General features: G+C 33.4%; 4 protein-coding genes across 6 annotated transcripts; 1 reads left to right on the top strand and 3 right to left on the bottom strand.

Moving 5' to 3' along the window:
* Positions 1-2,902: 2,902 nt before the first annotated feature.
* LOC140437763 (interferon-inducible double-stranded RNA-dependent protein kinase activator A homolog) lies at positions 2,903-42,536 on the bottom strand. Its single transcript, XM_072527474.1, has 4 exons — positions 42,146-42,536; positions 33,190-33,625; positions 20,689-20,857; positions 2,903-14,615 (listed from the first exon to the last, which is right to left on the bottom strand). The coding sequence occupies exons 2-4, from the start codon at positions 33,615-33,617 to the stop codon at positions 14,412-14,414; spliced, it is 801 nt and encodes a 266-aa protein (XP_072383575.1). The 5' UTR covers positions 33,618-33,625; positions 42,146-42,536; the 3' UTR covers positions 2,903-14,411.
* A 6,412-nt stretch (positions 42,537-48,948) lies between these two features.
* Positions 48,949-51,809, bottom strand: Dbp45A (putative ATP-dependent RNA helicase Dbp45A). Its single transcript, XM_072524992.1, has 5 exons — positions 51,610-51,809; positions 51,290-51,547; positions 50,608-51,061; positions 49,434-49,789; positions 48,949-49,208 (listed from the first exon to the last, which is right to left on the bottom strand). The coding sequence occupies exons 1-5, from the start codon at positions 51,677-51,679 to the stop codon at positions 48,991-48,993; spliced, it is 1,356 nt and encodes a 451-aa protein (XP_072381093.1). The 5' UTR covers positions 51,680-51,809; the 3' UTR covers positions 48,949-48,990.
* A 422-nt stretch (positions 51,810-52,231) lies between these two features.
* Gyf (GIGYF family protein Gyf) lies at positions 52,232-78,862 on the top strand. Of its 3 annotated transcripts, none has more exons than XM_072527472.1 (19): positions 52,232-52,361; positions 52,781-52,891; positions 59,088-59,220; positions 60,295-60,598; positions 60,947-61,164; positions 61,569-61,736; positions 61,992-62,203; positions 62,731-62,902; positions 63,468-63,809; positions 64,903-64,980; positions 65,315-65,533; positions 65,729-65,956; positions 66,211-66,740; positions 66,801-66,993; positions 67,915-68,052; positions 68,108-68,240; positions 68,378-68,662; positions 70,942-71,171; positions 78,399-78,862. In XM_072527472.1, exons 1-19 carry the CDS (start codon positions 52,285-52,287, stop codon positions 78,522-78,524), a joined length of 3,897 nt encoding a protein of 1,298 aa, XP_072383573.1. In that variant the 5' UTR covers positions 52,232-52,284; the 3' UTR covers positions 78,525-78,862. The 3 variants fall into 3 exon arrangements, with proteins under 3 accessions (XP_072383573.1, XP_072383572.1, XP_072383574.1); XM_072527471.1 differs by having other exon boundaries at positions 62,719-62,902; XM_072527473.1 differs by having other exon boundaries at positions 62,719-62,902; positions 70,942-71,176.
* A 3,197-nt stretch (positions 78,863-82,059) lies between these two features.
* On the bottom strand, positions 82,060-97,488 carry LOC140437761 (apoptosis inhibitor 5-like). The gene is made up of 8 exons (XM_072527470.1): positions 97,273-97,488; positions 97,052-97,213; positions 94,610-94,939; positions 93,371-93,568; positions 91,667-91,864; positions 90,105-90,476; positions 86,431-86,593; positions 82,060-83,034 (listed from the first exon to the last, which is right to left on the bottom strand). Exons 1-8 carry the CDS (start codon positions 97,339-97,341, stop codon positions 82,964-82,966), a joined length of 1,563 nt encoding a protein of 520 aa, XP_072383571.1. The 5' UTR covers positions 97,342-97,488; the 3' UTR covers positions 82,060-82,963.
* Positions 97,489-121,896: the final 24,408 nt, after the last annotated feature.

The raw sequence follows: 121,896 nt of genomic DNA, 5'->3' as shown, positions 1-121,896 counted from the left end.
AACAAATGTTTCTATCAACTTCAAAATACAATGAAACCCAAATATGTGTCTAGCAATTCAAAAAATCTTTATTAAATCTTAAATTAATTATAAGAAACATAATCAGTAGTTTAGTTATTAGTGATGATTTGATTATCCGTAAGTCTTTTATCAAAATATACGGTTTCATCAAAATCTCACATAATTACGAATTTCAACCCAGTCATACAGTTTTATAAATTAAAAAGTGTTTAACAATAACTTGTTTTTTGGCTTATCTTTGATAAGTTAAAGACTTTATAATTAACACAGAGTCGTACCGACCCAATTACAATATAATGAAACGTAACAAGAAAATTAAAATAAAAAGTATTTAACAATTTTATCCGATGGCCGGTACTTCTGACTACAGGGGTACTGCAATGTTACCCGATCAACAAACACCATCTTACTCTACAATTACTCAACAGAAAGCAGCTACATTTCCTTCCAATGAACAAGCCATTATTATTCCAGCAGTAGTCACACTAAAACAAGAAGACTACTTTACAGCAATAGGATCACTCGTACAGCACAAAAATGTACTCTTTTCATCAAGAATTTCTAATAGCAGAATCTGCATCTACCTCTCCAGCAAAGAAGTTGTTGACACCTTTTTAACAGATCACGGAGGCATAAAATTAAGTCACTCCTGCTAATAGGTTACTGTTGTCCAATGTTTGTCTGACTATTCCTCATCACATCATCGAGAAATATCTTGCTGAGAAGGCTTTCATCTACTTTCACCGATGTCTTTCTTAAAAGCGGGAATCCAAGACCTTCAATATAGTCACGTCCTAAGCTTTCAGGTAGAGTAATTAAAGCTCCTACCAAATTAAACTTGTAAAATTTGTTTATTTTATTATTTTTTTTGCCTTTTTAAGCGGAGAAGATTGTTATGAAAGTACCTTTAGAAAAGAGGCCACTATGTTTTATGTTATGTTAGGTTATCTGTGTTATTGGGAGGTGGCTAATAAATAAGTTAGTTTAGTCTTATTTATTATATTACTATAAATATATAACATTAACATGCACCACTTAATTTTTTGTGGTCCTATCCGATAGTTTGGTTTATTTGCTTTGGTTTAACGATTATCTCTCTACATTGCCAAATTAGATGAGAATTTACCAGGCCATCAAAAATCTTAGCAAAGCAAGTAAAGATTCCAATCAAACCCCTCTATATTTTTTTATATTCTTTCTCAATATATAATCAGTTTATAACTTTCTTCGTCGTTTTCTGGTTTCCAGTTTCCATTGGTCTTGGTCATTCATTCATTCAGGTATTCTATTCCTCTCGTTTTTATATCCTTCTCTCCAACTTAATCTCGGTCTGCCCTTCTTTCGTCTTCCCTACGGTGTCCAGTTTAATACTTTGTTTGGAATTTTACTGTCATCCATTCTTTGTACGTGTCCGTACCATCTTAGTTTGTCGATTCTGATGTCCTCTGTTATTCTATGTTTAACGCCCATGATTTCTTGAATTCTTTCGTTTCTTACTCTGTATAATCTTGATGGCCGCTCTCCTCCAAGTATCCATTTTTGTTGCTTCCAAAGTCTTTCTCATTCAGTGGCCATATTTCGTTTCTATATTTATTTAAAGATTCTTTTAACAATGCTAATATAGATTCTGTTTATTTTCTCTCGAAATTGTTTTATCCCACAGTATGTATGCTATTCAATTACCGAATGACTTGTCTTCCCTGGTTATTTCTGTGTTTAATCTCTTCATCCAAATTGTCTTCATTGGTTATGCTTATGCCTAGATATTTTTATACATTTTGCAGTGATTTATTTGTTGGTGTTGCTCTTCCAAAATTAGATTTTGTTGTTATTTTCCTATACAAATGTATTATGTTTTTTGATATTTATTCTAAACCTCATTTTTGATATTCCTGAATAAGTTTGCGTGCCATATAGTCTAAATCTTTGTAGTCCGGAGCTAAGTCTATGACTATATCAAGTTCAAAGGCTTAAAAACTGGTATAATACAATTTTCTTTCCACATGGTAGGAAGAATACTTTTAGAAAATGACATATTATTTTCAATAAATATATTGAGGAAATTATCAGGACCTAAAACTCTTTTGGCACTGTATAGAACACTGATAGTCCCCGTTCTCACATATAGATCAGCGGCATGGACCCTAACCAAAACCGACGACTCTTCTCTATCGATTTTTGAAACAAAGGTATTATGCAAAATATTCGGAGCGGTCTGTGAAAACGGAAAATGGAGTAGATATAGCTCTGAACTGTAGAATATCTACAAGCATCAGTTTGGTAGAAAAGATATTACCATTATAATCAATCGAAACCGTCTGCAGTGATCACCCCTGGAATCGAACATGATAAAAAAGATTTTAACAGCGCAGCCGGTGGGAATAGTAAGACGAGGCAGACCAGAATAGGAGACGGTGTAACAGAGGATATTGAGATCGGTACTGCCCACTGGAAAACCCAAGCAAGGGACAATAGAATGGCGCAGAAAGCTTGAGAAAGTCAAGGCTCTTTGAGGGCTGTAGTACCGTGATGATATAAGGACCTAAAGTATATTTGATAGAAAGTAAAGAAAGTTTTATCATATTATGTTCCTAATAGTGTTAAGTTTGAACACATTATTTGTTAACAAACTTGAAACTGGATTAGCTCGCTCAGGGAATTTACTGTATAAGCATTAGATTTTAAGTATTTCTGTTGATGAAACTTTTTTTGAACCACTTTTCTGAGCTCATCATTATTATTGTTACTAACATAATTCCTTAATGAGTCTGCCTTTGAATCGGTCAAAGCTGGAAACTTATATGCATGCAACTATTTGAACTTGACGAGCTTTTTATATATTTGATGAGGAGAGGATGATTCGATTAACAAAAACAAAACAGACACAGAAAAATATTTATTTCAATAAAAAATACATAACCTACGTAAATAATATTGTCTTAGCGTATAATAAACGTTTTATAGTTATTAAATATACCAAAGGGGAGTATGCCACTATACTAAACAACAATATTAATAATAAACAAATGATAACACCGATCATAATAACAATTCATTTTCTGATTTAACAGGGTCGCAGTTTTTGTTGATAGATGCACATAAAGAATTGTAACAGATCAAAAAATTTATATTATATATTATGTTTTTACATTATCTATAGAATTATTTATCACCTTTATTGGTAAATACATTTTAATGCAAACAATCGATAAAATTTCTAACTTGACTAGACGTCAAGGAAGGGGATGAAAATGTAAAGACTTCAATAAGAGTTTTTTTTAACAAATCATCGAAATCTAAAAGAGCATAAACATTATTGTCTCGTGTTAGCGTGGGGAAGCATATTTGTTTTGATATATCGGGTCCGTATAATTGATAGTTAATCGAATTCACCCGTAATTTATAAAAAAAAACAATATTGTTGTTTATTTGTATTTAAATCAGTTTTTATCTTATTTTTAGATCAGTTTTATTGGAAGAGTAAAATATCCTAAATGCAATAAGAAAAAAAATTAGAAATAAAATAAAGAAAGCAATTGCAATAAGTGATTTTTGTAACAGAAGAAAAAGTTCTTAAATTCAGAGAATGAAAGCTCAAATGTCATTTGTAATTGAGCTTATGCTATCTGGTGTCAATTTTGTTGTATTTCGTTTTTGTTGTTGTATTCATAGACGTATATATCAGCAGTCTGTAGAACTTATCGACGACACCACCTTCGTCGTCGTTGTTAGTTGTGTCTCTATCTTACAAGTAAGAATAGCAGCGTCTCTTTTTATTCGGAAGAGAGCAAGTGGAGAGTTTATTTTAGCAAGAGAATGTTTTATCAGCTGAAGAAAAGTATGTTTTGCCATCTAAAATAAGTATGTTTTGCCAGTGTTTAATGCAGTCAAAGGATGCAGAGATTAAATAGTTATGGAACGCTTTAACTATCAAAAATTGTGACACACATACAATGAAATAAAGAGGACCTAGATTACACCCAGAAACAAAACAAACCCATGAAATCTCGAGAAAGAAAATGATGAAAAGAGTGAAATTTAAGGAGACAATTTCACTCCCGAAAATTAACAGTGTTTTGTGTCAAGAAGACGATGTTGCTTGTGTTTTTGCCTCGTGGTGATACAATAAATTTGAAAACTCATTATAAAACTCAGATCACGACAAGCTGACTAAAAATATTGTTTTGCTGCATTGGCTGTAAACAACTTAATCATGCTCCAAGCAGCTTTGATCTACGAACAATAATAAAAGTTTTGTTTCTGAATGTGACAATAAATGAGGCACATATATTTTCATTAAAGATTTTTTCGAGAAATTAGGAACCGACGAAAATACAAATTATCAAAGTAATTCTTGATGTATATTGCACAATTGTGGTGGCGATACTTTTTAATGTATCTTTTTAAAATACATGGTGCATTTATATTTTTTGGAATATTCGACCAATCGATCTACCTCTATCATTCTCAAGTGATCTTTTATTTTTTGACGTAATTTATTGATCAGAGCATTTTTAGAACAAAAAAAGAATGACAGTAAATGACATCCTTTTTTATCTAAATTGCTCCGTTCAATGACAGTATGTAGCATATAATTTGTTTAGAAACTGTATAAAAAAAAGTATAGATAAAATACGATTGCATTTTAACAGTGATTAATTTGACAGATGAATAGTTTTACACGGAAGAAAAAGTTCTTAAATTCGGAGAATGAAAGTTCAAATGTCATTTGTAACTGAGGTTATGTTGTCAATTTTGCTGTGTTTCGTTTTTGTTGTATTATTTAATTGCAAATATGAATTTACCAGCCCCTTCTCATATCAGTTGGCCCGCCTATGGAATTTGCAGTTTAAGTCGATTACCATAAACAAATTATACTCTGCATGTTTTATAAGTTTCATATTAAATAATATTCCATTTTATTAATATTTATTAAAAACATTACACTTATGGTGCTTTATTTATTTTCAAGAATAAAAAAAATTCACTAAACCCTGGCCACAGAATAAATAACAATCAGAATGCCCACTCTCAGATGCCTTTGAAGTGTGTCAGCACGCAATCGCCATATTTTAAACGAAAACGTAGACTCGGACTGAGAAATGTGTGACAAGCTACGACAGAACTGTAATTTAAATTTTTAGAGATTAATAATTTAGTAAATTTGAAATAATTTAATGTATTCTTCAACTAAAATTAAGAATAAACTAGTGTGCATATTATGTCTATCGATGCTGTAAATAAGTTAAACCGGATTAAATTTTGTATGTACATCAACTGGTTCCGTTTAAAACATGGCTGATTCCGTCTGTGCGAACGAGATCCGCGTACTTATCTTGACTAGCAGAGTGGGCATTCTGATTGTTTATTATTCGATCCCCTAGCTATGTCAACTACTTATGTCAACATACGTTGATTTTCCAAAAACCGGTTCTCGGTTTTTTTAATCCAATAGGTTACAACTTTGCACTTTCAGTTTGCTTCTGTATTTATAAAATAAAATAAAATTTGAATTATGGTTTTATTTGGAATAATTACTTGAGAATAATAATTATGATTGGGATCCAAAATAATACCTAACCTAATCCTAATCACCGTAAAAACCTAATAACCGATTTTTACTTTAAAAATAAAAAACCAGTTATAACCGGGACAAAAAAACAACCGATAAAACCGGTTATTGCGAAGTAAAAAAACCGGTTTTCGGTGAAAACCGGTAGGTTTTTCCTATCCCTACCCGAGAGGCCCACCTCAACTATAAAACTAAGTTTTATAGTTGAAAAAATTAATACGAATTGTTTTTAATAAAATTCATTTTATTTTAATTTATACTAAGGAAAAACCACTTTTAACATTAAAACAAAAGAAAAATAGACTAAGATGGTCAAAAGAGCATAAAGATTGGATTGTTAAGTTTATGTTTTATTCAAGTTTGATAAATTTTGGCAATTTTCGCTTATGAAATTTTGACAGTCACTCGACTGACGTCTCGTGATTTAACTGTCAAAATTTATTTCGCGAGAATCGCCTGGCAACAAACTTCCATACCAGTCGAAAATACTGCCGGCAAAATTTTCTCTCTTATGATATTATACAGATCGCGACATTGGTTTATTGACTATATACAACACAATGGCAATCACTGTGACATGTTACACGTTTCCACCTCTATATTCATTTCACAGTAGGTACGAATTGTAATTGTCAACTGTCACGGTAATTGTCACATTGACATTAAAAATTTCAAACTAAGTTCTGAAAGAATAAACAAATAATTAATAAAATGTATATTACGTTGTATACCGTCCAAGAAAAAGTGCAACTTGTAACATGGTACTTCAGGGTCATTCGATACGCGAAGTAATTGATTTATTTATTGTTGCCTTCGAAAATAGACCCCCACCAAATGTTACAACAGTTAAAAATACCATTAAACATTTTCAAACTTCGGGATGTGTAAACAGTTGTAAAAAGTGTCATGAAGGTAATGAACCACGCGTTAAACCTGTTGATGAGGAGCGTCAAAAGAGGGATATTGATATTTGTGCTTTTGTGGAAGCTAGTGAACCCTGCAATAGTGTACAAATTGCTACGGAAGTTAACGTGAATGCTCGAACTGTCCAGCGAGTTCTCAAAAGGAATGGGTATCATTGTTTTAAAATACAACTAACACAAGAACTGTTTCCGGTAGATAACTTTAGGAGGATGGAGTTTTGTGAAATTATGTTAGATAAACAGAATGAAAATGTACACTTTTTAAAAAATATTTTATTTTCTAACGAATCTTCATTTCCATTACATAGAAAAAACAATCCATCCGTTGCAAGGTATTATTCTCGGAAAAATAAGCACCTCAGTGTTGCAGTGCGAATACAGCAAGTTAAATGTTTGGACTGGGATGTTAGGCGACCATATTGTCGGTCCATATTTTATCGATGGAAACCAAAACGGGCCCAAATATTTACAACTTTTACAGAATGAGATCATTCCGGCAGTTCGACGCTGTTTGGAAAAGTATCAAGACTGATTTAATTATTTTATTTTTAATATTCAGAATATGACCTTATTTAGTTTTAAATCTTTTATTCAATCATAGTATATTAGCTAAGTATAATATGGCTTTAGTTCATCCTTTAAATTCTTGAACTCAAATTGGCTGATTAATTATTGTCAAGTTCTGAGAATTCACTTGTCTGAAAACAACATGTTTTTGGGAAACATTTATCAACCCAAACACTTCAGAGTCCTTAAGGAAACGTACCCATTCTTTGTGTAGAAAATTTAAAATGCCACTTTAAGCTTAATTTACGGCTATTCACGGAGGTCCTAAGAACAGAAGAACCACCCCAATGGATTCGCGTACATACATATTTTGTTTCGTATGATCGGCCACTTTACAACAACCTCTCATCGTGGACAGAAGCAAGCAAACCAGCATCGGGTGTGCATCCCATTTTTACCCTTAGACCTTAGACTCCGAGCGAGGCCCAACCACAGACAAAAGGTAAGTGAATCTCATATAGAATTGACAATAAGATATTAAATCTGCCAATTGTTATTTGAATTGCATTTTATTTTACATATCTATTTACGAACATTTGCTATTTTTCGCTAATATACTTACAAACAAATTATTTCATTTTTTCGTTATTATTATTTATCGATTATCATTTAACCAGCGACCTCATTAAGTTTTATACAAAACAGACGCCTTCCCGTTAATTTTCAGGTTTATTTCCAACAGGATGAGTGTTCGGCTCACAACTCTAGAGCAACTATTGACTTCCTTAATCAAACGTTTCATGATCGACTGATAAGTACACGTGGTACAATTAAATGGCCCGCTAGATCCTGTGACTTAGCGCCCAACGATTTCTTTTTTTGGGGTTTTCTCAAAGAAAACATTTATATACTTAAAAAAGCCAATGAAAGACCATGTTCAAGCCTACAATGAAAATCAAGGACTCTTTAATATCGGTGAAGGACAAACGCGGCCCATTAGCAACGGACCGGAGTATACAGAATACCATGCACATGTGGAATGGTATATGTGGGAACCAAGAAAAGACACACAAACACAAGGATAAACGAACATAAAAGCCATTGTCGTTTAGGGCATATCGACAAATCTGCCGTTGCCGAATACGCTTTGGGAAGCGGAGAACATCGGATAATGTTTGAAGAAACGCAGATGCTGGATAAAACATCACAGTACTACCCACGGTTGTATCGGGAAGCGGTAGAGATATATAAGCACCCAAATAATTTTAATCGGATAGAAGAAGGACTAAAAATCAACAAAACATGGATACCAATATTAAAATCCACAAAAACCCTTCCCGCAAAACACGAAGAAAGAAAAGCTACTACAATCGAGGACACGCCCCCTCACGCCGAAACCAGTGGAGGGGAGGCGAGTAAAAAATATAATATAATGCCAACCCTTAGTGTTAGCGAAACGTCGAGAACTAATCTCAGAAGACAACGGCCTAACAGCCCGAACAAACAGTTTAAATTACTCATTTTGTTGTTAGTTTGTTTACTGTGTTTGTTTTATTTAATTAACTGACTAATTCTACACAAACTATGTTTTGTCTTAAAAGGAAATAAAATATTTATTTATCTATATGAAGTACTAAAAAAACTAAGAATTCAGACAAAAATACATTATAAAGGTCCTGGAAGAAGAAAAATCTGTTGATTTTAGAACATGAAGACATGCTTTCTATATATTTTAATGGAAAATGTTTGTTACCGATTTTTTTATACAAAAACTACAATGCCACTGGAAATAAGTTGCTTCTACTTAGCAAAAATTCTTAAAATTGTTCTAAATTCACTATTTTTAGCATGTTCATTGTCGAGGTTCCAAGAATTTATGTTTCATTTGGAGTGTAACATAGGTTATCCTTATTTCATGGTTTGTGGTCACAATTTCTGGTAGTTAAAACTATTTGATCGTCATTGACTGCATAAAACACTGACAAAACCATAGACATACAAGTAGACTGAGCGTTGCAATACAGCGTCGTTCCCTCAGTGCGACAGAGAAAACTGACGAAAAGCACTCCATGCATCTCTGTCTAATGGGCCGGATTTATCGACCACGTGACCTAAATGACCAATGGGAAGAGAGAAATATGCAGAGAGTGCTTTGCGTCAGTTTTCTCCGTCGCATTGGGGGAACGGTAATGTATTGCAGCGATACAGAAAAAAAGAAATACAACAAAATTGACACCGTAACCTTAATTACTAATGACATTTGAGGTTTCATTAACTGATTTGGAGAATTTTATCTTCGGTGTAAAACTAGTCATCTGTCAAATCAATCACTATCAAAATCTTAGACAAGGAAAGAGAGGGGACGCGTAATCGTATGGAATTGACTGAAGCCTAAACCGGCACCAGAAAGGTTGCCAGGTCATATATATGTATACAGTGAACGGCTAAATTATGGAATATTATCATTATTTCAGGTCGATTTTTGTTATAAAATACCCATCTTATAACGTACATGGAGTAGGGATGACGTGACCGGTGTGGGTGTAGTGACATAACGGTTAATTTTTTTAAATAGAAATTGGTATAATACGACACCTCATTTGAAGGAGAATTTAATTCTCTATTTAACATTACATTTTTAACTAAAATATTTTTAAAGGGTACAAAAACATTTTTTTTTTAATTTAAATTCAACTAAATTACAGCTAATGATTTAATTCATAATGCACTTTAAAGTAACCAAATTATGCATAATAATTATTTTAAATTAAATGTTCGAAATGCCTTCCATCGGTTCCTGCCTTGACTTTCTGAAGTAAATACTTAAAAAAGCAAAAATAAGTAAAAATAATAATGGACACACAAAGTTATCTCATAAACACTGAAATTTTTTTTTGTCAAATGTTAATTCAAGCAAGTGACAGTGGATTAGTTAGTGTAATATTTATTGACGTAAATGTTTTGATTTTGTGAATTGTCATCAGTTGTCAATTGTAATTTTTACTTTTGAATACTAAATTATGGCTCACCTAAATAAAATACAACGCATAGAAATATTAATTCTTAGCGGATGCGGAGATAAAAAAAGAACACACAACAAGGTATGCAATTTATTCAACGCAAAATACCCAGACAGACCTATCAGCCAATCAACAGTAAGTAAAATAGTCCGAAAATTTGGAGAAACTGGGCACGTTAAACATACTCCAAACGTTGGGCGTCCTAAAATTAAAGACAATGTGAAACTTGATATTTTATTAAATGAACGTATATTAAAAAAAGAAAAATACCATCCCTACAAAATTCAACAAATCAGGAATTAAACGACGACGATCCCGATCGTCGGCTTCAATTTTCTGAAATTATGCAGGATTTATGTATCCGCAATCCACATTTCATCAATCAAATCCTTTTTTCCGATGAAGCCACATTTTTTTATACATGGTACCGTGAATCGTCAAAATTGCAGATATTGGGGTCAAGAAAACCCACATTGGATGACTGAGTCACACACGCAATATCCTCAGAAAGTAAATGTATGGGCAGGGATCATTAATGACAGAATCATTGGCCCTTTTTTCTTTGAAGAAAATCTAACAGGAGAACGTTATTTAACTTTTTTGAGAAATCAACTTATACCTGTCCTTGCCAATATGTATCCAAATGCCAATGATCCAAATTTACCAAGTGAAAATATCTGGTTTCAACAAGATGGAGCCCCTTCGCATTACGCACGTGAAGTACGTCAATTTTTAAATCACTGCTTTCCCAGGAGGTGGATCGGACGACGAGGTTTTATAGAGTGGCCAGCAAAGTCGCCAGATCTAATACCTCTAGACTTTTTTCTGTGGGGTTACATAAAATCAAAAGTTTATGTCAATAGACCCCAAAATTTACAGGACTTAAAAGATAGCACTAGGCATGAAATGAGTCTAATTACGCCAGAAGTCATCCGCAATGTACTTGATGAATGTGTCCGTAGATTCGCATATTGTCAAGAAACCGATGGATGGCATTTCGAACATTTAATTTAAAATAATTATTATGCATAATTTGGTTACTTTAAAGTACATTATGAATTAAATCATTAGTTGTAATTTAGTTGAATTTAAATTAAAAAAAATTGTTTTTGTACCCTTAAAAAATATTTTAGTTAAAAATGTAATGTCGTTAAATAGAAAATTAAATTCTCGTTTAAATTATTACATCACATTATACCGATTATCACACAGACCCATTATCACATTATACCGATTTCTATTTAAAAAAAATTAACGATTACGTCACTACAACTACACCGGTGACATCATCCCTACTCCATGTACGTTATAACATGGGTATTTTATAACAAAAATTTACCTGTTTCGGGATTTCCCTCACATCTCGACGGTTCTCGAAATAATGATAATATTCCATAATTTAGCCGTTCACTGTTATAATGGATATATATCAATAGATTTTTTTCAAAATTTATAATTGAACACTGACATAATGATCACTTTTTGAACATGACTTTATCATTACATATTTTTTAGTAGATCGATATAGTGTTTCAGTAAATTAGCAAATTGAAGTTAATATCAGTAGATCTACTGAAAAATTAGTAGACCTGATAACCCCTCGAGAGGTAGTAATGGGCCAAGGTTAGTAGATGTTAAGTAGGTTGTCTCGTAACTATGTGGGCGAAGCGAGGGGAAGGCAGAATGCTTACGTCACTCATACGACAAAGTCAAATTTGACAGTTGTCTGCACGTCTGAGTTTAAGTTCACGTTTGTTGTTGTCTCTATTCTATAGTATCATTAGTTCGTTTATTTGTTTAGTTATTGTTTAGTTTTTATTTTTAAGTATAGGTATAAGGACAATATTATTTATAGAGACTTATTATTTAGTTATTTGTGTACATAAACACTTGTGAAGTGTGTTTTCGTAGCCGTGATATCAAGTTTTATCATAACAATTATATGTAGTTTTGTACGTTATAATAATGATATATTTTTTAGATGAGATAAGTACACTCGCGATCATAAAATCCGCGTCACCTTGAAAATCACCGATATTTCATTTTTAACGAGCTTAATCGTAAATAATAATAACACAAATACAAACTAATGTATGTTTCTGGGAATTGTTGTCGGCTTAGCGGTTTCCTGTGCAACAAAGAATTTCAATAGTGCCGATTTCGCGGGAAAGCGCACACTTCCCAAAATGAACGGTACCTGTAGCTGCCGCTTGTTTTAAATGTCTCATTTGTACTTCGACTTTCTGTTCAAACGCAATGAACAAACGTTTATTATTGCCACCATTAGTGTTTATTAGTGCCATTATTAGTGTTTATTATTGTTTATTTTTTGCCAAAAATACCCTTGACTGTTGTTGAAACGGCACAAATTGTTGCGCTTGTGAAAGACGGTCACACTCAACGGCAAGTCGCAAGAACTGTTGGCGTAAGCCTTTCTACGGTTCAACGAGTGCTTTAACGCTTTCAGGAGAAGGGTTTGCTATCCAGACGACCTGGCTCTGGACGAAGAAGAATGACCACGGTACGAGATGACCGTTTTCTTGTGTTTCAGGCTTTACGAAACCGGACCTCAACTGCGATTATGCATCGAAATCGTCTACAGGAAGTACGAAATCGCAATGTTAGCATTGCAACAGTCAGGAGAAGATTTAGTTCATTTGGACTATCTTCTCGGGTAATGGCTACAGGACCGCCACTTCGCCTGGCGCATCGAGTTGCACGACTAACTTTTGCTCGACAATATGCGCATTTGGGAATTAACGATTGAAGCAAAGAGTTATTCTCAGATGAATCCCGTTTCTGCCTAACTGGATCCGATGGACGTGTAAGAGTTTGGAGGAGAACCGGTGAATAATTTTCACAAGCTTGCATTGCTCCAAGAATGCCATTTGGTGGAGGCTCAGTCATGGCTTGGTGAGGTGTATCTTTCGACTTCCGCACAGAATTACCCTTCATCGAAAATGGGTCCTTAACTGCACGAAGGGACATTACGGAGATTCTGGAAGAACATGTTATGCATACCATGGCAAGGCTTTGTGAAAACGTCGTTTTTATGCAGAACAACGCGCGAACGCACGTTGCCACGATCAGTATGCAATACTTGGACGAGGTTGGAATTACGAGGTTACCCTGGCCAGCTAGGTCTCCGGACCTGAATCCCATCGAACATATCTGGGACGATTTGAAAAAGCGTATTCAACCCCTAACATCTCCTCCTAACAACGGACAGGAGCTTAAGGATCTGTTAGTGAGAGAGTGGAATAACATACCACAACATGTAATCCGGAGAAAAATTGAGAGTATGTCCCGTCGTCTGCAAGAGGTCATTAGAGCAAGTGGAGGCAATACACGATATTAGTCATTGAAATTTCACTGATTTTTTACCACGTTCTGTATTTTCCATTTTTTTCGTATGCCTGTTTTATCAACAATTTGGATTGTTTTCTGCTTTTTCAATAAAAACAATAAAAAACCGTTTTTTTTCTTTTAAAACAAACATTGATGACAAATAAAAAATACGTTAGAATAAAAAAAGGTTATTACTGCACCAGAGGCAAAAATATTCCAAAAACTTGAAATTTTCAAGGTGACCCGGATTTTATGATCGCGAGTGTATATATAGCTTGAAGATTTGTGCTTGAAGGACTAATCATTTTTTGTATTTTAATCTAATAATAAATTATTTATATTACCTATTGGTTTTTTTTTGCCTACCACTAGATATGATAAAAATGCTGCAAATTCCAGGAAAAACATAATAAGTAAGTTCCTACATATTTAGTATTTTTGCTTTTGAACTTTTTCTACTGTTTTTTTGGGTTTTTGTGCGAAATAAACTGTTATCTCCATTTAAAACACACAATATTATCACTATAATCAATTCTATTTTTTGTCATCAGACTATTGATTTTAGAAAAAAAAAATTGATATAATTACTAATATAAGAACCACTTAACATCCCTATACCCAAGAAAATCCCAAAATATATTGCAAAACCTAAGTTTTTGAACCTTATATTAGCATTGAAGCTTATGGCAATTTTAAAAGTGTCGTATGGGTGACGTATTCCCGCCTTTAAAAAGCGAGCATTTGATTGGTCTATAGTTACGAGACAACCTACTTAAATATCTACTAACCTTGGTAATGGGCAACGTACAGGCACCAAAACATGGCGGACACATCGAAACTGGCTTCACTTTTCGAAGGTTTATTAAATGAGCGTTACCTGTCCTCTCTCTTTGCTTGTCTAACATCAAAATGCTATTATTGCTCTCTCATAAATAGGGATGTAATATACAATTAAACCGTAATAGACAATGAGGATCACATGTAAAAAGTTACTGAATAATAATCATCCATCCGTACTTATCAAATCTCGGAAAAAAATATAAGATCTGCCTCTGCGAGTAAGTCTTTTTCTGCTTCTTTCCTGGTGTCACCGCGACCTAGTACCGTAGCTCTATCGCCTATTTGCAATGCCAATATAAAAGGATTAGTATGAAGTACGACTGGATTATATTTATGACCGGCGAGCTTTAATTTTTCTAAAACATCTTCTTCTTTAACTTCAACCTGAAAAATGTCAAATTTAATAATATTAATAAAAAAACTATTATTTATTTGCAAAAAACTGATTAATGAATTGAAAAAGTGTGTAAAAGTATTTAATTCATAGCAGAGCGCTTTCGGCTTACATTTTCAGAGCTATGGCCAAATTAAAAAAAAAATATCATTACAAAAGAGAGAACCCATCATTTAAAACGAACAATTTCAAAAAAAAAATTGAAAAAGCTTTCAAAAGTCATTAGAAATACAGTTAAAAACACATTAAAAGTTCAGTTATGGTATGGTACAAGAAGTATATTATAAAGAATGCCATCTATCTATAGTATTTTTCACATAAAAATGCGTGCACGTCTTTCAAGATTTACGACGTCAGAACTCCACAGCGTTGCCAAAACATCAGAATAGTTAGTAAGTGAGGAATTTTTAAAATGTCAACTATTTGTCAAACTATTATATAACAGTAAATACACTTAGTTTTAATATTACTGCAACACACTTAAATACATAAGAAAACATTTTAATACAAAATTAGATATTCTAAATTTTAAACTTACCACTTTTAAAGCATTAAAAACGTCCCGCCATTATTTCTTGTTCAAAATAATCTATCATATATGAAAGCGTATCAGCTTTCTACAGACTATTTAGTTGTTTTGGCATAGCACAATCACAATACAAAACAATAATTAGTTTTTAACGCTATTAATTTAAATTTAATATGTATTTATAAATACAGTTTATTAATATATAATATAGTATGATCAAATTGTGTAAGAAATCAAAACATAAACAAAATTCTTACTCTAAAAAAGCGGCAACACTTTAAACAATTTTACCACATGCTGAACTGTCAAAAAATTTGAAGTATTCCCGTACCAGTTGCGTACAATTGTCTAATATATTTAATTAAAATTATTATTTTGCGGAATATTAGACTTAAGAATTATTTCATAAAATTTATATTATTAATAATAACAAATGTTTTTGGTTATTTAATCAATATAATTCTAAAATTCCCAATATAATGATGATTACATTTTTCTGATTATTATACCATGTTGACGTCTATGAAAGATCGAGCAGTTCCGTATGGATTTCGTATTATTAGCTGTGTTAGCAAGGATGCGTCTTGTCTCCGACGCTTTTCAACGTGTACTCACAGGTCATATTCAGAAAAGCCTTATGGGAAAGAAAAGAGGGAATAAGAATTGGTGGAGAAATCATAAACACCATGAGATTTGCAGATGACACGGTAATTATGGCTGAGAGTATAGAAGAACTACAAACTTTACTAGATGCAATAAATAGTGAATGCATTCAAATGGGACTTGACATCAACACAGATAAGACCAAATTTATGATAGTATCAAGGAGTCCAATAAATAATGAACAACTAACTCTTGGTGGACAGCAAATAGAGAGAGTGACAAAATATAAATATCTGGGAGCTTACATCAACACAGAATTAGATCCAGACCAAGAGATCCGGGTACGAATAGAAATGGCAAGGGCAGCGTTCTTAAAATTCAAACAATTGTTCTGTGACAAAAATCTGAATACTGCGCTGAGACTGAGGTTTGTTGAATGTTACGTCTGGTCGCAACTATTGTACGGGGTAGAAACATGGACACTAAAAGCGCAAATAGTTAAAAAGATTGAAGCCTTTGAACTTTGGATATACCGGAGAATGTTAAGAATTCCATGGACTGCCAGGGTCACCAATGAGGAAGTGCTGAGAAGGATGGGACGAGACAAAAAATTGTTGAGAACGATAAAAGTACGCAAGACTGCATACCTTGGACACATACTAAGAAATAATAAATATAGTCTTCTGCAGGTCATCATGCAGGGTAGAGTCGATGGCAAAAAGGGAATAGGTAGAAAGAGGAAGTCATGGCTGCGAAATATTCGAGACTGGACAAACATGACTGTAGACGAATTATTCCACGTTGCAAAAGACAGAGAAGCTTTTAAAAATGTGGTCGCCAACCTCCGTTAATGGGGACGGCATAGGAAGAAGAAGAAGCTGTGTTAGGAAAATTTGAACTCTAACGTTGACGTTCTGGAAATTTTAAATATAAGTGACGTCACTTTTTATAAATTGTGACGTGCACGCATTTTTATATGAAAAATACTATATTTAAAAACCTAAATTGTTTGCCAGGTACGATAACTCTTAGCGCCACCTAGTAAAGAAATCTGAACTACCAACCATATTTTGTTCTTGAAACGATACGGTTAATTTATTACAATTCATTCTACAAATTGATGATTCAAATACTTTTTGAATGTTTTGTGGTGAAGGTAGTTCGCCAGATCGTGATGTGTGATACATCATTGGAAGGAGAGGGGGTAGCAAATATGTTGAGACACAAAAAACACACATGGCGGCATTGCCAAAAGGACGTTACATCATATCTCCACTGTTATTGGTCCGATTGGAGCGTGTGATGAGTTAAATGGTGGGGAGGATATAACGAGTATATTAAGATAGAAAAAACAAACAAGGCGACTACTAAAATAGCACTGCACAGTATCTTCATTATTATAGAACGTATAGAGACAGAATCGACAACTGGAGGAATAGGTTTATTAGTACACAAAAAATTACAGAAAAATATATAGCGACATACGAGATATCACATGACACTATGGCTGATAATAAATACATGATAAGGTAAATTTGATTTATTGACCTGAAAAAGGCCTCTGACTGAGTATAAAATAAACAACTAGTCCACAACTAGCGCCATCAAAATATATATACAGGATATAATAAATCGAACCACATGCACTTGTAAGAAAAAAAAAAATGATCATTGCGAACTCTTTTCGAAAGAAATGGAATATCATTTTTATAACTTAATATAAATGTAAAGGAAGTTCGAAAAATACTTGAAAACCTGAAGAACAATTACCAACATTAATTAATAAAATTATACAGCAAAATAAAATACCGAAAGAAATGGTACGAACGAGCGAACTAATTCTACTATTCAAAAAAGAAGGAGATAAAAAACAGCCAGACGACTACAGAGGTATTTTTTTTTATTTAGGCAGCCTCATCAACCATATTGGTTATTAGCACGTGAATGTAATGTAAACAATAATAATTACAAATAACAAATAAATAACATACTTATATGTGGTTCAATATGTTACAGTCTCTTAAAAATTTCACGATATTTTCACTGGTACCCTCACTAAAAATATCTCTTATAACTGATGGAATTTTATTAGTTAGTCTTTCAGCACTATATATGGGACAGTCCGTTAATACGTGTTCCACTGTTAATGGCACGTCACAACTCGTACATTTTGGTTGAGGTTCCTTCTTCATGAGATATTCATGTGTGAGTTTGCTGTGTCCTAATCGGAGTCTGGTTTAATTTCTTTTAACTTTGAGGATTTTTCTTCCCAACATTTAGTCCAATTAAATATCAGCTTTTGTTTAAAGTACGGATTGAGATCTTCTGCTAATGGTTTTATTATCGGTCTGATATTTGGGGAATTTGCTATTTCTCGAGCATTTTTATCAGCTAGTTCGTTTCCTTTAATGCCTATATGTGATGGTACCCACACGAAGACGACTAATGTTTTGTTTTCCATCTGCTGCATCTTGTTTTTAATTAATTTAGCAATCGGGTTGCAAGTGTACATTTTTGACAGTATATGGAGGGAATTGATTGACTCAGTAATAATAAGGAATTTATCTGGTTTGGCTGTTTGTATGTGATTTAAGTCCGCTTTACATTTACGAGTACTCGGATCCGAGTTACTTTACTCGGAGTGCAACTCGGAAGTATAAAAGTCTACACGGAGCCTCTTGTCACTCAGATCCGAGCTCGGATTGAAGTTGAACGCAAACCGAGTAGCAGTACGAGTTCCTGTCAGTTGCTGTACAAGTGAGCGTCAAAGTGGTGGAAATTCCAAATTAAAAATGGCGGAACTAAGATTTTCTGCAGATCAAATGGATCAATTTATCGATCTTTACGGTTCTTTTGAATGTTTATGGAATGTGAAACTGAAGGAGTATCGGGACATTATCAAAAGAAATAAGGCGTATGAGACTATTGCGGATATGACCATTACCACTTACCACATTTATTTTTCTCCTTTAAAATGTTTAATAACACTAATGCAACAGCAGCTCGTTTCTTTCTTGATGGCGCCATTTTTAAATTCTCTTTGACACAACTCTGATCGCTCGGATTTAATGTAAACGATCGCAGTTCTACTCATAACTCAAATCCGAGCTACTTGGATCCGAGTACTCGTAAATGTAAAGTCCGCATTAGAGCTCTGTATATTGCATACAATTCCCCAGTTATCACAGTGAATTCTGTGGACAATTTGAAACTTTTTATTATGTCTCTTATAACAAATGATAATCCTACACCAGAAGTTGTTTTATATGCATCTGTGTAAACTTGGATATATTCAGGGAAAGAAGAAAGTTCTATTATAATTGCTTATAAATATTTGTGGATTAGTTTCAGATTTATGATATGATGATAGTAGGTATCTATATAGGTATCTAAGGTATCATCAAAACTCTGGCGGAGCGGGCGAAGAGAATTTGTGAACCACAGCATCTGCAAAGTGAACTTCTTCAGATTGAAAAAGCGCTCACCTCTAATGGTTATACCAGAAGAGAAATACATAAAGCGATGAACAACGTCTCTAGAAGAAAGGACGAAGAAACAGAATGTATAGACAAAGCGTTCTTGCCCTATATATCGGGGGTAACGGACATAATTGGGCGAATACTTAAAAAAAGCCAATGTAAAGACCATTTTCAAGCCTACAAAGAGAATCAAGAACTGTTTAAGATCGGTGAAGGACAAACGCGACCCATTAGCAACGGCCGGAGATACCGAATACCATGCACATGTGGAATGGTATATTTGGGAACCCCGAAAAGACACACAAACACAAGGATAAACGAACATAAAAGCCATTGTCGTTTAGGATATATCGACAAATCTGCCGTTGCCGAACACGCTTTGGGAAGCGGAGAACATCGGATACTGTTTGAAGAAAGGCAGATGCTGGATAAAACATCACAGTACTACCCACGGTTGTATCGGGAAGCGGTGGAGATATATAAGCACCTAAATAATTTTAATCGGATAGAAGAAGGACTAAAAATCAACAAAACATGGATACCAATATTAAAATCCACAAAAACCCTTCCCGCAAAACACGAAGAAAAAAAGCTACTACAAACGACGACACGCCCCTCGCGCCGAAACCAGTGGAGGGGAGGCGAGTAGAAAATATAATATGATGCCAACCCTAACTAACTACTGTGACTCGCACACTACGCTACTGAAAATTATAGAAACGAGTCATTTCTTGCCTGGACGAGTAGCTTTGTTATAGGGTGTTTAAATTTGAACCTTTATATGATATTATTGAGTGTTATTATTGCGTTAAAAATGTCACTTACTCGAAAAAATTATTAAGATAACACAATCTGTTTGTGTTCTACATAATTATGTACGAAAACGGGAAGGAATACCATATAATGTATCATTTCAAGCCTTTTCGGTAATATCTTTACGCGAATATTCATTTAACATAGGCAGGGATGTTTTTTCACTTCTTGCACTAATTTTATATTAAACGACTGTTCTACCAATTTCGCCATTTCTCGAGTAAACTTTAAAAATATCACAACAAACTAGAAACTAGTTCCCAAGCGACCTGCACGTCCAGTTTGCTGTCGACTGATCACTGATGCATTAGAGATCGGTTAATAACTAGTAGCGCTGTCTGCGGATGCTCATTATAATACATGGACAGTAACTAATAAGCAACTGATTGGTAACTAAAGTTACCAACTGGTTTCTTTTTAGTAGCTTCATGTGCGGACGGCCTTAGTGTTGGCGAAACGTCGAGAACTAATCTCAGAAGACAATGGCCTAACAGCCCGAACAAACAGTTTGACAAGTTAAACGATGGCCGTGAAAGCCTAACGCATTTTATCAGTTTATCCATACATCAAAGACAACTAACATGCCAGCTTGTGCAAAAAAATTAAAAAACAAGAAATGTTATTCAAATACTTGTTTACCTGGAATTTGGGGAAAATAATTTCTGATTCTATTGCCTGACATTTTGATTCTTCTTCCTTTTTTATACCATCGTAAACATATAATATTTTTTGTTTGTAGGAAGGGTCATCTAAAACTAGTGAATTATTCAAACGGCTACTTAGTGCATTAACATTCGCTGAATCAAGTCTAAAATGGAGAATACATTTGTAAAAGTTTAATCACAAAAACTTAAAAATAATTTATAGTTTCAAAATCGTGAGCACGGAGTTCTCAGAAATGGCAGCGGCCATCGCTTGTTGGATAGACTGATATTAAGTCAGTAACGAACGACAGACAATTACGTGACACGTTGTGTCACGATCACATGACATCTCGTGAATGGACCGCCGGAGTGTGACGTCACAGTTGTCATATTGTTATTATTACTTTCCAAACAAAAGTTGAAATGACCAATCTCAAGACTTTTTAATTTCTATAAAGTTAACATTTTGCTTCCTCTGCTGCTTTTTCTTTTAAGTATAGTGTTTTTTACGATAATACCATCATAATTCAGTGTTCTATTTCTATGAAATATAGTTTAAAAATTTAAATTAAAGACATTCTAACCTTACTTTATTGATACATGCATTTTATTGCTATTTTTATAAAACAACATGCTTTATTATTTACACAACCTTGTAAAATTGTTGTAGTAACTATCAGAATACTTAGATATTGCAAAAACTGGAAAGATTCTGTAAAAAAATTAAAAAATAACGAAAAATACAAATTATTCACACTAAACAAGGTTTGTTTGGAAAGTGAAACTGACAGATGTCAATAAAATCTACGTCATCACTCCTGTGGTCCATACAGAAATGGTAACGGTGACACTGCATAAAATCGATAGTTCGTATAATTCGTAACATCAACATTTAGTTTTTAGCAAATTTAGCATTACTGGATGTAGAAAATGCATTTTGCATACTTCTCTACACTAAAGTGGAACTCTTGTTAAGACTCCTTTTTAAATATATTTCACAAATAGTTTTGCATTTATTTTTGTTAATATGACAAGTAATTTTTTTTATTTTTTATCCTGTTAAGTCATAATTCAGTAGTAACTTTAGACCGGCCCTATAAAATAGCTTATTTTTCAAAAAATCTTAATTCAAACAGGATAAGACCCACCCTCAAGTTCAGTAACATTTAAACGAATTTTAATAAATAATAAAAAAGTTATTAACGATATTCAAAAACAGCGATTTTGTTGTTCATTTTGCAATAACTTTTTTGTTTATTAACCGATTTTAATTTAGCATATCTCATTTTGTGTATATTTTTTTTGTCCAAAAAAGTTGTTTGTTGAAAATCTCTTAATGGACAAGCTTTTAATTTACGAGCAAAATAATCACTTTGACGTTTTGATTATTTATTTAAGAATAGTTGCACTAAAAAATTGATTAATCCCTAGATGAGAGTCTTTTTGTATTATCTCATACTGCACTATCAAACCCGTCTATGAAGTTTTGTCGAGTAAAAATCTAGCTTAATCGGCCTAACTAACGAAACTAACATTCATACTCACAGATATTACAATCAGAATCCAGAACGACAACCCAACTTCCTTTAGTTGCAAAAACGGATTAAGACAAAGTAACGGACTATTGTGTCCCTTTGCACTGGAAAATAGTATTCGTAACAAATCTGTTGAATATGCAAACGATATTGATATAATCACCAGATCCACAGAATTCCTGACAGAAGATTTTACAAGAGCGTCTGCACTGAAAACGGGAATACAAGAAATGGCCAAAAAACGAAATTATCTCCAAGTTTGGTCTCCATCATAGCTATTTTAATTTTATTGGCCACGCTTCTGAATAATTCTAATGAGCTGCAACCGAACCACTCTCTCAAATTTCTTAGCCAGGATATTTTACGTCGTCCTGGGTTTCTCTTCCCTTGCATAATTAACCTAAGTAATACGTACTTCTCGCCCCTCATTATATGACCCAGATATTGAATCTTTCTAATTTTAACAGTTTTTATGACTTCACATTCTTTCTTCATTCTTTGTAACACCTCTATATTAGTTACTTTTTCAGTCCACGATATTCTGTGGATTCTCCTGTAGTACCACATCTCAAAGGAGTTTAATTTTTTGATTTCAGACTGTTTTATTAACCACGCTTCCATGCCGTATAGTAAAGAAGAAAAAACGTAACAACGTAACATTCTTGTGCGGATCTCTAGATTAAGGTTACGGTTGCAAAGTAAGTTCTTCAATTTTATGAACGTGTTTCTTGCCATTTCTATTCTAAATCTGATTTCTTTTGTTTGATCTCCATCTTCGGTTAGCCACGTTCCTAAATATTTATATGTTGTTACTCTTTCGATCGTTGTATTATTGATGATCAGGTTATCTACATTTTGTGGTTTTTTTTGAGAATATCATTGATTTCGTTTTCTTGAGATTCATTTGCAGTCCGTACCTTTCACATGCATTGTATACATGTATTATGTACTGTAGATCTTCCATGTCACTTGCAAATATGACCGTATCGTCCGCATATCTAATATTATTAATGCTATTTCCGTTGACCAAAATACCTTCCACAATATTCAATAACGCTTCTTGAAATATCACTTCACTGTAGACGTTGAATATATAATCAGACACATAGACCAATAATTGACGATATGGAGTTCAAAGGTATGTAAACCTTAGCCCTTAATTTGGATTTGTATCTTATAGACTACGTCATTTTCAGATATTCAAATTGTCTATTGTTTATTAATTGTGTTGCCTATACGTCTGCTAAACTCAGAAAGTAATAGTACTGCTATCTATAGTGATCATTCAAAGTTAGTCACAATTGTTTATGAGATGGTTGCCTAGTGAACGTCGATTAGAAAAAGACTGGTAAGTTTTATTCAGTATTAAGTAGTGTAAAATTAAGCATTTTGTTTTAATACAGGAGGTGAAGTTGTAGTAGGATGATGTGTTGTGATCATATTTATACATAAATATCCAAAAGTGACAATACCGAACCATTTTCAAAGCTGTATCCTATAATCTACTTTGCCAAAGATACAGCATAAAGGAGCATTTTTGTTTTGTATCCAATAATCTAATTTGTCAAAGATATAGCTTAATGGAACTTTTTTGTTCTGTATCTTATAGTTAACTTTGCCATATATTCAGTATTGTGAAATATTTTTGTTTTGTATCTATCCCACACTTCATTTCCAATTACATCAGTAGAATTTGTTTTAATGAAACGTTTCAAAATGAATTCATTTAGTTGTATGAGTATAGTGTTTCCTTGGTTTCAGCGAAATACCAATATGACATCATCAATGTCCGAAAAAATTTTGGCATTACTTCCACCACCTTCATGTGATATGGATAATTCGAGCGATGAAGAAAATGAAAGTTATACTAAACCATCTAGAACTCAAAGTTCTAAAAACGATGAAAGTTCTGAAGTCGAAAGTTTACCTTCTGAAGTTTAAGAGATTTTTGATACATTATCGGATACAGATTCAGTATCCGAAACTGAACATTCAAAACCAGAGCTATCAACATATCAGTCTGCTTATAGTACGCCTAAATCTACTTGCAGTATAGCTAAATCTGCTTTGAGTCCTCTAAAAACACGATCACAACATCAGATACCTGGACCATCGTAAAGAGATTAAAGAAAATACTAACCAACCTAAAGGCAAACTACAAAGTAAACGCACGAAACGACAGAATTTGATTGATTACCACTGGACGAAAGAAGAATTTCAATATTCTCTGAACATTCCCGAAAATAACTTTTCTGTGGTGGATGAATTAAAGTCACCATTAGAAGATTTCAAAATTATTTTTTCAGACGATCTATTAGAGTTGATTGTCAACAATACAAACCCAAAACCAAGCGTTACTAAAGATGAGATAAGTGACTTCATAGCGATACAGATTTTGATACTTGGACTACTGGAGTGCAAACTTCAGATATGATAAAATATCAGAAATACATAATGCCTCTCAAACATTATCAGAAAATTCGCTGGTATATTCACTTCGCTAATAACGATCATATAAACAACAATCAGTACTACCGAATTCACCCAGTTTTGGACATAGTGAGAAGAAATTGTTGTATTATACAAGAAGATAACCGCCAGAGTATCGACGAGGTGATGGTCCCTTATAAAGGGAAAAAGGCTGGTTCTCGACGACAGTACATAAAATCAAAACCTAAAAAATATGGTTTTAAAATATTTGTTAGAGCCGGCATTTCAGGGTTTGTGTACGACTTTATAGTTTATGGGGGGATGATACTTTTAGGCAGCATACTTTTTCACAAATAGAAGAATCCTCATTAGAATTGATAGGGGCTAAAGTTGTTCTTGCTCTAACACAATCAATGAAATCACCGGCGCTCTGTGTTATCTATTTCGATAATTTCTTTTCAAGTTTTGATTTGTTTTACATTCTTCGCCATGATTATGGAATTTTAGCCCCGGGAACAACGAGAAAGAATCGATAAAAAAATTGTGTTTTAGAAGATGATAACTCTCTGAAGAAAAAAGGAAGAGGGTCGGTTTGTTTAAGAAGTGACAACGTGAAATGGTTTGACAACAAACCTGTTGTCCTAGCTAGTACATATATATCTTCTACACCTGTCCAAACAATTAGAAGGTATGATAAAAGTCAGCGAGCAAAAATTAAAATTCCTTGTCCATCTCTCATAAAACACTACAATTCTCACATGGGTGGAGTAGATCTGATGGACATGCTGGTAATCCTTTACAGAATTCCCCTAAAAACTCGTCGCTGGTGCCTCTCCATATTTGCACAAATGCTAGATATTTGTATAAATAACGCATGGATTCTGTATAGAAGGGATAAAAATATTTTACAACACACGTCCAAAAATTGTAATCCCAAATTTTTTTGACAGTGCATAGCAGAGGCTTTAACAGCAAAGGCAGAAAAAATAAGAGAGTGTTTGCCGAGCGAAACGAAGAAATTAAAACAATTAAAAAGTGCGTTCTGTCGAGACCAACAGAGGAAATACGATTTGATAGATCATTTTCCTAATTATGATACCAATGACAGGTGTAGGTATTGCAAATCAGGAGAGAGACACTGGTCATGTTCAAAATGTGTTAAATGTCTTAGATTGTGTTTAGTATATGGTACGATTTCGGCCAATTTGCCTTCTTAGTTCGATAGCTAAATTGTACGAACAGCTTGTAAAAGGCCGCCTTGAGCGAGAGCTAGAAGAAAAGCATGCGCTGAGCGACCGCCAATATGGTTTTAGGGCCAAAAGGTCTACCATAGATGCGGCACAGAAGTAACCTCTTTAGTTACGCAGGATACAAAGAGATGTGTGGTTCTTATCATGCTTGACGTCAAGAATGCCTTTAATACGACATCATGGGAAAAAATCATGTCCAGGCTGAGAGAATTGGGCGTTAGTGAGTACCTGGTCAATGTAATTGACAGTCACTTTACTGATAGGTCCATAAGAGAAAAAGATACCAGCATCAGTTTGTCGCAGGATGTTCCGCAGGGTTCAGTACTAGGTCCCATCCTCTGAAATATCCTGTACGATGGGGTGTTGAGGCTACAGATGCCAAGGGCATGCACTCTTGTAGTTTATGCCGATGATCTCGCCCTGGTTGCGAAGGCGAGTCAGAAAACGGACATGGCTAATGCGGCTAACACAGCCCTGCGTCGCATTAGTAGGTGGATCAGAGAGAACGATCTACAGCTAGCGCCTCAGAAAACTGATGTGTTAGTTCTCAAAGGGAGCCGGGAAAAATCCTCTCTTCGCTTTATAGTGAAAGGTTTGGAGGTTGCACCGGTTAAATCGATTAAGTATCTGGGAGTCTGGTTGTCGGAAGGACTAAGATTCGGAGTACACATCCAAAATCTGGAGGCGTTGATACGGCTGATGCCAAACATTGGAGGCCCCGGTAGCACCAAAAGAAACGTGTTAAATGGAGTTTTCCAGTCGGTGGTAACCTACGTTGTCCCGTGTGGTGTAGCGTACTAAACAATACGAAATACGCTAAGCTGATGGAGACTTCGCGAAGGCGAATGCTCCTCAGGGTATCTAGCGCATATAGGACAGTAAATGAGGCTATATATGTCATTGGAGCGGTGATACCGATCGTTTTGTTGTGCAAAGAGCGAGCGAGGGTTTATGCGAGGAGGATGGATGTAAATATAGATGAAAATAAGAGAAAAAGAACGATTAGAGTGGCAGAGAGAATGGGCGAATGATAGCGGAAAGGCAAGGTGGACAAAGGAGCTTATTCCCGATCTGAGGCCGTGGTGGGAATGTAAGTTCAGGAAACTAGACTACTTCCTGACGCACGTTTTTGACTGGACATGGTTGTTTTGGCACCAGTACGGACGCTCCTGCACACATTTTTAACTGCCAGAGATGGGCATATGAGAGGGGAGATTTCGAGAGGCGAATGGGTTTCGGGCTGGATGAAAGAAACGTTGTAAACATAATGTTGAGAGGAGAGAAAGAATGGAGAGGAGTACACTGTCTGATTTCTGGGGTGATGAAGAAAAAGGAGCAGGAGGACAGAGGAGGAAATTGAGCCAGGTATGTGAAATTTATGGTTATGAAATTTATGGTTAATATTATTTATTAGTTTATGGCCTAACGTCTGAAACATTTTCTGCTTTACGGTAAAAGGTATGGTTATTTATAAATTTTTAGTTTTTTATTTTAGTTGTTAATTGAGTGGCAAGACCTCCTCTTTGGAACGGTGGTTAAGGTTTTAGCACTACCCTGGTGTCTTCTGGCCTAGTATCCTACTCGGACAAAAGATGCCAGGGTGTCTTGTTCCGTGACGTAGATGTTAAAAAAAGATTTCCCACACCGTTGCCTGTCAGAATTCAATGGATACCTTCGTAGGCTCTTACTGAAATCTGGCAACACGGCAAAAAAACAAAGATGGTGTTTATTAAAGGATAGAAATTGTTTTAATTCTTTTCATAATAGCATATAAGTAATTTTACAACAGTTTTGGTTGTTTTGACTAGAACTAAAAATCTTACTTTATTACTTTTTGCTCCCATTTTTTATTAAAAACTAATTTTAGTACTTTTAGTTTCTGCTTTTATTGTGAGGTTTCACCTACAATCTGAGACTATGTTTCTTATAAGATACATAATAAACTTTTACAATAAATTTGGATACTGACTGTGTATCTTGTGGGATACACTCCATATCTCCGTTATTTATAAAAAGAATAATATAAAAATGGTCAAAATGCCTTGTGATATACCATATCGCACTACCTAAACAACAATTTCACAAAAATTACTGTTATATTAAGGCTTACCAAATTAAGGGTTAACCCAGATATGCCTGACGTGCAATAAATTGTACACCACAAATATCTTTTTTAACTTGATTATCTATAAGGATCATATTTCTTGATAACGGCCTAAATACTTTCAGTATGTAGTAATCAACCATAGAGTGAGTGTAGTTGTGAATTGCTGGCTTTGAAATATTTGGCGATAATATTGTGATAAAGTTTACAGTTTTTATAACATGGCAGAATTCGGAATACGATTTGCTAAGTAAGTAAATATTTGTTGTATGTGTAAATACTTGTAGAAAACACATTTATATTTCAATTTAGATTTATAAATTGGATAAATTATTATTTTATAACTAGAGTTAGACCATTTGATTTTAGTGTACAAAATATTGTACGACAGGAAAATACCATACTATTTATTTTTAGGGGCTTTCCATTGGAGGATGCGCTTAGTATGTTAGAAGATGATGAAAATTTAGTAGCAAATGTAGATAGTATTACTTTGATGCCTTCAATAAATGCATGTGATGTCCTAACAGACGAAGACTCTGGTGATGAAGATATAATGTTTGGATAATTTACCTGGGTCGCAATTACAATCTTCTGCTGAAATAAATGTGCAAAATAATGACGGTGACGCATTAGTAACCGATTCTCAAGATAATATTTCATTACCAGAGCAGGAAAAAAAAAGAACAGTTACAGGGTCTAAAAAAAAATTATATCACTGGATAAAAGAAGACATTCAGATGGAAGACCAATTCGTCCAATGACCAATATCATTGTAAACGAACTTCCAGAACACCATGACTCTAAATCTGTGCGAATGTTTTGCGAATATAAATTAAGAATATATCACTTCTAAGTTTTTTTATTAAGAAAACTCACTTTATTTTACAAGCTTAGAAAACTATAAACTTAGAAATCAAAAAGTAAATGATGCAGGGTAAACAAAAAAAACCAAATTATTCTCTGAAGCTTTTATTATCCAAAAGTTTTTAATTTTAGACAATCATCTTGAAAAAGTCTAAGAATTATTAAACTACAAATTAAAAATAGTCTATGTGTTTTTATGTAAAGTAAACAAACATAAACAGTTCGACTTCAGTTAGATAAGTTCAGATAAATTTATTAATTCAGCAATTTTCGGAACAAGATACATATTATAATGTACACTACACTGTAATGTAATACAGTACATGATTTGTATAATTGTTCTGAAAATTGCTGAATTACTAAATTTATCTGAACTTATCTAACCACACACCTTACGCAAATGGGACTGCCGGCAGTGCCGGAGACAATTAAAATTGTCAAATTAAAAAAAAAACTGAATATTCGCATTCGCATTGGTATTCGCGAATGTCGGTAGCATCTTAGACCATAAAAACTGATAGACACGCCTTGTACCGAACCGATGAAGCAAACACCTTCCGCGAAAGTGACGTCACAATGCGACAAGAGCCCGCTTGGATTCTTAGCAAAGCACTAGTAAAATTACCCAATTTTAGATTAATTTTAATATAACTTCAATATTTTGTAAAAAATATGAAAGATAAATTATTTATTAAAGTAATTAATAAATATTTTTGCCTTAAATTGTAAAAATAAATGTTTTATTTGAATGTATTATATTATTATATTATTATATATCGTTGGTATATCTCTTCTTGTTTGATATTCAAAAATAAATTTAAAGGAGAGTAATTTTCTTTTGGGTGGAAGTTTCAGGTTAGGTAAAAAAAATATGTAGGAAATCTATAAATTTATTGACCACAAAACAAAATAGCTTTTGTTAACTTACTTCTAACTCGTATTACATTATTTAGTTTTTCACCTTCGTGGTACAATCTAATGTTGCAATAATGGAAACAAATGATCTTTATTAGATTAAACAAATGGTTTGTTTCAAAATCATGATCAAACATATGTTCTTTGTATACGTTAAACACAGAACCATGCACGTTACTCATGACGTTTAAGATCAATTTTGTCATTATTTTGGAATCGTTTAATTTTTTTGAATTGTACATAAATTTAATTTCGCTTTTAGCAATTTTGCAAATATGAATGACGTCTTTAGAAGGTTGAATTAAAAATTTTTTTGATATGCTATAATTTTTGTCTTTTATGAATGGAGATTGTAAATTATCACATTCAATTGCACACAAACATATGTCACAATCTAATGTTTTCTTAACTTTCTTAACGACAAACCCAGCGATATAGTCAACAACATCACAAACATAAGATGACAATGTTCTTGAAAAACTTAAATTATTTACAGTGTAATCCTGATCCTGGTTACTAGTTATTGTTTCCCTATTATTTTCATCACTTATAAAGTTGTCAATGAGTTGATGATCAACAGTTTTCATTTTCACCGTATTTGTTGTGCTCATTGCTAATATTATGGAAGGTGCCTGTTCTATACAATTAGCCTGGGTAGATCCTGTAACACTTGTGTGCATTAAGAGTCTTTTATATGCAGCTTTAAATTGTTTTGCCGTTGGGTTGTTGTTGTAACCTCCATGACTCCTAATAGAACTAAAGAAAACTTCTAAGTGATCTTGAGAAAGTTTATAGGCCGAAAGATACTTCAGACCTCCATCCATATCCTCCACGTAATTTTTCCAAATTCCCATTAGTGACTTTAAACTAATGATCATACCAATAAAACCCGTCTTTCTTTGGCTTAGATATAGGGGTTCGCCATTTTTGGAGTCCTTAAGTGAACTAAGATACTTTATAGATTCTTCAGTTTTTTGAAAAATCGCTTGTTTATTATGTTGCTGTAAACTAGATTTTAGGTGTTTTGCCAATAAATTTCGGCTATTTAAAATATCAAAAATATCATTGATATGTTCAATAAAATTTTGAGTAGCTTCGCTATGTACAAATTCTTTTGAGCTTTTATTTCTCAAATAATGTATTGCCTCAGCAACTTTTTGGCTGAATGTTTGGGCAGCTAATTTCACTTTCATTTTTTCCTTATACCAATTTAAATGCCTTCGCGTTATCCTAGTTGCAAGATGAAGGCCTTCCTTTTCTTGAATGTCTACTAATTTTTGCAAATATTCCCATTTAATCGCTTTATTATTCCCGTCAAAAAAAATTTTGTAATAACCTAAAGTATTGCGAATAAGTTTCAACATATGTGGAGGGTCAAATATTACATATATTGGTTGATTTGTTGCTGGATGTAGAAAATATACTTTATTGGAATTAATCGATAAATCAACTCCAAGTTGTTTAACCATGCTAATATTTGATGCTGCACCATCAAACGTTAAACTGGTAATTGTGACATCAGCTTCGTGCATTATTTTTAAGCACATTTTTATTAGATTACTTTTTTGAACACCTGATAACCCAGCGATTAAAAAGTAGCCTATCGGCAGCTTCCATGAATCATTTAAACTATTAATTAAGAATACAATTGCTTCTTTTGCTTTAATGTCGGAAGAGTCGCTTTGAGGTTTACTTCCTATATCAACATACCTAAAATTAATGTTTTCAATTATTTAAATAGAAAATATAATGTTGATACTTTTTATAATTGCTAATAAATATTAAGCTACACTTACCCTAAAAACTTTTCACCATCCCATTCTATTTTCTGGTGTATAGACATTTCATCGACCATCAAAGCACAGATACATGATTTTCCTTTATTTCTAAGTTCAACTACTTTTTGTTTTAATACATTCACTGCTTCTTTTTGAAATCCAGGCTCACAAGCTACTACTTGATACCACTTTTGAAGAGTTCGTGGATGAGGCAACATGTTAGGAAAAGTTTTTCTGACATACAAGTAAGCTTTTGGTGAATAGAAATTAAGAGTGAGCGCAAAGCTTTTTAACTCCGGTGGATATGTTTTAGTGCTCTTAGATTTAAGTAGCTGCTTAAAGATAGTTTTTGCAGAAGCATGCATCGTATCCTAATAAAATAAAAAGCAATAATCAAAACTTGATCGACTAACTACAAACAATATAAAATAATACACTGTTATACATGCCAAAGCTAAATAGATCACTAATAATAAGTATTAATAATTTTCCTTACCGAAAGTTTCAGAGAGGAATCTTCATCGATCATCTGTTTTTCTTTAAGATGTTCTAATAAAGATTTTAAGGTATTTACTTTTTTAATAAGCCTTCTATTTCGTTGTTGCAACATTTTGATTTCTTTGTTTTTCCTTTGAATTAATTTGTTTACTACTACTTTATATCCCTGGTCTCTGTTAGATGATTCTTGTTCAAAGTCACCAAGGTAATGTCTTCGCTTTTTCAAGGGAGGTTCTAAGGTAGTTTCGTCTGAAATTTCTACTTGAGTCTTTATGGTGGTAGATTCACTCGTTACATTTATATTTTCCCTTTTAGATCCTGTTGGTTTGACTGAGACAGTTTCTCTTTTTTTTGGAAATTTTCTAGTTGTAACTTGCTTAATTAAATGGTTTGGAAAATCGAAAATGCTGGGTACAGCATCTTTTTTTAGTTGTTTTTTTTTTAACTCCAACCGCTAGTAATATACGAATCCGCTGTGAAATGTTTGGAACAAATTTTAGAACTCTTTGTTGGTTTAAAATTTTCACGGCGCATCGCTATAATCCATTGTTTTTGCAATGATGAATCTTTAGGAAATCTAAAACAATTTATTTACTGAATCCTTTAGTTTTCAACCTAATTATAAAATGAAAATTATATATAAGACTCTCTCTCATATGTATCTATTTTAAACAATTTGGGAGGAAAAAGTAAAATAATAGGTGCTAAATTTCTGGTATGTTTTTCAAGTTTAATTTGTGAATTTACTTACCCATGAAATGATATATCTGTCCCTTTTTTTTGTCGCTGCGTACAATTAAATGCACTGCAAGACCCCACCATAATTAAAATATTAATGTATCGGAAAAATTTTAAATTGGAACACTTTAAAAAGTTTACAACGCGTATAAACACTTCTAATCTCTACCGTTTCTGCCGCACACTGACGTCACCCACAGCTGTGTGAATCGTTTTATGTTGGCTTCACTCTTCGAGACGAGAGAATAGCATTACGGCGTGTCTATCAGTTTTTATGGTCTAAGGGTAGCATATATTCACATTCGCGAATGTTCAAGAACATCGTTACATCACTACTAAGTATATGAATTAAGAAACAACTGAATTAAGAAATAAACTTACCTTTCATACGTCGATTTTGCAGCTAGTTGCTTAGCAATTTTTTTATTTGTTCCTGTTCCAATACCTGTAAGGCCCGCATAGCAACATTCAATTTCATATTGACCATGTACTGGTTTTTCGATATATATAGGAGAACTTAACCGATTTTTCTGTGCATGTTCATTTAGGATGGATATGTAATTAGTAACGTCGAGTGGTGTGTTCACGATGGTAGTAGTCTTAGTATAGTTTCCTAGTAATATAAGGGCTTCTTCAGCTGCCTTTTGCTTGGCTTCTTTTTTTGTAAAAGCACTACCATGAGCTGTAATGCCACCTACTTTTATGGTACACGTAAAACCATATCCTTGTCTCGCAGGATCTTCATAAATATAAACTGGCTTACTCCTTACAAACCTTTCTTCCAAAAGTGAAATAGGTGACTTCATCATTTTAATATCTACAAATAAAAATTATACCTTATCAATTAGTGAAATTACAGTTTAAACATAAAGACAACAATAACAAACAAAAAATATAAAACAAAACATGTTTGAATAAGTTTTAACCAAAATATCTTATTGCCATATCTTCTTCGTGACTGACCATTTATGTTTTGAAAAGATTTGTTATTTTTCTCATTATTTTTCTACAAAAACAACATAAAAAGAATATGAAAATATAAGAGGTCTCCCAATAAGAATGTTCTGATGTTTTTTTTTAAACGAAAACGGTAAAAATTGCTGTAAATAAAAAAAAAAGTATTTACATCAAACAACTACATATTTTCAAAAATCAAAGACCCAGTACCAACCTTATATAAAAGTACCTAATGTTGTTTATGAAATACCGTGTCTATGATGTCAAAATAGCTACATTGGCCAAACATCACAATGGCTAAAACAACGCATCACACAACATAAAACGTTTCTTTTATTGTTATTTTTATTTTAACGTTTGAAGTAATTTAAATTTTTTTTATCGTATTGCTGTAACGAACGTGCTGAAGACAATTTAATCTTGACATTCAATATTTTACATACTTCAATGTCAGTTTTTATTTGTAAAATCTTTTAATTTCTGTGAGTGTTTTTAAATGTATTTGTACGCCATTTTTTGTAATGTTCAAATTGTTTTAGAGTGTATTTGATGAAGCCATCAAATAAATAGCGAAATATTGAGTTTCTTAGAAAAAACAAAGATTTTTATTAGAGGCCACTGCCACTTTACCTGATAATTCCTACATATATATACATAACAATAACAGAAACAGTTATACATAACAATAATAAATAGAAACTAAAAGCAAGGCACAAGAATTACACATATTTGAGTCTACAGTCTAAATTAGGTAAAGTGTATAAATTAAATTGTCTGACAAATGCCTATCCTAATCCAATACATACTTAATATAGATAAAGAAAATAGAGAAACATGCATGCACATTAGCACTTTAGGTACAATAATTTGACAACAAAGCCAGAAAAATAAATTAGAATTAAATACCTACAATGGACATAACCTAAACATAAAGATTTCGAACTATGAATCATATTTAGTAACCTTCGATTTATCGATATGTGAAACAATAAACAAACAACAGTTTGTTTTATCAATTATTGTACTGCTTTACATGAACGTAGTTAAGCAGAAAACGTCCAACCCACAAATTGTCAAAAATGAGATTTTAAATTTTAATACCAGCGAACAAAAAATTTCTGTTTCTGTGCAGAAACCTTCCAACTTCCAAGCGAAAAAACTAACTGTTTATATTTATAATAAAATTGTCGAAGATCTACCCAAAATCATGCATAACTGAGATTTTTAATACGAGTAATAAGTTTAAGTGGTGAGCGTTTTCTATAAAGATATAAATTAACTTCAATAACCTAATTAAAATAATGGTTGAAACGTGCTAGCTAAGTGGTTAAGCCTATCAGTAGCGGAGAATTTATTTTTTATTTAGCGTATGGCATATTAAGAACACATAATTAAAAGCAATATTTTTATAAAAAACGTTAAATGAAGTATTACAAGCGAACATCTAATATATCAATATAATCTAAAACATTTTCGGTCTCATTCAGGAATTCAAACTTCTTGGTTTTTCTTGCTGTTCTGTCAATATATTACCCTCCTTATCTCTTTACTTGTTTTGTTTGAATTCCTTTTTGCTTTTGTTCAGTTTCTGGGTAACATTTTCTCGTCTCTATTGGCTTATTTAGATCTTGTAGTTCTTTGTTCGTAGTCTTTCTCTTCTTTCATTTAGAAGAAGTATCGGTGTAGACAGACGTCTTCCAAAGAAAATAGCTTTTCCCTAAAATTACGTTAAATACGAAGCTAAAGTCTCACAACTGTATACAAAGTAATCTAAAAGAGTCTACCAATAGATTAAATGAACAAAGACATTTTGGACAGTAAAAAATGACCTAACTACTAATTATTCAAATTAAACACAACACTGGAATAGACTTTTATAAAGAGGAATTATGCTAGACATATAACACGACAAGCTCACCAATAATCCAGAGATAAGTTTATTACTGATATTGAACATGATATACACGGAATACTATAATCAAAGAACACCAATGGATAAAGCACTCTGAAAAGAAAACCTAAACTTTCAAAAATCAAGTCGGAAAGGCTGGGCCCTAATAAGGAAACTTGGAGATGGTAAAAGCTTTCAACAACGGAAAGCAGGTATAAACCCAAACTTAGTGGCATCTCATATTGGTTTCGACATCAAGAGCTACCAGAGATAAAGCTCACACATGAGACATAAAGAAGCATTTAAAACCATTGAAATCGCAATCAATCGAGACCGAACACTCTCACCCTTTCACAATTGAAAAAATAGATATTGCCCCTAAAGACGTTTCCCTGGATAAAGCTCCAGGTTTCGACGACATACACCCCGAATTCATACTCAATTGTGGGAAATACACAAAAACCTGGCTATCATATTTCTTCACAAACATAATTCAGACCGGCAGAAGAATCCCACGGGAATTCCAACACTCAAAAGTCATAGTAATACTAAAACCGGGTAAATCAGCTGAGTACCCAAAAAGCTATCGGCCAATTGCTCTACTGTCTATACTTTATAAACTACTCGAAAGACTAATTTTAACAGAATCCCAACAATCCTCAAAGCTATACCAATTAAGCAAGCAGGTTTTGGACTAAAACGAGGTTGCACAGACCAGGTGTTATCTCTCTGTACTTACATAGAAGCCGACTTTCAAAGAAAACTAAAGAGTTCTGCTGCGTTCATAGGTCTGTCAGCAGCTTTCGACTTTCTGGCGAGAAGGAATGATTTATAAACTCGTATGCACTATTCCTTGCAAATTCGCCGCTAGACTAATAGAAAATATGCTCACCGACAGAGTATTTCAAGTTACATCGCCGACATGCCGACAACAACCTCAATAAAGTTTAGCTATGCTGATGACTGGACTTTATTAACAGGCCCGTTCCTAGGGTAGTAAGCGCCTGCGTGCAGGATTTTTTGTGCGCCCCCATATTATGTTTTTAAGATATCTATATCATAACATGTTCTTGTGATATGATTGAAAATACGATATGAATGTAAAAAGAAAAATAAAACGAACCATGTTTGAAAAAAGGTTTTATTTTCAAAATTAAATGAAGAAAAAAGGTCATTTTAAAACAATATTATTATGTAAGTTAACAGTAAGAAAGAAAATACTCAATTCGCAAATTAATAAGGCATTCTGCAATATAACATGAAACAATAACGGAAAGGAGATACTCTCAATGCAAAAAAACTTTATTAAATAATACATATATATACCAAGTGAAAAATAATTAAATAACAAATATTGGAATTACAACATGACACGTCGTGCTTTCACAGATGCAAGCTCATTAATCATTTAATTGTGATCAATGGCTTCACAAATTTTATTTTCAATTGAAATAACTGCCAAATCTGATAGCCTTTCTTGGCACATTGACGTTCTTAAATTCATTTTTTGATGAATTCAATGACATTTTTTATGAGCTCTAGCTTTGAAAAACTCCTTTCGCCAGATGCCACCGAAATTGGAAAGGCCAGGAATATTCTCAAGGCTATAAATAGATTTGGAAACAAGGATTGTAAATTTTTCTTTGTTATATAATTTAAAATATCTATCGAATCCGAAATTTTGCTAGAGTCTGTGAGTGGGTTAAGAACTTTGTATGACAAAATTTCATTATGCAAATCAAGACCATCAATATCTTTGCATACGTTTCCTTCATGTTGAATTTGTAAAGCTAAATCCAAATCCATACATGATCTTTTAATCACATCAGAATCTAGATTTTGAAAATTACCCAAAAATCCAAATAAATCGTGGCACTTATCTATTCCCCCAAAGCGTCTTTGTAGGGATTGAATTGTTTTGTCCAAAATTTGAAAATAAAAACTGATCTTAATTTTTTGTTTTGGATCGAATACTGTTTCATCTGTACCTTCATACGAAAATTGAAGCTTCGTCTTTCTTTGTCTTAATATTGGAAATGTTTGCTCTACATCACTTTTTTTTCTGCTTCTGCTACAGCCTCACTCATGAAAATCTTGAAATGTTTGTCTGATCTTTTTTCAGTGAAATAAATAATAAGATTTTTTATTTCTATGGCATTCATTTAGAGTTGTATTTGGATTCTGGACCATTTTACTTACTATATTAACTTTTGTTAACAGATCATGCCAAATTATAATAGAAAAAATGAATTTGAACAATTTAATTTTGTCTAATAGTGACCTTGCTGAATGTTTCTTGTTCATATCTCTTGAATTATCTTCCACCAAATCATGTAAACTTTTACAAATTTCGAGGAATTGAAACCTAAGAGGGCGAATGACTTTGACTCTGCTTTCCCATCGTGTTTCACTTACTGATTTTAAAGTTAAGTTTGGTACATTCCTTTTTAAAATGTTCCATCTGTAGGGTGAAGCAGAAAAAAAATTGAACAACTCCTGAATAATTGAAAAAAAAACCAAAAAGTCTCATACGAAATTTTAGCTGCATCATTGACACTTAAATTAAAAGTGTGAGCTGAACAAGGCAAAAACATTGCTCTGGGATTAATTTTTAGAATTTGAGCTTGAAGGCCCACATGCTTGCCAGACATATTTGCCCCATTGTCATATTTGCCCCATTTGCCTCATGTCATCAAGGTTTATTTCAAATTTTGATAATATTTCTTCTTTTAAAAAATTGAAGAGCCGTTCTCCTGTAGTATTTAAAACTTTGAAAAAACCCAGAAAGTGTTCTCTAATTTCGACTTCATATGGAGAACAATAAACGAAGCGAATTATGACCATCAGCTGCTCAACATGGCTAGCATCTGGAGATTCATCCAAAATAATTGAGTAATATTTTGCTGTTCTGAGGCAACTCAGAATTTCTTTCTGAATATTTCTTGACAATAAATGAATTAATTCATTTTGGAAGTGATTGCTCAGGTAATGAGGCATATTTCGGCACAACCCTTTAGACATTCGAATATTGCTCAGGTGTTCCATCATAATTGGACCGAATTTAGCAATCATTTCAACTAATTTCAAAAAATTGCCATTATTAGTCTCATAAAGATTCGTACTGTCACCCCTAAAAGTTAAATTTTGGCCATCTAAATACTGCACAATACAAATCATTCTTTTAATTCTTTCACGCCATCGCTGTTTTTCAATTTCATAATATTTTTGTTGCTTTTATCGATAGTACATTCTTTACTCAAACACGGCAAGCGGCATTAGACGGCGCGTCGTGTGCTGAGACTAATAAAATTGTAGGGTGGTAATTTAATTAGAAATTTTGGTATTATAATAGGGAATAGCAATCGGATGAAGTGATTGCTTTAGCGCTTACCGGGGAAATACTGAACACTGACTTTTTTTGTTTTAGAAGTGAGAATATTTTTGTAATGGTAACCAAATATTTGGCACCCCTAAAATTTAGCGCCTGCGTGCGGGGCATTCATTGCATACCCGCCAGGAACGGCCCTGTTTATTAACCCAAACAAAGAAGCTGAAGAGATTTTTACGGATGACCTAGAGGTTATGGCAAATTAATTTCAAAAATGGAGACTTCGCCCCAATACCTCTAAGTCCGAAGTAACCTGCTTCTACCTTAACAACAATCTGGCGTCAAGAACCCTTAACGTTCACTTTGTTAACACACGATTCAACCACAATAAACATCCAAAATATAGGCGTGGCCTTGGACAGAACGTTAAGCTTTAAAGAACATTTAAGTACAGTTGCCGAGAAGCTAAAAACCAGAAATAACATCATTCAGAAGCTCTGCGGCACAGCATGGGGGGCATCGGCATCCACACTCAGGTCTTCAGGCTTAGCTCTTGTTTATTCCGTAGCTGAATACTGCGCGCCAATATGGATCAACAGCGCTCACGTTAAAAAGATAGATGTCCAGCTAAATAACACCATGAGAATGATCGCTGGAGTAATCAAATCTACACCAACACATTGGATACCAGTGCTGAGCGACATTTCACCACCACATCTTCGCCGACTCAATCTTCTTACCAAAGACTATAACAAGATCCTTAGCAACACGGCGCTGCCGATTCATAACTATATCGAAAATGCATCCAAAAGTTGACTGCGCTGCAGAAAATCTCCAATACAAACTGCAGATTCAGCCGCAGCTACAGGGTTCAACATGATCACCAAATGGATCCATGAATAGTCGGCAGCTCAACCAAATACAGCCATACCTTGCATCACAGCGACACCTTCTGGATTTGACCTACCACGAAAGATCTGGTGCACACTTAACCGCATCAGAACTCAACATGGTCGATGTGCAGATATGTTGCACAAATAGGGCAAGCTACCATCACCGTCATGCAGCTGCGGCGAGGTCCAATCTATCAAGCACATTACGCAGGAGTGCTACCGCGAGCCTACAAGGACAGTTCACAAGACTTCCTGTTTGCGACAATCGAGTCGATTAACTATATAAACAACCTCGACGTTTGCCTATAAACTGGGCATGATTTAAGTATTTTTATATCGAGTCAATTTTAACGTTTATTGTAATATTGTATTCAAAACCTCATGGACCTTGTAAATACGCATGCCCGACAAAATAAATGGATCCTAAAAACATTCACCATTTTAATTTCATAGGAAATTAGGCGACAGGGTAGGATTTGCACGTGCTAATGATATTGAGTATTTCCAATAAACTTTACACTTATTGACTTGACTTGACTTATTATGTTTCTCTAATCTTAAACATTTCAGTTAGTCATCGCATTTTTATTTTATCTCACATTGAAAGATGTAATAAAAATTTACGACTTCCCGTCTTCACTGCCGATAAGAATTGCTGTGTAAAAAATGTAGAATATTTACATTGCACTAATTTGGCTTATACCCTATTTAGCTAAACATAAAGAAAAGACTAAGAACACAAATATCAGAACAAATAATAAGCTATTTTGGACATGTGCTTCGAAGAAATGGTCTTGAAAAACTTACCATCCAGGGAAAAGTAGAAGGCAAAAGAAATAGAGGTAGATCTCCCACACGATACACGGACCATATTGTTGCTACCATTGGCGCTCCATTGTCAGAATGTGCTAGAATGGCAGAAGATAGAAAAACGTGGAGGAACATTGCGAAATTTAGCTAATAGCTTCATGATATCACGATACCTGCATCAGGTTAACGACTAAGAAGAAGAAGAATTTGGCTTATAAATAAACCTTTTAAGAACTTTGTCGATCTTTCGAAAGTACCTTCGTTTCGAAGGGCTGTAAGTTTCGAAAAATTGGATGAATTTTATAGTATAAGTTTCAATATAAAGTTTAGATTTTCATTCAAAATTTGTGCAAATTTTACTTCTTAATGTGTATAAACAATGGAGATATGATTTTTTTTAAAAAGTCCGTAACTTCGTTACTAAGTCTTAAAGAATCCTATTAAATTTGCTAAATGTGTCTAGCATCATTAATAGAGCAAGATCGGAGGGAAATTTCGCACAAATTTAAAAGACGGTAATTCCTCGATGCTCAAATGTATTAATGACATTTTATTTTGTTAATAAAAAAATTAATAAAATTTTAAAATTACTGCAAAAAACTGCTTTTTTGCAAATATCTCCGAAAATTATTTATCAATTTTAATTTAAAAAACGGGAAAATAAAGATATTCTTGATATAAAAAAAATGATATAAATATTGTTTATGTAAATATAAGGGAACAAACTTAAAAAGACAAAAAATCAAATTGTGACCATAAATTATTGTTTAAAAAAAACGCAAGGTAAAAATACAAGTACTTTTTCATCTATTCGTCATCTAATAACCCCCACCTATGTCTTAAAAGCTTCAGATATCTGCGAAAAAAATTTCGACTTTTTTTTTTAACCAGACTGGACTAAAAAGCGAGGGTCAAATAATAAATATTATTGATAGAAAAGTTAAAAAAAATCATTTATATAACCTAAAATAGTTTTGCAAAGTTACTAAAACATATAGAATAACTTTTAAACTAGTACTCATAGAAGACATATTTTTTCATATTTGAACAGCTGATATTTTTACAACAATTCAACAAAAATATTCTAGATTACATTTTTTTAAATTGTTGTAAACAAATTACGTTGTTTATTCAATAAAACCACAGGTCGTGATAAAGCCACCCAACCCATAACATATATGTATACTACAAAGCGTTATAATAGTATTAACATTGCATAGGCCTATTTGTTGTAATGTACGCAAAACGTAAATACCACTTAAAAAAATCAATATCCATCAACTAGAACTGGAGATACAGACAATTTGCTTTTTCATATGTTGAACGTGACAATAAGTTACATGATAAACATATTAAATAATAATTATCTTAGTTAAGATATGATAAAATTGATAATTCTAATTTACAATAGTAGAAAGTTGACGAGATTGTCTGAATTTAAGTATTGTAAAAACTTACCTTGTTGTACACTGCAAATATATAACTTGATATAACAACAGCTAGAACAGCTAAGAACTAAGTTTTTATTTTGGCTTTCTTTGGTCTGCTAATTTATAAAAAAAATTAGGTAGGTATCAGACTTCTTCTGGGAATCACAAATTAGTTTGACAGACTTCACAATAACACTATATTACTTCTAAAGTTTTACCACTTCGGAAATGCTTAAATGTTATGTATCTCTAACTCCACGTAAAGCACATTATCAATAATAATAAATAAGCCATCTATGTATCACTACTATCACTGATTCATGACGACTAGTAAAAAGCAAAAACAACTAAACAACAAAACAAGTAAGAACTCGGAAATATCACATGCTCGGAATATTTCGCCGGCAGGCGATAGCACAGATCACCTAACCTCGGCGATAGGTGATAGTAAAATCTTCCCGATGTTGCCAAATTTCCAAGCTAAAAATCCCTCATCCGGAATGTCCCAATATGATGCAATGTCAGACAAGAAAAAGTGTACTTTCACAGCATTTTCACAGTCTACGGGCGTAGCCAAATTGTGGTATCGGGGAGGGTTCAAAAAAATAATACGACTAAACGTACCAATATTATTATAATCCTTATATTCGTAAGAAAAATATTAAAGATGTAAAAAATAGATATAGAAAAAAGCTTTTGGAAAGAATTAAAGTCCTTTTTGAGCTCTGGGACAGCATAGGCTAAATAAAAAAATACGGTTCTGTTATAGATACGTAAGCATTACAGAATCAGTGTTATGTTTTTATTTTTAAATATATCTTCTACTTTATTTGCATTAATGTATATCGCATGGTGAATGTTCATGAGATCCAAGCCGTTCAGTCGATTTTCGCTCGTGTTTCGCAAGTAGTTTTTAAGTCTTCTTAGGCTTAAAAAGTTCTTTCAGGGGTAGCAGTGGAAATAGTGGCTGATATTTGCAACAGTGTGTAATTGTGGATATAGTTGTTGGACGCACAGTCGCACTTATCTAAGCATTCCAACTCTGATTTTGGAGTAACAGAGGTGAGAGTCATAGGTGCTTTCCACACTTCAAGTTTCTTCTTTGACGACAGATGTAGGTACTTTTCTCGGGCTGCATTGCCGAATACATACAAAATGCCTACATACACATACAATTTAACAACAGGCCGCAAAATTAGACGGTAATTCAAATATTGAGTTGTATGGCCGAGAAATGGGAGGAATAAATTTGTTTTGTAATACGTGGATATATCCAATGAATGCAGGAATGTTAGAGCCATTCAAGTGAATTGCGGAGATACGTGGCATAAGCAGTATAAGCAGTATACTACGATAATAGAAGGGTATTAAATGATGAACACGACATATTGCTTAACCCTGTATCACTCGCACTATGATCATTTCTCTCACGCTTCTGTTCAATATGCACATTCTACAAACGATAAATCATTTGCACGGTTGTCCCCACTTCTAGCTGACTGTTGGAGTGTCTTCATCGATCTGCTTAAGCATGTGCAATGAATGAAAACGAGAAGAAAAGGTCGAAGCAAAAATGGAAAAATTCTAACTGATAACTCGAGAAGTTAGAAATCGAGGAAAAACATCATGAGAAAAAAGAAAGGAAGCAACTGCTCTCTCTAAGGGCTCCAAGAGAAAATTAACAGAGAGTACTTCAGCTGTTGCACCATCATCATCCAGTGACACTGACACTGATTCATTTGTGTCTAATTCCTCAGATGCCAAATCATTCACAGATTTTGAGTTTGGTCATTATCAGGATTTGCCTGAGATTAATTCATATGTGCTAGTAGAATTTCCTGATAAAAACTCAGCTTTTTATGTAGCGAACATTATTGAAAAAAACGACAACGACTTTTAGCCACATTTTTGCGTCATAGCACTAAAAGTAGAAACACATTTTTGTTTCCCGCTGTTGAGGGCATACCCATGTTAATAAAAGTGACCATAGATGTGTGCTGCCACCAATTCTTAATTGTGGAGGTACAAAACGTCAGAAATCCTTTATTTCATTTGGCGTCAAGTTCGATAATATATGCATCGTTGAGAATTATGATTTAACTGGTTTTGTTGAAGTTTATGTATACGAGTATATATGTCATTTGATATTTTGAAATATATAACGAATGTTTTAAAGAATTTTAGTTGTTTTGGATTTGTCTCAAGCTGGCCCACTACTTGGGAAAGTGTTTTTAAAAATAATTAATAAAAAAAAATAGTTTGTGAATACAAAAGACTGCTATTTTTGTTTGATTATAAATATATTCAATAATTGCATTTTGAATTTGAACTAAAAGAAATCGGTAATAAACAGCTTATATTATTTTAAAAATATGAAAAATGTCTGAACGCGACCCACTCTCCCCTAATAACAACTCACTAAATAATATTTAATATTTAATTTAAGTTTCAGAACGGTTTTATCAAAATTCATTGATTTAAAGATCATTATTTTATCTGAGTGTTTCATAAAAATTGATCGGTTTGGCAAAACTGCACGAGAGAGAAAGTATCTGCTCATATCCTGCACATACTTCATACAATGATAGGATTACATGTCAAAATCTGATTGGTTAGTTTATTCTAAACGAATATTCATTATTTTAAAATTGTTCCAGCGTCCAATTGCATCTAATTAATAATGTTTAAAACAATATCATTTGTGCTCTCTTAATTTTAGTACACATTGTAATTTTTTAGATTTTGTTATCCTAAACGCCTATGTATAGGCAACCCATTCTTCAAAAACACATTTTGTTCAATGGGTTCTTCTAATAATTTAAATTTCTATTTTTTTATTTATTAATTCAAACTATAATCTATCTAAATATAAGGTTATAAAGGTTATATAGATAATTTTGTTGCCTTTCTGTACACAATATATAAGATTTTGTTCCAGGGAAGAATCTCTTTTCATTACTAACGACTACTAAATTACTAATTTAGGGCTTACTAGTTTTATCTTGGGATGTAAAATGACTAACAAGAGACCTCTGGGGTCACATGTCTTGCCTGAACCTGAAGGTAAGTGGCTTGGATAAAACCTGGATGACACTGTTGAACGTCTGATAGTAAAGTCTCCACTTATTTCTTCCTGGATAACGCTATCCACAAGAAAAGAAATTACGAAAAAAAAAACGATCAAGGACAAGAAAAATATTGGATAACATCGCACACTTTGGATAAGATGGACGAAACAAGAAAATATAAAAATAAGAAGACAATCGAATACAATCGTTTGAATAAGGAAATACGAAGGAAAGATAAATGTAAGTTAATTTATGACACCAAAGATAAAATACAAGAATGGAAAATATTTCTACAAGAACTGTTTCGGCATGAAAGAATAGATATTATGATAAATAATTCTGATGAAAGCCCACCAATTCTAAGTCCAGGTGGAATATGTCATTAAATAATTAAAAAGCAACAAGAGCCATATACCTGACGAAGTTTATCCTGAAATACTCAAATTGAGAGAAAATAATAATCTTGATCTGTTAGTAATTTTGTTTAATACAATGTACGATAGAGAAATACCAGAAAAATGGTTGGAATCTATCTTTATGCCCTTACCACAACAAGCTAACTCCAGACCATGTGCAGATTTCGGATTAATAAGGCTTGTATCCGAGTACTTAAAATTCTTGGATTCAGAGTCGGAATGGAAACAAATGGGGCTTTCAAATACTGTTGAAGAAGTGTTCATCATCAGTGTCATTACAGCTCGTTATGAGCCAAAGCCTTCTTCAGAACAATCTTCCATTCGCCCCTGTCTCTGGTAACTATTTTCCATGCTTTAACTCCGATGGATTTTAGATCATCCTCTATGTTATCTTGATACCTAAGTTTTGGTAAAAAAGTAAAGTTCGTGTAACCTTCTGGCTAAGGTCTAGTGTTAGGGTTTTCAGGTCGCGCAAGCGCCCCTAACATGACTTAACGACTACTTTCGTAGCCGGGACCGACGGCTTTACGTGCCCTCCGAAGCACGGTGGCAGCTCAGTTAAATTAGAAATTTTGTCGGTGCCGGGATTTGAACCCAGGCCCTCCAGCTTGTTAAGCCAGTAACATAGCCGCTGAGCTACGGCTGCCACTTAAGTTTTGGTGTTCCTCTGGCTCGTCTTCCCACTGGTCCTCTTCGGTCGAAAATTTTTCTGATCGTTGCTTCTTCATCTCGCCTAATTACATGTCCTATCCATCGAAGGCGGGCTAATTTAATACATTTTACAACTTCAGGTTCCCCAAAACTTCTGTATAACTCAAAGTTGTAGCGCCTACGCCACAAACCCTGTTCTTGGACTACTCCATATATTTTCCTTAGAATTTTTCTCTCGAAACGTTTAAGCAATTCTTGGTCGTTCTGTGTAAGTGACCACGTTTCTGACCCGTATGTTAACACTGGCCTTATTAGTGTTTTATATATGGTAACTTTAATTTTTCTGGGTAATTTTGGGGCCATCTGTTTCCTCAAGCCATAATAGCACTTATTGGCAAGCACTATTCTTCTTCCAGATCATCAATTAATAGTCTAGGTATCTGGTTGCCTGATCTAGTACAATACATATAGGTACTTGGTTTTCTGTGTGTTTATTTTTAATCCCATTCTCAGTGCAGACGCCCTTGGTGATCGAAATGCTTCGATTAGAGATTCTGTGGACCTAGCAATAATGTCTATATTATCTGCATATCCGACCATTTGTACAGATTTATTAAATATGGTGCCATTCGTATTAATATGGCACTCTCGAATTACTTTTTCTAGTGCAAGGTTAAATAATAGACACGACAGTCCATCTCCCCAGTCTCAGTCCATTTTAACAATGGAAGGGTCTTGAAAAGTCGTTTTGGATTCTGACTACACTCTCTACGCCTGTGAGTGTAAGTTCCGTTAGTTGAACAAGATGAAGCGGCATTTGAAATTCCACCATAGCCTGTAGAAGTTTTTGTCTGTTGACTGAGTCGTATGCGGCTTTGAAATCCACGAATATGTGGTGGGTGTCGACTCCGAACTCAAGCGTTTTCTCAAGAATCTGCCTCACTGTGAAGATTTGATCCATTGTTGATTTATTGGGTCGGAAACCGCACTGGTAGTTCCCAACTATTTGTTCAGCATACGAGATCAATCTTCTGTACAATGCTTTATATGCCACGTTAAGTAGGGTGATGTCTCTATAATTATCACACACCATCATATCTCTCTTTTTGTGGAGAGGGTGCATTACAAATAATTTCCAGTCCGCGGGCGTTTCCTTCCGTTGCCAGATTTCAGTTACTAATTTATGCCTGTATTTAAAAAGGGTGTCACCACCATTTTTAAAAGAGTTCGGCAGGAAGATTGTCCAAACCAGGAGCTTTGTTATTTTTCAGTTTTGAAAGGGCTTCTCTAATTTCTTCTTCTGTGGGGGGCGGCTCTTAAACGTTTTCATCCATTTCAGGCAAAGAAATTTCTATTTGGTCTTCTTCACGACTGTCGCTAAGCAGTTCTTCAAAATGGTTCGCCCCGGCTGTTTAGTATCTGTTCTTTGTCACTAATTATGGAACCATCTTTGTCTTTACATGCTGTTATTCTGGGTTTGAATTCTTTTCTGTAGCTGTTTATCTTCTGGTAGAATTTTCGCGAGTCTTTTCTCTTGTGGTGGTTAACAATCTCGTTTAGAGCGTTTTCGTATGGCTCTTTCTTTTTCCTTCTCGTCTAAGATTTTCATAGTCTCGTTTGATCTCGTTCTGCCCTGCTGAAGTCTCTTATATGCTTCATTTTTCTGTTGGTTAATGGATCTACATTCTTCGTCAAACCAATCTTCGTTTATTTTAGCCTGGTTAGGTTTTTAAAAGCCGTATTATTGTTTTGTATAATACCTGCGGTAGTTTTATTTTCAGTGTTAAGTAGCGCTCTCAGATATACAAATTCGTTAACTGCTTCGATGACGTCGTTTTCTATAATAAGTGGTTGTAGGATTTGTGGATGCGTACTTATTTTCATAAAGTTCGTTTTGTTGGTGTTTATTATTAAACCCATTTTTGCAGTGATTCTTTTAATGCTACATTCGCCTCTCTTACAGCGTTTTTCGTTCTCCCAACAATATTGATATCATCAGCATAAGCAAGGAGTTGCACTGATTTATTATATATTGAACCAGTGGTTATGATTTGCGACATACGTATTACTTTTTCCAGAGCCAGATTGAACAGTATATAGGAGAGATAGTCTCCCTGGCGCAGTCCGTTAATTGTTTAAAAAGGTTTAGACAGTTCCCCCTGAATTCGTACTCTACATTCAACTTTTTCAAGAGTTAGTTTTCGTTATTCAGAATTATTATCTGCTATATCTAGAAGACTCTCATTTTAATTGTATGAAATTTTAATGGCATTTTAGCTTATATCCTACTCAAGAATATATATAAGTGCCAACAGGAAAACCCCACGAAAATTTCAAATCTTGCCAGAATATTACAACCCAACAAGTTTTGGCCTACACAAGTTTGAACACCAAATATACAATTTTAATTATTGTTTCAGTAATAACACAATATTTGATTTTTGAGATTTCTCTAGGTGTTCATCAAAAATTTAAAATTGTATAAAAAATTAACACCTCATTAAAATACATATTTGTTATTTCCCAAACTTTCGGTTTAGCGCATCTTTTGGGTTGGCGCCAGGGTGCGTTGCACCCTGCCAACCCAATATACCAACCTTTCTATTTTTATTTAGTATAGTTTTTGTTCATCTACTTCTAGCTTAGAAGCTACAAATACCAAGAAGAATATAGGTTAAAAATAAAAAACACACTACATCAATATAAAAAATATATTTATTTTAATTAATAAAATTATTTTAAAGGACTGCTTCCTCTTTTTTATGTTTTGACCTTTTCTTCTTTTTATATTTCTTCAATAGTTTCGCTTCCTCTTCATCTGGATCTAAACCTTCCAAAATCAATTTCTTTCTTTTGTTAATCATCCTTTTTTCATAGAAATCGCCTTCATCTAAGTTCAAGTAAGCTTCACTTTTTGTTACCGAAACTTGAGCGAAGATCTTTCCCACCTCAGAATCTAAAAGTTGACAATCGAATTATAATCACAGGAGCCATACAAAATTAAATTTAATAGTATTGTAGTGTTTAACAGTATCGTTTATAATTAACCCGCTTGATTTGAATACAATAAATTACAACAATATTCAAGATAGAAAAAATACATTGTTGTCAGACTTTATCACAGTCTTTATATATTCAACATAAACTACAAAACTTGAGAAATCTCCCACTAAAGTCTTACCATTAATTTTTAGCTCTACTAATTTTGTCTTAATATGCTCTTCAATGGCCTGCAGTAATTTGATGTCATAAGGAGTGACCAATGTAACAGCCTTGCCAACTCTCCCAGCTCTAGCAGTTCTACCAACTCTATGAACATATTCTTTAGGAACCTTTGGAACAGTATGGTTTAAGACCAACTGCACAGTAGGTATATCAAGACCTCTACTCGCCACATCAGTTGCTATCAACATTTTTACTGTGTTACTCTTAAACCTCGCCAATGCAGCTAGGCGTTGTTGCTGGGGAATCATTGCATGGAGAGATACATTTTCAAATCCTACATCATTTAAGGTCATTGAGAGTACTTGACAATTTCTAAAACAAAAACAGAAACTGTATCCCAAATTAACAAAAAATACCATTTACTATAAATGATAATTAAAATCATGGATATGGGGAAAACATACTGTAAATACAATTTGACAAACTAAACACATCCGAATAAAGAATCCAACAAAATTATCACTGACAATATTAGAAAAATAAAACAAAGATAAAAAAAAGTGAAAAAGCAATTGAAAAAGAAACTTATCAAATAAATTTGTATTTTAAAAACTAAGTTCTGGAAAAATTAAAAATTGACAGTATTAAAAATAAAACAGACATAGAGGTAAAGGTATCATAGAAATAATCCAAGAGAATTACATATCAAACTGATATAAAATATTTAATCCTCAATAAAACAAAAAATGTTAAAGTTTACAAAAAATAATAATAAACCATCTTTTAATGAAAAAAAAAATTCTATATTCTTATATTTGTACAATATGTGAGTTGTATATGATTCCTCATTCTTTTGTGATCCAAGTTATTATTTATTTGAACAGATTTGAGGAAAAATAATATCAAAACTTATATTATATTCCAATAAAATATTTTCCGTTAATATTGAATATAAAATATTATTGTTATCATATACATAGATCCTTTTATGGTCTGAATTTATATTATTACAAGAGAAGATGGCCCGTTGGCCATGTAAATTGTAAAAACACTAAGCAACAGAACAAGCTGACAGTACACATCACACTATAGAATATTTATTACTGATTCCACAGAGATGATGGATGGATAATAAGGTTGGAATTAATATGGATATGAACATTAAATTGCAACTTTCCAGTAAAACATACTTGCAAGTATCTGTAAAAATCATAATGTTGCCATCTTCATTTTCAGCTCTAAATTCTCTAATCACTTGAGCTAAATAAGCATCTTTAACATCTTTAGGGCATAACACATATTTTTGTTCTAACTGTTCAACAGTAACAGCATCTGAGATGGAAGGAGCTTCATAATAGAACATGTCTTTATTGCTGACCTCCTTTAATTTCTCTAAAGTGTCTGTGATAGTTGCTGAAAAAAACAAATTTTGGCGATTTTTTGGTAATTCTTTAAATATAGTTTTGATCTGCTCATCAAACTGGCCACTAAGAAGCCTGTCTGCTTCATCCAAAACAAGGAACTTGATTTTAGAAAGCGAAAATGTTTTGCAACTTTCTAAATGATCTGCTAAACGGCCTGGTGTAGCAACAACTATGTGGGGATGTTTAGACAGTTGTATTCCTTGGTCTACCATATCAATTCCTACAAAAGTATAAAACAAAATTATTCTTTGGGCAATTTCAACAATATAAAAAGTATAACAATTAGAATTGTTTACTTTCAAAGGTAGGAAAATACTTTGAAACAAAAAATGTTAAATGACTTTATTCTTAATGCACAATTAGGTTCTATTTTTATGCCTCAGTACTCTGTGGGACTGGGAACAGCGAATCAAGTATAATAAGGGTGTTCAAAAACAACAAAATTTACCTCCAACAACTACACAATGTCTTAAATTCATAGGTTTTCCAATAACTGCAAACTGTTCTGCTATTTGATAAGCCAATTCCCTAGTTGGTGTTAAAACTAAGGCATAAACACCATAAGGATCTTCACATAGTTTCTGTATAATGGGTAAAGCAAAAGCCAAAGTTTTACCACTACCAGTTTTTGCTGCTCCCACACAATCACGACCTTGCAAAATTTGTGGAATACAGTTTAACTGGATGGGCGTAGGGGATTTTACACCTGAAATTATTAATAATATAAAACTATATCAATATAACTATGATTAACGAGTAAAATTCTACCTATTGTTGCACATTGCCTAATTATCCAATTATTAAGCGTAAGGTCGGAAAATGAAGGTTTCTGTGCCATTGTTTTCTAACTATTTCGCTTTATTCAACAATTAGATTTGTTAACAATATTCACATGTTTACATTATAGACATTTTGAGGTTATGTTTAGAAATAGGAAATGATAGATTGCTTCAAGGACAATAAAATATTCCATTGGATTGTCCTTGATTTAGCTTGAACCAGATTATGTAATGTCAGTTCTTCTTCTTTGCAAACCTGTATTAAATAAAATATTTTAAGCTTGGGAGTATTTTAGTATTTTTTAAAAACAGGCAAGTACATAGTACAAATATTAAATAGTATCTAAAATATAATTTTATGATGTTAATGTTATCATTAAAAGCACTTCATACTTCTTTTAATAGCCTATAATTTTTCTCTTCATAAACCTAAGAAAACTTTTTAATACTGTTATCGTCATGGTTATTAGGACAAATGTATTTTAAATAATAACATTATTATTATAAGAAACTTTAAATATTAATTATATCGATATTGATCAAATATTGATAAAGTTCTCCATTTAGATTTGATCAATTTTTATTTGAATTTAAAAATAAAAGTGTATCTAGTGGAATTTTGAATTTAAATATTTTGACATTTTAGTTACTAGATTGTGAGCACATGCGCCGTAACCTACAATTTCGCTGCAGCCATTTATGTTGTTCGCATTTTACCAAGTGTAAAACAAATATATTCAGGTAAATGCAATCGTATAAGGAAAACTATGAAGATGATTGGTGATAAAACCAATAGAGGATTTATGTTCAATAATTTTATCTACATGTTTCTCTATAAAACGAGCCTAATCGGGAAAATCAATGTGCCACCTAGTCTATGCCTGGGGCCTTGCACTTCATGCTTTGTATAAAACAGAGTGAAATATTTGTGATTTATGGAATAAACGTGAATATATCGTCCGTATTTTCATTATCGACTTCCGGTAGTAACTTCTACCACTAATATTGTGTGTCTAAAAATAGTTACCTCCATTTTTGTGTACCTATACTCATTCATACCCACATATGCCTTCACTGTTGCTGTAACGCTCTATATGTTACTTTATATAATATAGTTCATTCGCTTCACAGGCTTGAACTGAGTGTGTTTATGTTTTTAGGATGACTGACTCAATGACTTTTGGTCCAGATTGGATTCGTAACATGTCCTCTGAAGGTATTACTGGAGGAGGAACTGGTGGAGGAACAAGATATCAGCTTGCTGATTATCGGTAGGTTGTTTTACAATTATAACTTTCATAAGACAACCTTCCCAAAAATTTTCCAATTTTACTATCTACAAATAAGGATGTAAATGTAAAGAACTAAAGTGAATAGGTTTTCAAAATCTTAAAGGATTTGACTGATATTTAGTGAGTATAGAAAATAGAAACAATTAATAAATTTTAATGTTACACTGCCATATTTTGATGTTGTATAACCTTTTCTTGTAGTGTAAAATGACCTATAAATAGTCAATTGCAATTAAATGTTAGAATACTGTAGTTTTACAAAATAACAATAGCTTATATCTTTTTATATGTGTGGGATTATTCATTATTCAGTCAACTTATGTCATGTGCTTTTTTTAAAACTGACAAGTAATAATTAACATTTATCAATGAAGTACATAACCGTAAAATATTTTATATACAATGAAGTTTTGATAAATGTAATTTATATCAAAATCCATACATTATTTAACTCACACTAATGACAGCTTATCTTATAACATAAAATGTCATAAAAAAATTGGAAGCAGTAATATTCAATTTTAATAGTGCATATAATATGTAATATTTGAATAAAACAATGCATGTTCCAAAGTTCTTGCAGTATTTCATTAAATTTAAAATTCAAACTTTCCTTAGGGAATGGGATTGAAGTAATGTAATCCATTGTAAAGAAAAGATCATTTTCAATAATTTTTTTTAAATTTTTGTGTACCATATATAAGCAAATTAGATCTTATTTAATAATAATTTGTTTTGGCAGATTTATGACTAATAGTCTCTCTCAAACCCACTGTAACTTTCAAACTGTTGTGTAAGCATATTTCTCGAATGGATTTGTTGTATTCAGCAGAGATTAGTGCTAAAATTAAATTCTACATTGGTACAAATGCAAAAACACTCAATAATGTCAGAATTTAACGTAAGAACCAGTTCTATATTTATTTAAAGTTTACTGAAAGACCAAATTCACTTAGTTGCTGTATATAAATATTTTAAAAAAATAAAGATTATGAGTGTCATTAGTTTTAAGATTATAGTTAAAGTGAAAACTTTTGAGTTTTAGAAAGCAACATTTGGGGTTGAATACTTGCAAAATAATTTGTCCCACAATAGATATGATGATTTATTAAGTAGCAAGTTAAAAGATGGGAAGAGCACCTGTAATAAAACCATGAATGATAATGTAAAAAAAAACAGTTTTTATCATGTATATATCTGTTTTCTAATACTTCCTTAAACTTATATATAAGCCATTGGCTTTCAATGTAATAAGACTAGAATCTGAATCAAGATTACCTATAATTTTTACCTGTGAAGACAGTATCACATATATTTTTTGTAAAACTTCCTTGAATTTAAATAATATTTAAATTACATGTCAAAAAAGAAAAAATATATTTTATTTACATTCGACCTTTTGCATGTACCACGACGATATATTATTTTAAAATTATAAGTAATAAAAAAACTTATCTTAAGGCGAGTGGGGCGAGGGGGTAGGTTAATTTTCAATGTTTTAAACATACTTTTAAGAGTTATTTTTTGAAAAATTAGTACATTAATGTACATGTCAAAAGTATTTTCTGAAATTTTGACATAAAAATATTAAAATGTGAAACAATGACAGCTAATTTTTCAAAATAAAAAAAGTCATTTTGCAGTGTTTGTCGTAACTTATAACTGGATCATCTGTTCACAAAAAACCAAAAATATTTCTTTATTTTATGAGTTTTCCTAGGTTGCAACGTCAAGATATTATTCATTCTATTGTTTTTTTCAAATTTTAGAAGTAAAAAAGACAAATTTTTTGTTAAAATTCGACAACTTAATGTAAAATTAATAATAACAACAAAATGGACAATATCTTTATGTTGCAACCTAGTAATTTATCTATAAAAGAAGTTTGCAAAATTTGAAAAGGATCAGTCAATAAATTTTTGGTAATATAGTGAACACTGACTTGCAAAAAAATGTTTCGAGAAAAACGTGTTTAAAAAAAGCATATGTTTATTGATACTTACACAGATTCATCGATTCTAGGCCTATATAGCTATGTGCTTCCTGCTGAAATATCTAGAGCATCCTTTTGCTCCTGCCTATGATGAACTCATGCCTTTTTTGTTGCATCTGCAGCCTTTTTGTTTGGTCTAGTAATTCGATTGTTATCTGCTGTGCCTGCATAATTATGAGAACTTGACCCTGTACTTATTTCAATTTCTATGTGAGTGTCCTCTCACTCACCTCACTCACTTCTAAATTCCTATAACTCCATCAATTTTGCTCTGATCACTGTGAAATTTTAACTGGATACTCTTAAAGAGTTATACTATCAAATAATTATGTTTTCCCTTTTATGATTTGTTCTTTGATTTCTATTTCAGTGTGTCCATCTCTTTCTATATTTGCCTCCAAATAGATATATTCGGAACATGATGATTTTTATCTTTTTATTTACAAATTATATAAGAATATTCTCTGGAATATCTTTGGAGCTTTTCATAATAACTTTCCTTCATAATCAAGAAGGAAAATGGAAAACCATATTCCATATGAACCACTTCCTCAGTTGACTACTCCTTCCATGGCTTTATTGCTGATCCTGCTCATCATTTGTCTCAGAGTTTACAACGCCATTATATATTTCTTATACATTTCTTTTGGTAGAATTATATATTTCTTATACAAGTTAAAATTGAATATAACTAAATAAATTGCTTTATATATTTTATAATTATTTAAAAAAGCATAGATCGTTCATTTGTGAATACACCTTTTTCAAAATATTTATATTTTTCTGTTTACCTAACTATGTGCTATTTATCAAATAGACAAATACTATTATAAACACTGTGGCAAAAGTAATTTAAAATTCTGTATTATATCAAGCAAATTGGAGCAAATTATCATAATGTACTAAGCAATCAACTACTTTAAAATTGAAAAAGTAGTAGGTAGTATTTTTTAACAATTAAGTCAAAAAACCATAATTTTTTTTCTTGCAAAAGTTATTTCTTTTTTTGCTTAAGGAAGTTCTTGGTTTTTTATAATCTTTGTTCTTTTTGGATAACAAGGAAAATAGCATGGATGACCTAATTGAAGGAAGGAAACATTCCAGGCACTAAATAGAGGGTTCCTCAACAACAAAGAAATATCTAGGAAAACAAAGATGACAGTATATGAAACAATATATAGGACAACATTGACATACGGAGCAGATAACTGGATCTTAAACAGAAGACACTAGAGTAGGATACAAGAAGCAGAGATGAAATACCTCAGAAGAACGATATGGGCAAGAAGAACAGAGATACTCAAAAATGTAGAAATAAGAAACAGGCACAAAATTAATGTTACACATAGAATAACACAAATGGACAATAACAGGTCAGTGAAAACAGTGTAGGAATCTAAACCAATAGGGAAAAACAGACAAACCAATAGGGACAAATAAACAGACAAAATAAACTAATAGACAAAAAAGAGGCAGACCATTAAAAGAGTGAAACAGCAAGATAGCAGAGTAGTTACAAAATATGGGCAAGCAACACAAATAGAGAATAACAAAAAATAGTGGAGAAAATTTATCAAAAGGTAGACACACTTCCCTCAACACCTAATGATAGAAGTTGAATGATTGTGTGTATGTACTTTTTGTAGATTTAAAAAAAATTCTGTCATTTTTCTCTCTAGTCATAAGCTCCCTATTTTTCTGAGAACTTTTAAACTATCAAACCATCTTTGTCTTGGCCATCAGCTATTTCTTTTTGTGATTGGGCCCCTTTTAGGACCATCTTTGGTATCTTCTTTTTATCTATACTCATTACATGTCCTATCCATCTATTTGTGATCTTATGAAGCAGCTGATGTCAGATTCGTTATACAGTTTTTCTAGTTCCCTATTGATTCCTAGTATCCAACCTTTCACATTGGTTTTGCCTCCATATATAGCTCTGAGCGTTTTTCTTTCCAATTTCTCCACATCTTATATTTTCATTGTCTTCATTGATTTCATTAGTGATCTTAAACCACTTTTCTGATTTCTCTTTGCCAATCTTTTAATTCTTAATGCCTTTTCTCTTCTATAATAACTCTCAGATAAGTAAAATGGTTCACTATCTCGATTTTATATTCTCTTGCATTTTAAAAGTGAAAGTGAATTGGCCATATTTTTTTCTCCTCTGTCAGATTATCATTTATTTTCACTTATCATGGTTTATTTCTAGGTCAAAATATTTTGTGATTCTCTATTCTTTTTAAGACATTTCTTAATACTTTTCTAATTTTTGTTAGTATTGTCCAAAAACTTACATTGGTAAAACTGGTCGAACTTTAAAAAAACGGATAGCAGAGCATAAAGGGGCTTTTAATAATAGAAAAATAGATTCTACATATTCACGTTACCTTAGATCATAATGAAGTTTTGTATTTTTTTAATTATTAAAAAAGTAATTGTAAAAAACTATGTTTCTACATAAATTTGCAGTAACTGTTTTGTTTATTTAGCAATTTTTACTAATAAAATTTCATTCTAAATTCTTTCATCTGTAGCAGTTTTTTTTATATGATACATAACTTGTTCACAATATCTTTATGAAAAGAAAATTAGGCTGTAATTTTATGATTTTCCAATGATTTTTTTACCTGTATTGTTTGATTTATAATAGAAAATAATCGTTGCAAGGCATTTAACTGTGTAGAAAAATTTAAATTAGATTGAACTAATATTGTAGATCAAGAATATTATGCATAAACTGGTTTTACTTATTAAAAAATTGTTTTGGTTTCGCTTTTATGAATTTTTTATCTTTGTTGTATCATTGAAATACTTAATTAGGAAAATGTATGTTCAATTTCTGCTTTTATCTGTTATCAATGCTTTCATTATCAAATGCAACATCTGTGATACAATTTAATTGAAAATATTGCCACATATTTGCAATATTGCAATATTTTACATGTTATAAAATTATCATCTCTATGTATAGATAGTTAAATATTATCTTTTGTTTTGAAAAGCGTTATCTTAAATATTTTATGAGAAACTATGAGGTTTACTCAAAATATAGTTTCAAAGTTATTTAAAACTTCCTAAATTGTACTATAGAATATTTTATTATACGAAATCTGTTACAAAAATATCCAACCTTTTGGGGGGAATTTATCTCCTCTCTTGTGGAATCTGGTCATCATGGATGGGCTGATAATTAGACTCAGTAAGGACAGGCATCATGTCCTGGGCAATGCGGATGACCTGGACATCTTTAGCCCACGGAAATTTTAATAGCGTAGTCAGAGATAAAACGCAACAGGCTTTGATTGTAGTTACGGAATGAACTTCAAATGTAGGACTTGACATAAGCCCTTAGAAACATTTCAATGGTTATTACTCCTCCTGGTTTACAAAAGCTTACACTAGCTAGTACAAAGAATGATCTTGATTTTTTGACGTTCTTTCTAACCGAAACTTATAGTAACTTGATATTCCACTAAAAAAGTATGACAAATTACTGAAAAAACACCCGTGCAATGATTTAATAACGAATTAAGGTCTTAAAGATCCAAAAGAAAAAATACCAGATCTGGTTCGGTAGAATCTGATCTACCTCCAGACGAAATAATTAAAAATTTTTATTACAATTGCCGAGAATATAATTATATCCCTTTCCACTATTAGTATCGATGTTCCCTTTGGTTACAGAAATTATCCTTCTCCGAGCAAGTCCTTTTTCGCCCCGTTGTGGAAAAGCGATCTCTCAAATAATTAAGTCTTAGTGATGTTAAGTTTGTGATGCTTTTAAGTTGTATTTGTAAAGTAGTTAAATAAACAAAAAATAAATCTCTAAGCCCCCCACTCACCAGATCTAGTTCCTGCGGACTTTTTCTTGTTTTCTAAACTTACCAGACAAATTAAAAAATCCTTGGATGAGCAAAAAAGACATACTCAAGGTCATTCCAGCAGTGGAAACAACGTTGGGAGAAGTTGCCAAGAGATTAATAATTATAAGGGGATAGTGTTAAATATTCATAATATTTTTAAATAAAGTGTTTAATCCTCGTATTTACTTAAAAATATTTTTCTCTCCTGTTCATAAGTATAAAAGAAGAGATGTTCTTACAGTTGGACTTTCAATTCCTGGAATTTCTTTTACAAAGCATCTCAACCGCTTGCCAATACAAATATATATTGTTTCAGATATGGTCGAGAAGAGATGTTGGCGTTGTTTGACAAAAATATAAAACCTCCCGTCTCTCTAACCAATTTTAAATGTCTATTCTCGGAAACTTGTCTTCAACCATTAGCCTTATCACCAGCAACCGATGAAGAGGTAAGTGTCAGTGTTTACACATTTATTGGTTTCCTCAAAAAATCACACACAATGTAATTTCGATTCATAAAGTTGTGTATGGAATAGGATGGAGCAGCGGGAAAATAGGCATTGTAACAAACCATACCTTCTATGACCTAGGGTACGAGGGATGAAATGGCCATCTACAAGAAAGCAGATGACAAGTTCGTTAATGTGCTTATAAGATCCAAGAAGTGTTTGTTATCTGATACACAGACTTAGATAAAATACAAAAGAGTATTAGTTAGTTAGTTTTAGAAGTCGTGTTATAACCTTTAATAAAGGAACACATATTTATTTATATTTTTAATTTTCTTGTAAAAAACCCTAAAATCCCTGATTAAACTAAGTTAATGCTAAAACATTCAATTAGTGACTCATACTCTTCATTTTCATTCACATCTTCCTTTTCACAGAATTGAAGAACAAACATACAGTAACCGCCAAGCTACTAGATTACGGAACTTAATTGCTAGACCTATTTGACGTCTTGGTCTAGTCCGGCCGGTTCTCATATGTGGCCGTCAGTATTTGTTTCTCAACAATTTCGGAGATTAATGAAATGAAAGTAACCCCCATCGTTAACTACGATTTAAATAGAAAAGTCAACACTAACTTGTTCCAAAATGCATACTACAAACTCTCTTAATTGTGTGTGATCAGTAGGCTTCAGTTCTTGAGTCTGTTGAACAAATTGCTTAAGACTAATGTTGCTGAAAGTTTTGAAGATGTTCAATTCTTGACGTTTTAATTTTTCTGGACTCTCCTAATTCATCATTTTGGCCCCAATACGTTTTATTGAATGATCTTTAATTATTTTTAAAACATTTAACAATAAAAACACGTTTTTGGTTCCTGTAAAACTTAATTCTTAATTGCCGGAAAGTGAGTTGTCTCGCATTATTTCTTTTCTGGTGCCAATATTTTATAACACAAAGGGCGTCAACTTCAAACTTAACGTAATTTTTTTGGAACCTCCATTATATTTTTTACGGATTTTAAAGGATTTGTATCAAAATCCATATTAAAGTTCATTATTGTTATGTTAAACAGATACAGCAAAGAGGTTGGCAGCCCAGACCAAATGCAGTAGTTTCTGGACCAATACGTGGCAGAGGTGGGTCTTTGGAAAGGGGCGGTCGAATCAGTAGAGGACGGGGATACCAATACGGCAGGCCGACGGGTGGATACGACTCGGGTTGGGGCAACGGGGAGCAGCCCGAGTGGAGTCCGAGAAAAGAGTATATTAATCAGCGAACCACTTCAGATAATTGGAGGAGGGCCAGAAACGATGAAGACGATGGGTGGAGAAGTGGCGTAGGTGGGCCAGGAAGAAGCGGTGGTCATGAAAAATGGGGTAAGTATTTTTACTTTATTTACATATAAGCCCCATTTAGTTCAACGTTTTCAGCGCATTTAGTTACATATTCAATATAATCTCGTTGTTATAGACTTCACTACACAAATCGAGTAAATTTTATTTGCTCAGTCAACACGTCAGTATTCATCTTAGAAACTGTCCTCGCTACATTCCAATTAACACATTTCAACAGATGTTAAGTGAATCTTTCTGAATTGACAATAATTTATGTTTTATGCCAATCAATTGCTAATTTTATTCACAACCACATATTTTATTTTCTGTTTGTTATTTTAATTAATTAACCAGCTAATTTCGATACTTATTTTACACTTATTTTACCAGGGCGCTCAACAAGTTGGCGAGGGGATGGGGAGTCTGAAGAGAGAACAGGTCCTCCAGAAAGAGGTGGCCGCACAAGTTGGAATGACAATCGAGGCCCACTTTCTCGAAAATCTTGGGAAAACGAGGACCACCTACCTGAATGGGCGATGGAGAATCCTACTGAAGGGGGAGGGACTTTCGACGAAAAGGGTGCCTTTCACGGATCGGATGATGAACAGGTAAAGTTTCCTTACTCTATATACAAAAATTATTACAGATACAGGATGTTACGAAAATATTTGTCATAAGTTATACTAGTGCATTCAAAGATTACACAATTTTGGTAACACCTTACATATAAAAAAATAAAGAAGGGATGACAATTTGAAAATAGGTATATGTTTGATCGGTTTTAATTACAACCAAAATTGATATTTTTTTTTCTTTGAACTACGTTTTTTTTGATTATTGTTGTTTTTTTTTTCATTATTATTAATATTTTTGTTTTCTAATGACTGCATAGTAGTAGACATTTTGAACTACCTATTCCTAAATATTAGTTCTTCCTTAATTTTTTTTTTGGTCACATTGTTTTTTGATCGGACTATACTACGATTTGAAGAGATTGATTATATTGTTGCAGCCTGAGGGTAAACCACCTAATAGAAGAGAAATAATCAGTCTTCAAAAATCAACTTCACAACAACATATTTCTACGAAATCACAGCCTCCACCGATGCCTTCATCCAAATCGACGTTGTCCCTTGTAAAACCCGAAGATACCTCACAAAAAAAGGAAACCATGGAAGAGGTAGGCTATTTTTATCACTTATAATAAATTTTTATCATACTTTCAGTTTGCAGCTGAGTTGTGTTGCATTTGAATACAACAAACTTAATTGAACTTTGTTACCAGTAAGTTTACACCAGTCACCAATATCGCAGTTACGAGTGGTACAGAACATAATTGAATATATTGAAAAGATCCTAAATTATTTTATGATCATCTGCTATTCCAATTTTAGAGTTATTTAAATTTATTCTTAACCTCATGAATACTTTTCAGAACTCAACGAAGAAAAAAGAAGAAGACACACTTCACAATTTAAAACAGAAAGCTCCGTCAGAAGAAAGGAAAAAGTTGGTTCCCAACAATATACCTGAAAAAATCGACAAAGATGTGCCGCTCGAACGGGCCAAATTCAGTGCTCCCCCAAAGTTATCAATTAGTGAGAAACCACCAGTGATAGCAAACGGCCCAGTTAACGATAATCCAAGGTATTTATTTAGTTATAATGTAGTAGTAACAGATTCGTTGTATGATACAATATTTAAAATTAACATCGTCGTGGCGATTGTATTTATAAGCGCAGAATATGAAATTTATCTTGTCAATGATGGCGTTATGAATTTGGTGGCATTGTAAACAAAATTAAATTTTTTATCACAAAGTTTTTCTGAGTGACAGTATCCGGCTCGAAGGACCAATGCTTAGTGCTAGGCGGAGACTTTTTGGAGATTTAATGTTCTTTTGTTATTGTGCAATTTAAGGAACTTGGGAATTAAAGGAAGATCAGTTACTTTACAATCACGAATTCCTGACATTATAAGTTCATTATATATAAATTTGGTAATTCCAATATTTTTTATTTAACTATGACATTACTAAGCTTAAATTCAATCAAAAATACAAATAATTTAACAGATTTGACAAATATACAATGTTGACTGTTTCTTTAGATTCTATTTTTTTAATTATTACATAAACCATATCGAATAAATAATTTTGTTAGTTTTCGTTCTAGGCCTGACGATTCGGAGTTTGAAAAGTTGCAAGAAGATTTCGTTCTGAAATTGGTGGTGGACGAAGACGTACCTAAACAAGTGCCCAGTAGTTTTGAAATTGGCGGTATACAACCTCCTCCAAATTTAGCTGCACCAGCCATACTAGACAAGTGGTTTTATCAGGATCCACAGGTAAATATGCTCATATTGAGATACTAAAATTATTCAGGAAACTTATGATCGCCAGCAGCTAGCAGAAAATATTATGAAGACTTCAGAACCATAGCCCTCATCTGCTTCTATAAACCAAGAATTATCTGAGAAGCCGTAGTAATTGAAAAATGGCCAAATTGTCTCAATAAAAGCGATGACGGCATCCGGTTACCTTCGACATGGTAACCTCTCATAAAGAAATCATCGGAAATCTTTCATCTGTCAGAAATGTTCGCGCCAACCCTAGCGCTAATCCCCACGCCAACCACTACCCAAACCACGTCATCGACGGTATAAATGAACCGTCCGCTATGCCCAGTAGCAGTAATGCATTGATCAATGCTCAGTGTAGTAGTGTCTGGGGACTCAGGAGACTGAGACCTCGGAAGCCCTGAAGAAGACATCAGAGAGGATGTCGAAAGCTCTGTGCAGTGACAATTGAATTTAATATATATTTCATTACCAAGTGAGCTTATGTATACATAGTTGTAATTTGTAGTTATTTTAGACTAAGGATAATCAACAAAATAAAAATATGTTTCAGGGTCAAATGCAGGGACCATTTTCCAACATGGAGATGGCAGAGTGGTTCAAGGCTGGATACTTCAGCAACCAATTGAAAGTGCGAAGGCAATGCGACGAGAGGTTCGTTTTGCTGGGTGATCTGATAGGTCTGTGTGGTGGACTGAACCCCTTCCAAACGGGCCTCCGTTTCCCCGTCACGAAAATGCCCGCGGCAGAGCCGGATATGCTGCAATTACAGTATCTGACGCAAATGGCTTTCAAACAGGCGCAGTCCAGACTTCTCACCGAACCATGGAATGCGATATCTCTGCAACAACAGCAAGAACTTGCTGCTCAAAGACTGATTATGCAACAGCAACAGGTATACAATTGTATTATTTATTTTAGTGTGACAGTAGCTTGTACCCTTGCATTTTCTACCCTAACATTTGTTTATAAACTTTCATTCCCAAAATACTCACCCAAATTCTCAAACATAGTTAAATTATATTCTATACATAATATTAGTGTGAAGTGAATCTGATGTTTTTTAAATTTGCGTCTTGAATACTTCTTTAGCATAAGTCATGGTTTCCAAATATTTCATTATATTTTAAACTGTGAGTATGGTTGACCCTTTGATTTGTTACTAACGAGATCTAGAGTTAGATTTATCAAAAAATGACAGTCTGTATAAGTATAGTCTTGGCACAATGGCCTAGTGTCATCTAGTGGTAAATCACAATATCTTAAAATATGCATCTGCTTAATACAAAATAATAATCTTATTTTTATGAAAAGCATTCAAACTATAATAGTTTATATTTCATTTGTCGTGTGAGAACATAAAATATTGTGTAATAGTAGCCTCAGGAAGGGTAACATTGATTGTTTGATATATTTAATATCAATTGATCGTTAGATTCATCAAAAAACGATAACCTGAGATCTGTATGACACACATTTCACTAGCGCCATCTAGTTATAAATAACAATAACTTAATATATGGTTCAAAACACATGGTTAGTATTTTTACAATACGTTTTTATGAAAAACATTAAAACTGTAATAGTTTTTATTTCATTTGTCGCGTGAGAATATAAAATATTGTGTAATATTTTATATTCTCACAGGAAGAGTAACATTGATTATTTGATACCAACTGAAAGTTAGATTCATCAAAAAGTGATAGTCTCAGGTCGTATGTGCCACATTTAACTAGCGCCATCTAGTGGTGAATAACAATAACTTGAAATATGGTTCAAAACATGTTTAGTATATTTATAGGACACTTTTTGTGATAAGCATTTAAATTAGAATAGTTTTTATTTAATTTGTCGTGTGAGAATATAAAAATGGTCATTAGTCAACTTAAGGAACTTAGAAATTATTTTCCTATGGGATACTTTAGCGTTTTGATATTTTAGTTGAATTTGGGAGTGCTTTTGTATTAATTGTAAATTTTTATTAATAGGTAGCACCAGATCTCCAATACCTACAGCAACCACAGGCGACCAATTCTTTAATGCACATGATAAATCAAATGCAACAAGTAAGTACCTTTCAGGATGCTAAATAAGATTATTTTATTCATTATGAGTATACCGGACAATGTGAAGATATATCACAGTATATTTCTTTCCTCACCTATATAGATTGTTCCAGGTAAATTTCCGGGTGTTAAATTGTTCAAAAGTTATTTTCTTTGTGCTCGGAAAGTTATGGAGATTTTTCAGCAGTAAAATCAGATTTGTGAGATAATAAATACATTTCGATCTAAAGTTTCTATTTAAAGTATTTACCTCAAAGAATGAAGATTTCAATACAATCCTAAAGCTTTGTTCTATATTGGAATACGATTATTTAAAGATTATAATTATTTCCAGGGCAATAAAATTCCAGGACAAGGATTGGTCGAGAAACAACCCAATTTACCTGGTACCTTAGATCCTCATATACAAATGCAAATGAATAATCTTCTTTCTATGCAAAACCGTCTTCCGACGACCAGTCACCCAACCAATATTCCCGCAGGTTTGAGTAATACCCTACCTGGAAATCTGCCGCAACCAGAAGGATTATCGACAAGTATGCCCAGTTTACAGGTATGCCATTTGTCGTTTGCTTATAAAATATATATTAAAGTCATATTTTTGAAAAATTTCCACTGTATACATGAAATGTTCTACTATACTGAGTTTTTTTTTGTTAAGATACAACTTAAAATTAAATAAGGGTTTAGACATTTATAGAGACATCATTTATAATCTTCATTGACATTTTCTTTTTACTTTATGCAGACACCCACTCTTAACTCGGCCGCATTGCCTATACCAGGCATGCAAAGCAATATACCAGTCAGTATTGGAGGAAGTATTAACTTACCAAGACCTACTTCTAGAGGTCCTGTTGAACAAATCTCTTCGACTCAAGCGAACGATCCCATAACGAGCCTACTTAAGCAGCTTCAACAACAACAACAACAGCAGCAGCAACAGCAACAACAAAAGCAGTCGACTCCGCCACAGGTAACAATCACTTTCCATGATTATTCGATAACTGTGTGGCCTAACAAAGTTTCCTTCATCGAACAACAATATGTTTTAATATATTCTCCAGCTTGCTGACAGATTTGTCTATATTGTTTTAAGTGTTATATTTAATACAACAAAACATAGTCCTTCGCTCCATCTCTATGTTAGACCAGGTATTCATTGCACGATTCTAAGCTTGATACACTGTTCCCAAATAATCTTCATATTTTTTTTTTTGTATGTTGTAGGTGGATTCGCTGTGGCAACAAAATACATTTACCGCCAACAACGGCACTTCGCAGTGGCAACCCCAAAACGAAGTCCCTATGTCAATGTGGGATTTACAAAATAATCCTGTACCTACTGTACCTGCCGTTCCCTCACCTCCCTTGACTCAATCGGAAAAACTTCAACAAGCGTTACAGCCGAAAACCTCGAAAGTGGATAAAGAAAAAGAACAGAAACAAAAGGATGAAGCAGCGGCTAAGGAGTTGAAAAAAAAGAAAGAATTGGAAGAGAAACTGGCGAAGAAAGAGGCTGAAGAAAAGAAGAAACAGGACCTAAAGCGACAAGAAGCGGAAAAGAAAGCTCTAGAAGAGAAAAGGAGGAAGGAAGACGAGAGGATTAAAAGGGAATTGGAAAAGGCGAAAAAAGAAGCAGAGGAAAAAAGGCTGAGGGAGTTAGAGGAGAAAAGAAGACTTAAGGAACTGAGGAAAGCCGAAGAAGAGGCGAAAAAGAAGAGTGAAGACCAAAAGAAATTGGAAGAAGAAAGATTGAGGTTTGTTAACTCCTTTAAAATCTAAAGCTAGGCTAGCGGACTGACAGTGTGTTGTTTCAGGCAAGAGATCAAGGAAAGGGAGATTAGAAGGTTAGAAGAGGAGAAGAGATTGCAACAGGAACAATTGAGATTAGCTAAAGCCGCTCCGTGGTCTCAGGCAAACGCCAATATGGGGCTGAGTCTCACTGAGATTCAGAAAGCTGAACGAGAAAAACGAGCGTTCGATGCTGCGTTGCAACAACAAAGGCTACAAGTAATTCAATTTTATACAAACCATGAATATAGATAATATTATGTGTGTATGTTGGTCCAGGGAAATAAGCTCTTTCTCCTGACACTGACCCAACCAGGTAAACGGCAGTTGTTTTGAGTATATGGATGTCTCTAACAAGAACCTATATGTTTCCTGCAGCCGATTTTTTTGAACTTAATTAGTTATTAACAAATTAATATCAAAAAACGGTAAATTTTCACTTTTTTCGTCTATCAGCAAAAAGTGAAACATTTGAAACAAATTTGAAGATAATAATATTATAACTCATATAAAAATCTTTAAAGTGGTGTTTTTTAAATGTATCTTTCCAAAATAAGTCCGAAATTTCTGTTTTTTTATAAATGTTAATAATTTTTTAAAAATAAACTAAGACCTTCCTAGATAAGAAAGGAATTAGTATCTCCCAACCAGGATCAAATAGAATCTTTGACAATACAGAGCACAAAAATGTGGTAGGTGATAAACTGGATACCAGTATATCTAAATCTAATATCGTTAATAAATTTTCTATTATTTTATACAACGTATGTTCTGTATGCAAAAAAGTTGAGGAACTGGAAGTATTTCTTAGCGAAAATGATTGGCCAGATCTTGTGCTTTCAACTGAGCACTGGTTGTATCCTCTGGAAACACTTTGTATTAACAATTACTCCATAATATCCAAACTTTGCAGATCTGACAGCATCCATGGAGGCACATTAATTTTAATTAATACAAAGTTTCCGTATAAATTCAATTTTGTTGACTACAATAAATTTAACCACCTCTGCGTTAACACCTCTCAGGACAACTGTCGTTTGTCTGTCCGGATCAGGGTACTTTTTTTGCTTATTTCCCTGGATTATAAGTTAGTCATTATGATTGATCTTATCCACCTGTAATAAGGGATTCTTTATTTAGGAGAAAGAACAACAACAGCAATTTCAACAAGAGAAAGCACCTGCCTCACATTTAAACTGGGCGAAAAAACCGGTAGAACCGAGGAAGGTAAAGTCCCTTGCCGAAATTCAAGCGGAAGAACAAGAGAAGTTAGCAAAGGTAATTATCACAATAATCGGCCTGGTTATATTGTTAATGAGTTTAAATTTATCAGCAAGCAGCGGAAATGCGACACCAGAAAGATAAAGAACCATCTCCGGTGACCAATAATACTAGCAGTAGTATTTGGAGTAGTCAAAATTTGACGTGGGCTTCTGCATCGTCCGTAAATTGGTCCTCTAGTTCAGGTAAATTTGTAAATGTATTATTGAGCAATTTTGAAGATGTGTCTTAATGTCTTAGTTTTCGTAGTAATTTCTATATAAACGTTTCTATCAGATCCGTTTGCATTATGCCAGATGAATAACATAGACTGTCATTTTAGGTGGTTTTTGGGATGAATCTTCCAGTAAGCAGCAGCAACAGCAGCCGCCGCACCAGCAGCAAGGAGCAAACAAACCGTCCACTGTAACTAAAAGTAATTCGACAAGTACGTTTAGTGCAGCTCCAAAGTCTCAAGCGAAAAACCCTACAAAGAACACCAACGCCAAGGTAAAAAAAGATGAATCGAATAAAACAAATCATAATAATAATAATAACGGACCGTCATCGGACGAATTTATGAATTGGTGCTACAAAGTGTTATCAAATATATCAACTAACGTAGATAGTAAGTATATCTTTTTTTTATTTAATATTCATCATTAGATATATGATCCCTGAGTGAAAATGTTGTGGCGTTTGATATTGTAATATAACATATGATATGAAAAAATCAAAATTAAATAAAATATAAACAAAACAAAGAAAAGGGTGGTACAGTAACAGGTAGTATAGACTAGCGGTAGATTTTAATAGAATTGAAAAAGTTTACATGTATATCGGACTTTCCTCGTCACATAAATGGACTCTTCCAACTGTTTACTGTGACTGCGAACCACGAACCGCTATTTCCTGTCATGGCGCTACTTCCGTGACGCTCGCAGTATTTTACTGTAGAGAAAAAGGAACACAACGCCAGTATAGAAGCTTCGATTCAAAATTAAAAAAAAAAATGAAAAAAAAAAAAGAGTTACAAACCGAAACTTAAAAAATATATTCTTCTTCCTCTTTATAAGCAATTCTGCTTGTTCATTGGTGGATTAATACATCTATGGAAGGTTGTCAGTCAATCTTTTAGGCGGTCGTCCGATACTTCTTCTGCCGATTGGTGATTTATCTCTTGGTATTTTGACGACACGGGTCTCCTCCATTGGGTTATTCCACCTCCAATGGGTTATTCCATTATTTTTTTCTATTTTGTGTCCAGTCATTCATACACTGTACGTTACATTTTCTTGTAATGTCTTTACTTCTCTTTCGATCTCTCAGAGTATTTTCTGCAATTCTTCTTCTTCTCAAAGATCTGATTGTAGATCTGTGAATACAACTTACAAAATAGTCCGGTCAATTGGCAATGTCAAGGCCTTAGAAAAAAATTATGCGCATATTAGAACTCGTTTTTTAAATTTTTATATAGGATGATTCTGTGGGATGAGAAATTTGGCATAATTAATATCTGAAAGTTTAGGATATCGTATTTTTAAACGTGCCCAATTAATCTAAAATATTCAATATTCATGAGCATCTCCTAGACGAATGAGTAGTTGACAGGTGGTTTTCTGTTGCTATTGCCGGGCCGTGGCCCCACCGTTATGAAGAAAATTAGTATTTGTTGAGATAACCTTTGTTTTTTAGTAAATCGTCGATTCTTCGAGGCATTGAGTTCACGGACAAGCCAAATCTCCTGATGTAATAACTCTAAACCTGTTTTGAATAATGGCTTTTATCAGTTCTCTCTTGTTACTTGAGTTTCGACATGATACTAACACAGCCTTGACCATAGATTTTCTATTGGATTTAGATCGGAACTATTCCAGGCCCAGGCAGGACAGTAACGTCATAATTTTTTAGCCATTCCATGGAAGTTTAGGCCGTATGACGGGGTGCTCCATCCTGCTGGAAGATGCATTACTCAGCTTCCCCTCAAACAAATCTTTGATAGTCGGCAGCAGTTTGGCTTGTAATATTTTTTGCATTAATATTGCCCTATATTAATGCCAAACGTCAACCTCCGTTAGTAGTCATCAAGCAAATAACATGACACCCACAGGGTGTTTCATACTTCACTCCAATATTCTCAAAGATCGAGATTCATCACTCCAAATTACCTTACTCCACTGTTCTTCTGCTCATTCTCTGCGTACAACCCAATCAGTTCGTTTTGCCTGTTTTTTGTTCAGGAACGGCTTCTTTCTGGGGGTTCTTGTACGCAATTTTCACATAACAATGCTGTCCGATATTTGTAAGCTAGTTTATTTGACAATAGTATTTATATCTTTTACGGATTCGCGACCATATAGCTAGTATAAAAGTGTCTTCCTCATCACTGTCAGTCGTCTCAGTTTCTTCGATAGACGGAGAGCTGGCGGACACTTTTTCTGATAGTATAAAAATTTTTTAAATCATTTTTAGTAATGTCTTATCACTAAGTGTGAGACTTGACATAACGATAGGAAAATTTTATCAAAAATTTTTTCGTTTTAAACTGATTTTCTAAGTGCATGAATGTTTTTAAAATGTTTTAAAATTCCGGTAATTTTTAATTTAGTAGTGAATAAAATAGCAAAAAAAATATAGCAAATCATTTTATTGGGCATAAAATTTATTTAGGAGGTTTCAAAATTGTATTTTGTTAATTCAGAAAAAATATATTTAAGGTAATTTGAAATTTGGATATAATAACATCAATTAAATGTTCGATTTTGTGTTTGGACATTGCTAAGAATGTTAAAATAAATAAATAAAATTTTCTAAAAAAACAGCCCTCAATCCATAAACTCTAAAAATGTTATTTTTTTTAATTTAATTGCTTGGACTTGCATATTAAAGTAATTTTATTATTTTCAGTTCCTACTTTTGTTACTTTCTTACGAGATATCGAATCAGCGTTCGACGTTAGGGAATATTGTAAGGAATACTTAGGAGATAACAACGCCACACACCAATTTGCCGTGAATTTTTTGGAAAAACGGCGTTCATTTAAACCTAAGAATAATGCTCACAAAGACGATATGTGTTCTCCAGCTCCAGCTATTACCCCATCCTTGCAACATAGTACTGAATTCCAAGAGGTCAAGGTAAGGCAAGTTGGTTTATATTTACTAATCATTTGCAATTAATGTGAATAGTGTGAAGAATAATTGTAAAGTTCGTATTTTTCCATACACCTAGAGATTATATCTCCCACAGGTCTACAACGTAGTCGTTGTAGGCCTTTTTCTTTAGTCTTTTCACATCTACTTAATCGTAGAATTTAAAAAAAATTGTTTTTGCTCTAAGTTTATTTTGTCACACCCATACTTACAACGACAAGTTCTAGCCTGCAACCAAACAAAAACGCGTTGAAGCAAAACACAGTTGCAAACAAAATTTGAGTTTATTTTTTTATTAAAATTTATTTTTTTTATAGTTAATTAAAACTTAAAAGTTGCTTTCAGTTAGGATTAAATATACATTTTTTTGCAAGCGTTTTAAAAATGTATAGTTCGACATTCTCCAGTAGTGTTAACCAACATGGAATACGATTACAAGTGCTGTAACAGACATCATGAAAAACAACTTAGGGTACAAACGAAATAACAAGAGGCAAAAATGGATGACAGAAGAAATACTATTACTAATGGAAGAACGACGAAGACACAAGAATAACCAAGATGGCAGCAATATGTATGAAAACATTAACAGGCAAATAAAAGCAAAAATAAGAAGATGGCTTAAGCAACAATGCATAGATCTAGAACATTTACAATGACAGCACGACGACCGTAATTTACATAAAAAGCTTAAGGAGACTGCTGGAATATACAGAAAACGAAGACCAACTACCATAGTTAATCAGGATAACCAGATAGTGCTGGGTGAAAAGAAGAAAATTGATATATGGGAAAATTATATCCAGGAGCTCTTCCATGACGAAAGACCCATGAGTGAAGTTTATACAGACGACCAGCTGACTGGCCCTTCAATCACCAAAGATTAGATAGAAAAGGCAATATTAAATTCAAAAAACAATAAGGCACCTGGACCAGATGAAATCCCGTCAGAAATACACAAATTACTGGATGAAAGGGGAATTTCAGCACTACACAAAATATTTAACTTAATTTATGAAACTGGCTGCTATCCTCAACAGTGGTTACACTCTACCTTCATTTCCCTGCCCAAGAAAGTCAATGCAAAAAGATGTGAGGATCACAGACTCATTAGCCTGATGAGTCACACTTTAAAGATATTCTTAAAAATACTACATCAAAGATTATACAAAAAATGTGAATGGGACATCAGTGACTCCCAGTTCGGGTTTAGGCAAGGTTTAGGAACACGAGAAGCAATAGTAGCAACACAGGTGCTGGTCCAAAATTGTTACGATCAGAAGAAGGATGTGTTCCTATGCTTTTTAGATTACCAAAAAGCGTTTGATCGTGTCAAACACCACAAGTTAATGCAGATCCTCAAGAAAGTTGATATAGACCAAAAAGACATAAGATGCATTGAAAACTTGTACTGGCATCAAACGGCACAGTTAAAAATAGACAATTATATATAAAAACCAATACATATAAGAAGGGGCTTTCGACAGGGATGTGTGCTTTCCCCTCTTTTATTTAACATTTATTCGGAAGCCATATTTCAAGAGTCTTTGGAGGATGCAAAGATGGGAATCAAAGTGAATGGAGTATTGATCAACAACATACGATATGCTGATGATGGTGTCTTAATTTGTGACAACATAGTCGATCTTCAACAACTTGTCACTATAATCGGAGAATACAGTAAGCGAATGGGATTAGAGATTAATACCAAAAAAACCAAATATATGATCATCATCTCCAGAAACTTGGATGCACTTGAAAACTCCACCATAACACTGAATACTAAGTCCATTGAAAGAGTGAGTAAATTTAAATACCTGGGATCGTGGCTTTTTGAAGACTGGGCATCGGACAGGGAAGTAAAATGTCGCATTGAGCAAGCTCGACAAGCTTTCGTAAAATTCAAGAAGGTACTGACTTGTTCAGAGTTCGATCTTCAACTGAGACTAAGGTTTACTAAGTGCTACGTGTGGTCAGTGCTGCTATATGGCGTAGAGGGCTGGACACTCAAAACGAGGGATATAAACAGATTAGAAGCTTTCGAAATGTGGCTCTATCGCCGTATCCTAAAAATACCATGGACAGCGAAAATCACAAATATAATTAAGACCTTAAAAGAATAAACCAAGAACGCCAACTTTTCGAAACCATCAAGAAAAGGAAAACGGCGTATCTAGGTCACATCATGCGAAATGAAAAATACCAGTTCCTCCAACTTATAATCGAGGGTAAAATTGAAGGCAAGAGAGGAATGGGACGCAAGAAAATGTCCTGGCTCCGAAACATAAGGCAATGGACAGGGATTAACGACATACAATCTCTGATACATATTGCAAGAAATAGAGAATTAATGGAAAATGTGATCGCCAACATCCATTAGTGGATTTGCATCTGAAGAAGAAGAAGTTTACTAGAGATATTTTTCAGGAACAACAGCACCTTTTCTGGAAACATATTGCTTCCCAGTGTCTCTTAGGGTTTTTCTTTTATTGTGCTTCCACTCACTAAGCCTGTCTAATTTTTCTTTTTCGGGTTTTATTTAACTGCTTTTCTGTGGCCACACTCACATTAACACATGATACATCCGCCATGTCTAATATGGCGGTCGAAGTGTCACTTCGACTCTGTATAGTTTTGATATCCAAGAACAAAACCGTAACAAAGTCTGATTTTTATTTTGGCCTCCAGCTGCATCTGATAGAAGAACAATATGCTTGGTATTAGGATAATCTGCTAATTTATTGCGAATAGAGTCAACGATGAATGAAGCCACACTTGCTCCCTTTTTACATTGAGATTCTATGAAGGAATATACATATGATGATAAATCAATATGCACGTGTATATTGAATACGTACATCCATAAAAGTCTTTTATAGAAATATTTTGTTATGCTGAGCTTTGGAAACGGCAGATTTTGTGCGTAATCAAATTCCAGGACAAGAAGCCACTATCATCTGTTGCATTTCTTAAGTAATCATTTTTTTAGCTTGGAATATGCCTCGAGTCTCTTTTTATGGAGATTGTAATCAACACTCATCATTCCGGTTCTTTTCTAGTTTGATTTCACACCCACGATAATAATCACATGTGTCAGTCTTCGGTTTTTGAGCGTAAAATTAGTTTCTCTGAAAAACTTGAAATAGGTGTTGTATTTCATGGTAAGATTATTTCCAGTAGTGTCTTTAAACAACTTTTGAAACTGCTCAAAAAGGTTCTTAATTTAGGTCTGGGTTGTCGAAGTACAATCTGATTGTTGTTCCAGGTGTGTAATGACTTGGTTTATATGGAATAGATTTTAAATGTTCTAAAGCCATAGAATAAACATCATCGGAAATTTTTCTTTGGTTTCCGTGTTTTTCATCAAGTGGAGTTTTCTCAATAATTTGTGTCTGTAATATTCTTATACGCTTCACTCCTACTTGATACAAGTCAACAAAAAAAGAACGGCAAACGGGCACATCACAACCAGAAGTTTTAAACTTGGATTTCCAGTGATACAGTCTGCTAATTTTGGGATTTCATATCTTTCTATGACTTTCTGGAGGCTCCCCTAATGCCATACAACCTGCTAGAAGAGCGTCTTGTTCTTTTTTCGAATCATTATCATAAAAAGGGTCAAATAAACGCTTTTGATTTTGCGAAGTTCTTTTTACAAAACATTTTTGTACACAACACTTACGGACAATAGAAAATACCTTACTCTGTACAGTTTTCCCCGTAAATTTTGACACATACTTTTGTCCACTCTGTCTCTTAGATTTTGCCACGTTTTCTTTCCAATGGTCTTTCTGAACAATTTTCTTTTTGGCACCTTTTGACAACACATTATCTAAAATAGCTTTACAACTAGCCATTGCTTTAAAATACACTTATTAGAATATAACATAACCTCAACCACATTGAGAAATTCACCAAAACAGTTGATTTAGAGGCGCAAATCTTTTTCAGCTGTGCAACACTTCACTAAAAATAGTGTCGTACCAACGTAAAAAACCGTAATATCGTAGAAAAAATTGGTAGACTGACATAGAACAAGATAGAGTTCAATTCTGTATTCTCCGAAGAAAGGGCTCATAGGCCTATAGGCCCTTATTCTAGCCACCGCCTCAATTGCATATTGCATACCAGTATAACAGAAATGATGGTTATAACCCTTTCCGCTAATAACACCGATTCACAAATATTGAGGGTTATAACTAGACTTCGGCAAATATGCAAATAAAAATGTAGAAAATATGCGCATAAATATGCACGTGTTTACCCGAAAATATGCAAATATTTTACAAAATATGCATACAAATAAATAAAAAAATCGTAAAATAGTAACAATTTTATTAAAAAAAAAAAGTGTACATAACTAAATATTTCCTACTATTCATTAAGATTTACATTTATTTTAAGTAACTACATCATTTTTAAGTATGAATAAACTTATTTAGAATTATGGTAACAATAAATGACCAAGTGGTGTTCAAAATTTTCTAACAAAAACTTGTGGCTTCTGTCTGAGTACATATATTTATATATGGAAAAACTTCGTTCAACATCAACTGATGTAACGGGAGCATTTTTCAAACTAACCAAAACATTTGGTTCTAAATTAATTGTTTCCGAAATATTTCCAGCTAGAACACTGACTACTTCAGAAAGAATATGGTAACCTTTATTTTTTTCCATAGTAGCTTCAAATTTTTTTAAAATATCTTTTCCAATATTACCTCTAACGTTTCGACAACATGACGCAAATTCTTTTATTAATGCTGTACTTTCGAACAATGACAGTTTTGGTGATTCTAACTGAGTAATTGTTTTTTGAATAAAACTAAAATTTGATTTTATAAATGAAAGTTCTTGTTGAAGCAAGTTACTCTGAAAAGTTTGTTTAGAATCCAAAAGAGATTGGGAACTTTCATCTGTTAACGTATCAATTATGTTCTTTATTTTAACAAAATGATCTGCATAAAAATTAGCTGCTTCTAACCATGTTCCCCATCGCGTTAAAATAGGTTGTGGTGGAAGAGGAATGTTAGGTAGCATTTCTTTATAAAGTTGAATTCTTATAGGAGATTTAAGAAATACTTTTTTGACACTGGATATCATGGTATTTACAAGAGGAAACTTTTTTCGTATTTCCTCTGCAACTCTGTTTAATCCATGCGCTACACAAGTAACATGTATTAAATCTGGGAAAAATATTTTTAAATTTTGTCCTGCTTTCACCATATAAGGAGCAGCATCCGATAAAATAAGCAGTAATTTATTAGAAGGAATAGTTGTCGGAAGAAAAAAAGTTGCTAATTTTTCTTGTATAAAACGCGAAATTGTTAAAGCATTTGTTTTCTCAAGTTGCTGGCATGAAATAAGATGAGATTTTGGTAAGGTATCTTCTTTAAGAACACCAATCAATAAATGAGCAATATACTTTCCTGAGGAATCAGTGGTTTCGTCTACAGATATGTAAAAATAATTATCTGCAATTTCTTCCTTAATATTAATTAACACCTACGAGTATAGCCCGTTCACATTATTTCTTCTTAGAGACCGATCACTTGGAACATTAAGTTTGCAATATTTTTTTAGAAACGAACTAAAATTTACATTTGCTAATTTTGAAAGCGGTATGTTTGCAGACACTAATGCGCGATACAAGTCTTCATTAAAAGTTTCTTGCTCATCTAATTTTTTTGAAGTAGATTGGAAACATTTAGCCATTGAAGTTTGATGTTTTCCTCCTATTTTTCCTTTTTTTGCAATGTGTGAAGCAGTTTTCACATGTTGGTCTATCTGAAATTTCTTCTCACATGCTATCTATAAATAAAAATAAAAACCTTTATTTTAACCCAACCTTTAAAATATAAAAATATACAAGGTGTTTTTGGTTAATCAAATAACTGGTTTGGAAAAAAAACACTCGCTAAGTGTTTTAAATGCAGTATTAATCCACAAATTAGTTTTTGTTACTAACCATTAGTACATCATATAACTTATTTTAAAATTCAACAAAAGTTTTTTTTTTGTTAATTCAATTACAATAAAAATAATTGTGTTTTAGAATAGCTGACTTCATAAAAAAAAGTAAAGGTGAAAAATTTTTCTAAATACACGCCATTGTATTGTACCATGGACAATTTTTTCTCACTAAAGGAAGCTATTTTTCATTTAAAAACAACCTACGAGTACTAAATTTCAAGTAAATACGTTTATTGGTTTTAAAGTTATTGTTGTTATTAACTAAAAGAATTTAATTTTTTTTAATTTTAACACCCTGTATCTCGAAAAGTAAATAAGTTTGACCCCTCATTAACTATATCGTTTTGTTCAATTTTTCGAGAAGTATCTACAGTCAAACGTTGTAAGTGTCATTTGGAAACACCCTGTATGTATGAAATATTAGATATTTAATAGAAAATATTAGATACTTACAATTTTGCCACAGACTGAACAGTAGATTTTTCCCATATCCTTAGACAGCTCTTTATAAGGTTTAATCCAAGTTGAAGCACTGGTTGTTTTAGGCATTATAAAATCACAATCTTCCTTTTTGTTACGCACAACGAGTGTTTACGCTTTGAATATCAAAACAAAAATGATTTACAAATCTGAGCATCAAATTAGAAATGTTTAGGTACCTAATTCGATAAACTGGGAGATTTTGGAAAATCCCTAAATTAGGAACAAAACTATTAGCCGTTTACCTGCTGTTAAGATACAATAAATTGTAGATAGATTTGGGGATTAGATCATAAAATGCAAATGAGCGAACCCTTAGCGATTATCCAATAACTGAATGCCTCAGTGACCGAGACTTTCTAAGAATGTTGAGGGCTACTTAAATTGATCTTCTTTGAAATTGTAAATGTTTTGTACCTGTAGAGATTACGTACTTAGATCATTTCTTGATTAAAATGACTACAAAATTTTATACAAGAATTGAAATAAATTGGTATGTTTAAAAATTTTCAAATACAGTATAAAAATCTGAACTTTTATGCACTTTATGCAAACTTTTATACAAATATGCCAAAATATGAAATATTTGCATAAAATATGCACAATATGCAAAATATGCAATATGCATATTTGCCGAAGTCTAGTTATAACCTTGTTCGGGCGGACATTCAATTGTGAACATGTTTTTAACGTATGGTTATTTGTGCTTTTTGTATATTAATGTGTTCTAGTTAGTTTTTAAACATTGTTTATTTTTAGGGCAAAAACAAGAAAAACAAAAAATCAAAAATGTTGAAGGTGGACTCCCGAATTCTAGGTTTTAACGTTACTTCTGCCCCTGACCGAATCAACGTGGGTGATAGAGATTACGGTGATAATTCTTAAAAAATAGTTATGTAAAGAACAGATTGTTATTAATATTGTACCATAATTATATTATACATATATAATTTTTAAGACAAATTTTTAGTTTATTTCGCTTATTTATGTGTAATACATTCTTTTTGTTTTACCGATTTTACTGTTTAAATATTACTTTTACACAAAAAAGTTATTCTATCTTTCATTCCCCCGAATGCAAATGAGATATTTTTGTCAGATTTTATACTATTGTTCTAACGAACCTAATGTTGACCGTTATTTCGTAAGAAGTTGATTTTTTTTATATATCCATGTTTTTACTTTGAGAAATTAAAATTAATAAAACCTTGAATATATTTTTACTGCAGCGTTTCTATACAAAGTGAACAATCATAGTAACCTTACTTTCTTTTTTACAACTATCCCACAAAAACAAGTAATTTGATCAAAATGTTATAATTTAAAAAATCTATCCTGTAGTTTTGTGTAGTCCTATGTCCATCTGGGTATTAATAAAGTAACAAATAGAGAAAAACTGGTAATGGATTCGGATTCAGCATTAAAATGTGGGGAAACCTACAACCGGAAGGGTTTACTTCTAATTTCGAGCAAATTATTTATTTACAGTAGAGCGTCGATCAACCGAACGACCGGTTATCTAAATTACTTAAAACAGTTTGTTTCGTTTGTGTTTACGTTATTATAATAATAGAAGTTTAAAGATAATTACAATTTTAAGTTTTTAAACTCTTGGACAAAATTAATGCACCACTCATACTTTTCTCAATAATCTTTATTGATAATTTACTGTACGACAAGTTGCCTATGGACCTTGTTTGATAGTGACAGTTGTTATGTAAGCTAATAATAGTCTTGTTTTAACAATAATTTGTATTAAACTTCGTTTTATACTAAAATTGAGTTAAAATTTTCATAAAAAGTGCCGATTAAAGCAAAGTGCTTGTGAGAAATAAGCTTTTTATTGTGATATTTTTCATCACATGCATGTTTGGAAGTTCGTTTGCATAAAAATCAAATAAAAAAAACGAACCGCCTAAGAAATTTGTCAATGGAGGAGGCAGTGCGAGCATCGACTCTCCTAGATGAAGGATATTCAATGGAGGTCGTACCATCGAAGACCAGGGCAAGAGCGACAACGTTGCACTAATCAAATTGATGATCGTTTTTTGAGACAACGTGCTCTCAGAGATAGGAGAGTCACCAGCAATTTGCTAAAAAATGAACTGGCAGATGTTCTAAATGTCGCGATATAGTCTCGAACAGTTAGAAGACGTTTACATGAAGCAGAATTGAGCAACAGGAAACCGGCCAAAAAACCCTTGCTTACCACAGAGCACAGGGTTCAGAGATTGAATTTTGCAAGGCTGATAAAAGCTTCAGATGGTCGTGTCTGGCCAAGTCGAGGAGAAAGGTTTGCCAGCTGCAATATCTCATAAAGATATTTTAAATAAATAAATATTTCCATAAGTCATCCACAACCAAGTTTATCAAAAGTTGGATTCAGATGTGATACACAGATGCGGTTCAGAAAGGGACTAGGTACTCAAGAAGCTCTCTTCGGTTTGAATGTTCTTACACAAAGATGCCTAGACGTTAATCAGGAAGTACATGCATGTTTTATCGATTTTGAAAAAGCGTATGACAGAGTACGCCATGATAAGCTAAGAGACATTCTTGAAAGAAAGGACATAGATAATAAAGATCTGCGAATAATTCTCAATCTATATTGGAATCAGAAAGCTAACATCAAAATAGAAAATGAGATATCACAAGCAATATAAATACGTAGAGGAGTACGACAGGGATGCATTTTGTCACCGCTGCTATTTAATGTTTATAGTGAAAGCATCTGCCAGGAAACCCTTTTGCAAGCAAACGAAGGAATCATAATCAATGGAGAGGTTGTAAATAATATTCGATACGCAGACGACACTGTACTAGTTGCAAGAACAGTAGAAGAATTACTACGATTACTTACAAATATAAATATTTCCTGCAGCAATTATGGCATAAGTATCAATATCAAAAAAACCAAGTATATGGTCTTCAGTGAGAACATGACACAACCAGCACATATTAGCATAAACGACATTCAAATTGAAAAAGTATCAAGTTACAAATACTTGGGGACTTCAATAAACGAAACTGGAGACCAAAACAATGAAATAAAAAGACGTATCGAAATTGCCAGGGCCACCTTCATAAAGATGAGGAAATTCTTCTGCAACAGAGATATAAGCATCCCTCTACGATTAAGAATGCTAAGGGGCTACGTATTTAACACGCTATTATACGGTGTAGAGGCCTGGACTCTCAAACAGAACAACATAAAAAATATTGAAACTTTCCAGATGTGGTGCTACCGTCCAATGCTGAAGATAGGTTGGGTTGAAAGAGTCACAAACTTTGAAGTAATGCGTAGGATAGGAAAAGACCCAGAAATTTTGTCAACGATCAAACGAAGAAAACTCGAATATTTGGGCACCTGATGAGAGGACATAAATACGCATTACTTCAAAATATAATGCAAGGAAAACGGAATCCAGGCTGTAGAAGAATGTCATGGTTGCGTAATTTGAGAGAGTGGTTTGGCTGTACCACTAATGAATTTTTAAGTTCAGGATATCCTTGACGATTTCCAATCTCCGATAGGAGTGGCACAAGAAGAAGAAGATATCTCTCCTAATGTACCTTTTGGTGGTGGCTCTAAAATGTTTTGGGGGGGAATTTGTTTTGAAGCTCGTACGGAGTTGGTCCCCATACGTACGAGGTCTATGAATGCCCATTATTACTTAGACAACATTATTGTCGAACATGTAATGCCTTTTGCTCCGTTTCTTGGACCTAATTTTTTATTCATGCAAGACAACACTCGTCCTCATGTGGCTCGACAGGTTATTGCCTACCTAAATGATGTTGATATTCCATTATTAGAGTGGCCACCTAGCAGTCCGGACATGAATCCTATAGAGCATCTCTATGGGACTATATAAAAAAAAAATTCGAAGTCGTAGACCCATATTGCCAATCACAACCAACTCATTGAAGCCGTTATTGATAGTTGGGAGAATATTCCGTAAGCTTTTGTTGAAAATTTGATATCAAGCATGCCTCGACGCATAAATGCAGTCATAAGAAGTAGAGCGGGGCCTACACGGTAGTAGTGTTGACCTAGATGCATTTTTTACTGATTTTTTTCTTTTTGCAATTTGGAGTTATGCTAGCTATTTCGGGCAAAAACAAATTTTTAAAGAAACAATAAGGCAAATTAAGGTCATGATAAAGTCATGTTGGACTTATTTGTAGGTGTTTATTATTATTTCAATGGAACTTAGTTTTATTTTGTATTCATATTGTAAATATTTAGATTAATTAAAGTGGTGTGTTAATTATGTCCAGGAGTTTATTTTAAAAATGCAAGTGCTCCGTTTTTCGTGCCGGTGAGTGTAGATTCAAGAAGCAATAATGAAGCACATGAATTGATGTTAAAAAATATTTGACCTGGATTGATTTTTGTAAAAAAAAAAAATAAAAAAAATGTCATAGAACAAAATATATTACGTCAAACAAAATCGTACATGTTTTACCTAGAAAAAAAAGTGAAATAAGTGAATTCTTAGTAATGAAAGTTCTATCGTATTTTATTTAAAACAATATTTAATCCATAACATGAGTTACGGATTATCTAAAAGTGCTGTCGGATGGGTAAGTAAATAAGGAAAAACCTTTCCATTTTGGCACTTATCCAATAAACAGTACATATGCAGCTATGTTGCAAATGTACTGTTATACACGACATCTTTGACCAAATCGTGGTGAAATATGTCATGTGTAAGTAAACATATAATGGAAATTTTTTATAAATATAGTTTGGAACTATTTGATATAAAACAAACATGTTTAATCATTGTTTTTTTTAACTAATCTTACAGAAAAGTACCTAAATTAGAACGTTTACGAAAGATAACATTGCAGAAAAGGAAAAAAGGTAGCTTAATATAAAATCACCAGAAAAAAAAACGAGAATTCGTAATCAAAACAAAAGGAAAGATAGTTCAACTTTGCTAAATAAATTTCGAAACAAAATCACAACAAACACAATACTAGAAATACAATCAACATCATGGATTGGTTAGATTAAAGATTAACTATAATACTGGTTGTTTTGTTTAGGAAGATTACTCCAAAATTGGAGATAATTTCCAAAACAAAATTGTTTTCGGTAAAAGGTTACAGGAGTTGACGTAAGAAATTAATTTTGAAAAGGTCCTTTTAAAAATACCTATAAATACGATAGAAAAATTCATTACTTATAAGAGCGCACTCGTTAATAGTTCTACTCACTAGAACGTGAACGCTATTCCATCAATTTATTAATGTTGCAACTCGACTTTTTCAAAGCTATGGAAAGTTTGAATAAACGTAAAAATGTAGCAAAAATCCTAGTAATTCCAGTCTCTCGAACCTCTCTTTCCTCTTCCGCCTCTTCCTCTACCACTGCCACGTGGATGATCTAAAAAATACCAAATATTAAGATAAAAAGTGTATTATAGATAGAAATATAATAGTATTTGGCCTAGAATTCCGTCCTAATGCATCAATTTACTTGATATTTTCACAGTAAGTAGAAAATCGCTCAAGAAGCAAAGTATACTCTACGCCAAAATATGCTTTTATCTTGGGGGGTGGTTCCCACCCCTTCTCGATGGTAAAAATTGTTTTGGTCAAAATAATGGAGGCCCTAATTCTAAGCAAAAAATGTTTTATATTTTTCTGAAAATTAACTTTTTGAGTTAGGTATTCGTTGATTGAAAATTTGCCATTTTCATTAAAAAATGACACCTTTGTAGGGGATGTAAGTTAAATCTTATTAGAATTTCACGTAATACAAAAACAAATCACTAAAACTAAACTGTATTGAAGATATAAAAAAAGGCACATGTAAAATATTTCGTAAGTATAAATTAAAAACTAGCATCCTTATTGTAAAGATGTTGTGATGAGACTGTAATCTGTCCGCAACTACCTGTAGCCCCTCTCTCGGGGTGTAAGCTAGAGGTCGGGTAAAATTTAACTAAAAGTATATTGTACAGGGTTGCTCGAAAGTTTTAACAACCTTTTCGGACGTTTTTTGCGAATAACGTAAAAACTATGCATCTAACGAAAAAAAGTGTAAGAAACATTTTTGTAGCTTATGAAACAGTGGCGGCTCGTGACCGCAGTATGCGGATAGGCGACACATATTTCTTGGACATATCTTAATTTTTAAAAACCCTACAAAAAATTGATTGTCATTAGATGTTTGTGTAATGTTTAAGAATATGTTCCAAAGCAGTATGCAACCATTACTTAAATAAACAATGTCAAAAAAAAACTTAAACCAAAATGATGATTTTACATTGACATTGAATTGATTAAATTCTGGATGTTATTTTGAGGAAAACCTTCCCATTCTTCCATGAGCGCCAATCGAAGCTACTCACGATTTATTGGAGCAGGTATTATGTTTCTTACTCTTCGTTTGAGTTTGTCCCAAACATGCTCAATCGGGTTCAAAGCTGGGCTTTGAGATGCCCAATTCATTTTTGGCACACCGACGGTTTCCAGGTATTGCGTTACCATCCTGGCTACGTGTGGCCGCGCGTTGTCTTGCATGAAAATAAAGTTTTCGCCCACAAACCCAGCAAAACCCATGTCTAGACGTACCCCGTCTAGAATTTCGGTAATATATCGGTGAACATTCAACGCTCCTTTATTAATAAACACGAGATCAGCACGGTCTTCGAATGAAATGTCTGCCAAAACTTTACAGAGCCTTCTCCAAAAGCAATACGTGCTCGTCGAACACAAGCAGCGTATCGTTCCCCACGTCTGCTGTACGTTTTGATGAGACCGTCTGATCCATAGAGAGCCATTCTGGACTCATCACCAAACAAAAAAATTTTCCAATCTTCTATCGTCCAATGCTCTTGGTCTCTAGCAAACTCTCGGCGTTATCGATATGCTGCTGTTAACAAAGGTCCTGTTGCTAAGCAGCGAGGCCTTAGACAAAATTCCCTCAACCTTCTTCTCACTGTAAAAGAGCTTAATGTCCACCCGTGAGCATTTTGAAAACGGTTTTGGATTGCTCTAGTCGTAAAGAACCGATTTTGCAAAGAAGTGCGTTGTAAAGAACGGTCTTCTCTAGCCATCGTTACTCTTCTCACGCCTGATCCTGGTCGTCGTTAGTAAGATCCAGTCTCTACAAATCGTCGGTATGTTTTTTGGACCATACAACGACTGACTCCAAGTTGTCTGTGCCAGTTCCCTTTGACTCATTACATTATCAATCAAAGTAACAATTTGAACAGATGTAGCAAATCTCTCAGCAATAGTTTTAAATTTAAAAATTGCACACGTTCACTCTTTGAACAAATGGACACTAATGAAAGATTTTTGAAAAACAGAACAGCCATATTCCAAGAAAAACAACGTACAAACAACACGTGCATTCTTCGAAGTCGTAAAACTGATATCAATTTTGCGAACTTATTACCCTTAATTGACCTGTCAGGACCCAGTGGCGGTGCATAAAAGTGTTTCTGCATTATGGGAGTTTATTTACAATAGAATAAATTGCATAAACTTAAAATTATTGAAAAATACTTATAAAATTCTAGGTGGCCTCTTTTTAATGATGCGCAGTGTATATATATTGTATTGTGTTTAGAGCAATGACACACACACCCCCGGCACAATCCCTTTCGAATCGTCCCCGACCACTATTCATCCGAAAACTAGATACCTTCAAAATTAAAGCTTTATATTTTGTAATGCGGTCCACATCTGACGACTCTTTCAGTATTTTAGGTGTGTTTAAATTAAATTCTGATATCCTTGTTTCAGCCACAGAAAATAAATTATTAAAAGCCTGATCGTTACGAAGTTGTCTTATTCTTCCCAAAGCTGTATCGATTTCTTTTTGACACAAATTTATTAATACACATTTTAATTGTAAAATTTTGTACAATTTGTCAGTGATATTAAATATTTCGTTATAAAGGCAAAGAAGAAAAGCAAACTCAAAATTTTTTAAATCCTCAAGCACCATTTATAGATTCGGCTCCCGAATTTTCGTCTTCGATAATTTGATTGAAAACTGAAATTAACTCATTACATTTTGAATTAAGAACTATTACAATTTTCGATTTTGAAGTCCATCTAGTTTCATAATTTGTTGGGATACAACACAAGTTTCACAAAAAATATCCTACAATTTCTAATACATTTTGAGCCGTCTTGCAAAACTAAATTTAATCTATGAGCGCAACAATTTGTAAAAAAAATTTTGGAGCATCTACTTGAATTTTTGATTGCAATCCGTTTGAAGAGCCGGCCATTACACTTGCACCATCGTAACATTGAGCAATCAATTTATTTTTGTAATCATATGGCTCAAGAACGTTTGTAAGAGGATCAAAAACACATTACGCGGTAATCGTTTTAAGACACCAGATGAGACGGTTAAGGAATGCAAAAATTAGAAAATATCTTCTGATAAACTTCAGATTTTAACATTTTGTAATTATAACATTTTTTGAATAAATTTCATTAATTTATTTAATTAGATATTCATTATGTTACGTGAGTAGAATTTTTCAAAAGTGGAAGAATAAGGTTTTCTGTGATATCACTCAACCAACGTTGCTATTAAAAAAAAAAACAAAATGCCGGCGATACAGGAAACGGTGACGTCATACAAACTTTAAAGATCCTCTAAAAAATGCAGAAAACAATGTCATTTCGTATCACACAATTTCACAATTAAAAGTTTATTTATTTCAAAGACTCGTTGCAAGACTTTTTCGCAATCATGTATAATTGTAACATATAATGTAAATTTAAAAGTCATACATAAAGGTTTACTTACTGTAACTTTTGAAATTATTGCTGAATTTCCCACTAGGTGGCTTGTACAACTTCATGCTTTCAGAACTTTTATTAAATCGCATCTGTTTATTATTAGAACCGTTACTAGAATCAAATTGTATAGGAGTGTGTCTCTTTTGAACGGTTGATGGTTCATCTGCCTCCTAAAAAAAATATGAAATGACTTTATTTTTTCTGATTATTTTGACATTTGATATACTGCAGCAATACTAGAGCGATGTATTGTTGCTAAGATATTAAATTTAAAAAATATATTTTCTACACCTAGTACAGTCGATTCTGTTTCCAAATGTGACATATAGAAAGTTATTTTATATCGGCAATAGTACAAAATGAGGAGTCAGGGGGAAAAACAAAGAGCATGGAAATCGAAATTTAATGTTTCAAATTAAATTTTCAGTGGTACGTTGACATGTTTACAGAGGAAAAATCAAGAGAAGACAAAAAATATTTTATTTGCGAAACATCATACAAAAAATTGAGTGTGTCGGCACAGAATAACCGAACACACATAGAAGCGACACAACGGTCCAAAAGCGTGTACCATTTTTGTATAAGCATGCCCGATTCTGGTTGTTTAACTGTCAAAAACACGTGCTTATTCTTTAATTCTGGTTGTTTTCGATAGTCCGTAGGCGTCTATGGTAAATACTCGACACAACAAGTGCATTTGACCATTTATATAATTTATTTATAGTTAAAAGGTTATAGTTATAGTTTATAGTTAAAAGTTTAATTTATATTTAAAATGTCTGGATATATTTGTGCGATTCGCGGATGTTCATCTGTGACAGGAAAAGGAATAAGTTTATTTAGATTTCCTATTTGATTTAAGAGCGTAGGCGCAAAATTTCGGGCAAATGTTTTTTAAATGTATTCATTTTTTTCGAATCCTGAAAAAACTAATAAGTATTTTTGAAAAATTTAAACGCAGAATGAAAGACCACATTATTACTGAGGGCCAAAAGTCCCCGAAAACTTCTATAATGTTTATTTTAATAAGTTACAGGGGTGAAAAAAAAAAGAGAAAATTTAGTGTGATTTTTAATTTCAAATATCTCATTAAAAAAAACTTTTTGTTTATTCTAAGGGACTTTCGGCCCTCGGTAATAATGTAATCTTTCATTCTGTGTTTAAATTTTTCAAAAATATTGGTTAGTTTTCTCAGGATTCCAAAAAAAAATGTTAAAAAGCATTGGCCCGAAATTTTGCGAATACGCTTTTAAACGAAACAAAGAAATTACTAAAATGCTCAAACGAAAAATTGTTGGAAACATAATTAGACCGATAATTGGGAAAATCTTAAAATTACAACAGAACAAGACTTCAAAATTGCAAAAACATGGTTGAAAATAAACAAACTTACATTAAATTATGAAAAAACTAAATAGGTACTCATCTACTGTTTGCTGTATACAAAAGTTGTTTGCCAATTTTTAATTCGTTAAATATAAATAAAAAAGATCAAATATATGGATCGAAGTACATAAAATATTTAGGAGTTTTAAATGGGAATTACAAATAAAAAATATTAAAACTTTATTTGTTGCATATCTCAATATTTAGTGACATTTTTGTGACTTAATCAGGAGAAAACTGTAAATTTATTAAGATTAGATATTGACAAAAGTTAAATATTTCATTACTTACAATATACTTAGAATATACTAATACTCTTATAGTTGTAAGTAATAAAGTATTATTTATAAATACAGAAAAAGTACTTTGTTTAAAATTTGTTCTGTTAAAAATTTGTAGTGCCAAAGTGTGGATAGAAGCTTGCAGACGAGAAGATTTGTTATTCAAAATGGATTCACTTTATAATAATTATAGGATTTGTGAACTGCATTTTGAAGATAATGTTATTGTAAAAGGAAATAGAAGAAAAACATTGGCGCATGACGCAGTACCTTCAATGATCTTTGTTATTTATATTTAACGAATTAAAAATTGGCAGACAACTTTTGTATATAGCAAAAAGTAGATGAGTACCTATTTAGTTTTTTCATAATTTAATGTAAGTTTGTTTATTTGCAACCATGTTTTTGCAATTTTGAAGTCTTGTTCTGTTGTAATTTTAAGATTTTTAGTAATTTCTTTGTTTCGCTTAAGAGCGTAGGCGCAAAATTTCGGGCCAATCAGTAATAATGTAGTCTTTCATTCTGCGTTTAAATTTTTCAAAAATACTTATTAGTTTTTTCAGGATTCGAAAAAAATGAATGCATTTAAAAAACATTGGCACGAAATTTTGCGCCTACGCTCTTAAGAATTTATATTGTGTGATATGCCCACTGACTATTAATTTTCTGGTTGTTAGCTGTCATTGGCGGCTTGGACACGTAACTTCAAAGGACTGTCGCTTCTCTGTGTTCGGTTTTTCTCTGGTGCCGGCATGGATCATGAACGTTCTTCCCCAGTACCTTCCCCTGTTCAATACCTTTCTATAGTTTAACTATACCTACCTAACTTTCTATAGTTTACTTTTTCCAAATATTTGGTGAGAGAAATATAAGTGGAGAAGATCTTGTAACTTAGCAGCTTTGACCGGAAGTGGGTCGTTGTACATTATTATGAGCTTTCCTTAAATTTCTTTTCGGGTTTCGTTTAACTTTGTACTCAAACAGCAAGCTTGCAAATAACCCAGAATAGGTATTCTTGTGAAAGATAAATTGAGGGCTATTTTTCTGATTTCCAACCCCCGAATAGGTCTCGTAGGCATTGGGCATTTTTTGGGATACTTGTTGGAGAAATGCTTAGCCCAATTCAGAAATTTGATATCTTTCCCTCAGTACAACACTTAAAACGGTTTCAGTTTCACTTTACTGTTGCGGAGAACTTCTCTCCAATCATCCGGAGTTTCCGTATAAGCTTTGTTATTAATTAAAATTCTGTCCCGGTTGCACTCTACATAGGAATGTCCTGATGGGAAAAATTACTTTCACAAACTCAAACCGTTCTTCTGTCTGAACTAGATAATAAAGGAACGGAAAACTGTAATTTTTACTTTGTCCTCTACAAGAGTCGCAAAATATTATCAAATTTTGAACCTGAGATGACAGATTTAAAAAGGACATTATGAAGTAGAATCTTGAAAATGGCAAATATGGAAATGTAAAAGAATTCAAAACAATAAACGAAACAATAGTCTTAACGAGTACAACGGAAAACTACTGTAGTTACATGGTGTATCAAATTGTCTTCGAATAATTTCAACGGAATTGGACTAGTCTAAAAACCTCTACAGATGTCAGACCAAACCACTTACGTAGGTTTTGCATCAATGAGTTTCTTCTTGTCCCTGAAGATGATATTTTTGTCTGAAGTATTCCAGCTTTCTCGTCTTCACTGTAAACGTCATTTCTTGTTGCTTGTCGATTCTTCGCAACACATATATGTTTCCACACATAAACAAGAGTTACGGTTCGAATTATTTATACATATAATTAATTTAAATGTTTACAAACCAAACGATTTTCTTGAAATTTATTTTACAACTGACTCTCAAGCGGTCTTTTATATCAAAACCAATTCGAGGCGGTTCTGGGGATTTCTACTCAACGCCCCGAACTTCGAGATAATTCAGCGCCTGTCACTAAGCTATTTGGAAGTTCAGTTGAGGACTTATACAATTTTTAACAATATGCTAGAACTTACCTTCTTAGAACTACTGCTGGCACTTCTAAATGACAACTGAACGTTGCATTTATAGATAGGAGTCTGATGAAGCAAATCTTTAATCAAAGTATTGATGTTAGCCAACATTACCGGCGCCAATTTAATTTTTTTATCGTCCTTCTTTTCGTTCTCCTGCACTTTTTCGAGAGATCGTAAACAACCAGCCACTCCTCTGGAAAAGTAATTTAGTCTAGATTTAAAATCTCTGTGCACGGCTGGATCTGCTGTCAGGAAATCGGGTGACTGTCTTGCTAGTCTGTGGAAGGCGTAGAGTAAACATTCTACAGAAGTGAAGTCTAAATTTGGCATATCGTCTATATTCCCATCTTCTGGTGGTAGGGGCATGTACCGCTAAAATAACAAACCATTCTTAGAACACTAATTGTAATGACGCTAAAATTCAAACTTATTAAGGCAATATTTACAAAAAACGGGATATGGCACTACGGAAGTGACCGAGGAGGGAAAGCATAGCTTTCTTATGGTCTAAGCAAGGAGCGATAGTTTTTATTTTAATTTATTTTATATTTTATTTTAATATCGTGGTGTTGGAGGTCAATAGATATTCACATTCAAAGAAATTCCTCAAAAGGATACAAAAAAAAGCAACCTAAGACAAAGTTAATAGACATTTCAAAAATATAATTCTGTATTAATAAGTATAACGGTCTTGAGTCAAAAATATCGATTTTGATAAATTTTTTAGTACCTTTTTGAAATTAACTTTGAAATTCAATCGCTTTTTATCGGTTTTTTAACGTACTAAAATACTTTTAGCATGTTAAGTTGTTCAGTTAAAAAAACAAAATCGATATTTTTGACTTAAGACCTTTTTACTTACCAGTACAGAATTGATATATGGGTTATTTCCTTACTAGTTTTCTTAGTGTACAACTGTCATTCTCTCTCCGAAATGTCTGTCCTATGAACATGAAGACAAAGCTTTCGCTTCTTGTTGGGTGGTATATTCTGTGATACAATTAAGAAAGAGTATAATAGGGGAAGTCTAAGAGTGGCACCAATTGATGCCAAAATGAAAGAGCATATGGTTAAGATGGTTCGAGCATGTCCAACGTCGAGGCGTTAATAACCTAATAAGAAAATTGCTAATTTGCAAGAGTAAGTGGAGATGACCAAGGAAGATCTGGACATGGGACAGAAGACACTAAGACAAGACATGTTGATGAAGGGGATTGATATTGGTATGTCCCAACATAGTATCAGCTTTGAGATAAAGGAATATTCTAGCGATCACGTGACAATATCAGCGTTTTGGAGTGAAATTTTGAATGTAACATAAGTTCCATCATTTTTATATTGTTATAAGGTGTATTAAAAACCGATATTAAATTTTGTGGGCTATATTAGGTATATATACCTACACAGTTTTAATTTTTTTTCAAATATGGTCAATATCTCTACTATGAATAATCCATAGCCATCAAGTTTTTGAACAAGTCTTCAGTAAAGGTTAGTTTTGATCTACATACTAGATGATCTATTAAAAAAGCTAAATTATAACATTAAAAAAAATACATTACCTTCAATTTATCAAAAATATGGACAACATATGGAGATGCTGTATCCAATTTACCACAATAAGCAGATAGTGCGGCAAGTTGTCGTAAAAGTTGAGGTTGTACTGATACTTCGCCATCTTTTATGTCAGCTAGCGCATCCCATTTTGCTAATACTTCTTGACAGTAGAATTTTACGAACTCTGTTGACTCGACAGATGCCTAAAATAAAGAGTGTTTGAAATGCATATCTTTTACTACGATACAATAACATAATATAACAAATAGGCCTATTGATACAGAAAGATCTTCTGCAGGAACTTTCACACATGAATGTAAATATGGGCTGGGTCACACATAAATGGTTTTTTTCTGTTTTTGGCTCATTTCAATATTTATTCAACTTTCTTGTGATAAACCATCTTCGTCATTCTTTTGTGTTTAATAGTTTATTAAAATTCTGTCTCTACCTATTGTATCTATAATTTCTATGGGATATAAAGCTTGTTCGCCTCCTCGCGGTGCACATTCGATAGCACTGAACTAAGTGAACTAGCAACTACTGTTATCCAAACAATTCTTAGAATCTCCTGATCATTGTAACATTACAATGGTTCATCAATGACTGTTTTAGGTTCTTCTATAGTCAGACATTTTACACCTTATCTATGACTGCTGCTGAGTCTAACCATCAGCCCATTCACAATTAGATTCCACAAGAGACGAGATAAGATTCCAACTGCGGACAGCCTTTGGCTACCTTGGCTGTCACTATAACCCCCACTAACATTGTGTATATTGCACTGTTTCTTCTAGTTTACAAGCTGCTTTATTATGCTGGGGGTTTGTCTGCACAGGTCTACACCATTTCTGTATTATGTCTTTTTCGCATTTATTTTGTCTGTCTTTTAATTCTTTCCAAGCTTTACTGAACATATCCCTTTGTATATTTGTTTGATCACTATTTATTTTGATTGTTGAGTTCTGTAGTCTTAATTATTCCTTAAAATGTCCTTAACAACACTATTATTGGAAAAAATAACTCTAAGAGGATAAGACAGTACCTGTGTTCTTCCCTACTTGAATAACTTTCACTAAATCATCCATTGTTTCATCCTTTCCTATTTGCTTCATAATTTCGTCGACTTTGATTCTGTCTGATCTGTTTTATCCTATCTTCAATATTTAAAGAATTGAATTGGGGAACATTGAACAACATAACATTGTTAGATTTTTCAATTCTCTTGTTTTTTTTTCTATAAACATTTCTTCAAAAGGCAAACCTGACGCATTGGAGTTGCATTTCAGTTCATTCACATAATAGTCTTCCTTAGATCAATCTGAATATCCTTTTTGTGTAAGGATTTTTCATTGGCACATTTAAATTTCTCTACTTCAATCATCAACCATATACTTCAAAATTGTTACTAACAGTAAACCTTGCTCACAATTCTCACAGAAATATTTTAGTTTCCTAGTATCTGCTGTTAATTGAAGACATCTTACTTCTGTGGCTGTTACACTCGCGCAATTAATATGTAAAGCCCTCTTACATCCATCACATTTGAAAGAAGTCTTATCTTCTGCCGCATCTTTCTTGCATACCAGCATTGACCCATATTTGAATATTAAACAGAATTTTGTCGCATGACTCGTTGATTAGATCTATTTGTTTAATTTATAAATCATGAATGTATTATTTATTATTAATATTCAAAATATACTTACACTGAAGAGTGGTAAAGCATGTTCAGTACATATTATCAATCGATGACAGGTCCCCTGATCTTCTACATCAAACTCTTGGTCCAATTTTGCTCTCTGTGCGATTGCACTAACCAGTTCCTGTTGTCCAGTCGTTGTTTGTGTGAGTTTAGTGTTTGTTAAAAATGAGATTATAGTTAAAAACTCTGTAACAGTGGAATCCTGTAATAAAACCCAAAATATTAGCAATAAGACGATGATTATCAGTGTATGACAGGTCAAATTTTGTTCCAAAGGGAATACAATTTAACAATTTTTGACATTTGTTAAAATCCTCATGTCCTGTTCCACAGAAACAGGACATGAGGATGTAAATCTAAGATGTATTTATTTTTTTAACACAAACTTTGATATTTCCATACTTTTTAGTAGAAAGTGATAATTATCATTCTATAATTGAACATATAGTCAATTAATTATTATGACCAATGAGTAAATTCTTTATGGATTATAAAATCTCTTAATTTAGTTCATTTCATTTACATTATATTTAATATAAATGTTAAATAGTTCCATATTATTAATTACAAAATTCGTTTTAATGTAGTTTTTAATGTGATGGTAAAACATGTGTCACATTAGTGAAACATAGGCGTTTCACATAATTTTTAACATTTCTTTTAAACATTTTAAACACCTTTAACATTTTCAATTAATGCTTCTTCATGGATGGAAATTAAAATCAGTGACACTTGAATATTCTATCGAAGTCTCTCTCTAATGATGTGCCACACATTGTATATTGCATATTTAAAATTAAGGGGTTGAGAACTAGAAAGAATGGGGTTGACAAACAAGATATGTCTACAATGGTACAATGTATATATATTCTTCAGAATGAAAATTGACATGTTTCAGCACTTTCAATTATAGAAGATCTGCATGTCTAAAATATTTATAGCTCACTATCACTTCCGGTGTTCTGATTTAATGGACCACTCTATATAGTACTGTAAAGATAATAGTGATTTCTGTTCTACTAGAAGCTAAAGTGAGCTGTAAGTATTATATATAGTTTACATAATGAGAAACATGGAAATAGGAGTCAGGCAGAGGATGGTGATCGATAGGGAAGACTGGAGAGATTTTGAGGAAGATATGACTCACATATGGTTGTTTGAGTCAGAATGGGTTATTTTCAGATAAATCTAATGTGCTTTCTACATGAAACATCCCACATGTTTAAGAAAAATAAATGATTACCTCTAATATTTTCTTCCCTTCTTCTATAAGTAACTCCATACATATAGCTGTAATCTTTGGATCCAATGTTACCAACTTCTTGTATATGTATTTAACCACATCCTCTCTGGCACTCGGTTTGTCTTTAAGTTTCAATATATAAACAAATAAAACACTTAATGTTTTTTCTGGGTATGCCCTGAATACTTGACTCAAAGAATTACAAGTAACGTTAAATTCTTGATCTTCTAATATCATCATTAATTGTATAAGAATATCAGCTACTTTGTGGACAAGTTTTTTAGATTGTTTGCACAATATAGGCAATACCATAATTGCACTTATTCGTATCTGCAAAAATATGAAAAAACATATATGATGATTACTATTTTTAATATAAAGGTGTCACATTACAAAAGAAAAAAATCTTGCTATCACCTAATACTATTTGTGAGGGGAAGAATATCACTCAGGATCTAGATATTTACGGGAAACTAAAGCACTTGGCTTGAATATATGGTACTTTATGAGTTGAGTATCAACAGTATCAATTATTTGATAAATCAGGTTTTTTAAAGAATTTCTTGTTGTTTAATTGTGTTTATAAAGAGATAAAGAGCCCCTTTTGCATCAGAGTACCCTTAAAAATTTTGATAGGAATGTGGATTAGACCTAGAGTACAATACAATTAAACAATATAAATGTTGAAAATAAGCTTTAATAAAACACAAAGTAACAAAAATACTTAATCTTCTTCATTAATGAACCCTTCTTCTGGCTGTATAGCGGATCTCTCTTGCTCACACATGACGCTCTGTTTCACCCAACTTATCTAGTCATAATCAATGGAAAAAGACTACAATGAATGCTGTATAAAAAGAAACAAAAAATGTGAAGATTATCTACCTATTGCCGATTGGTTTCAAAATTTATCATAAAGATGTTTAAAGACAAGTGAAGAATATTTAAATTCTTGGTTTGAAGGGACCAAAGAAACAGAGCACATTATGACATATGAAGAAATATGTAAAGTAGTACAAGAAGAAGAAAACCTAGTAGAAATATTGGAGCCACCAACTACAAGTGTAAAAGTAAAAGCAGATACAGCATTTGATTGTTTCAATAGTGGCAGATTATTGAGATTCTACTGTACATAAAACTTCAAAACAAGATTTGATAATCAACGCATCCTATCAGTGATGACATATGAAGGATAAATGTAGGCAATAACAAGCACAACAGGATAAATCAGCAAAAAAGTAATAGAAAAGCAATAAGAAGAATAAGTTGAAAATAGACATAATTTAAGAATGTATAAAATATGTAAACATTAGACATAAAGATGAAAGATATAACAAACCAGTGCTACACTAGAGACTGGAAATCAAAGGCTTAAATGAAGAACTTAAATGTGAGAAGGACATTTGAATAAAAAACTTGGACCCAAATGGATGGGAGTTGCAAGAAACAGATAAACACTAAAGATGAAAGCCTATATGCAAACTGTACATATTTATATGTAGTTTGAATAGTTAAAAAATCATGTACTATAGATACTTATGTGTATAAACATATCTTAATTTCATTCTTTTATATTCTTTAGTATTAAATATTCACAACATCTTCCTACAACCCATTCTTGGTAATTCATATAAACTTTCGCTCAACACAAAGCCTAATATTATCTACATTCCCATACTTCTAGAATGACTCTTGCATTATTTGCCAGGCTTTGTAGTCCAGATTTTTTATTTATTATCACATTTAAATGAAAATCATTGGGAATAAACACAAATTTCATTCAATTGTAATTAATTTTATGAATTAAGCCATTGAACTAGTACATAAGTTATATTAGATCCTTAGTTCAAGAATCCGATACTTCTAAAATTTTTAATTACAAGGTCATGAAACACTTCATTTTCTGTAAGTAAGTATTATTTATTATTGTAGAAACAAAAATCACTTTAACCAAATCTAAACTCTTGTTAATTATTTGCACAAAATAGGTATTACAACAAAATGTAAGTATGATGATCATATATTATACCTGTATAGAAGCAATTGTATCTCAAACATAGAAGTCTTAAACAGACTAGGACAAGGTGAAAGTGACTTGACGAAGATGATAAAAAAGGTAAAAAAAAGAGAAAACTTGAATATCTGTGGCATATAATGGGAGGTAGCAGATACTGGATACTACACTTAATAGTCAACAGAAATATCAAAGGAAGAAGAGGAATTGATAAGAAGAAATATTCATAGCTCCGAAACCTTTGGACTGACTTATCAGTAACACTATTGGCAAATAGTCACGGACGCTAGCCACCCCTAAATTGGACACTGTCGGACACTGTACTCAAAGAAGAAGAAGCAATCGGTGCAAATCTAAATAATAAAATGTAACAATTACACCTAACATATTTGATAACGTTTAGGAACTACTCTAAATTAATATATTACCGATGGATCATTATCTTCGCAGATATCTATAATAGCTTCAAAAGCTGTCTCTTCAAGTTTTGGAAAATGTTTGAAGTACTGACCAATAATTTGAGCCACCAATTTCTTCTCGCTTCCACTACCTTTTTTATGCTTAATACATTCCTCATATTCTTCAGATTGCTAAAACATATAAATAAATTAAGTTTTTTTGTTGTAAATTCACATGTATCAGTTCTAACCTGTGAAATATCTTCAGCGCTGGATAAACGACTGTACTTTTGGTACAACTCTTCCAATTTGTCAGCCATCGTTAGGGATCTAATTTTCCAAAAAGAAATATATCAATATATGTATGATTTAAGCACTACTGTGAAATATGGCTCCTTCTAAACCGGTTACAAATTTTATAACAAACCTACTTTCATTATTTATCAACCATTTTAAATCTTCTTTTTTATTCGCTTTTCGCTTTTGACATTTTGACACATTGTACATATAGTTGCCTATAACAGATTATTTTAATATATTTAACGTTTGAATTAAATTATATTTATATCAGTCATTTAAACATTTTTCTTTTACTCGATCAAATTTTATTAATAAAACAAATTATTTATAAAAATATAACTTCTGAAAAAAATAATAGAATTCTATAATTAGGTTACATAATTTCCTACTAGATGTCGCAAAGGACTGATTTACTCTCAAAATTTTTGGAATTTTTCTTAAATTATTCTTTTAAAGCATGCAGATACTCTCATTTCTATTATATTTCTATTTTTATTAAATTCAAAACATATTTTTATTATTTCACTCATAATCAAGTATGTAATATTCCCCAGTGGTACCTATTATTAATTAATTCGATACGAGGGAAGCTTTAAAAGCACGACTTCTATTTTTTTATCATTTGTATCAGAATTGTTCAGAATGTCGTCCGTTTATGTAGTTTCAGAACTAAAAGTATTTAAAAGTTTTGCCTCTATTTGAATTATCACTTTCACTTGCTATAATAACTAGTCTTGTATTTACAATAAGTTATTACGAGCAAACAATTTGTATAAGTGGTTTAAAATACTGATCGTCCTATAGTTTTCGAGGTCCGTTTGATTTACTCTGTTATGAACGAATCAATTTATCAATTTAGTGGGTGGTTGTTTTAAGCAGATATTAAATAGTTCTTGTATGACACTGAATAGAGTAGGTCTTCTGTAGGTACTTTTTGTTTTCTTCAAAGTATGATATTTTTCGATCGTTAGCATATTCGGTAGGTCTTCCTACCTGAATATTATGTTCTGTAATTTTTTGGTTGAGGCCAGACTTTCTTTCGTTACTTTCTTGCCAATTTATTTCTTTTTATCGACGTCAATTTCTACTCTTGCGCGGACTATTTTATGTATGGTCGCTTCCTGTTGGGAAGCTGTTAGAGATAGTAACATATTTAACTATTAACTTTTTGTTTGTAATGATGTAGTCTGTTTCATTGCGCGTTTCCCATCCGGACTTCCAATGTTCATCCTCTGATTTTTTTTTATAGAAGAAACTACTCATTTTATTTAATTTATTTTGTAGGAGATAGGTTAACAAAGGTTTTTAGTGCTCATTTCTTCCGTCGCTACCATAATTGTCAAACACAAATTCTGATGGATTGCATTTCAATCCAATTTTTGTGTTCAATTCACCACCATAGACTGTAAAATGGGCGTGGTTTTCATTTAATGCTTGTAGAAGATGTTTCCTTCCCCTTCTTGTCTTGCCTCTCTTTTGACGATATATAACAACCATTATACAACCTTGTACTATTCTCATTTGGAAGATTGTATTTTACTTATTTTATCCATTTATACCTTTAGATTTTCTCCAATTTGTGTATGTGTCTTGTTGATGTTAGATAATAGAAAATGTTGTGAGCCAATGCTCTGGCCTGGCTTCTAAATATTTCGATGACTCTTATTTGATCTGGTATTTTACTGTTTTTCACTGCATTATCTATATTGTATCTTAGTGCACGAGCTGTCCATGTATGTATACATGGGATTATCTCGTTTTCTGAAGAAACTATTCGTTATTTTGAGGTATAAAAGTCAGTAAACCTCATAGAAGTTTACTACTTTCATTGCAGATGCTCTATCGATATGAATAAAAGATTTTTGGAATTGTTGTATTGGCAATTACGATATTGGAGTTTCTCATTAATATAAGCTATTCAATTTTGTGAACCCAATGCTTTCATTGATATATTTATAATTCTTTATAACGTCTTTGTATATTTGTGTTTAAACAAAGCTGTTCTTTTAGTAAACTCCTCTGTAGCCTTTACTAAGTCCGGTTGAGAAAGGAGGAGAGTTAGGTCGCCAGGATAGTTCCCCGGCACACGAAAAAAAAAAAAAATTAGTCTGGCAATCACAATAAAAAGCCTTGGATGCTGGACGGAAACAAACGGAAACGGATCATGCATAAAGGATGTTGAAATGTACATAATTGTTTAATGGTATGCTATTTTAGGCTTTTTGGAAAACTACAAATAGCATATAAATTCCCTGATCAAACGAAATTTTTTTTCAAATATGTGTGACATCTTATTGTAATTACTTTTTACAATGGGAATAAGCCTCAATTTAAGTTTAAAATAAGTTTATTTTTGACGTTTCAATTTTCACTTCAAAATTTTCCGAAAAGTCATTTAATATGACTTTACTTATCAATACTATTGACCATCAAATTAAAAATGCAGTTAAACAAGAACATGAAAATAATCCCAGTGTATTCCCAGATGATATGTATGGAACTTCATTATCAAAATATGTTTTAAGGTGTAATATGCAAAATAATGAGTATGTATATCGTGACTGGCTAGTATGGAATCATAGCAAAAAATGTCTTTTTTATTTTCCATGTCATCTATTGACGACAATCCCCTTTTCACAAAGATCTGCATTATGTAAGTTATTGATTGGGGACCAAAAATTTGTTATAGAAATTTATATAGTAGAATTTCAGAGCACGAAAGTAGTGCAAACTACAAAAGTTGCTATTTAAAATGGAGACAATTGGAAAATAGTATGAAAAATATCACAAGAGCAGATAATTTATATTTGAAACAAAATGGAAAACGAAATTCAAACCTGACGGGAATTGTTAACAGTTTATCTTGACGTCATACTATTTCTTGCGGAACTAGGTTTGCCATTAAGAGGTTCCTCAAATTTAATTGGTGATCCAAATAATTAATTATACCTAAAAATGTTAGAATTAATAAGCCACTACAATCGGATGTTAGCGATTTGAGAAAATCCAAAATTCCCCAGTGGATAAAAAGATGCTGAAAGTGCATTACTTATCACAGGAAATTCAAAACCAGTTCATTTCGGTTTGTGCAATACAAGTAGTAAACGCAATTTTGCCAGAACAAAAAGTTTTTTTTTTAACATCCAATGTTTATTGCAATCTGTCTCATTATAAACAATAAGCAATATGTATGATTTATGTACAATAACATAGTGGGAAGCTGCCCAGTGGCGAGCACCCAGGTAAAATATAATATAAATATAATCTATGATAATCAATTAGTTTAAACTTTCACTTAACAAACATAGTTTAATACAGGTAAACATCAATGACACAGATATGAGAATTACAAGGCTAGAAACACAAATTAAGGAAATATTTAGAAAACACTTTTCACCGCATCATGACACTCTGCTCTATTTTTCCTGATTTACTAGAGGTCCAAAGGGTCTGGTCGTTTTAATCTTCTTACGTGTGAAATGTTGAGCAGATCCGTGGCCAGCGGATTTGGATGGCAGGATAGTCTGTTCTTGTATACAGAGTTTACAGCAGATATTGCTTCGCAAACTGTTGGTAGCTGTAAAGCGTGGTGTAATCTGTGGTTCGTGATATACCAAGGGGCATTACAGATCTGGCGCAGTACTTTCGATTGAAAACGTTGAAGTTTTTGGATGTTGGTATTACTTGCTGTACCCCAGATTTGTGCTGCATATTGCCATACCGGTTTTAAAATACATTTATATATCAGAAGTTTGTTCTCCAGGCTAAGATTTGATTTTCGACTCATGTACCAATACATTTTTCTGTAGATTAAGCTGGGTTGAAGGCGTTTCTTCCAGATGTGGATGCCCCAATTTAGTTTGCTATCCAAATGGATTCCTAATTGTGATTCCTGTAATTGTTATTGCATAAACCTTCCCAGTTTGTGCAATACAAGTAGTAAACGCAATTTTGCCAGAACAAAAAGTAGCAATATATTTTTCGATTATAATAGGTGCTACGCCAGATATTTCACATAAGGAACATTTAACATTTATATTACGATATGTACGCCAACAACAACTATTAGAATTTGTTAATTATTCATAGAAGTCCGGAAATAGCTAATTTAATTACAAATGTTCTCGAAAATAATAATATTACGATCGATTGTAGCATTGGCAGCAATATAAGCGGAATGTACAAAGGTGTTCAAGCACCCATATTGCAAGTCAATTCGAAAGTTTATTTTCCCCATGCGCCTGCTTGAATCGTAGCTTGAATTTATGTGGAGTGCATGCAGCAGAATGTACCTTGAAGTAACAATTTTTTCCGGAGTTGTACAAAATCTTTACAATATATTTAACAACAGCCCACAACGCTGGGATATATTACAGCAACATACATGTATTTCACGAATTCACGAGTGAATTCAATACTCCTATGCTTATGTGCTTTATGAATTACACAAAGGCCTTCGATAAAGTCAAATGGCAGCAGCTATGGTCCATACTAGCGGAAATGGGAACACCTCACCACTTAATTCAACTAATTAGAAGTCTATATGAAAATAATAAGTGCACAGTAAAAATAAACAACACCCATTCCGATCATTTCAGAACAGAGGCAGGCGTCAGACAGGTATGTATAATCTCGCCAACTCTGTTTAATATCTACAGCGAACACATTATGCGAAAAGTACTAGACAGTTGGAAGGGTGGAATATCAGTAGGAGGTCAAAAAATCAGTAACTTGAGATATGCTGATGACACTTTAAATATCGGAGCTAAATAGGAGTAAGACAAAGATCATGATAGTAGACAGAGCTCGGAATAATCTTCAACGCATTAAAGAAATTGGGGACTTTGAAGTAGTAAATAGTTTCATATACCTAGCCGGGGTCCCTAATAACAAATGACGGAGGGTGTGGCAGAGAGATACGTAGAAGGTTGACTATTGCTAGACCAGCTATGATGAAACTGGTAACAATTTGGAAAAATTCTAGCATAACAATACACACAAAACTAAGGCTGGTAAGGGCACTCATTTTTCCCATAGTCACATATGCATCCGAAACGTGGACCTTAAAGAAAGCGGATAAAAATAAACTAGACTTTTTGAAATGTGGGTATACCGCCGCATGTTAAGAATATCCTGGATTGATAATCGCGCTAACGTATGGATATTAGAACAACTTAAAGTAAAGGATATATTGCTTAAACAAATACAACAGAGATATTTGCAGTATTTTGGACACATTGCTAGAAGAACAGGCACGATGGAAAAACTGATAGTCGAGGGTAGAGTTGAAGGAAAGAGACCTAGGGGAAGATCTCTAAGTGGTTGGGTAGATCAAACAAAAATATTGATTAACCAAGGGTTACATGATGGTGTCACCACATCCCAAAAGGGATTAGGACTGAGAAGGAGGAGGACATGTATTTCTCTACATTCAATGAGTTCCACTCGTTGATCTGCTAGGGTTGAAATCATTAAACCAGAATCACATAAATGATTTGGAATTAATAAAGCTGTAGATGAAGTTATAAATTTAAATATAACAGGGGAATTAAAAACAAATTTAAACTTAATAAAAAATTACATTAACAAATTTGTATCTGCTTTAACATCGATTTAGTTTAAAATTTTAACAGCAATAAATTACAGGAGTCAAATACTACAGATAACTATGGATATGGAGATTAAAAATATATCAGGGATTCTAGAAGATACAAAAAATCAGAAATTCATGGTCTTCCATTACGGAAGAATCTAAATTAGTTGCCAGCAATTATGGAATAAATCCAGAATTTACATTAAGTAAAGAAAAACGGCGCAAGAATCCTGCGAGATTTTTTGACCATTTGCCTGGGCCTAGCGGTGACGCGAGTTTTAATTTTGAGCCGAACGCAATATTTCGTTGTGAAATATTTAATATTATCATTATATTGTATAATAGGAAATTTAACCAGAAGATTTAATGCGGCAAATGAAATTCATTCGCTAATTAACATTTTATCGACATTCCGAGATGAAGATGACGACAATATTAACAAAAACTTGATGTATTACGTGGGTTTTATGTGGAAGACATCGGTGAAGAATTGATAGATGAAATTTTTCATTTGAAAGTCAGTACTAAATTTAAATATTTAAAATTTGAATCAATATTTCCTGACGTCGTTACTGGGTTAAGAATATTTTGAACATTACCGGTGACAGTCGCTGAAACGGAAAGATCCTTTAATTGTCTGTCTCTTTGTCTGTTATATTTGTGCAATGAGCATGATTTAATAAAATCAAAGCAGAAAGGAGAATTTAAAGAGCAATGTTACGTATAGGACTGTCAGATAAAAAGAGAAACGACTGGGTAAGATCAAAAACAAAGGTTAAGGATATCACAACAAAAATTGCCAAACTCAAATGGAGCTTCGCAGGTCACACTGCTAGACAAAAAGACCAACGTTGGAACGCAAAAATGCAAAATTGGAGACCTTACAAAGGTAGACGACCAAGAGAAAGACTACAGATAAGATGGGTAGATAAAAATACTAGCCGGAACAAGTTGGAATTATTTTGCTCAGGATAGAGATCAATGGAAGTAGTTGGGAGAGGCCTATGTCCAAAAATGGATGATAGAAGGCTAAGAAGAAGAAAATGGCTGGGTATAATGGGTACTTAGTTAATTGGGCTGTTTTTTATAGAAACAATTTTAGTAAGTGATACTGTAACCATCGGACGACCCATCAGAAACGGTGACAACGGTATTTTGTAACAATGTAACAAGATATATTGGGTAACAATACTAATCATATATATAAAAAATGTAAAATTGTAATTTTAATATTAAATTAAAACCAAATCAAATCTTGCCTAAAGCTTTACAACAATTTTAAAATGATATTAATAGCTTCATGTGGTTGACAGGACAGCTTACTGATGGCTTCCGATATTTACTACTACTACTATCGGTTTACAGCGTTCTCCGACGCCTTCCGACTCCTAACCGCAATTCTTCTCTATTTAACCATAGGCCTGGAGGGATTTCTCTCTCCTGTAGTTCTTTCTCAATTCTCTCTCTCCAGCTTCTTCTCGGCCTTCCTCTTTTTCTTCTCCCTTGTGGTGTCCACGTCGAAATCTGTTTCGGAACACTGTCATCCGGCATTCTCTGTACATGGTCGTACCATATTAACTGTTTTGTTTTTATGTCGTCAACTATTGTATGCTTGACTCCCATCATTTCTCGTATTCTCTCATTTGGTATCCGATCTCTTCTTGATTTGCCTGCTGCTCTTCTCCAGAAATCCATTTCTGTTGCTAGTAACAGTTTCTCTGTTCTTTGTTTCATTGGCCAAACTTCACTGCCATATGTGATTACACTTTTAAGTATGGTGTTGTATATGAGTTGTTTGTTCGCTTTAGATATTGTTTGGTCCCACATAATGCCGTTCATCATGGATATGGCTTTTCTACCCTGTATGTTTCTGTCTTTTATAGCAGCATCGAGTCTTCCATCTTGAGTTATCTTCATACCCAGGTACTTGTATTCATCACAGTGTCTAATTTCTACCCCATCGTCTAATATAATGGACTGCTTTGTCCCTCCAATACACATGGTTTCAGTTTACTTAATGTTGACTTCGAGACCCCATTTGTTATATTCTTCTATTAGCTTCCGAGTCATGTAACTCAAGTCGTCATGATCCTGAGCAATCAGTATTTGGTCATCAGCGAAACATAAGGTATACAGTGTAGTCTCGTCATTGAGAGAGATTCCCATGGCATTACCTTTTCTTTTCCACAGCTTGAGTGCTTGTTCCAGATAAATTTTGAAAAGGGTAGCCGAAATACAGCAACCCTGCTTTAGTCCTTTCGTGACCTTAAATCCCTCAGATATCCTTGATCTAGTTTTAATTTTTGCAGTCGTTCCATTAACGGCTTCCGATATTTGCTGAATGAATTTTAGCAGAATGAATAGTTTTCAGGTTGGTGGAAACGTCGAGGTCGAGTCCGTTGTAGTTCTAAGCAACTATGGAGTTGTGCATATATCTGCTATGCTGCGCAGTTATCATCCCATGAGATTTTTAGAAAGTTCCACCCCACAAGAGGAAACAGGAAAAAATATTCCTTATAAAATTTTCGTGAGTTTCTCTCTTTAAATTCGTTGTCAATACCGGTTTTTTGATGAATATTATAAAAAACCGGAAAAAAACCGTTTCATATACACATCAGCAAAATTTCTTAAATTGCTATATAAAAATTGGGCTAATATTTGCAATGGTCTCTACAGCATGAATCATGGATACTTAAATATTGTCTATATAAGTTATATAATACTGTTATTTCATTTAAAAATAAAACGAGTAGGAAACTATAGCAACTATACGTCAATAGATATAATGGTCCTTATCATTTTTAAATATTTGTTTGCGTATGTTGAATTCTTATTCATCATGACAATATGTAATTTATGATAATGAATCTTTATGTTATAATTTTAATTCAAATATTGATTGTAGGTGTTTTTATACAGATTGACTGGCCTTCGCTATAAGTCACGTACAATATTAAATGTTTCCTTGGCCCTTTTATATTTAAGCCCACTAATGAAGTTTGGAAAAGGACCCTTGTTCAAACAATAGCAATAAAATTTATTGTAAACATAACAAAACATAACAAAACAGGTTATGTAAGCTATGTTCTTAAGCCATTTTCATTTTAAATATTATATTTTTTGGCGAATTAACTGTAGTAGACGTAAGTGGGTACACATAAAACCAATATAAATGTTTTTCAAAATTTTATTAAAAAAGATAAATAAAAACTTATAGCTTCTATATGTGTATATATATTTGTAAATTGAGAAACTTCTTTTCACATCAACGGATTTAATAGGAGCATATTTTAAATTCACAAAAACATTTGGTTTCTAAATATATTTTTTTGCAAAAATTACGAACAAGGACGCCAGCAGTAAGTTCCTGAAAATCATTGGTTTTTTTGAATTATTGTTTCAAATTTTTAAAAAATATCCTTTTTAGTGTCACCTTTAACATTTTGACAAGCTGATATAATTTCTTTTATTAAGCCTATGCTTTCTATCCAGAAAAACTTTGATGATTCTAATTGAGTGCAAATTCTAATTGAAGCAAACTAAAATTCGATTTAATGAATGAAAATTGCTGCTGAAGAACGTTGTTTATAAAAATTGTTTTGGCATCTAGCAGAGATTGGAAACTTTCATCCGTTAAAGCGTCAATTATATTTTTTAAATCTGCGAAATAGTCTGAATAGAAAAAAGTGGCTTCCAATCATGTTCCCACTGTGCTAGAACGCGTTCTTGTGGAAGTGGAATATTTGGAAGCATTTTTATAGTTAAATTCTTATACGAGATTTGATGAATTCTTTTTTATGCTTGATAAAGCTTATCTTATCAGGAAGTTTACAAAAGGAAACTTTCTTCTAATTTCTTCCGCAACTTTGTTCATTCCATGTGCTAAACAAGTAATGTGTATTCATGGTACAATGAATACACAAGGTATGATATTGCGCATGACATTTGACAGCTGGCCCAGGAGTGTGACGTAGTTAAGATCGCCTGAACCACCTCGAACCCATTATTACAGCTTAACGTACACATTAATTTTGAAATTATGGTTAAAAAGTGATCTAATTTTTTTTTAAATGTTTTGTTTTGGTTATAATTGAATAAAAAATATATTTTCAGTAGCGTAAAACCTTTACTTCTCCTAGAGATTCAGGCGAAATATTTATTTTTGTTTTCATACATATACTAATAATATAAGTACTCTTTTTGTATGCAAATCCCTTGAAATTTAAAAATTTTCTGCAGAGGAAATACTGTGAATAGGTAAATAGTAGTGTAGATTTGCTTATTCTGATTCACTGTCACTCACTTCCAAGCAGTTTTACTGAAATAAAAACAAAATAGAGTACAATAGAGAAAAATCTGTTTTACAATTCAATATGCTATTTTAGATGAGTTATAATGAAATTTAGTAAAATAAAAAATATACACATTACTATAACCTACCGATTATTATATGCAAAATTTACTTATCAAACAATATAGAATATAATAATATGAAAATAAGACACAAATTAGTTCAAACGCAAAACACAATAAATATCAACTTCAGACGACTTTACACCGGCAAGACAGAAAGCTTGTATAAAAACAAAAGTTCAACAATAATATCGGTTATCAATGGTGACTATTGCAAATTGCAAGTTATGAGATAATAAATATATTTTAAAGTATCTCAATACTGACTGAGTCATCTATTTTATAATAGAAAAATAATTTAGATAATATATGCTTATATATGTGTCTTTATACAAATGGTGTTTAGTTACTATTTAGCTATTTATACTGTATAGTATTTTTTTGTAAAATTGAAAGTTTTTATTTGCCATTGTATATCTGGTTTTGTACCTTTTTCAAAGTACGCTGTGCAATTGCTTGTTGCAATAGTGACAATGAAGATAAAATCTTTAGGTTTCATACATTTCCTAAAGATAGTGTGACCAGAAAACTGTGGATTATATCTTGTTGTAGATAGAATAATTTTAATTGTAATACTGCAAGAATTTGTTATACACATTTTAAAACTGAAGATTACCTAAGAAATCTACAACAGGAACTTTTAAATTACGTTTCTAAAAAGGGTCTAATACTAAAACCTGAGGCAGTACCTAGTCTTTATTTGCCTAAATCAACATCGGCTACCCTTTTAACCAACCAAAAGAAACGCGTACAAGGAGGCGAACACAGAGAGTCCAAAAAGTATGTTGAGCAGCTTCTTACTACTTCTAGGTCAACGACGTAAGTCTAAATCTTTATTTTTATTAATAATTAGTCATGAAACCTTAAATGGTTTTTCATATCGATTTGGTAAGTAAGAAACTAGCCTCAGCCTGCTATGCAATTTGCAATAAGAACTGTTTCGGAGGAAATCAATTTAGCATCTTCCAAAATAACATATTTTTTTTTGTTAAATCATGTTATCATTATTAAAATATACAATGTTATCATTATTATAAACAATACCAAGATAATTTTATGTGTGAATATTACAAAAATGCCATTTTAAATGTTGTGCAATATTGTGTGCCCTCACTACACTCATATTCGATGGCCAGCTAGCTCATTCGATATAAATAAAGTTGAGTTTGTCATTATTTATTTTGATTTTGTGTTTAGTTCAGTAGGTATATATACGTACAACTTCTGTGTACCTCCATTACCACTTTTCTGTATCTTTTTAAACATCTGAAATATCGAACTCTGGAGTATAAGTTAATTAACCTGTACCTACGTGTAATAAAAGATAATTAAAACTTGTCTTATAAAGGATATCTATGTTTTATAAAGGATAAATATTATAATAACATAATTTTATCATCTCTTTATAATTACTATAATTAAATTAGCCAAATTATATAAAAAAACTTAAAATTAAAAGTCTTTCCTATACAACTACATTCAAATGTTGCGGGAATAAGCGTTCTTGACTACGTTATGCGCGAAAGCGAACCGATTTTGGAACATTATGTATCATACCTTGTGTATTCATTGTACCATGATGTGTATTAAGTTGGTATAAAATATTTTTAAATTTTGTCCTGTTTTTGTCATGAGACTGAACAGCTCATGAATGTAAAGTCCTGACAGGACTATGACATGGGACAGGCGGCACAAGGTCTCATGGCATAGATAGAGGTTAAGCACTTTAGATTAGGTTATGATGACACTGTATTACTGAAAGTAATAATAATAAAGATGTACAACAGTCCGTATTAGACATTATTACAGTTTTGACTATATATGATGCAGTATCGGATAAAAAAACAGTAATTTATGGCTAGGAGCGGCAAGAAGAAAAAATTGAGTTTATCGAAAGTTCAAGCTGAATATAGCCGCAAATGTCAACTATAAAATAAAATATTTCGGTTTGGTAATGTCGGGATGTTTTTATAATGCATATGTTGTATGCTTCAACTATAAAGAGAGAAAGCTTTAAAAAAGTACATTTTGATTATACTATTTTATGAATTCTGCAATTTTTAATTTATATGAAATAACAACGAGTAAATATTTGTCTCTTTCGAGATTAATTGTACTCATTCTTGTTTTATATAAATCAAAAATTGCAGAATTCATAAAATAATATAATCAAAATGTACTTTTTTAAAGCTTTATCTCTCTATATTTGAAGCATACAGCGTATACATTATAAAAAGATGCCAACACTACTAAACCGAAATTTGTTTTTCCATGTTTGACATTTGCAGCTATAATCAGCTTTTACTTTCGGTAAACTCAACCGAAAAATTTGATATTTTTTCTTGTACAAAACGTGATATTGTTGTAAAGTTGGTTTTTTCTAATTGCTTCCATGAAATTAAATAGGATTTTGATAAGATTTGATCGTTTAGGACACCAATCATTAAATGAGCGATATATCTTCCTGCCGAATCAGTGGCTTCGTCAACACACACGTAGAAGTACCTAATTGTCACTAACATTAGTTTTTATATTATCTATTACTGACGAGTGGGGGGTAAAGGGGAAGAATGCGAAAACATGGAGTTGCTTCCAGTTTACTCCACTTAGCCTCTACTACTCAAATCCGAATCTCACCTTTACGCTGGTGCCCCCTGTTAAACCAAGCAACCCAACTGGAGATCCGGTATCCAACCCGGGTGGAAAGTTGGGACGGAAACGGACGAGAGCCGGTGAACTGGTCCTCCAGGTTGGGGGTTGGGCGTAGGGTTAACACTCCGACACCGTAAAAAAACAACAGGTTATGTGAGATCCTTATATAGAACTGGAGCATTGTGGGAAATCCTTGACATCCTGGATAAAGATAACATAGACATCATAGCTCTTCAAGAAGTTAGGTGGCTGGGAAAAAATATACGAGAAAAAGAAATATACAATGTACTATAGCTGCCACCCAACAGAGCATAAACTTGGAACAGGATTCATAGTCAGCAGCAGAGTGAAGTACCTAGTATTAGACTTCGAAGCCATAAGCGACAGAATATGCAAAATAAGAATTACTGGAAAATTTTTCAAATATTCAGTAGTTAATGCCCCTGCACCCGCAGAAGATAAGCTAGACGAAGAAAAGGATGAATTTTACGAAAAACTGGAAGAAATAATACAGAACTGCCCTAGAAATGATATAAAAATAATACTTGGAGATTTCAACGCCAAAATAGGAAAAGAAAACGATTACCTACACACCATTGGAAAATATAGCCTCCATAACGAGTCGAACAACAATGGAACACGCTTAATACACCTTGCGGCCTCAATAAATATGGTGATAGCCAGCACATGATTTGAGCGTAAAAATATACACAAAGGCATTTGGGTTAGCCCAGACGGTAACACAATCAATCAAATTGACCACGTTGTTGTGGACACAAGACATTACAGCGATGTTATGAATGTACGTACCAGACGTGGAGCAAACATTGACTTCGATCACTACCTGGTCCAGGCTAAACTAAGGGCACGAATCTCTAACACAAAAAAGGTAAAGAAAGCAAAGAAGATAGATTCGAGGTGGACAGCCTACTAAACCCTGAGATAGCTAGAAAATTTGAACACAAACTTAAAGAAAAACTAGAAGAAAACATAGATAATTACTGGAATAAGTGCGAAAATATCCTGAAAGAAGTAGCAACAACGGTTTTAGGAAAGAAGAAACAAGAAAGGAAGGGGACAGAATGGTATGATGCGGAATGCGCTCAGGCAAATCAAAAAAAAATCAGGCGTATGGGAAACTCCAAAAGAGAAGGACAAGACAATCAAGAGGAGTACAAACAGATGAGATAAGTAGAGTGAGACAAAAATACTAAAACAAAAGAAAAAACGACATTTAGAAAACCAACTACAGGATCTAGAAAGGCTCAATTCACAAAGCGAAGCGCGAAAATTTTATAAAAATGTGAACCACAACAGAAAAGAATTTAAACCTGGAATAACCATAATAAAAAGTAAGGAAGCCGAAATATTATCAATGAGCCGGATCAAATAGTGGAGAGATGGGCTGAGAAATTAAATATAGGCAACCGAGAAGTGACTGACATACATGACCACAGTGGAGACGTAGACGATGAGAGGGAGAAAAATAATATACCAACAGAAGAAGAAGTTGCCAAGGCAATAAAAAGGTTAACAAACAACAAATCCCCTAGAGAAGATGGTATACCCCCCGAGATGTTCAAGTATGGAGCAAACGCGCTAAAAAAATACATAATAAAACTTGTTGCATCCATTTGGAGAGAAGGAAAACTCCCAGACAGTTGGAATGTAGGTATTATAATGTCTATTCACAAGAACGGGGATCCACTAATATGTGACAACTATCTTACAAAGCAGTGTAGACAGAAGCGCACTTTATAATGCCATGGCAGAACTAGATATTCCATCGCATCTAATAACATTGGTAAAGGCAACTCTTTCGAAAGTTGAGTGCAAAGTCAAGGTACAAAACAGAGTGTCAAGATCTTTTCAAACACATACTGGATTACGTCAGGGAGACAGTCTATCGTGCCTATTGTTTAACATCGCGCTAGAAGGAGCCATAGAGAAATCGGGCATAACAACCAGAGGTACGATCATCAAAAGAAGTGTCCAGATATTGGCCTACATAGATGACATTGACATAGTAACACGGACAAAAAGAGACCTGATACAGGCTTTTAAAACATTAGAAAAAACCGCGAAGACAATGGGACTGTAGGTCAAAGTATCCAAAACAAAATACATGAAGGTCACGAACAGCACACAAATAGCGGCACCACAAGATCTGGTAACACAAGCACACACATTCGAAGGGGTTTCGGAGTTTATATATCTTGGAACACAAATAAATAACAGCAACCTAGTAAGCGTAGAAATTAAGAGAAGAATATACCTGGCGAACAGAGCTTACTTTGGACTAAAGCAGCTCTTAACATCACACATAATTAGCAGAAAAACCAAGATACTAATATATGAAACTCTCATTAAACCTGTCCTGACATAAGCGTCAGAGACATGGACTATGGTAAAAAGCGACGAAGAACTGTTAGGCCGCTTTGAAAGAATACTTAGGAACATATACGGAGGAGTACAAGAAAGCGGGATATGGCGCAGGCGCTACAATTTTGAGTTGTATCAATGCTACGAAAAAGGCAACATCGTCCGGTCTATTAAAATTAATAGACTAAGGTGGCTAGGACACCTTGAAAGAATGGACACTGGAGACCCCCAAAGACAGATATTATATCAAGAGCCAATAGGAACCAGGAAGAGAGGCAGGTCAAGATCTAGATTTAAAACTCAAGTCGAAGATGACTTAAGGAATCTAGGGGTCAGCAATTGGAAAGCCAGAGCGAAAGATAGGGGGGAATGGAGACTAATTCTTGAACAGGCCAAGACCCACACAGGGTTGTAGAGCCAAAGACGATGATGATTACTGACGAGTACAACGAGTTGACATGGTTTTCTCTTTAGCGTTCTTTCACTTGGAATATTCAATTTACAATATTTTTTAAAAAAGAAGTTTTCATTGAATAATTTTGAAAGTGGTATATTTGAAGAGATTAATGCACGGCACAAGTTTTCATTAAAAGTATTTTGTTCGTTTCCTTCTTTCGAACTTGACCGAAAAGACTTGGAAACCGAAGCTTGATATTTTTCTCCAGATTTGTTTTGTCTTTTTTGGCTAAATGTGAAGCAGTTCTGACATTTTGATCTATCTGAAATTTCTTTTCGCGTGCAATCAGCAATGCAAAAATCCCCAGATATTTGCTCAAAATATTCAAAATATGCAATATATTTTGAGTATTATGCAATATATGCAAAATATACAATTTCCTTTTCATATTTGCCTAAGTCTAGTGATAACGATCGAGTCAATCCATTCCTGGGAATCAATTACTTAATATAATATAGAGCATATGGAGAAGAAAAAGTCATACTACAGTTAACAAGGAATGAGGGGGTGCCTAGCGATGTTTATTATAATTTAATGTTGTAGGCGTCACACATTTACAGTAACATGTTCAATTAAAATCTCACATCATGTGAACCCACGTATCCAATTCTTTAATTGTATTTTTGTGAAATGCAAACTAACTAGATTCTCACGATTTCTTATTCCTATTCAGTTTCATAATTTCCGTAAAACCGATTTTAATCCTTCTCAATGTGCTTTGAGCTTTGCCTTTTCTAATTATCTGGTTTACGCTAGACCCATTAAAGTAATTATACGCAATAAAGTCGAAATTGCCCAATACCGAAATAGTATAATACATCGTAAAATTACTTTTAACAGATAAACCAGTACTTTGTGTGCCACGGGCACACTTTTGTTTGTGTAAGTATTCAATTTTTATTTATAGATAGGTTGGTTGTTCGGTTTTGACAAAAAACTCTACATACTTATTAAATATGTCACAAAAACTTCTTAACCGTCCAAAAATGGATCGTAAAAGATTAAAAAAGGCATTATCTAATTGAAGAAAAAATGCATCGTGGTCGTGCATCGTAAAACGGGCCATAGGAAACAATATGGGAAATTCTAAAATGTTGAATTCCCGATTCCCTAATTATTGTACATAAAATTTTTATCAGATACTGTTTGTAGAGGAGTGAATGAAATCTGTATTGAAAACAATTGTTAAAATTGTTCTATGAATTAAACACATTCCAAAATTTTGCAAAAATATAATACAATAGATCCGTTGGAATTCTGCCAATGGAATATTATCTTCTTCAGAAGAGGATGCTTCCTGTTGAGATTCATGGTTAGAGTTTGATGCACTGTGCAAACATCATTGAAGCTGCAAAATCAGTTCCTTTAAAGATATTTTCATCTATAGGCCAAATGTCACTAGCACGAAAAGCGTTCTGTGCATTTCTCACTGCTGCAGCAAGCCCATAAGCCTCTCCAATTATCTCGGCAATCTGAAACATTGATACAGTTCGACCTATGTTATTCCGCAACTATTTTTAAACATAAACATTTTGAAAGGCTCTGAAGAATCCAACATTTAACGGTTGAAGTCTGTGTGTGGTGTGACTTGGTAACTGCTATAACCTAATTCCTTTATCCCTGGCAATTTGTAGAGCTTTTAGGTTTTTACTGTGGGTGCTATGACCATCCAACAATAACAAAACAGGGGCCTCGGGTCTTGGCTTAACTGTTTCAATGAAATTATTAAGCCATGTCACAAAAAGATCGCTATTGATATATCCAGTATCGCTAATAGTGACAATGCTGCCAGGCGGAGCACCTAATGAAAGTTTCTCTTGAAAACGTATCCTCTTAAAAATTATCATGGCTGGTACAAACTGCTCTGCTGCACTAGTACAACAAACCACAGTAGTATTTACCCCCCTCTCTCCACTAGAAATGCTCCCAATTTGATGTCTGGCCTTCTTGGCTAATATTTTCTGACATTGCCGTTGTACGGTTGAGCAGCCTCAACGACGTTGATTATGCGTATGGCGGTCAATTTTCTCCAAAGAATGCCTGTGATCAGTTGGCTATATCTCGGAGGGTTTACTAATTTTGTGGGGGCTATAACGTGATGAGTTCGTATACGTCCTCACAGACAGGTGGCTTAATTTTATCGTTTTCATTTCTGTGGGTAGGACGGAGAAGTAATGTAAAAAATAACTCGTGAATATTTTCATACTTGTGCAAACCTCCAACGAATGGACAGTATATTTGTGTATTTTAATAATAATAGAGTGGTCCCGTTATATTCTCACTGGCACGAAAAACGGCGCACTTGCATTTATAACCTAAAATTTGAATTCTCTTTAAGTAAACACAAACGAGACAAACTGTTTTAAATAATTTCTAATAAAACTTAAGTGCTTATCCGAAAAAATCAGAAATAAAGAATACACCATTCTTATCGCTTCTAAAAGTGCAAAGGTAGCTGTTGGTATTCTATTGTTATTCTTTTGTTCTTGTTGATGTGAGTAAACTGGGTTGAGCACTTCAAAGAACTACTTGGTACCGAAGTGGAAAATGATCTTCTTCTTCTTCAGTGCCTTATCCGGTCCGGATGTTGGCGATCATCAAGGCTATCATGGTTTTGTTGACTGCTCTGCGAAACAGCTCCGCTGAGGTCATCCCAAACCATTGTCGGAGATTTTTCAACCACGAGATACGACGGCGTCCCGGTCCTCTTCTGCCAAATACTTTACCCTGCATAACAAGTTGAAGAATTCGATATTTTTCTTCGTTCCGCATCACGTGGCCGAGGTACTCAAGCTTGCGTTGTTTAATTAAATTAAGCACTTCTTTTTCTTTTGTCATGCGCTGTAGGACCTCAACGTTGGTGACATGGTCCACATAAGATATTTTTAGTATCCTTCTGTATATCCACATCTCGAAGGCTTCGATTCGTTTTTCAGTGGCTTGCGTCAGTGTCCAGGCTTCAACTCCATACAGTAACACTGGAAGAACGTAGCACCTCACTATTCGCATCTTGGTTCCCAAACTGAGATCACTGCAGCACAGCAAGAATCTCAACTTAATAAATGTAGACCGTGCCATTTCAATTCTGGATCTAATCTCTTGAGCGTAGTCCCATTGTACGTTGAGGGTAGTTCCGAGGTAAGTGAATCTGTCGACTCTCTGGATCTCTTCGCTACCTGCCATTAGTGCCCCGGGATCTAAATTTGTACGGCTGACAACCATGAATTTAGTTTTCTTAATATTAAGCTTCAGTCCGTATGTTACGCTCACAGTTCGCACTCGGTCTAGTAAGGCCTGCAGATGGAAAATGATGCGTCACCCCAAAAACCAAGAAATAACACTCACGTAGAACCTCCTTCAATATTTGAAGTGAAAGACGCAATCACACGACTCAAAAATAGTCCCCAGGAGTGGATTGTATCCCCGCAGAGCTCATCAAACATGGAGGTAACAGCATTATGCACCAAATTCACAACATAATAGTCAAAGTCTGGGAAGAAGAACAAATGCCAGAGGAATGGTGCACTGGAATCATATGTCCACTGCACAAAAAGGGAGATTTGTTGGAATGTAAAAATTATAGGGGTATAACTCTTCTGAATACAATGTACAAAATATTCTCCAACACCCTGTACAGCCGTTTAAGTACGTACGTGGAAGAAATCCTTGGTGAGTATCAAAGCGGTTTTAGGCCAGGTAGGTCAACAATTGACCAGATTTTTGTGCTACGTCAAATCTTAGAAAAAACCAATGAATTTAATATTGACACGTTCCATCTCTTTGTGGACTTTAAGTCAGCGTATGATAGCGTCCTAAGAGGTAAATTATACGAAGCCATGAATGAACTTAACATTCCCCATAAATTAATAAGGCTCGTAAAAACAACTATGAGTAAAGTGATCTGCAGAGTGCAAATACAAGGCGATATGTCACAAGCGTTTGAAACATATGCAGGGTTAAGGCAGGGAGACGCGCTGGCGTGCCTTCTCTTTAATATAGCGTTAGAAAAGACTATAAGAGATGCCGAGTTACACAATAGGGGAACAATCTTTAATAAATCAACGCAGATTATGGCTTACGCTCACGATCTGGATTTGATCGCACGTACTACACGAGGACTTAAAGAGAAGACTTCCACCTTCTTGACAGCCGCACAAAATATGGGCCTTAAAATAAACGAGGAAAAAACCAAAATGTTAGTATCTATTCCAAATAACAGAGATAGAGCTAGAAACGCCGAAGAAAACTTCAGTATAGACCAATATAATTTTGAGGTAGTAAATAAGTTTACATATTTGGGTTCTCTCATAACAAACGATAATGACACATCTGAAGAAGTAAAACGGAGGGTACTGCTAGCAAACAAATGTTATTTTGGACTAAGCAAGAAGCTAAAAAACAGAAATTTAAGCCAGAAAACCAAACTAATAATATATAGAACACTCATCCTACCAGTGCTGACATATGGGTCAGAAACATGGACCATCTCCAAAACAGACGCAAATCTTCTGCTCGTCTTCGAAAGGAAGATACTAAGAAGAATAATGGGCGCATTCTGTGAGAATGGTATTTGGAGAAGGCGATATAATTTCGAATTGTACGAGAAGTATAAAAAAATAGTAAATGGTAGAGATGTAATATCCTTCATAAAAATAGGTAGGCTTAGATGGGCTGGACATGTGTCAAAAGCAAATGAAAATTACCCACCCAGACGAACTCTATTATCGGTCCCAGTGGGAAATAGGAGTAGAGGCAGACCACGACTGAGATGGAGGGACGGTGTGGACGAGGACGCAAGGAAAATCGGCGCGGCAAATTGGCAATGGTTGGCGATGAACAGAAACGACTGGCGAAATAGACTGGGGAAGGTCAAGGCTCAACTAGAGCTGTAGCACCTCTGATGATGATGATGATGTGAGTAAACTGTCAAGTCAAATCAAGTGCCAAACACAATTTGAAGTTGAATTGCAAAAGTATCAAATATCCAATAGCTACTATGCACCGTATTTTTACACGGTTCTTGGCAACCAGATCTTACACTAGACAACCTGAAACCGGTCCCCAACGAAGAAATAGTGCCCGTGATGATCGCTTCATCCTCTTACAAAGTCTACGAGATCGTCTTGCCACAGCGGTACAAGTCAGTAATTAACTTCAGTAAGTCCAGAATACTAATGTCAGTGAAAGAACAAGACGAAGGCTGGGAGAACTGGAGTATCCAGAGGGCCGTGAGAGAGTAAGGCGAAGATCACATGAGTGTTTTGCAGAATGTACCTTCAGTCCTAGGGTATGCTATCAGGGGGGCTCAATTATGGTGTAGGCTGGAATTTCTCTAGAGGCACGTACAGAATTGTACATCGTTCCGAGAAGCTCCATAAAAGCTGCCAGGTACATTGATGAAATTCGCCAAGACTTTATTGTGTCTTGTGCTGGTTTTGTTGGAAATGATTTTGTTCTGATGCATAATAATGCCAAGCCTCACAGTGCGAAAATCAATCAACAGTTTTTAAATGAAGTAAACATTCCTGTAATGGATTGGCCAGCATTGAGTCCAGACGCAAACCCAATCGAACATGTTTGGAATATGCTTGGGCGAAGGCTATGAAGTCATGTTCCTGTCCCGTTATCAGGTATTTAAATCAGCTATAAGAAGCCCTTTTAGAGGAATGGGAACCTATTCCTCAACAGGACTTTTCTCATTTGATTTTAGGCATGTCAAGGAGAATTCAGGCCATATTTCGAGCTCGTGAGGGAACATTCATTATTAAAATTAGTTTGTCCGGACACATGATTTAAATTTACAATAATTGAGCGTCATTTTGTTACAACATTTACTTACGATTTTTCCTTAATTTTTAAATTGTTATCTACTGAAACAGTGCTTTGTTCAAAAGTTAAATTTTTATTAACAATTACCTAAAACAGTTTTGTTTCGTTTGTGTTTATGTTATTATAATAATAAAAGTTTAAAGAGAATTTAAATTTTAAGTTTTTATATTAAAAATGCAAGTGCTCCGTTTTTCGTGCTGGTGAGTGTATGTACATATATGCATATTTAAGTGCATACTTTCAGGCTTTTTAATGCATTTGTGCATGAATATTTTTACCAATTTTAAATGCATAAGTATCTGATCCCTACTCATTATAAATAAGATTTTGTGCATAGACTGTACTTGCTGACAGCGATTGAGTTACTTAAAAAGAAAGTTTTTCTCTTTCTATATTATTTTAACACCTAATTACTATTTTATAAATAAAATAACTTAGTTTAAATAATTTAGTGCAAAATCCAAATATAACCAACATACATACAAGTAGGTAAATACTCAGTCGAAAATAATTTTGGTATCTTGGTTAACATTCTCTTACACAAAATTCAATGTGAATGCTTAACAAAAGCAACATTTAGAGCAGTTCGCGGTACTTTTCGAACCAATTACTTGTATTTTAAGTACCTTTACAGCAGGAACATTATTTACAGTTCCGAAAATAAATATTTCCAAGAGTAGTAAACTAAACTAGTGACTGAACGATATGTCCTTATACAGATGAGACCATGTAGTGCCGTACGCGATATAGTGTTTAAATGATTAAATATGACTGGAGTTGGACGGGCAAGCATGTATATAATAAACCTCAGGGTCGGTATCGGAACGTTAGTCCTTTCTTCAGAGCATACAAATTGAGGATAACATATTCTAAAAAAGGTATCCTGCGTTAATCGCAAATTGAATTGACGACGGCCGGTTTTAAACATATATAACGGAAAATAGGAAGAGCGAAAGCAATAGTTCGAGGAGCATTGGTGTGACTTAAAAACTTTTAGTGATTTATACTCCCAAATAAGTGTAAAACGCTTCATTTCTTTGTCATCTATATAACTCATGTATATTTATGTCATCTAACAACTATATGTTTTTGTATAGGATTTTTATATATACGTTATTTTGTTTTAATAACTATAATAAAACTAATTTAAACCCTGCCTGTATTGGTATGGGGTAAATTGAGTAGCTCTATAACCGAGTTCCACATGGAACGAAGCAATAACACTATTACTGTTTAAGAAAGGCGATAGAAAAGATCTGAAAACCTATAGGCCTATATTGCTACTGAATGTAATGTACGAACTGTTAACTAAACTACTAACAAACAGATTAACAACTAAGTTAGATAATTACCAGTCAAGAGAGCAAGCCGGTTTTAGAAAAGGATTCGATACAAGCGACCATCTGCTTACGATAAAAATATTAATTGAAAAGGCCAACGAATATCAAATCCCAATGTATACGGCATTTGTAGACTTTGAAAAAGTATTCGATAAGGTGGAACATTGGGCAGTAAAGAAGTCTTTACAAAATGGGAGAATAGATATACGGACTTAATTTCCAATATATATGATCAAACAACAACATCCATCAAAATAGTTGAACAAACGGGGCCCATTAAGATACGGCGAGGAGTCAGACAGGGTGACACTATATCACCCAAACTATTTAATCAAGCTTTGGAAGACATTATGAGGAAATTACACTGGGAAAAACGGGGTATTAACATAAATGGCCAATACTTGAATCACTTGAGATATGCAGATGACATATTAATAACAGATAAAAGGGAAGAATTGCAAAATATGATGGATGAATTAAATAGCGAATCAACAAAAATCGGTCTACAAATGAATTATAATAAAACGAAAATTATGACGAACCAACCAGAAGAATTAATAATTACAATTGCACAAACAACTATAGAACAAGTAAAAGAATATGTATATTTGGGACAACTACTTAAATTCATTTAGCTAAACATTCAGACCAGACTCTCCTCTCAGTGTCTTGCAAATGTTTTAAAGTTTTTTGGCCACATTGCGAGAAGAGACAATGACAACTTAGAAAGACTAATTGTGTGCGGAAACGTAGAAGGACGTAGAGGCAGAGGACGCTCACCTATCCGATGGTCAGATCAAGTGCAGAAAGCCACTGGAGAGACGTTTTCCGAGTCCATGAGAACAGCCCAAAATCGCAAGAGATGGAGAGAATTGACAGCCCGCATTGTAGGAAATCACGATCCTCAGCAATGAGAAAACGACAAGAGAGAGACTTAAATTAAATAAAGAAAATCAAACCGGAGAAATAAAGAGAAGGATACGGTTGGCTTGGGTATCCTTCAGAAAACTTTCCTATATAGGTACTAAAAAATAGAAAATACCCCCAATATTTAAAAACAAGAGTCTTCAACCAATGTATACTTCCTGTTCTCACCTACGGTTCTCAAACTTGGACGTTTAGAAAGGAAAACATGGAGAAATAGCAAAGACCCAAAAAGCCATGGAAAGGCAAATGCTGAACATCAGGCTATCAGACAAGAAAGAAATACTTGAATCCGCAACAAAACAAAAGTGACCGATGTATTAACGCAGATAGCAAAACTTAAGTGAAAGTTCGCTGGACATACCATAAGACAGAAAGACGACAGATGGAATAAGACGATTATACACTGGAGACCATATAGTTACAAACGAAAAAGAGGAAGGCCACAAATGAGATGGTCATGTCACCTCGGGGGGAACAGATAAGGGTCTAACCACCTTCTGATATCCCCGGGTGCTCTGTAGAGGGCTTCGAATATACTGTCGAGAGCTCCTCTACTTAAGTCCATTTTCGGGTTATGGACTTGTAAATATTTATCTTCTGATGAATTGTCTTGAAAAAGACAAGATATTTCTTACATGACAAAGGTACACCAAGTCGAAATAAAGCATCAGGTCGTGGTCTTCTGAAGGCTTGTCTTGAAAAAGACAAGATATTTCTTACATGACAAAAATATAGGTCGAAATAAAACATCAAATTGTAGTTGAATAATATCTCAGCCACAGAGTATAATTGGAAAAGCAGGAAGCAGCGCCCCAAGAGCACTAAGCTCTCGGAGAGCCCGTGAGGGACTCACTTGGCTGACCTGAAAATCGCCAATATTTATATGTGCCGTTCGAGCGATAAATAGGGATTTCCAGGTCAAGAGCCAATGGTAAAATTCGAGGCGGGGCGATGCGCATCGAAATGCGCACTAGTCCACAGA

The sequence above is a fragment of the Diabrotica undecimpunctata genome, chromosome 3 (genome assembly GCF_040954645.1).
Source record: "Diabrotica undecimpunctata isolate CICGRU chromosome 3, icDiaUnde3, whole genome shotgun sequence".
Taxonomy (NCBI): Eukaryota; Metazoa; Arthropoda; class Insecta; order Coleoptera; family Chrysomelidae; genus Diabrotica; species Diabrotica undecimpunctata.
Note: the sequence above shows the minus strand (reverse complement) of the source record. Positions and strands in the feature narration are given on the sequence as shown.

Bases quoted from the DNA above. Each gene is read 5' to 3' on its own strand.
- LOC140437761 (XM_072527470.1), bottom strand. From the start codon at position 97,341: ATGGCTGACAAATTGGAAGAGTTGTACCAAAAGTACAGTCGTTTATCC. The intron at 93,569-94,609 runs GTAATCATTTAT...GTTTTATTACAG, and splicing joins AAGGGAAGAAAATATTAGAG to GATTCCACTGTTACAGAGTT. The intron at 83,035-86,430 runs GTAAGTAAACCT...GGTATTTTTTAG, and splicing joins CAATAATTTCAAAAGTTACA to ATCATCCACGTGGCAGTGGT.
- Gyf (XM_072527471.1), top strand. From the start codon at position 52,285: ATGCGCCGTAACCTACAATTTCGCTGCAGCCATTTATGTTGTTCGCAT. The intron at 68,663-70,941 runs GTAAGTATATCT...TATTATTTTCAG, and splicing joins TATATCAACTAACGTAGATA to TTCCTACTTTTGTTACTTTC. The intron at 71,172-78,398 runs GTAAGGCAAGTT...GTTTATTTTTAG, and splicing joins CTGAATTCCAAGAGGTCAAG to GGCAAAAACAAGAAAAACAA.
- LOC140437763 (XM_072527474.1), bottom strand. From the start codon at position 33,617: ATGATGAAGTCACCTATTTCACTTTTGGAAGAAAGGTTTGTAAGGAGT. The intron at 20,858-33,189 runs GTAAGTTTATTT...TCTCCATTTTAG, and splicing joins GCAAAATCGACGTATGAAAG to ACTTGATTCAGCGAATGTTA. The intron at 14,616-20,688 runs GTAAACAAGTAT...GACATTTTTCAG, and splicing joins TTATTTTCCCCAAATTCCAG to GTTGAAGTTAAAGAAGAAGA.
- Dbp45A (XM_072524992.1), bottom strand. From the start codon at position 51,679: ATGGCACAGAAACCTTCATTTTCCGACCTTACGCTTAATAATTGGATA. The intron at 51,062-51,289 runs GTAAATTTTGTT...ATACTTTTGTAG, and splicing joins ACATTGTGTAGTTGTTGGAG to GAATTGATATGGTAGACCAA. The intron at 49,209-49,433 runs GTAAGACTTTAG...GTCAACTTTTAG, and splicing joins AGTAGAGCTAAAAATTAATG to ATTCTGAGGTGGGAAAGATC.